This window comes from Somniosus microcephalus, chromosome 8 (genome assembly GCF_052327205.1).
Source record: "Somniosus microcephalus isolate GS21.2 chromosome 8, FLI_Smic_1.0, whole genome shotgun sequence".
NCBI classification, from domain to species: domain Eukaryota; kingdom Metazoa; phylum Chordata; class Chondrichthyes; order Squaliformes; family Somniosidae; genus Somniosus; species Somniosus microcephalus.
Genome location: NC_140994.1, coordinates 95,891,919 through 96,036,097, shown reverse-complemented (window position 1 = coordinate 96,036,097; position 144,179 = coordinate 95,891,919). Strand labels below are relative to the sequence as shown.

At 52.3% G+C, this 144,179-nt stretch overlaps 1 protein-coding gene across 1 annotated transcript; it reads left to right on the top strand.

Annotated features, from left to right (window-relative positions):
• Nucleotides 1-61,700: 61,700 nt before the first annotated feature.
• hells (helicase, lymphoid specific) lies at nucleotides 61,701-124,247 on the top strand. Its single transcript, XM_085995023.1, has 23 exons — nucleotides 61,701-61,796; nucleotides 62,509-62,609; nucleotides 67,156-67,277; nucleotides 68,202-68,324; nucleotides 69,557-69,616; nucleotides 70,887-70,926; nucleotides 73,049-73,113; nucleotides 76,672-76,710; nucleotides 77,860-78,090; nucleotides 86,491-86,673; nucleotides 86,772-86,915; nucleotides 88,793-88,989; nucleotides 93,346-93,442; nucleotides 99,468-99,626; nucleotides 99,750-99,892; nucleotides 101,967-102,108; nucleotides 103,879-103,962; nucleotides 108,341-108,460; nucleotides 109,811-109,927; nucleotides 110,974-111,133; nucleotides 112,149-112,245; nucleotides 116,919-116,995; nucleotides 122,517-124,247. The coding sequence occupies exons 2-23, from the start codon at nucleotides 62,531-62,533 to the stop codon at nucleotides 122,621-122,623; spliced, it is 2,586 nt and encodes an 861-aa protein (XP_085851149.1). The 5' UTR covers nucleotides 61,701-61,796; nucleotides 62,509-62,530; the 3' UTR covers nucleotides 122,624-124,247.
• The last annotated feature ends 19,932 nt before the right edge of the window (nucleotides 124,248-144,179 follow it).

Sequence of the window (144,179 nt, the reverse complement as noted above, 5' to 3'; positions counted from 1 at the left end):
ACACGCACTCGCTCTCTCACATGCTCTCTCGCTCTCTCACACGCACTCGCTCTCTCACACGTTCTCTCGCTCTCTCACACGCTCTCTCGCTCTCTCACACTCTCTCGCTCTCTCACACGCTCTCTCGCTCTCTCACACTCTCTCTCGCTCTCTCACACGCTCTCTCGCACTCTCACATGCTCTCTCGCTCTCTCTCACGCTCTCTCTCACACTCTCACACGCTCTCTCGCTCTCTCACATGCTCTCTCGCTCTCTCACACGCTCTCCCCGCTCTCTCACATGCTCTCTCGCTCTCTCACACGCTCTCTCGCTCTCTCACACGCTCTCTCGCTCTCTCACGCGCTCTCTCGCTCTCTCACGTGCTCTCTCGCTCTCTCACGCTCTCTCTCGCTCTCTCACACTCTCTCACACTCTCACACGCTCTCTCGCTCTCTCACGCTCTCTCGCTCTCTCACACGCTCTCTCGCTCTCTCACACGCTCTCTTGCTCTCTCACATGCTCTCTCGCTCTCTCACACGCTCTCTCACTCTCTCACATGCTCTCTCGCTCTCTCACACGCTCTCTCACACTCTCACATGCTCTCTCGCTCTCTCTCACGCTCTCTCATACTCTCCCACACGCACTCGCTCTCTCACACGCTCTCTCGCTCTCTCACACGCTCTCTCGCTCTCTCACACACTCTCTCACTCTCTCACATGCTCTCTTGCTCTCTCACACGCTCTCTTGCTCTCTCACACGCTCTCTCACACTCTCACACGCTCTCTCACACTCTCCCACACGCACTCGCTCTCTCACACGCTCTCTCGCTCTCTCTCACGCTCTCTCTCACACTCTCACACGCTCTCTCGCTCTCTCTCACGCTCTCTCACACTCTCCCACACGCACTCGCTCTCTCACACGCTCTCTCGCTCTCTCATACGCTCTCTCGCTCTCTTGCTCTCTCACATGCTCTCTCGCTCTCTCTCACACGCTCTCTCGCTCTCTCACATGCTCTCTCGCTCTCTCACACACTCTCTCGCTCTCCCACACGCTCTCTCGCTCTCTCGCTCTCCCACACACTCTCTCGCTCTCTCACACGCTCTCTCACACGCTCTCTCGCTCTCTCACACGCTCTCTCGCTCTCTCACACGCTCTCTCGCTCTCTCGCTCTCTCACACGCTCTCTCGCTCTCTCACATGCTCTCTCGCACTCTCACATGCTCTCTCACTCTCTCACACGCTCTCTCGCTCTCTCACACGCTCTATCGCTCTCTCACACGCACTCGCACTCTCACACGCGCTCTCGCTCTCTCACACGCTCTCTCGCACTTTCACATGCTCTCTCACACTCTCACACGCTCTCTCGCTCTCTCACACGCTCTCTCGCTCTCTCTCACGCTCTCTCACACTCTCCCACACGCACTCGCTCTCTCACACGCTCTCTCGCTCTCTCACTCTCTCGCTCTCTCACATGCTCTCGCGCTGTCTCTCACACGCTCTCTCGCTCTCTCACACGCTCTCTCGCTCTCTCACACACTCTCTTGCTCTCCCACACGCTCTCTCGCTCTCTCACACGCTCTCTCGCTCTCCCACACTCTCTCTCGCTCTCTCACACGCTCCCTCGCTCTCTCACACGCTCTCTCGCTCTCTCACATGCTCTCTCGCTCTCTCACACGCTCTCTCGCTCTCTCGCTCTCTCACACGCTCTCTAGCACGCTCACATGCTCTCACACTCTCTCACACGCTCTCTCGCTCTCTCACACGCTCTCTCACTCTCTCACACGCACTCGCTTTCTCACACGCTCTCTTGCTCTCTCACAGGCTCTCTCGCTCTCTCACACGCTCTCTCGCTCTCTCGCTCTCTCACACGCTCTCTCGCTCTCTCTCACGCTCTCTCACACTCTCCCACACGCACTCGCTCTCTCACACGCTCTCTCGCTCTCTCACACGCTCTCTCGCTCTCTCGCTCTCGTACATGCTCTCGCGCTCTCTCTCACACGCTCTCTCGCTCTCTCACACGCTCTCTCGCTCTCTCACACGCTCTCTTGTTCTCCCACACGCTCTCTCGCTCTCTCACACGCTCTCTCGCTCTCCCACATGCTCTCTCGCTCTCTCACACGCTCTCTCGCTCTCCCACACGCTCTCTCGCTCTCTCACACGCTCTCTCGCTCTCTCACACGCTCTCTCGCTCTCTCACACGGTCTCTCGCACGCTCACATGCTCTCTCACTCTCTCACACGCTCTCTCGCTCTCTCACACGCTCTCTCGCTCTCTCACACGCACTCGCTCTCTCACATGCTCTCTTGCTCTCTCACAGGCTCTCTCGCTCTCTCACATGCTCTCTCGCTCTCTCACACGCTCTCTCGCTCTCTCACACGCTCTCTCGCTCTCTCACATGCTCTCTCGCACTCTCACACTCTCTCTCGCTCTCTCACACGCTCTCTCGCTCTCTCACACGCACTCACTCTCTCACACGCTCTCTCGCTCTCTCACACACTCTCTCGCTCTCTCACACGCCCTCTCGCTCTCTCACACGCTCTCTCGCTCTCCCACACGCACTCGCTCTCTCACACGCTCTCTAGCAATCTCACACGTTCTCTCGCTCTCTCACACGCTCTCTCGCTCTCTCACATGCACTCGCTCTCTCACACGTTCTCTCGCTCTCTCACACGCTCTCTCGCTCTCTCACATGCACTCGCTCTCTCACACGTTCTCTCGCTCTCCCACACGCTCTCTCGCTCTCTCACACGCTCTCTCGCTCTTTCACATGCTCTCTCGCTCTCTCACACGCTCTCTCGCTCTCTCACACGCTCTCTCGCTCTCTCACACGCTCTCTCGCTCTCTCACACGCTCTCTCTCTCTCTCACACGCTCTCTCACTCTCTCACACGCTCTCTCGCTCTCTCACACGCACTCGCTCTCTCACATGCTCTCTCGCTCTCTCACACGCACTCGCTCTCTCACGCGTTCTCTCGCTCTCTCACACGCTCTCTCGCTCTCTCACACTCTCTCTCGCTCTCTCACACGCTCTCTCGCTCTCTCACACGCTCTCTCGCTCTCTCTCACGCTCTCTCTCACACTCTCACACGCTCTCTCGCTCTCTCACAAGCTCTCTCGCTCACACGCTCTCTCGCTCTCTCACACGCTCTCTCGCTCTCTCACACGCTCTCTCGCTCTCTCACATGCTCTCTCGCTCTCTCACACGCTCTCTCGCTCTCTCACGCGCTCTCTCGCTCTCTCACGCTCTCTCTCGCTCTCTCACACGCTCTCTCACACTCTCACACGCTCTCTCGCTCTCTCACGCTCTCTCGCTCTCTCACACGCTCTCTCGCTCTCTCACACGCTCGCTCGCTCTCTCACACGCTCTCTCAAACTCGCACACGCTCTCTCACTCTCTCTCACGCTCTCTCGCTCTCTCACATGCTCTCTCGCTCTCTCACACGCTCTCTCGCTCTCTCACACTCTCTCACGCTCTCTCACACGCTCTCTCGCTCTCTCACATGCTCTCTCGCTCTCTCACGCGCTCTCTCGCTCTCTCACACGCCCTCTCGCTCTCTCACATGCTCTCTCACTCTCTCACACGCTCTCCTCGCTCTCTCACACGCACTCGCACTCTCACACGCTCTCTCGCTCTCTCGCACGCTGTCTCGCACTCTCACGCGCTCTCGCTCTCTCACACGTTCTCTCGCTCTCTCACACGCTCTCTCGCTCTCTCACACGCTCTCTCACACTCTCACACGCTCTCTCGCTCTCTCACACGCTCTCTCGCTCTCTCACACACTCTCGCTCTCTCTCACACGCTCCCTCGCTCTCTCACACGCTCTCTCGCAATCTCACACGCTCTCTCGCTCTCTCTCGCGCTCTCACACGCTCTCTCGCTCTCTCACACGCTCTCTCGCTCTCTCACATGCTCTCTCGCTCTCTCACACGCTCTCTCGCTCTCCCACACGCACTCGCTCTCTCACACGCTCTCTAGCAATCTCATAAGTTCTTTCGCTCTCTCACACGCACTCTCTCTCTCTCACACACTCTCTCGCTCTCTCACACGCTTTCTCTCTCTCACACGATCTCTCGCTATCTCACACACTCTCTCGCTCTCTCTCACGCTCTCCCTTGCTCTCTCACATGCTCTCTCACATGCTCTCTCGCTCTCCCACACGCACTCGCTCTCTCACACGCTCTCTCGCTCTCTCACACGCTCTCTTGCTCTCTCACACGCTCTCTCGCTCTCTCTCACGCTCTCTCTCGCTTTCTCACACGCTCTCTCGCTCTCTCACACACTCTCTCGCTCTCTCTCACGCTCTCTCTCGCGCTCTCACACGCTCTCTCGCTCTCTCACACACTCTCTCGCTCTCTCACACGCTCTCTCGCTCTCTCACACGCACTCGCTCTCTCACGCTCTCTCGCTCTCTCACACGTTCTCTCGCTCTCTCACATGCTCTCTCGCTCTCTCACATGTTCTCTCGCTCTCTCACACGCTCTCTCGCTCTCCCACACGCACTCGCTCTCTCACGCTCTCTCGCTCTCTCACACGCTCTCTCGCTCTCTCACACGCTCTCTCGCTCTCTCACACGCACTCACTCTCTCACGCTCTCTCACTCTCTCACACGCTCTCTCACTCTCTCACACGCTCTCTCGCTCTCTCTCACGCTCTCTCTCGCTCTCTCACATGCTCTCTCGCTCTCTCACACGCTCTCTCGCTCTCTCACACGCTCTCTCGCTCTCTCACACTCTCTCTCTCTCTCACACGCTCTCTCACTCTCTCACACGCTCTCTCGCTCTCTCACATGCACTCGCTCTCTCACATGCTCTCTCGCTCTCTCACACACACTCGCTCTCTCACACGTTCTCTCGCTCTCTCACACGCTCTCTCGCTCTCTCACACTCTCTCTCGCTCTCTCACACGCTCTCTCGCTCTCTCACACGCTCTCTCGCTCTCTCTCACGCTCTCTCTCACACTCTCACACGCTCTCTCGCTCTCTCACATGCTCTCTCGCTCTCACACGCTCTCTCGCTCTCTCACACGCTCTCTCGCACGCTCACACACTCTCTCGCTCTCTCACATGCTCTCTCGCTCTCTCACATGCTCTCTCGCTCTCTCACGCGCTCTCTCGCTCACTCAATCTCTCTCGCTCTCTCACACACTCTCTCACCCTCTCACACGATCTCTCGCTCTCTCACGCTCTCTCGCTCTCTCACGCTCTCTCGCTCTCTCACACGCTCTCTCGCTCTCTCACACGCTCTCTTGCTCTCTCACATGCTCTCTCGCTCTCTCACATGCTCTCTCGCTCTCTCACACGCTCTCTCGCTCTCTCACACGCTCTCTTGCTCTCTCACACGCTCTCTCGCTCTCTCTCACACTCTCTCTCGCTTTCTCACACGCTCTCTCGCTCTCTCACACACTCTCTCGCTCTCTCTCACGGTCTCTCTCGCTCTCTCACATGCTCTCTCGCTCTCTCACACACTCTCTCGCTCACTCACACGCTCTCTCGCCCTCTCACACGCTCTCTCGCTCTCTCACACGCACTCGCTCTCTCACGCTCTCTCGCTCTCTCACACGCTCTCTCGCTCTCTCACATGCTCTCTCGCTCTCTCACATGCTCTCTCACTCTCCCACACGCACTCGCTCTCTCACGCTCTCTCGCTCTCTCACACGCTCTCTCGCTCTCTCACACGCCCTCTCGCTCTCTCACACGCTCTCTCGCTCTCTCACACGCACTCACTCTCTCACGCTCTCTCGCTCTCTCACACGCTCTCTCGCTCTCTCACACGCTCTCTCGCTCTCTCTCACGCTCTCTCTCGCTCTCTCACACGCTCTCTCGCTCTCTCACACGCTCTCTCGCTCTCTCACACGCTCTCTCTTTCTCTCACACGCTCTCTCACTCTCTCACACGCTCTCTCGCTCTCTCACATGCACTCGCTCTCTCACATGCTCTCTCGCTCTCTCACACGCACTCGCTCTCTCACACGTTCTCTCGCTCTCTCACACGCTCTCTCGCTCTCTCACACTCTCTCTCGCTCTCTCACACGCTCTCTCGCTCTCTCACATGCTCTCTCGCTCTCTCTCACGCTCTCTCTCACACTCTCACACGCTCTCTCGCTCTCTCACATGCTCTCTCGCTCTCTCACACGCTCTCTCGCTCTCTCACACGCTCTCTCGCTCTCTCACATGCTCTCTCGCTCTCTCATGCTCTCTCGCTCTCTCACACGCTCTCTCGCTCTCTCACACGCTCTCTCTCACACTCTCACATGCTCTCTCGCTCTCTCACGCTCTCTCGCTCTCTCACACGCTCGCTCGCTCTCTCACACGCTCTCTCACACTCGCACACGCTCTCTCGCTCTCTCACACGCTCTCTCGCTCTTTCACATGCTCTCTCGCTCTCTCACATGCTCTCTCGCTCTCTCACACGCTCTCTCGCTCTCTCACACGCTCTCTCGCTCTCTCACACGCTCTCTCTCTCTCTCACACGCTCTCTCCCTCTCTCACACGCTCTCTCGCTCTCTCACACGCACTCGCTCTCTCACATGCTCTCTCGCTCTCTCACACGCACTCGCTCTCTCACGCGTTCTCTCGCTCTCTCACACGCTCTCTCGCTCTCTCACACTCTCTCTCGCTCTCTCACACGCTCTCTCGCTCTCTCACACGCTCTCTCGCTCTCTCTCACGCTCTCTCTCACACTCTCACACGCTCTCTCGCTCTCTCACAAGCTCTCTCGCTCACACGCTCTCTCGCTCTCTCACACGCTCTCTCGCTCTCTCACACGCTCTCTCGCTCTCTCACATGCTCTCTCGCTCTCTCACACGCTCTCTCGCTCTCTCACGCGCTCTCTCGCTCTCTCACGCTCTCTCTCGCTCTCTCACACACTCTCTCACACTCTCACACGCTCTCTCGCTCTCTCATGCTCTCTCGCTCTCTCACACGCTCTCTCGCTCTCTCACACGCTCGCTCGCTCTCTCACACGCTCTCTCAAACTCGCACACGCTCTCTCACTCTCTCTCACGCTCTCTCGCTCTCTCACATGCTCTCTCGCTCTCTCACACGCTCTCTCGCTCTCTCACACTCTCTCACGCTCTCTCACACGCTCTCTCGCTCTCTCACATGCTCTCTCGCTCTCTCACACGCTCTCTCGCTCTCTCACACGCCCTCTCGCTCTCTCACATGCTCTCTCACTCTCACACGCTCTCTCGCTCTCTCACACGCACTCGCACTCTCACACGCTCTCTCGCTCTCTCGCACGCTGTCTCGCACTCTCACGCGTTCTCGCTCTCTCACACGTTCTCTCGCTCTCTCACACGCTCTCTCGCTCTCTCACACGCTCTCTCACACTCTCACACGCTCTCTCGCTCTCTCACACGCTCTCTCGCTCTCTCACACACTCTCGCTCTCTCTCACACGCTCCCTCGCTCTCTCACACGCTCTCTCGCAATCTCACTCGCTCTCTCGCTCTCTCTCGCGCTCTCACACGCTCTCTCGCTCTCTCACACGCTCTCTCGCACTCTCACATGCTCTCTCGCTCTCTCACACGCTCTCTCGCTCTCCCACACGCACTCGCTCTCTCACACGCTCTCTAGCAATCTCATAAGTTCTCTCGCTCTCTCACACGCACTCTCTCTCTCTCACACGCTCTCTCGCTCTCTCACACGCTTTCTCTCTCTCACACGATCTCTCGCTATCTCACACACTCTCTCGCTCTCTCTCACGCTCTCCCTTGCTCTCTCACATGCTCTCTCACACGCTCTCTCGCTCTCCCACACGCACTCGCTCTCTCACACGCTCTCTCGCTCTCTCACACGCTCTCTTGCTCTCTCACACGCTCTCTCGCTCTCTCTCACGCTCTCTCTCGCTTTCTCACACGCTCTCTCGCTCTCTCACACACTCTCTCGCTCTCTCTCACGCTCTCTCTCGCGCTCTCACACGCTCTCTCGCTCTCTCACACACTCTCTCGCTCTCTCACACGCTCTCTCGCTCTCTCACACGCACTCGCTCTCTCACGCTCTCTCGCTCTCTCACACGTTCTCTCGCTCTCTCACATGCTCTCTCGCTCTCTCACATGTTCTCTCGCTCTCTCACACGCTCTCTCGCTCTCCCACACGCACTCGCTCTCTCACGCTCTCTCGCTCTCTCACACGCTCTCTCGCTCTCTCACACACTCTCTCACTCTCTCACATGCTCTCTTGCTCTCTCACACGCTCTCTTGCTCTCTCACACGCTCTCTCACACTCTCACACGCTCTCTCACACTCTCCCACACGCACTCGCTCTCTCACACGCTCTCTCGCTCTCTCTCACGCTCTCTCTCACACTCTCACACGCTCTCTCGCTCTCTCACACGCTCTCTCGCTCTCTCTCACGCTCTCTCACACTCTCCCACACGCACTCGCTCTCTCACACGCTCTCTCGCTCTCTCATACGCTCTCTCGCTCTCTTGCTCTCTCACATGCTCTCTCCCTCTCTCTCACACGCTCTCTCGCTCTCTCACATGCTCTCTCGTTCTCTCACACGCTCTCTCGCTCTCCCACACGCTCTCTCGCTCTCTCGCTCTCCCAGACACTCTCTCGCTCTCTCACATGCTCTCTCGCTCTCTCACACGCTCTCTCACACGCTCTCTCGCTGTCTCGCTCTCTCACACGCTCTCTCACTCTCTCACACGCTCTCTCGCACTCTCACATGCTCTCTCACTCTCTCACACGCTCTCTCGCTCTCTCACACGCTCTATCGCTCTCTCACACGCACTCGCTCTCTCACACGCGCTCTCACTCTCTCACACGCTCTCTCGCACTTTCACATGCTCTCTCACACTCTCACACGCTCTCTCGCTCTCTCACACGCTCTCTCGCTCTCTCTCACGCTCTCTCACACTCTCCCACACGCACTCGCTCTCTCACACGCTCTCTCGCTCTCTCACATGCTCTCTCGCTCTCTCACACGCTCTCTCGCTCTCTCACACGCTCTCTCGCTCTCTCACACGCTCTCTCTCTCTCTCACACGCTCTCTCCCTCTCTCACACGCTCTCTCGCTCTCTCACACGCACTCGCTCTCTCACATGCTCTCTCGCTCTCTCACACGCACTCGCTCTCTCACGCGTTCTCTCGCTCTCTCACACGCTCTCTCGCTCTCTCACACTCTCTCTCGCTCTCTCACACGCTCTCTCGCTCTCTCACACGCTCTCTCGCTCTCTCTCACGCTCTCTCTCACACTCTCACACGCTCTCTCGCTCTCTCACAAGCTCTCTCGCTCACACGCTCTCTCGCTCTCTCACACGCTCTCTCGCTCTCTCACACGCTCTCTCGCTCTCTCACATGCTCTCTCGCTCTCTCACACGCTCTCTCGCTCTCTCACGCGCTCTCTCGCTCTCTCACGCTCTCTCTCGCTCTCTCACACACTCTCTCACACTCTCACACGCTCTCTCGCTCTCTCATGCTCTCTCGCTCTCTCACACGCTCTCTCGCTCTCTCACACGCTCGCTCGCTCTCTCACACGCTCTCTCAAACTCGCACACGCTCTCTCACTCTCTCTCACGCTCTCTCGCTCTCTCACATGCTCTCTCGCTCTCTCACACGCTCTCTCGCTCTCTCACACTCTCTCACGCTCTCTCACACGCTCTCTCGCTCTCTCACATGCTCTCTCGCTCTCTCACACGCTCTCTCGCTCTCTCACACGCCCTCTCGCTCTCTCACATGCTCTCTCACTCTCACACGCTCTCTCGCTCTCTCACACGCACTCGCACTCTCACACGCTCTCTCGCTCTCTCGCACGCTGTCTCGCACTCTCACGCGTTCTCGCTCTCTCACACGTTCTCTCGCTCTCTCACACGCTCTCTCGCTCTCTCACACGCTCTCTCACACTCTCACACGCTCTCTCGCTCTCTCACACGCTCTCTCGCTCTCTCACACACTCTCGCTCTCTCTCACACGCTCCCTCGCTCTCTCACACGCTCTCTCGCAATCTCACTCGCTCTCTCGCTCTCTCTCGCGCTCTCACACGCTCTCTCGCTCTCTCACACGCTCTCTCGCTCTCTCACATGCTCTCTCGCTCTCTCACACGCTCTCTCGCTCTCCCACACGCACTCGCTCTCTCACACGCTCTCTAGCAATCTCATAAGTTCTCTCGCTCTCTCACACGCACTCTCTCTCTCTCACACGCTCTCTCGCTCTCTCACACGCTTTCTCTCTCTCACACGATCTCTCGCTATCTCACACACTCTCTCGCTCTCTCTCACGCTCTCCCTTGCTCTCTCACATGCTCTCTCACACGCTCTCTCGCTCTCCCACACGCACTCGCTCTCTCACACGCTCTCTTCGCTCTCTCACACGCTCTCTTGCTCTCTCACACGCTCTCTCGCTCTCTCTCACGCTCTCTCTCGCTTTCTCACACGCTCTCTCGCTCTCTCACACACTCTCTCGCTCTCTCTCACGCTCTCTCTCGCGCTCTCACACGCTCTCTCGCTCTCTCACACACTCTCTCGCTCTCTCACACGCTCTCTCGCTCTCTCACACGCACTCGCTCTCTCACGCTCTCTCGCTCTCTCACACGTTCTCTCGCTCTCTCACATGCTCTCTCGCTCTCTCACATGTTCTCTCGCTCTCTCACACGCTCTCTCGCTCTCCCACACGCACTCGCTCTCTCACGCTCTCTCGCTCTCTCACACGCTCTCTCGCTCTCTCACACACTCTCTCACTCTCTCACATGCTCTCTTGCTCTCTCACACGCTCTCTTGCTCTCTCACACGCTCTCTCACACTCTCACACGCTCTCTCACACTCTCCCACACGCACTCGCTCTCTCACACGCTCTCTCGCTCTCTCTCACGCTCTCTCTCACACTCTCACACGCTCTCTCGCTCTCTCACACGCTCTCTCGCTCTCTCTCACGCTCTCTCACACTCTCCCACACGCACTCGCTCTCTCACACGCTCTCTCGCTCTCTCATACGCTCTCTCGCTCTCTTGCTCTCTCACATGCTCTCTCCCTCTCTCTCACACGCTCTCTCGCTCTCTCACATGCTCTCTCGTTCTCTCACACGCTCTCTCGCTCTCCCACACGCTCTCTCGCTCTCTCGCTCTCCCAGACACTCTCTCGCTCTCTCACATGCTCTCTCGCTCTCTCACACGCTCTCTCGCTCTCTCACACGCTCTCTCGCTGTCTCGCTCTCTCACACGCTCTCTCACTCTCTCACACGCTCTCTCGCACTCTCACATGCTCTCTCACTCTCTCACACGCTCTCTCGCTCTCTCACACGCTCTATCGCTCTCTCACACGCACTCGCTCTCTCACACGCGCTCTCACTCTCTCACACGCTCTCTCGCACTTTCACATGCTCTCTCACACTCTCACACGCTCTCTCGCTCTCTCACACGCTCTCTCGCTCTCTCTCACGCTCTCTCACACTCTCCCACACGCACTCGCTCTCTCACACGCTCTCTCGCTCTCTCACACGCTCTCTCACTCTCTCGCTCTCTCACATGCTCTCGCGCTGTCTCTCACACGCTCTCTCGCTCTCTCACACGCTCTCTCGCTCTCTCACACGCTCTCTTGCTCTCCCACACGCTCTCTCGCTCTCTCACACGCTCTCTCGCTCTCCCACACTCTCTCTCGCTCTCTCACACGCTCCCTCGCTCTCTCACACGCTCTCTCGCTCTCTCACATGCTCTCTCGCTCTCTCACACGCTCTCTAGCACGCTCACATGCTCTCTCACTCTCTCACACGCTCTCTCGCTCTCTCACATGCTCTCTCGCTCTCTCACACGCACTCGCTCTCTCACACGCTCTCTTGCTCTCTCACAGGCTCTCTCGCTCTCTCACATGCTCTCTCGCTCTCTCGCTCTCTCACACACTCTCTCGCTCTCTCTCACGCTCTCTCACACTCTCCCACACGCACTCGCTCTCTCACACGCTCTCTCGCTCTCTCACACGCTCTCTCGCTCTCTCGCTCTCTCACATGCTCTCGCGCTCTCTCTCACACGCTCTCTCGCTCTCTCACACGCTCTCTCGCTCTCTCACACGCTCTCTTGCTCTCCCACACGCTCTCTCGCTCTCTCACACGCTCTCTCGCTCTCCCACATGCTCTCTCGCTCTCTCACACGCTCTCTCGCTCTCCCACACTCTCTCTCGCTCTCTCACACGCTCTCTCGCTCTCTCACACGCTCTCTCGCTCTCTCACACGGTCTCTCGCACGCTCACATGCTCTCTCACTCTCTCACACGCTCTCTCGCTCTCTCACACGCTCTCTCGCTCTCTCACATGCACTCGCTCTCTCACATGCTCTCTTGCTCTCTCACAGGCTCTCTCGCTCTCTCACACGCTCTCTCGCTCTCTCACATGCTCTCTCGCTCTCTCACATGCTCTCTCGCTCTCTCACATGCTCTCTCGCACTCTCACACTCTCTCTCGCTCTCTCACATGCTCTCTCGCTCTCTCACACGCACTCGCTCTCTCACACGCTCTCTCGCTCTCTCACACGCTCTCTCGCTCTCTCACACGCTCTCTCGCTCTCTCACACGCTCTCTCGCTCTCCCACACGCACTCGCTCTCTCACACGCTCTCTAGCAATCTCACACGTTCTCTCGCTCTCTCACACGCTCTCTCGCTCTCTCACACGCACTCGCTCTCTCACACGTTCTCTCGCTCTCTCACACGCTCTCTCGCTCTTTCACATGCTCTCTCGCTCTCTCACACGTTCTCTCGCTCTCTCACACGCTCTCTCGCTCTCTCACACGCACTCGCTCTCTCACACGCTCTCTCACACTCGCACATGCTCTCTCGCTCTCTCACACGCTCTCTCGCTCTTTCACATGCTCTCTCGCTCTCTCACACGCTCTCTCACTCTCTCACACGCACTCGCTCTCTCACATGCTCTCTCGCTCTCTCACGCTCTCTCACACGCTCTCTCTCTCTCTCACACGCTCTCTCGCTCTCTCACACGCTCTCTCGCTCTCTCACACGCTCTCTCTCTCTCTCACATGCTCTCTCACTCTCTCACACGCTCTCTCGCTCTCTCACACGCACTCGCTCTCTCACATGCTCTCTCGCTCTCTCACACGCACTCGCTCTCTCACACTTTCTCTCGCTCTCTCACACGCTCTCTCGCTCTCTCACACTCTCTCTCGCTCTCTCACATGCTCTCTCGCTCTCTCACATGCTCTCTCGCTCTCTCTCACGCTCTCTCTCACACTCTCACACGCTCTCTCGCTCTCTCACAAGCTCTCTCGCTCTCTCACACGCTCTCTCGCTCTCTCACACGCTCTCTCGCTCTCTCACACGCTCTCTCGCTCTCTCACATGCTCTCTCGCTCTCTCACATGCTCTCTCGCTCTCTCACGCACTCTCTCGCTCTCTCACGCTCTCTCTCGCTCTCCCACACACTCTCTCACACTCTCACACGCTCTCTCGCTCTCTCACGCTCTCTCGCTCTCTCACACGCTCTCTCGCTCTCTCACACGCTCTCTTGCTCTCTCACATGCTCTCTCGCTCTCTCTCACGCTCTCTCGCTCTCTCACACGCTCTCTCGCTCTCTCACACGCTCTCTTGCTCTCTCACATGCTCTCTCGCTCTCTCTCACGCTCTCTTGCTCTCTCACACGCTCTCTCGCTCTCTCACACGCTCTCTCACACTCTCACATGCTCTCTCGCTCTCTCTCACGCTCTCTCATACTCTCCCACACGCACTCGCTCTCTCACACGCTCTCTCGCTCTCTCACACGCTCTCTCGCTCTCTCACACAATACAATACAATACAAATCGCTTTATTGGCATGATAAGGTACATCTTATGTTGCCAAAGCATCAAAATACATTTATGGTTGAACACATAAACGCGGTTCCATTCATACAGTGTATAAACAGGTATATCCCTGAGTTTATAAATATATTTTCGCCTTGTTTATATATACTCTTGTCTTAGTTTACTGGTTGTCCCTCTGTTCATCGCAAGCTGTAACATAGTGTGCCATCAGTGTTACACAGCTTCTCTCCTCCCCCAGTAGGAATGGGAGTTTTTGGTTGTCAGTCAGATTTCTGAATTCAGGGCATATTTGTGAGAATTTTTGATAGAAATTCTCTCTGATGCCCTGATATTTTCCACAGGCTGTGAGGAAGTGCATCTCTCTCACACTCTCTCACTCTCTCACATGCTCTCTTGCTCTCTCACACGCTCTCTTGCTCTCTCACACGCTCTCTCACACTCTCACACGCTCTCTCACACTCTCCCACACGCACTCGCTCTCTCACACGCTCTCTCGCTCTCTCTCACGCTCTCTCTCACACTCTCACATGCTCTCTCGCTCTCTCACACGCTCTCTCGCTCTCTCTCACGCTCTCTCACACTCTCCCACACGCACTCGCTCTCTCACACGCTCTCTCGCTCTCTCATACGCTCTCTCGCTCTCTCACATGCTCTCTCGCTCTCTCTCACACGCTCTCTCGCTCTCTCACATGCACTCTCGCTCTCTCACACGCTCTCTCGCTCTCCCACACGCTCTCTCGCTCTCTCACACACTCTCTCGCTCTCCCACACACTCTCTCACTCTCTCACACGCTCTCTCGCTCTCTCACACGCTCTCTCGCTCTCTCACACGCTCTCTCGCTCTCTCACTCTCTCACACGCTCTCTCGCACTCTCACACGCTCTCTCGCACTCTCACATGCTCTCTCACTCTCTCACACGCTCTCTCGCTCTCTCACACGCTCTATCGCTCTCTCACACGCACTCGCTCTCTCACACACGCTCTCGCTCTCTCACACGCTCTCTCGCACTTTCACATGCTCTCTCACACTCTCACACGCTCTCTCGCTCTCTCACACGCTCTCTCGCTCTCTCTCACGCTCTCTCACACTCTCCCACACGCACTCGCTCTCTCACACGCTCTCTCGCTCTCTCGCTCTCTCACATGCTCTCGCGCTCTCTCTCACACGCTCTCTCGCTCTCTCACACGCTCTCTCGCTCTCTCACACGCTCTCTTGCTCTCCCACACGCTCTCTCGCTCTCTCACACGCTCTCTCGCTCTCCCACACGCTCTCTCGCTCTCTCACACGCTCTTTCGCTCTCTCACACGCTCTCTCGCTCTCTCACACGCTCTCTCGCTCTCTCACACGCTCTCTCGCTCTCTCGCTCTCTCACACGGTCTCTCGCACGCTCACATGCTCTCTCACTCTCTCACACGCTCTCTCGCTCTCTCACACGCTCTCTCGCTCTCTCACACGCACTCGCTCTCTCACATGCTCTCTTGCTCTCTCACAGGCTCTCTCGCTCTCTCACAGGCTCTCTCGCTCTCTCACATGCTCTCTCGCTCTCTCACACGCTCTCTCGCTCTCTCACATGCTCTCTCGCACTCTCACACTCTCTCTCGCTCTCTCACATGCTCTCTCGCTCTCTCACACGCTCTCTCGCTCTCCCACACGCACTCACTCTCTCACACGCTCTCTAGCTATCTCACACGTTCTCTCGCTCTCTCACACGCTCTCTCGCTCTCTCACACGCACTCGCTCTCTCACACGCTCTCTCGCTCTTTCACATGCTCTCTCGCTCTCTCACACGCACTCGCTCTCTCACATGCTCCCTCGCTCTCTCATGCTCTCTCGCTCTCTCACATGCTCTCTCGCTCTCTCACACGCACTCGCTCTCTCACACTTTCTCTCGCTCTCTCACACGCTCTCTCGCTCTCTCACACTCTCTCTCGCTCTCTCACATGCTCTCTCGCTCTCTCACATGCTCTCTCGCTCTCTCTCACGCTCTCTCTCACACTCTCACACGCTCTCTCACAAGCTCTCTCGCTCTCTCACACGCTCTCTTGCTCTCTCACACGCTCTCTCGCTCTCTCACATGCTCTCTCGCTCTCTCACGCACTCTCTCGCTCTCTCACGCTCTCTCTCGCTCTCTCACACACTCTCTCACACTCTCACACGCTCTCTCGCTCTCTCACGCTCTCTCGCTCTCTCACACGCTCTCTCGCTCTCTCACACGCTCTCTTGCTCTCTCACATGCTCTCTCGCTCTCTCTCACGCTCTCTCGCTCTCTCACACGCTCTCTCGCTCTCTCACACGCTCTCTTGCTCTCTCACATGCTCTCTCGCTCTCTCTCACGCTCTCTTGCTCTCTCACACGCTCTCTCGCTCTCTCACACGCTCTCTCACACTCTCACATGCTCTCTCGCTCTCTCTCACGCTCTCTCATACTCTCCCACACGCACTCGCTCTCTCACACGCTCTCTCGCTCTCTCACACGCTCTCTCGCTCTCTCACACAATACAATACAATACAAATCGCTTTATTGGCATGATAAGGTACATCTTATGTTGCCAAAGCATCAAAATACATTTATGGTTGAACACATAAACGCGGTTCCATTCATACAGTGTATAAACAGGTATATCCCTGAGTTTATAAATATATTTTCGCCTTGTTTATATATACTCTTGTCTTAGTTTACTGGTTGTCCCTCTGTTCATCGCAAGCTGTAACATAGTGTGCCATCAGTGTTACACAGCTTCTCTCCTCCCCCAGTAGGAATGGGAGTTTTTGGTTGTCAGTCAGATTTCTGAATTCAGGGCATATTTGTGAGAATTTTTGATAGAAATTCTCTCTGATGCCCTGATATTTTCCACAGGCTGTGAGGAAGTGCATCTCTCTCACACTCTCTCACTCTCTCACATGCTCTCTTGCTCTCTCACACGCTCTCTTGCTCTCTCACACGCTCTCTCACACTCTCACACGCTCTCTCACACTCTCCCACACGCACTCGCTCTCTCACACGCTCTCTCGCTCTCTCTCACGCTCTCTCTCACACTCTCACATGCTCTCTCGCTCTCTCACACGCTCTCTCGCTCTCTCTCACGCTCTCTCACACTCTCCCACACGCACTCGCTCTCTCACACGCTCTCTCGCTCTCTCATACGCTCTCTCGCTCTCTCACATGCTCTCTCGCTCTCTCTCACACGCTCTCTCGCTCTCTCACATGCACTCTCGCTCTCTCACACGCTCTCTCGCTCTCCCACACGCTCTCTCGCTCTCTCACACGCTCTCTCGCTCTCCCACACACTCTCTCACTCTCTCACACGCTCTCTCGCTCTCTCACACGCTCTCTCGCTCTCTCACACGCTCTCTCGCTCTCTCACTCTCTCACACGCTCTCTCGCACTCTCACACGCTCTCTCGCACTCTCACATGCTCTCTCACTCTCTCACACGCTCTCTCGCTCTCTCACACGCTCTATCGCTCTCTCACACGCACTCGCTCTCTCACACACGCTCTCGCTCTCTCACACGCTCTCTCGCACTTTCACATGCTCTCTCACACTCTCACACGCTCTCTCGCTCTCTCACACGCTCTCTCGCTCTCTCTCACGCTCTCTCACACTCTCCCACACGCACTCGCTCTCTCACACGCTCTCTCGCTCTCTCGCTCTCTCACATGCTCTCGCGCTCTCTCTCACACGCTCTCTCGCTCTCTCACACGCTCTCTCGCTCTCTCACACGCTCTCTTGCTCTCCCACACGCTCTCTCGCTCTCTCACACGCTCTCTCGCTCTCCCACACGCTCTCTCGCTCTCTCACACGCTCTTTCGCTCTCTCACACGCTCTCTCGCTCTCTCACACGCTCTCTCGCTCTCTCACACGCTCTCTCGCTCTCTCGCTCTCTCACACGGTCTCTCGCACGCTCACATGCTCTCTCACTCTCTCACACGCTCTCTCGCTCTCTCACACGCTCTCTCGCTCTCTCACACGCACTCGCTCTCTCACATGCTCTCTTGCTCTCTCACAGGCTCTCTCGCTCTCTCACACGCTCTCTCGCTCTCTCACACGCTCTCTCGCTCTCTCACACGCTCTCTCGCTCTCTCACATGCTCTCTCGCACTCTCACACTCTCTCTCGCTCTCTCACATGCTCTCTCGCTCTCTCACACGCTCTCTCGTTCTCCCACACGCACTCACTCTCTCACACGCTCTCTAGCTATCTCACACGTTCTCTCGCTCTCTCACACGTTCTCTCGCTCTCTCACACGCACTCACTCTCTCACACGCTCTCTCGCTCTCTCACACGCTCTCTCGCTCTTTCACATGCTCTCTCGCTCTCTCACACGCTCTCTCGCTCTCTCACACGCACTCGCTCTCTCACATGCTCCCTCGCTCTCTCATGCTCTCTCGCTCTCTCACATGCTCTCTCGCTCTCTCACACGCTCTCTCTCACACTCTCACATGCTCTCTCGCTCTCTCACGCTCTCTCGCTCTCTCACACGCTCGCTCGCTCTCTCACACGCTCTCTCACACTCGCACACGCTCTCTCGCTCTCTCACACGTTCTCTCGCTCTCTCACATGCTCTCTCTCTCTCTCACACTCTCTCACGCTCTCTCACACGCTCTCTCGCTCTCTCACATGCTCTCTCGCTCTCTCACGCGCTCTCTCGCTCTCTCACACGCTCTCTCGCTCTCTCACACGCTCTCTCGCTCTCTCGCTCTCTCACACGGTCTCTCGCACGCTCACATGCTCTCTCACTCTCTCACACGCTCTCTCGCTCTCTCACACGCTCTCTCGCTCTCTCACACGCACTCGCTCTCTCACATGCTCTCTTGCTCTCTCACAGGCTCTCTCGCTCTCTCACAGGTTCTCTTGCTCTCTCACACGCTCTCTCGCTCTCTCACACGCTCTCTCGCTCTCTCACACGCTCTCTCGCACTCTCACACTCTCTCTCGCTCTCTCACACGCTCTCTCGCTCTCTCACACGCACTCGCTCTCTCACACGCTCTCTCGCTCTCTCACACGCTCTCTCGCTCTCTCACACGCTCTCTCGCTCTCTCACACGCTCCCTCGCTCTCCCACATGCACTCACTCTCTCACACGCTCTCTAGCTATCTCACACGTTCTCTCGCTCTCTCACACGCTCTCTCGCTTTCTCACACGCACTCGCTCTCTCACACGCTCTCTCGCTCTCTCACACGCTCTCTCGCTCTTTCACATGCTCTCTCGCTCTCTCACACGCTCTCTCGCTCTCTCACACGCACTCGCTCTCTCACATCCTCCCTCGCTCTCTCATGCTCTCTCGCTCTCTCACACGCTCTCTCGCTCTCTCACACGCTCTCTCTCACACTCTCACACGCTCTCTCGCTCTCTCACGCTCTCTCGCTCTCTCACACGCTCGCTCGCTCTCTCACACGCTCACTCACACTCGCACACACTCTCTCGCTCTCTCACACGTTCTCTCGCTCTCTCACATGCTCTCTCGCTCTCTCACACGCTCTCTCGCTCTCTCACACTCTCTCACGCTCTCTCACACGCTCTCTCGCTCTCTCACATGCTCTCTCGCTCTCTCACGCGCTCTCTCGCTGTCTCACACGCCCTCTCGCTCTCTCACATGCTCTCTCACTCTCTCACACGCTCTCTCGCTCTCTCACACGCACTCGCTCTCTCACACGCTCTCTCGCTCTCTCGCACTCTGTCTCGCTCTCTCACGCGCTCTCGCTCTCTCACAAGCTCTCTCGCACTCTCACACGCTCTCTCGCTCTCTCACACGCTCACTCACACTCTCACATGCTCTCTCGCTCTCTCACACGCTCTCTCGCTCTCTCACACACTCTCGCTCTCTCTCACACGCTCTCTCGCTCTCTCACACGCACTCTCGCAATCTCACACGCTCTCTCGCTCTCTCTCGCGCTCTCACACGCTCTCTCGCTCTCTCACACGCTCTCTCGCTCTCTCACACGCTCTCTCGCTCTCCCACATGCACTCGCTCTCTCACACGCTCTCTAGCAATGTCACACGTTCTCTCGCTCTCTCACACGCTCTCTCTCACGCTCTCTCTCTCTCACACGCTCTCTCGCTATCTCACATACTCTCTCGCTCTCTCTCACGCTCTCTCTTGCTCTCTCACATGCTCTCTCCCACGCTCTCTCGCTCTCGCACACGCACTCGCTCTCTCACACGCTCTCTCGCTCTCTCACACGCTCTCTTGCTCTCTCACACGCTCTCTCGCTCTCTCTCATGCTCTCTCTCGCTTTCTCACACGCTCTCTCGCTCTCTCACACACTCTCTCGCTCTCTCTCACGCTCTCTCTCGCTCTCTCACATGCTCTCTCGCTCTCTCACACACTCTCTCGCTCTCTCACACGCTCTCTCGCTCTCTCACACGCTCTCTCGCTCTCTCACACGCACTCGCTCTCTCACACGCTCTCTCGCTCTCTCACACGCTCTCGCTCTCTCACGCTCTCTCTCACACTCTCACATGCTCTCTCGCTCTCTCACACTCTCTCGCTCTCTCACACGCTCGCTCGCTCTCTCACACGCTCTCTCGCTCTCTCACACGCTCTCTCGCTCTCTCACACGCTCTCTCGCTCTCTCACACACTCTCTCGCTCTCTCACACGCTCTCTCGCTCTCTCACACGCTCTCTCGCTCTCTCACACGCTCTCTCGCTCTCTCACACGCTCTCTCTCTCTCTCACATGCTCTCTCGCTCTCTCACACGCTCTCTCGCTCTCTCACACGCACTCGCTCTCTCACATGCTCTCTCGCTCTCTCACACGCACTCGCTCTCTCACACGTTCTCTCGCTCTCTCACACGCTCTCTCGCTCTCTCACACTCTCTCTCGCTCTCTCACACGCTCTCCCGCTCTCTCACATGCTCTCTCGCTCTCTCTCACGCTCTCTCTCACACTCTCACACGCTCTCTCGCTCTCTCACAAGCTCTCTCGCTCTCTCACACGCTCTCTCACTCTCTCACACGCTCTCTCGCTCTCTCACATGCTCTCTCGCTCTCTCACACGCTCTCTTGCTCTCTCACGCGCTCTCTCGCTCTCTCACGCTCTCTCTCGCTCTCTCACACACTCTCTCACACTCTCACACGCTCTCTCGCTCTCTCACGCTCTCTCACTCTCTCACACGCTCTCTCGCTCTCTCACACGCTCTCTTGCTCTCTCACATGCTCTCTCGCTCTCTCACATGCTCTCTCGCTCTCTCACATGCTCTCTCGCTCTCTCACACGCTCTCTCGTTCTCTCACACGCTCTCTCGCTCTCTCACACGCTCTCTCACACTCTCACATGCTCTCTCGCTCTCTCTCACGCTCTCTCATACTCTCCCACACGCACTCGCTCTCTCACACGCTCTCTCGCTCTCTCACACGCTCTCTCGCTCTCTCACACACTCTCTCACTCTCTCACATGCTCTCTTGCTCTCTCACATGCTCTCTTGCTCTCTCACACGCTCTCTCACACTCTCACACGCTCTCTCACACTCTCCCACACGCACTCGCTCTCTCACACACTCTCTCGCTCTCTCTCACGCTCTCTCTCACACTCTCACACGCTCTCTCGCTCTCTCACACGCTCTCTCGCTCTCTCACACGCTCTCTCGCTCTCTCTCACGCTCTCTCACACTCTCCCACACGCACTCGCTCTCTCACACGCTCTCTCGCTCTCTCACATGCTCTCTCGCTCTCTCTCACACGCTCTCTCGCTCTCTCACATGCTCTCTCGCTCTCTCACACGCTCTCTCGCTCTCCCACACGCTCTCTCGCTCTCTCACACGCTCTCTCGCTCTCCCACACACTCTCTCGCTCTCTCACACGCTCTCTCGCTCTCTCACACGCTCTCTCGCTCTCTCACACGCTCTCTCGCTCTCTCGCTCTCTCACACGCTCTCTCGCACGCTCACACGCTCTCTCGCACTCTCACATGCTCTCTCACTCTCTCACACGCTCTCTCGCTCTCTCACACGCTCTATCGCTCTCTCACACGCACTCGCTCTATCACACACGCTCTCGCTCTCTCACACGCTCTCTCGCACTTTCACATGCTCTCTCACACTCTCACACGCTCTCTCGCTCTCTCACACGCTCTCTCGCTCTCTCTCACGCTCTCTCACACTCTCCCACACGCACTCGCTCTCTCACATGCTCTGTCGCTCTCTCACACGCTCTCTCGCTCTCTCACATGCTCTCGCGCTCTCTCTCACACGTTCTCTCGCTCTCTCACATGCTCTCTCGCTCTCTCACACGCTCTCTTGCTCTCCCACATGCTCTCTCGCTCTCTCACACGCTCTCTCGCTCTTCCACACTCTCTCTCGCTCTCTCACACGCTCCCTCGCTCTCTCACACGCTCTCTCGCTCTCTCACACGCTCTCTCGCTCTCTCGCTCTCTCACACGGTCTCTCGCATGCTCACATGCTCTCTCACTCTCTCACACGCTCTCTCGCTCTCTCACACGCTCTCTCGCTCTCTCACACGCACTCGCTCTCTCACACGCTCTCTTACTCTCTCACAGGCTCTCTCGCTCTCTCACACGCTCTCTCGCTCTCTCGCTCTCTCACACGCTCTCTCGCTCTCTCTCACGCTCTCTCACACTCTCCCACACGCACTCGCTCTCTCACACGCTCTCTCGCTCTCTCACACGCTCTCTCGCTCTCTCGCTCTCTCACATGCTCTCGCGCTCTCTCTCACACGCTCTCTCGCTCTCTCACACGCTCTCTCGCTCTCTCACACGCTCTCTTGCTCTCCCACACGCTCTCTCGCTCTCTCACACGCTCTCTCGCTCTCCCACACGCTCTCTCGCACTCTCACACGCTCTCTCGCTCTCTCACACGCTCTCTCGCTCTCTCGCTCTCTCACACGCTCTCTCGCTCTCTCACACGCACTCGCTCTCTCACATGCTCTCTTGCTCTCTCACAGGCTCTCTCGCTCTCTCACACGCTCTCTCGCTCTCTCACGCGCTCTCCCGCTCTCTGACACGCTCTCTCGCTCTCTCACATGCTCTCTCGCACTCTCACACTCTCTCTCGCTCTCTCACACGCTCTCTCGCTCTCTCACACGCACTCGCTCTCTCACACGCTCTCTAGCAATCTCACACGTTCTCTCGCTCTCTCACACGCTCTCTCGCTCTCTCACACGCACTCGCTCTCTCACACGCTCTCTAGCAATCTCACACGCTCTCTCGCTCTCTCACACGCTCTCTCGCTCTTTCACATGCTCTCTCGCTCTCTCACACGCTCTCTCGCTCTCTCACATGCATTCGCTCTCTCACATGCTCTCTCGCTCTCTCACGCTCTCTCGCTCTCTCACACGCTCTCTCGCTCTCTCACACGCTCTCTCTCACACTCTCACACGCTCTCTCGTTCTCTCACGCTCTCTCGCTCTCTCACACGCTCGCTCGCTCTCTCACACGCTCTCTCACACTCGCACACGCTCTCTCGCTCTCTCACACGCACTCACTCTCTCACGCTCTCTCGCTCTCTCACACGCTCTCTCGCTCTCTCACACGCTCTCTCGCTCTCTCTCACGCTCTCTCTCGCTCTCTCACACGCTCTCTCGCTCTCTCACACGCTCTCTCGCTCTCTCACACGCTCTCTCTCTCTCTCACACGCTCTCTCACTCTCTCACATGCTCTCTCGCTCTCTCACACGCACTCGCTCTCTCAGATGCTCTCTCGCTCTCTCACACGCACTCGCTCTCTCACACGTTCTCTCGCTCTCTCACACGCTCTCTCCCTCTCTCACACTCTCTCTCGCTCTCTCACACGCTCTCTCGCTCTCTCACACGCTCTCTCGCTCTCTCTCACGCTCTCTCTCACACTCTCACACGCACTCTCGCTCTCTCACCTGCTCTCTCGCTCTCTCACACGCTCTCTCGCTCTCTCACACGCTCTCTCGCTCTCTCACACGCTCTCTCGCTCTCTCACGCGCTCTCTCGCTCTCTCACGCGCTCTCTCGCTCTCTCACGCGCTCTCTCACTCTCTCACACTCTCTCTCGCTCTATCACACACTCTCTCACACTCTCACACGATCTCTCGCTCTCTCACGCTCTCTCGCTCTCTCACACGCTCTCTCGCTCTCTCACACGCTCTCTTGCTCTCTCACATGCTCTCTCGCTCTCTCACACGCTCTCTCGCTCTCTCACACGCTCTCTCGCTCTCTCTCACACTCCCTCGCTCTCACAATCTCGTTCTCACACACCCTCTCTCTCACATTCTCGCTCTCTCACTCTCGCTCTCTCTCACACTCTCGCTCTCACTCTCACTCATACACTCTCTCACATTCTCTCTCTCACACTCTCACTCTCACACACTCTCTCTCTCACACTCTCTTGCTCTCACACACTCTCGCTCTCACACTCCCTCGCTCTCACAATCTCGTTCTCACACACTCTCGCTCTCACACACTCTCGCACTCACACACCCTTGCTCTCTCTCACACACTCTTGCTCTCTCACACACTCTCGCTCTCTCTCACATTCTCTCTCTCGCTCTCTCTCACGCGCTCTCTCTCACGCTCTCTCTCGCACTCTCTCTCTCACACTCTCTCACTCTCCCTCACCCCTCTCTCTCTCTCGCTCTCTCTCACACTCGCTCTCTCTCTCACATTCTCTCTCGCTCTCTCACACGCTCTCTCACTCTCTCACGCTCTCTCGCTCTCTCACACGCTCGCTCACTCTCTCACACGCTCTCTCACACTCGCACACGCTCTCTCGCTCTCTCACACGCTCTCTCGCTCTCTCACATGCTCTCTCGCTCTCTCACACGCTCTCTCGCTCTCTCACACGCTCTCTCGCTCTCTCACATGCTCTCTCGCTCTCTCACATGCTCTCTCACTCTCTCACATGCTCTCTCTCTCTCTCACATGCTCTCTCGCTCTCTCACACGCTCTCTCGCTCTCTCACACGCACTCGCTCTCTCACACGCTCTCTCACACGCACTCGCTCTCTCACACGTTCTCTCGCTCTCTCACACGCTCTCTCGCTCTCTCACACTCTCTCGCTCTCTCACACGCTCGCTCGCTCTCTCACACGCTCTCTCGCTCTCTCACACGCTCTCTCGCTCTCTCACATGCTCTCTCGCTCTCTCACACGCTCTCTCGCTCTCTCACACGCTCTCTCGCTCTCTCACACGCTCTCTCGCTCTCTCACACGCTCTCTCGCTCTCTCACACGCTCTCTCTCTCTCTCACATGCTCTCTCGCTCTCTCACACGCTCTCTCGCTCTCTCACACGCACTCGCTCTCTCACATGCTATCTCGCTCTCTCACACGCACTCGCTCTCTCACACGTTCTCTCGCTCTCTCACACGCTCTCTCGCTCTCTCACACTCTCTCTCGCTCTCTCACACGCTCTCCCGCTCTCTCACATGCTCTCTCGCTCTCTCTCACGCTCTCTCTCACACTCTCACACGCTCTCTCGCTCTCTCACAAGCTCTCTCGCTCTCTCACACGCTCTCTCACTCTCTCACACGCTCTCTCGCTCTCTCACATGCTCTCTCGCTCTCTCACACGCTCTCTTGCCCTCTCACGCACTCTCTCGCTCTCTCACGCTCTCTCTTGCTCTCTCACACACTCTCTCACACTCTCACACGCTCTCTCGCTCTCTCACGCTCTCTCACTCTCTCACACGCTCTCTCGCTCTCTCACACGCTCTCTTGCTCTCTCACATGCTCTCTCGCTCTCTCACACGCTCTCTCGCTCTCTCACATGGTCTCTCGCTCTCTCACACGCTCTCTCACACTCTCACATGCTCTCTCGCTCTCTCTCACGCTCTCTCATACTCTCCCACACGCACTCGCTCTCTCACACGCTCTCTCGCTCTCTCACACGCTCTCTCGCTCTCTCACACACTCTCTCACTCTCTCACATGCTCTCTTGCTCTCTCACATGCTCTCTTGCTCTCTCACACGCTCTCTCACACTCTCACACGCTCTCTCACACTCTCCCACACGCACTCGCTCTCTCACACACTCTCTCGCTCTCTCTCACGCTCTCTCTCACACTCTCACACGCTCTCTCGCTCTCTCACACGCTCTCTCGCTCTCTCTCACGCTCTCTCACACTCTCCCACACGCACTCGCTCTCTCACACGCTCTCTCGCTCTCTCATACGCTCTCTCGCACTCTCACATGCTCTCTCGCTCTCTCTCACACGCTCTCTCGCTCTCTCACATGCTCTCTCGCTCTCTCACATGCTCTCTCGCTCTCCCACACGCTCTCTCGCTCTCTCACACGCTCTCTCGCTCTCCCACACACTCTCTCGCTCTCTCACACGCTCTCTCGCTCTCTCACACGCTCTCTCGCTCTCTCACACGCTCTCTCGCTCTCTCGCTCTCTCACACGCTCTCTCGCACGCTCACACGCTCTCTCGCACTCTCACATGCTCTCTCACTCTCTCACACGCTCTCTCGCTCTCTCACACGCTCTATCGCTCTCTCACACGCACTCGCTCTCTCACACACGCTCTCGCTCTCTCACACGCTCTCTCGCACTTTCACATGCTCTCTCACACTCTCACACGCTCTCTCGCTCTCTCACACGCTCTCTCGCTCTCTCTCACGCTCTCTCACACTCTCCCACACGCACTCGCTCTCTCACATGCTCTGTCGCTCTCTCACACGCTCTCTCGCTCTCTCGCTCTCTCACATGCTCTCGCGCTCTCTCTCACACGTTCTCTCGCTCTCTCACACGCTCTCTCGCTCTCTCACACGCTCTCTTGCTCTCCCACATGCTCTCTCGCTCTCTCACACGCTCTCTCGCTCTTCCACACTCTCTCTCGCTCTCTCACACGCTCCCTCGCTCTCTCACACGCTCTCTCGCTCTCTCACACGCTCTCTCGCTCTCTCGCTCTCTCACACGGTCTCTCGCACGCTCACATGCTCTCTCACTCTCTCACACGCTCTCTCGCTCTCTCACACGCTCTCTCGCTCTCTCACATGCACTCGCTCTCTCACACGCTCTCTTGCTCTCTCACAGGCTCTCTCGCTCTCTCACACGCTCTCTCGCTCTCTCGCTCTCTCACACGCTCTCTCGCTCTCTCTCACGCTCTCTCACACTCTCCCACACGCACTCGCTCTCTCACACGCTCTCTCGCTCTCTCACACGCTCTCTCGCTCTCTCACAAGCTCTCTCGCTCTCTCACACGCTCTCTCGCTCTCTCACATGCTCTCTCGCTCTCTCACACGCTCTCTTGCTCTCTCACGCGCTCTCTCGCTCTCTCACGCTCTCTCTCGCTCTCTCACACACTCTCTCACACTCTCACACGCTCTCTCGCTCTCTCACGCTCTCTCACTCTCTCACACGCTCTCTCGCTCTCTCACACGCTCTCTTGCTCTCTCACATGCTCTCTCGCTCTCTCACACGCTCTCTCGCTCTCTCACATGCTCTCTCGCTCTCTCACACGCTCTCTCACACTCTCACATGCTCTCTCGCTCTCTCTCACGCTCTCTCATACTCTCCCACACGCACTCGCTCTCTCACACGCTCTCTCGCTCTCTCACACGCTCTCTCGCTCTCTCACCCACTCTCTCACTCTCTCACATGCTCTCTTGCTCTCTCACATGCTCTCTTGCTCTCTCACACGCTCTCTCACACTCTCACACGCTGTCTCACACTCTCCCACACGCACTCGCTCTCTCACACACTCTCTCGCTCTCTCTCACGCTCTCTCTCACACTCTCACACGCTCTCTCGCTCTCTCACACGCTCTCTCGCTCTCTCTCACGCTCTCTCACACTCTCCCACACGCACTCGCTCTCTCACACGCTCTCTCGCTCTCTCATACGCTCTCTCGCTCTCTCACATGCTCTCTCGCTCTCTCTCACACGCTCTCTCGCTCTCTCACATGCTCTCTCGCTCTCTCACATGCTCTCTCGCTCTCCCACACGCTCTCTCGCTCTCTCACACGCTCTCTCGCTCTCCCACACACTCTCTCGCTCTCTCACACGCTCTCTCGCTCTCTCACACGCTCTCTCGCTCTCTCACACGCTCTCTCGCTCTCTCGCTCTCTCACACGCTCTCTCGCACGCTCACACGCTCTCTCGCACTCTCACATGCTCTCTCACTCTCTCACACGCTCTCTCGCTCTCTCACACGCTCTATCGCACTCTCACACGCACTCGCTCTCTCACACACGCTCTCGCTCTCTCACACGCTCTCTCGCACTCTCACACGCTCTCTCGCTCTCTCACACGCTCTCTCGCTCTCTCTCACGCTCTCTCACACTCTCCCACACGCACTCGCTCTCTCACATGCTCTGTCGCTCTCTCACATGCTCTCTCGCTCTCTCGCTCTCTCTCACACGTTCTCTCGCTCTCTCACATGCTCTCTCGCTCTCTCACACGCTCTCTTGCTCTCCCACATGCTCTCTCGCTCTCTCACACGCTCTCTCGCTCTTCCACACTCTCTCTCGCTCTCTCACACGCTCCCTCGCTCTCTCACACGCTCTCTCGCTCTCTCACACGCTCTCTCGCTCTCTCGCTCTCTCACACGGTCTCTCGCACGCTCACATGCTCTCTCACTCTCTCACACGCTCTCTCGCTCTCTCACACGCTCTCTCGCTCTCTCACACGCACTCGCTCTCTCACACGCTCTCTTGCTCTCTCACAGGCTCTCTCGCTCTCTCACACGCTCTCTCGCTCTCTCGCTCTCTCACACGCTCTCTCGCTCTCTCTCATGCTCTCTCACACTCTCCCACACACACTCGCTCTCTCACACGCTCTCTCGCTCTCTCACACGCTCTCTCGCTCTCTCACACGCTCTCTCGCTCTCTCGCTCTCTCACATGCTCTCGCGCTCTCTCTCACACGCTCTCTCGCTCTCTCACACGCTCTCTCGCTCTCTCACACGCTCTCTTGCTCTCCCACACGCTCTCTCGCTCTCTCACACGCTCTCTCGCTCTCCCACACGCTCTCTCGCACTCTCACACGCTCTCTCGCTCTCTCACACGCTCTCTCGCTCTCTCGCTCTCTCACACGGTCTCTCGCACGCTCACATGCTCTCTCACTCTCTCACACGCTCTCTCGCTCTCTCACACGCTCTCTCGCTCTCTCACACGCACTCGCTCTCTCACATGCTCTCTTGCTCTCTCACAGGCTCTCTCGCTCTCTCACACGCTCTCTCGCTCTCTCACACGCTCTCCCGCTCTCTGACACGCTCTCTCGCTCTCTCACATGCTCTCTCGCACTCTCACACTCTCTCTCGCTCTCTCACACGCTCTCTCGCTCTCTCACACGCACTCGCTCTCTCACACGCTCTCTTGCTCTCTCACAGGCTCTCTCGCTCTCTCACACGCTCTCTCGCTCTCTCGCTCTCTCACACGCTCTCTCGCTCTCTCTCACGCTCTCTCACACTCTCCCACACGCACTCGCTCTCTCACACGCTCTCTCGCTCTCTCACACGCTCTCTCGCTCTCTCACAAGCTCTCTCGCTCTCTCACACGCTCTCTCACTCTCTCACACGCTCTCTCGCTCTCTCACATGCTCTCTCGCTCTCTCACACGCTCTCTTGCTCTCTCACGCGCTCTCTCGCTCTCTCACGCTCTCTCTCGCTCTCTCACACACTCTCTCACACTCTCACACGCTCTCTCGCTCTCTCACGCTCTCTCACTCTCTCACACGCTCTCTCGCTCTCTCACACGCTCTCTTGCTCTCTCACATGCTCTCTCGCTCTCTCACATGCTCTCTCGCTCTCTCACATGCTCTCTCGCTCTCTCACACGCTCTCTCACACTCTCACATGCTCTCTCGCTCTCTCTCACGCTCTCTCATACTCTCCCACACGCACTCGCTCTCTCACACGCTCTCTCGCTCTCTCACACGCTCTCTCGCTCTCTCACACACTCTCTCACTCTCTCACATGCTCTCTTGCTCTCTCACATGCTCTCCTGCTCTCTCACACGCTCTCTCACACTCTCACACGCTCTCTCACACTCTCCCACATGCACTCGCTCTCTCACACACTCTCTCGCTCTCTCTCACGCTCTCTCTCACACTCTCACACGCTCTCTCGCTCTCTCACACGCTCTCTCGCTCTCTCTCACGCTCTCTCACACTCTCCCACACGCACTCGCTCTCTCACACGCTCTCTCGCTCTCTCATACGCTCTCTCGCTCTCTCACATGCTCTCTCGCTCTCTCTCACACGCTCTCTCGCTCTCTCACATGCTCTCTCGCTCTCTCACATGCTCTCTCGCTCTCCCACACGCTCTCTCGCTCTCTCACACGCTCTCTCGCTCTCCCACACACTCTCTCGCACTCTCACACGCTCTCTCGCTCTCTCACACGCTCTCTCGCTCTCTCACACGCTCTCTCGCTCTCTCGCTCTCTCACACGCTCTCTCGCACGCTCTCTCGCACTCTCACATGCTCTCTCACTCTCTCACACGCTCTCTCGCTCTCTCACACGCTCTATCGCTCTCTCACACGCACTCGCTCTCTCACACATGCTCTCGCTCTCTCACACGCTCTCTCGCACTCTCACACGCTCTCTCGCTCTCTCACACGCTCTCTCGCTCTCTCTCACGCTCTCTCACACTCTCCCACACGCACTCGCTCTCTCACATGCTCTGTCGCTCTCTCACACGCTCTCTCGCTCTCTCGCTCTCTCACATGCTCTCGCGCTCTCTCTCACACGTTCTCTCGCTCTCCCACATGCTCTCTCGCTCTCTCACACGCTCCCTCGCTCTCTCACACGCTCTCTCGCTCTCTCACACGCTCTCTCGCTCTCTCGCTCTCTCACACGGTCTCTCGCACGCTCACATGCTCTCTCACTCTCTCACATGCTCTCTCGCTCTCTCACACGCTCTCTCGCTCTCTCACACGCACTCGCTCTCTCACACGCTCTCTTGCTCTCTCACAGGCTCTCTCGCTCTCTCACACGCTCTCTCGCTCTCTCGCTTTCTCACACGCTCTCTCGCTCTCTCTCACGCTCTCTCACACTCTCCCACACGCACTCGCTCTCTCACACGCTCTCTCGCTCTCTCACACGCTCTCTCGCTCTCTCACACGCTCTCTCGCTCTCTCACATGCTCTCGCGCTCTCTCTCACACGCTCTCTCGCTCTCTCACACGCTCTCTCGCTCTCTCACACGCTCTCTTGCTCTCCCACACGCTCTCTCGCTCTCTCACACGCTCTCTCGCTCTCCCACACGCTCTCTCGCACTCTCACACGCTCTCTCGCTCTCTCACACGCTCTCTCGCTCTCTCGCTCTCTCACACGGTCTCTCGCACGCTCACATGCTCTCTCACTCTCTCACACGCTCTCTCGCTCTCTCACACGCTCTCTCACTCTCTCACACGCACTCGCTCTCTCACATGCTCTCTTGCTCTCTCACAGGCTCTCTCGCTCTCTCACACGCTCTCTCGCTCTCTCACACGCTCTCCCGCTCTCTGACACGCTCTCTCGCTCTCTCACATGCTCTCTCGCACTCTCACACTCTCTCTCGCTCTCTCACACGCTCTCTCGCTCTCTCACACGCACTCGCTCTCTCACACGCTCTCTAGCAATCTCACACGTTCTCTCGCTCTCTCACACGCTCTCTCGCTCTCTCACACGCACTCGCTCTCTCACACGCTCTCTCGCTCTCTCACACGCTCTCTCGCCCTTTCACATGCTCTCTCGCTCTCTCACACGCTCTCTCGCTCTCTCACATGCACTCGCTCTCTCACATGCTCTCTCGCTCTCTCACGCTCTCTCGCTCTCTCACACGCTCTCTCGCTCTCTCACACGCTCTCTCTCACACTCTCACACGCTCTCTCGTTCTCTCACGCTCTCTCGCTCTCTCACACGCTCGCTCGCTCTCTCACACGCTCTCTCACACTCGCACACGCTCTCTCGTTCTCTCACACGCACTCACTCTCTCACGCTCTCTCGCTCTCTCACACGCTCTCTCGCTCTCTCACACGCTCTCTCGCTCTCTCTCACGCTCTCTCTCGCTCTCTCACACGCTCTCTCGCTCTCTCACACGCTCTCTCGCTCTCTCACACGCTCTCTCTCTCTCTCACACGCTCTCTCACTCTCTCACACGCTCTCTCGCTCTCTCACATGCACTCGCTCTCTCAGATGCTCTCTCGCTCTCTCACACGCACTCGCTCTCTCACACGTTCTCTCGCTCTCTCACACGCTCTCTCCCTCTCTCACACTCTCTCTCGCTCTCTCACACGCTCTCTCGCTCTCTCACACGCTCTCTCGCTCTCTCTCACGCTCTCTCTCACACTCTCACACGCACTCTCGCTCTCTCACCTGCTCTCTCGCTCTCTCACACGCTCTCTCGCTCTCTCACACGCTCTCTCGCTCTCTCACACGCTCTCTCGCTCTCTCACGCGCTCTCTCGCTCTCTCACGCGCTCTCTCGCTCTCTCACGCGCTCTCTCGCTCTCTCACACTCTCTCTCGCTCTATCACACACTCTCTCACACTCTCACACGATCTCTCGCTCTCTCACGCTCTCTCGCTCTCTCACACGCTCTCTCGCTCTCTCACACGCTCTCTTGCTCTCTCACACGCTCTCTCGCTCTCTCACACGCTCTCTCGCTCTCTCACACGCTCTCTCGCTCTCATGCTCTCTCGCCCTCTCACACGCTCTCTCACTCTCTCACACCCACTCGCTCTCTCACACGCTCTCTCGCTCTCTCTCACACTCCCTCGCTCTCACAATCTCGTTCTCACACACCCTCTCTCTCACATTCTCGCTCTCTCACTCTCGCTCTCTCTCACACTCTCGCTCTCACTCTCACTCATACACTCTCTCACATTCTCTCTCTCACACTCTCACTCTCACACACTCTCTCTCTCACACTCTCTTGCTCTCACACACTCTCGCTCTCACACTCCCTCGCTCTCACAATCTCGTTCTCACACACTCTCGCTCTCACACACTCTCGCACTCACACACCCTTGCTCTCTCTCACACACTCTTGCTCTCTCACACACTCTCGCTCTCTCTCACATTCTCTCTCTCGCTCTCTCTCACACGCTCTCTCTCACGCTCTCTCTCGCACTCTCTCTCTCACACTCTCTCACTCTCCCTCACCCCTCTCTCTCTCTCGCTCTCTCTCACACTCGCTCTCTCTCTCACATTCTCTCTCGCTCTCTCACACGCTCTCTCTCACACTCTCACACGCTCTCTCGCTCTCTCACGCTCTCTCGCTCTCTCACACGCTCGCTCACTCTCTCACACGCTCTCTCACACTCGCACATGCTCTCTCGCTCTCTCACACGCTCTCTCGCTCTCTCACATGCTCTCTCGCTCTCTCACACGCTCTCTCGCTCTCTCACACGCTCTCTCGCTCTCTCACATGCTCTCTCGCTCTCTCACATGCTCTCTCGCTCTCTCACACGCTCTCTCTCTCTCTCACATGCTCTCTCGCTCTCTCACACGCTCTCTCGCTCTCTCACACGCACTCGCTCTCTCACATGCTCTCTCGCTCTCTCACACGCACTCGCTCTCTCACACGTTCTCTCGCTCTCTCACACGCTCTCTCGCTCTCTCACACTCTCTCTCGCTCTCTCACACGCTCTCCCGCTCTCTCACATGCTCTCTCGCTCTCTCTCATGCTCTCTCTCACACTCTCACACGCTCTCTCGCTCTCTCACACGCTCTCTCGCTCTCTCACACGCTCTCTCGCTCTCTCTCACGCTCTCTCTCGCTCTCTCACACGCTCTCTCGCTCTCTCACACGCTCTCTCGCTCTCTCACACGCTCTCTCTCTCTCTCACACGCTCTCTCACTCTCTCACACGCTCTCTCGCTCTCTCACACGCACTCGCTCTCTCAGATGCTCTCTCGCTCTCTCACACGCACTCGCTCTCTCACACGTTCTCTCGCTCTCTCACACGCTCTCTCCCTCTCTCACACTCTCTCTCGCTCTCTCACACGCTCTCTCGCTCTCTCACACGCTCTCTCGCTCTCTCTCACGCTTTCTCTCACACTCTCACACGCACTCTCGCTCTCTCACCTGCTCTCTCGCTCTCTCACACGCTCTCTCGCTCTCTCACACGCTCTCTCGCTCTCTCACACGCTCTCTCGCTCTCTCACGCGCTCTCTCGCTCTCTCACGCGCTCTCTCGCTCTCTCACGCGCTCTCTCGCTCTCTCACACTCTCTCTCGCTCTCTCACACACTCTCTCACACTCTCACACGAACTCTCGCTCTCTCACGCTCTCACACGCTCTCTCGCTCTCTCACACGCTCTCTTGCTCTCTCACATGCTCTCTCGCTCTCTCACACGCTCTCTCGCTCTCTCACACGCTCTCTCGCTCTCTCGCATGCTCTCTCGCCCTCTCACACGCTCTCTCGCTCTCTCACACGCACTCGCTCTCTCACATGCTCTCTCGCTCTCTCTCACACTCCCTCGCTCTCACAATCTCGTTCTCACACACCCTCTCTCTCACATTCTCGCTCTCTCACTCTCGCTCTCTCTCACACTCTCGCTCTCACTCTCACTCATACACTCTCTCACATTCTCTCTCTCACACTCTCACTCTCACACACTCTCTCTCTCACACTCTCTTGCTCTCACACACTCTCGCTCTCACACTCCCTCGCTCTCACAATCTCGTTCTCACACACTCTCGCTCTCACACACTCTCGCACTCACACACCCTTGCTCTCTCTCACACACTCTCGCTCTCTCTCACATTCTCTCTCTCGCTCTCTCTCACGCGCTCTCTCTCACGCTCTCTCTCGCACTCTCTCTCTCACACTCTCTCACTCTCCCTCTCCCCTCTCTCTCTCTCGCTCTCTCTCACACTCGCTCTCTCTCTCACATTCTCTCTCTCGCTCTCTCTCACGCTCTCTCTCACACGCTCTCTCTCGCACTCTCTCTCTCACACTCTCTCACTCTCCCTCTCCCCTCTCTCTCTCTCACTCTCACTCTCTCTCACACTCGCTCTCTCACACACACTCTCACTCTCTCACATGCTTTCTCGCTCTCTCACACGCTCTCTCGCACACACTCGCTCTCTCACACGCTTCTCACTCTCTCACATGCTCTCTCACATGCTCTCTCACACGCATTCGCTCACTCTAACGCTTTTTCTCTCTCTCACTCGCTCTCTCTCACACTCACGGTCTCTCACACTCGCGCTCTCTCACACTCACGGTCTCTCACACTCGCGCTCTCTCACACTCATTCTCTCTCACACTCGCTCTCACTCACACTTGCTCTCACTCACACTCGCTCTCACTCTTGTTCTCTCACACTCACTCTCTTGCACACTCACTCTCTCCCTCACTCTCGCTTTCTCTCTCACTCTCTCTCGCTCTCTCTCCCTCACACTCTCTCTCCCACATTCGCTCTCTCACTCTCTCTCACTCTCACACTCGCTCTCTCACACTCATTCTCTCACACACTCTCTCTCTCGCACACTCGCGCTCTCTCTTACACTCGCGCTCCCTCTCACACTCGCACTCTCCCTCACACTCTCACTCTCACTCTCTCTCTCGCTCTCTCTCACGCTCTCACTCAGGCTCTCTCACACTCACACACTCTCTCGCTCGCTCTCACTCTCGCTCTCATTCTCTCTCACACACTCTCTCTCTCACTCTCACACTCGCTCTCTCTCTCACTCGCTCTCTCTCTCACACTCTCACTCTCACACTCTCTCTCGCACTCGCTCTCTCTCACACTCGCTCTCTCTCACAGTTGCTCTCTCTCTCTCACACTCACTCTCTATCTCACACACTCTCTCTCACACACTCTCACTCTCTCTCACACATTCGCTCTCTCACACACTCGCTCTCTCACTCTCGCTCTCACTCAGACTCTCGCTCCCTCTCACAATCTCGCTCTCACTCTCTCTCACACACTCTCTCACATTCTCACTCTCACACTCTCACTCTCACACACTCTCACTCTTGCACTCGCTCTCTCTCACACTCTCTCTCTCTCACACTCTCTCTCACACTCTCTCTCACACTCTCTCGCTCTCACATTCTCTATCTCACACTCTCTTGCTCTCACACACTCTCGCTATCGGACACTCTCGCTCTCTCTCACAATCTCGCTCTCTCACACACTCTCTCATGCTCTCTCTCTCACACTTTCTCTCACTCTCTCTCTCGCACCCACTCTCGTTCTCTCACACTCTCGCTCTCTCTCACACTCGCTCGCTCTCGCTCGCTCTCTCTCAAGCTCGCTCTCTCACACTCACTTGTGCTCTCACACCCGCACTCTCTTACTCGCTCTCACACTCTCTCTCTCACATTCTCTCTCTCACACTCGCTTTCTCACACTCGCTCTCTCACACTCGCTCTCACTCTCGCTCTCACTCTCTCTCACATAATCTCGCTCTCTCGCACACTCGCCCTCTCGCACACTCGTGCTCTCTCTCACACTCGCCCTCTCTCTCACACTCTGTCCCTCACACTCTCACTCTCACTCTCTCTCACACACTCTCACACTTGCTCTCTCCCTCGCTCTCTCACACACCCTCTTGCTCTCTCGCACAATTGCGCTCTCTCTCACAATTGCGCTCTCTCTCACACTCTCTCACGCTCTCTTTCTCGCACTCGCCCTCTTTCACTCTCTCTCTCACACTCTCTCACACACCCTCTCACACACTCGCTCTCTCACACACTCGCTCTCACTCTCGCTCTCTCTCAGACGCTCACTCCCTCTCACACTCTCGCTCTCACTCTCTCTCACACACTCTCACATTCTCGCTCTCACACACTCACTCTCACACACTCTCACTCTTGCACTCGCTCTCTCTCACTCTCTCTCTCAAACTCTCTCGCTCTCACACTCTCTATCTCACACGCTCTTGCTCTCACACACTCTCGCTATCACACACTCTCGCTCTCTCTCACAATCTCGCTCTCTCTCACTCTCTCGCTCTCGCTCATGCTCTCTCTCTCACTATCTCTCTCACACTCTCTCACTCTCTTTCTCTCACTCTCACATGCTCTCTCTCACACTCGCTCTCTCACATGCACGCTCGCTCTCTCGCTCTCTCACACACTCTCGCTCTCTCTCACCCTCTCTCTCACTCGGTCTCTCGCATACTAGCTCGCTCTCGCTCGCTCTCTCTCACGCTTGCACTCTCACATGCACTCGTTCTCTCTCGCACTCGCTCTCTCTCGCACTCACGCTCTCTCTCGCACTTGTGCTCGCTCTCGCACTCGCGCTCTTTTTCGCACTCGCGCTCCCTCGCACTTGCTCTCTCTCACATGCGCTCTCTCTCACACTCACTCTCTCTTTCACTTGCCCTCTCTGTCACACTCTCTCTCTCACTCTCTCACTCTCACACTCACCCTCTCGCTCACATTCTCGCTCTCTCACTCTCGCTCTCTCTCACACTCGCTCGCTCTCACACACTCTTGCTCTCTCTCACACTCTCGCTCTCTCTCACACTCTCACTCTCATGCTCTCTCATACACTCTCAGACTCGCTCTCTCACACTCGCTCTCACTCTCACACTTGCTCTCACTCTCGCTCTCACTCTCGCTCTCTCTCACGCACTCGCTCTCTCGCACACTCGCTCTCTCGCACACTCTCGCTCTCACTCTCTCTCATACACTCTCTCACACTCGCTCTCTCACACTCGCTCTCATTCTCACACTCGCTCTCACTCTCACACTCGCTCTCACTCTCGCTCTCTCTCACACACTCTCGCACACTCGCTCTCTCGCACACTCGTGCTCTCTCTCACACTCCTGCTCTCTCTCACACTCTCTCCCACACACTCTCACTCTCTCTCACTCTCACACTTGCTCTCACCCTCGCTCTCTCTCACACTCTCGCTCTCTCGCACACTTGCACTCTTGCACACTCGCGCTCTCTCTCACAATCGTGCTCTCTCTCACACGCTCTCTCATGCTCTCTCTCTCACACTCGCCCGCTCTCACTCTCTCTCTCATACTCTCTCTCTCACACACCCTCTCACACATTCGCTCTCTCACACACTCGCTTTCTCACTCTCGCTTTCTCTCAGACTCTCGCTCCCACTCACACTCTCGCTCTCACTCTCTCTCACACTCGCTCTCACATTCTCTCTCTCACACTCTCTTGCTCTCACACACTCACTAGCACACACTCTCGCTCTCTCTCACACATTCGCTCTCGCTCACTCTCTATCTCACACACTCTCTCTCACAAACTCTCACTCTCTCTCACACATTCGCTCTCTCACACACTCGCTCTGTCACTCTCGCTCTCACTCAGACTCTCGCTCCCTCTCACAATCTCGCTCTCACTCTCTCTCACACACTCTCTCACATTCTCACTCTCACACTCTCACTCTCACACACTCTCACTCTTGCACTCGCTCTCTCTCACACTCTCTCTCTCTCACACTCTCTCTCTCTCACACTCTCTCTCTCTCACACTCTCTCTCACACTCTCTCGCTCTCACATTCTCTATCTCACACTCTCTTGCTCTCACACACTCTCGCTATCGGACACTCTCGCTCTCTCTCACAATCTCGCTCTCTTACACACTCTCTCATGCTCTCTCTCTCACACTTTCTCTCACTCTCTCTCTCGCACCCACTCTTGTTCTCTCACACTCTCGCTCTCTCTCACACTCGCTCGCTCTCGCTCGCTCTCTCTCAAGCTCGCTCTCTCACACTCACTCGTGCTCTCACACCCGCACTCTCTTACTCGCTCTCACACTCTCTCTCTCACATTCTCTCTCTCACACTCGCTTTCTCACACTCGCTCTCTCACACTCGCTCTCACTCTCGCTCTCACTCTCTCTCACATAATCTCGCTCTCTCGCACACTCGCCCTCTCGCACACTCGTGCTCTCTCTCACACTCGCGCTCTCTCTCACACTCTGTCCCTCACACTCTCACTCTCACTCTCTCTCACACACTCTCACACTTGCTCTCTCCCTCGCTCTCTCACACACACTCTCGCTCTCTCGCACAATTGCGCTCTCTCTCACAATTGCGCTCTCTCTCACACTCTCTCACGCTCTCTTTCTCGCACTCGCCCTCTTTCACTCTCTCTCTCACACTCTCTCGCGCTCTCTTTCTCGCACTCGCCCTCTTTCACTCTCTCTCTCACACTCTCTCACACACCCACTCACACACTCGCTCTCTCACACACTCGCTCTCACTCTCGCTCTCTCTCAGACTCTCACTCCCTCTCACACTCTCGCTCTCACTCTCTCTCACACACTCTCACATTCTCGCTCTCACACACTCACTCTCACACACTCTCACTCTTGCACTCGCTCTCTCTCACTCACTCTCTCAAACTCTCTCGCTCTCACACTCTCTATCTCACACGCTCTTGCTCTCACACACTCTCGCTATCACACACTCTCGCTCTCTCACACACTCTCGCTCTCTCTCACCCTCTCTCTCACTCGGTCTCTCGCATACTAGGTCGCTCTCGCTCGCTCTCTCTCACGCTTGCACTCTCACACGCACTCGTTCTCTCTCGCACTCGCTCTCTCTCGCGCTCACGCTCTCTCTCGCACTTGTGCTCCCTCGCACTTGCTCTCTCTCACATGCGCTCTCTCTCACACTCACTCTCTCTTTCACTTGCCCTCTCTGTCACACTCTCTCTCTCACTCTCTCACTCTCACACTCACCCTCTCGCTCACATTCTCGCTCTCTCACTCTCGCTCTCTCTCACACTCGCTCGCTCTCACACACTCTTGCTCTCTCTCACACTCTCGCTCTCTCTCACACTCTCACTCTCACGCTCTCTCATACACTCTCAGACTCGCTCTCTCACACTCGCTCTCACTCTCACACTTGCTCTCACTCTCGCTCTCACTCTCGCTCTCTCTCACGCACTCGCTCTCTCGCACACTCGCTCTCTCGCACACTCTCGCTCTCACTCTCTCTCATACACTCTCTCACACTCACTCTCTCACACTCGCTCTCATTCTCACACTCGCTCTCACTCTCACACTCGCTCTCACTCTCGCTCTCTCTCACACACTCTCGCACACTCGTGCTCTCTCTCACACTCCTGCTCTCTCTCACACTGTCTCCCACACACTCTCACTCTCTCTCACTCTCACACTTGCTCTCACCCTCGCTCTCTCTCACACTCTCGCTCTCTCGCACACTTGCACTCTTGCACACTCGCGCTCTCTCTCACAATCGTGCTCTCTCTCACACTCTCTCTCATGCTCTCTCTCTCACACTCGCCCGCTCTCACTCTCTCTCTCATACTCTCTCTCTCACACACCCTCTCACACACTCGCTCTCTCACACACTCGCTTTCTCACTCTCGCTTTCTCTCAGACTCTCGCTCCCACTCACACTCTCGCTCTCACTCTCTCTCACACTCGCTCTCACATTCTCTCTCTCACACTCTCTTGCTCTCACACACTCACTAGCACACATTCTCGCTCTCTCTCACACTCTCGCTCTCGCTCACGCTCTCTCTCTCACTATCTCTCTCACACTCACTCTCTCACTCTCACATGCTGTCTCTCACACTCACTCTCTCACATGCACTTTCGCTCTCTCACACGCACTCTCGCTCTCTCGCTCTCTCACACACACTCGCTCTCTCTCACTCTCTCTCTCACTCGGTCTCTCATACTCGCTCGCTCTCTCTCACGCTCACTCTCTCACATGCACTCGCTCTCTCTCGTACTCGCTCTCTCTCGCACTCGCGCTCTTTCTCGCACTCGCGCACCCTCGCACTTGCCCTCTCTCACACTCGCTCTCTCTCATATTCACTCTTTCTGTCACACTCTCTCCCTCACACTCTTTCACTCTCACACTCACCCTCTCTCACTCTCGCTCTCTCTCACACTCGCTCACTCTCACACGCTCTCGCTCTCTCACACTCTCGCTCTCTCTCACACTCTCACTCTCACACACTCTCGCTCTCTCTCGCACTCGTTCTCTCACAATCTCTCACACTCTCTCTCACACTCTCTCTCTCTCACACTCGCTCGCTCTCACACACTCTCGCTCTCTCACACTCTCGCTCTCTCTCACACTCTCGCGCTCACTCTCTCTCATACACTCTCTCACATTCTCTCTCTCACACTCTCACTCTCACACACTCTCGCTCTCTCTCGCACTCGTTCTCTCACAATCTCTCACACTCTCTCTCTCACACTCTCTCTCTCTCACACTCGCGGTCTCTCACACTCGCGCTCTCACACTCGCGCTCTCTCACACTCATTCTCTCTCACACTCGCTCTCACTCACACTTGCTCTCACTCACACTCGCTCTCACTCTTGTTCTCTCACACTCACTCTCTTGCGCACTCACTCTCTCCCTTACTCTCTCTCTCTCTCTCACTCTCTCTCGCTCTCTCTCCCTCACAATCTCTCTCCCACATTCGCTCTCTCACTCTCTCTCTCACTCTCACTCTCGCTCTCTCACACTCATTCTCTCACACACTCTCTCTCTCGCACACTCGCACTCTCTCTTACACTCTCTCATGCTCTCTCTCTCACACTTTCTCTCACTCTCTCTCTCGCACCCACTCTCGTTCTCTCACACTCTCGCTCTCTCTCACACTCGCTCGCTCTCGCTCGCGCTCTCTCAAGCTCGCGCTCTCTCAAGCTCGCTCTCTCACACTCACTCGTGCTCTCACACCCGCACTCTCTTACTCGCTCTCACACTCTCTCTCTCACACTCTCTCTCTCACGTTCTCTCTCTCACACTCGCTTTCTCACACTCGCTCTCTCACACTCGCTCTCACTCTCGCTCGCACTCTCTCTCACATAATCTCGCTCTCTCGCACACTCGCTCTCTCGCACACTCGTGCTCTCTCTCACACTTCCGCTCTCTCTCACACACTGTCCCTCACACTCTCACTCTCAGTCTCTCTCGCACTCTCTCACACTCGCTCTCTCTCACACAATTGCGCTCTCTCTCACAATCGCGCTCTCTCTCACACTCTCTCACGCTCTCTCTCTTGCACTCGCCCTCTTTCACTCTCTCTCTCACACTCTCTCTCTCACACACCCTCTCACACACTCACTCTCTCACACACTCGCTCTCACTCTCGCTCTCTCTCAGACTCTCACTCCCTCTCACACTCTCGCTCTCTCTCACACAGTCTCACATTCTCTCTCTCACACACTCACTCTCACACACTCTCACTCTTGCACTCGCTCTCTCTCACTCTCTCTCTCACACTCTCTCTCTCTCACACTCTCTCAAACTCTCTCACTCTCACACTCTCTATCTCACACGCTCTTGCTCTCACACACTCTCGCTATCACACACTCTCGCTCTCTCTCACAATTTCGCTCTCTCTCACACTCTCTCTCACTATCTCTCTCACACTCTCTCACTCTCTCTCACTCTCTTTCTCTCACTCTCACATGCTCTCTCTCACACTCGCTCTCTCACATGCATGCTCGCTCTCTCGCTCTCTCACACACTCACACACACTCGCTCTCTCTCACCCTCTCTCTCACTCGGTCTCTCGCATACTAGCTCGCTCTCGCTCGCTCTCTCTCACGCTTGCACTCTCACACGCACTCGTTCTCTCTCGCACTCGCTCTCTCTCGCACTCACGCTCTCTCGCACTTGCGCTCGCTCTCGCACTCGCTCTCTTTTTCGCACTCGCGCTCCCTCGCACTTGTTCTCTCTCACACGTGCTCTTTCTCACACTCACTCTCTCTTTCACTTGCCCTCTCTGTCACACTCTCTCTCTCAATCTCTCACTCTCACACTCACCCTCTCGCTCACATTCTCGCTCTCTCACTCTCGCTCTCTCTCACACTCGCTCGCTCTCACACACTCTTGCTCTCTCTCACACTCTCGCTCTCTCTCACACTCTCGCTCTCACTCTCTCTCATACACTCTCACACTCGCTCTCTCACACTCGCTCTCACTCTCACACTCGCTCTCACTCTCGCTCTCACTCTCGCTCTCTCTCACGCACTCGCTCTCTCGCACACTCCCTCTCTCGCACACTCTCGCTCTCTCTCACACTCTCGCTCTCACTCTCTCTCCTACACTCTCTCACACTCGCTCTCTCACACTCGCTCTCACTCTCACACTCGCTCTCACTCTCACACTCGCTCTCACTCTCGCTCTCTCTCACATACTCTCACACACTCGCTCTCTTGCACACTCGTGCTCTCTCTCACTCCTGCTCTCTCTCACACTCTCTCCCACACACTCTCACTCTCTCTCGCTCTCACACTTGCTCTCACCCTCGCTCTCTCTCACACTCACGCTCTCTCTCACAATCGTGCTCTCTCTCACACTCTCTCTCATGCTCTCTCTCTCACACTCGCCCTCTCTCACTCTCTCTCTCATACTCTCTCTCTCACACACCCTCTCACACATTCGCTCTCTCACACACTCGCTTTCTCACTCTCGCTTTCTCTCAGACTCTCGCTCCCACTCACACTCTCGCTCTCACTCTCTCTCACACTCTCTCTCACATTCTCTCTCTCACACTCTCTTGCTCTCACACACTCTCGCTCTCTCTCACACTCTCGCTCTCACTCAGGCTCTCTCTCTCACTATCTCTCTCACACTCACTCTCTCACTCTCACATGCACTTTCGCTCTCTCACACGCTCTTTCAATCTCTCACACGCTCTCTCGCACACACTCGCTCTCTCTCACTCTCTCTCTCACTCGGTCTCTCATACTTGCTCGCTCTCTCTCACGCTCGCTCTCTCACATGCACTCGCTCTCTCTCGTACTCGCTCTCTCTCGCACTCGCGCTCTTTCTCGCACTCGCGCACCCTCGCACTTGCTCTCTCTCACACTCGCTCTCTCTCATATTCGTTCTTTCTGTCACACTCTCTCCCTCACACTCTTTCACTCTCACACTCACCCTCTCTCTCACATTCTCGCTCTCTCACTCTCGCTCTCTCTCACACTCGCTCGCTCTCACACGCTCTCGCTCTCTCACACTCTCGCTCTCTCTCACACTCTCGCTCTCACTCTCGCTCTCTCTCACACTCGCTCGCTCTCACACGCTCTCGCTCTCTCACACTCTCGCTCTCCCTCACACACTCGCTCTCTCACTCTTGCTCTCTCTCACACTCGCTCGCTCTCACACACTCTCGCTCTCTCACACTCTCTCTCTCTCACACTCTCTTGCTCTCACACACTCTCGCTCTCACACTCCCTCGCTCTCAAAATCTCATTCTCACACACTCTCGCTCTCACACACTCTTTCATTCTCACACGCACCCTCTCTCTCACATTCTCGCTCTCTCACTCTCGCTCACACTCGCTCGCTCTCACACACTCTCGCTCTCTCTCGCACTCGCGCTCTCTCTCGCACTCGCGCTCTCTCGCACTCGCTCTCTCACACACTCTCGCTCTCTCTCACACTCTCTCACTCTCTCTCACACTCACTCTCTATCTCACACACTCTCTCTCACACACACTCGCTCTCTCTCACACACTCTCGCTCTCTCTCACACTCTCTCACTCTCTCTCACTCACTCTCTATCTCACACACTCTCTCTCACACACTCTCGCTCTCTCTCACACACTCGCTCTCTCACACACTCCCTCTCACACTCTCGCTCTCACTCTCTCTTACACACACTCTCACATTCTCTCTCTTATACTTTCACTCTCACACACTCTCACTCTTGCACTCGCTCTCTCTCACACTCTCACTCTCACACTCTCGCTCTCTCTCACACTCTCGCCCTCTCACACTCTCTCTCTCGCTCTCGCTCATGCTTTCTCTCTCACTATCTCTCTCACACTCATTCTCTCTCTCTCACTCTCACATGCTCTCTCTCACACTTGCTCTCTCACATGCACTTTCACTCTCTCACATGCACTCTCGCTCTCTCGCTCTCACACACACTCACTCTCTCACATGCTCTTTCGATCTCTCACACGCTCTCTCGCACGCACTCGCTCTCTCTCACACTCTCTCTCTCTCGCACTCTCTCACACTCGCTCTCTCTCACTCGCTCTCTGTCACACTCTCTCTCTCTCTCTCACACTCTCAGTCTCACACTCACCATCTCTCTCACATTCTCGCTCTCTCACTCTTGCTCTCTCACACTTGCTCGCTCTCACACACTCTCGCTCTCTCTCTCGCTCTCTCTCACATACTCTCGCTCTCTCGCACACTCACTCTCTTGCACACTCGCACACTCGTGCTCTCTCTCACACTCGCGCTCTCTCTCACACTCTCTCCTGCACACTCTCACACACTCTCGCTCTCTCGCACACTTGCTCTCTCGCACACTCGCTCTCTCTCACAATCGCGCATTCTCTCACACATTCGCCCTCTCTCTCTCTCTCTCACACACACCCTCTCACACATTCGCTCTCTCACACACTCGCTCTCTCACTCTCGCTCTCTCTCAGACTCTCGCTCCCTCTCACACTCTCGCTCTCACTCTCTCTCTCTCACACACTCTCTCACATTCTCTCTCTCACACTCTCTCACACTCTCTCTCTCTCACACTCTCTCTCTCTCACACTCTCTCTCTCTCACTCTCTCGCTCTCACACTCTCTCTCTCATACTCGCTCTCTCACACTCATTCTCTCGCACACTCTCTCTCTCGCACACTCGCGCCCTGTCTTACACTCTCACTCGCTCTCACGCTCTCACTCAGACTCTCTCACACTCTCACACACTCTCTCACTCGCTCTCACTCTCGCTCTCATTCTCTCTCACACATTCTCTCTCCCACACACTCTCGCTCATTCTCTCACATACCCTCTCTCTCTCACACTCGCTCTCTCTCTCACTCGCTCTCTCTCTCACACTCACTCTCAGACTCGATCTCACACTCACACACTCGCTCTCTCACTCTCGCTCTCTCTCGCACTTGCGCTCTCTCGCACTCGCGCTCTCTCTCGCACTCGCACTCTCTCTCGCACTCGCTCTCTCTCACACACTCTCTCTCACACACCCTCTCACACACTCGCTCTCTCACACACTCACTCTCACTCTCGCTCTCTCTCAGACTCTCACTCCCTCTCACACTCTCGCTCTCACTCTCTCTCACACACTCTCACATTCAATTCAATTCAATTCAAATCGCTTTATTGGCATGATAAGGTACATCTTATGTTGCCAAAGCATCGAAAAACATTTATGGTTGAACACATAAACGCAGATCTATTCATACAGTGTATAAACAGATATATCCCTGAGTGTATAAATATACATTCGTATAATTGTATATACTCTTTTCTTAGGTTTACTGGTTGTCCCTCTGTTTATGGCAAGCTGTAACGTAGTGTGCCGCTAAGGTTACACAGTTTCTCTGTTTCCCCCAGTAGGTATGGGAGTTTTTGGTCGTCATTCAAATTTCTGAATTCAGGGCATATTTGTGTGAATTTTTGGTAGAAATTCTCCCTGATGCCCTGATATTTTCCACAAGCTGTGAGGAAGTGCATCTCTGTCTCCACCACTCCCTGACTGCAGTGAGAGCATATCCTCTCTCACACACTCACTCTCACACACTCTCACTCTTGCACTCGCTCTCTCTCACACTCTCTCTCTCACACTCTCTCTCTCTCACACTCTCTCAAATTCTCTCGCTCTCACACTCTCTATCTCACACTCTCTTGCTCTCACACACTCTCGCTATCACACACTCTCGCTCTCTCTCACAATCTCGCTCTCTCTCACCCTCTCTCACTCTCTTTCTCTCACTCTCACATGCTCTCTCTCACACTCGCTCTCTCACATGCACGCTCGCTCTGTCGCTCTCTCACACACTCACACACACTCGCTCTCTCACACGCTCTTTCGATCTCTCACACGCTCTCCCGCACAAACGCACTCTCTCTCACCCTCTCTCTCACTCGGTCTCTCGCATACTAGCTTGCTCTCGCTCTCTCTCTCTCATCCTTGCACTCTCACACGCACTCGTTCTCTCTCGCACTCGCTCTCTCTCGCACTCACGCTCTCTCTCGCACTTGCGCTCGCTCTCGCACTCGCGCTCTTTTTCGCACTCGCGCTCCCTCGAACTTGCTCTCTCTCACACGCTCTCTCTCTCACACTCACTCTCTCTTTCACTTGCCCTCTCTGTCACACTCTCTCTCTCACTCTCTCACTCTCACACTCACCCTCTCGCTCACATTCTCGCTCTCTCACTCTCGCTCGCTCTCACACTCGCTCGCTCTCACACACTCTTGCTCTCTCACACACTCTCGCTCTCTCTCACACTCGCTCTCACTCTCACACTCGCTCTCACTCTCGCTCTCTCTCACGCACTCGCTCTCTCGCACACTCGCTCTATCGCACACTCTCGCTCTCTCACACTCTCGCTCTCACTCTCTCTCATACTATCTCACACTCGCTCTCTCACACTCGCTCTCACTCTCACACTCGCTCTCACTCTCACACTCGCTCTCACTCTCGCTCTCTCTCACACACTCTCGCACTCTCGTTCTCTCGCACACTCGTGCTCTCTCTCACACTCCTGCTCTCTCTCACACTCTCTCCCACACACTCGCACTCTCTCTCGCTCTCACATTCGCTCTCACCCTCGCTCTCTCTCACACTCTCGCTCTCTCGCACACTTGCACTCTTGCACACTCGCGCTCTCTCTCACAATCGTGCTCTCTCTCACACTCTCTCTCATGCTCTCTCTCACACTCACCCTCTCTCACTCTCTCTCTCATACTCTCTCTCTCACACACCCTCTCACACATTCGCTCTCTCACACACTCGCTTTCTCACTCTCGCTTTCTCTCAGACTCTCGCTCCCTCTCACACTCTCGCTCTCACTCTCTCTCACACTCTCTCTCACATTCTCTCTCTCACACTCTCTTGCTCTCACACACTCTCACTAGCACACACTTTCGCTCTCTCTCACACTCTCGCTCTCGCTCACTCTCTCTCTCTCACTATCTCTCTCACACTCACTCTCTCACTCTCACATGCTGTCTCTCACACTCACTCTCTCACATGCACTTTCGCTCTCTCACACGCACTCTCGCTCTCTCGCTCTCTCACACACACTCGCTCTCTCACACGCTCTTTCAATCTCTCACACGCTCTCTTGCACACACTCACTCTCTCTCACTCTCTCTCTCACTCGGTCTCTCTCATACTCGCTCGCTCTCTCTCACGCTCGCTCTCTCACATGCACTCGCTCTCTCTCGTACTCGCTCTCTCTCGCACTCACGCTCTTTCTCGCACTCGCGCTCCCTCGCACTTGCTCTCTCTCACACTCGCTCTCTCTCATATTCGCTCTTTCTGTCACACTCTCTCCCTCACACTCTTTCACTCTCACACACACCCTCTCTCTCACATTCTCGCTCTCTCACTCTCGCTCTCTCTCACACTCTCGCTCTCACTCTCACTCATATACTCTCTCACATTCTCTCTCTCACACTCTCACTCTCACACACTCTCTCTCTCACACTCTCTTGCTCTCACACTCTCGCTCTCACACTCCCTCGCACTCACAATCTCGTTCTCACACACTCTCGCTCTCACACACTCTCGCACTCACACACCCTTGCTCTCTCTCACACACTCTCGCTCTCTCACACACTCTCGCTCTCTCTCACATTCTCTCTCTCGCTCTCTCTCACACTCTCTCTTTCACGCTCTCTCTCGCACTCTCTCACACTCTCTCACTCTCCCTCTCCCCTCTCTCTCACTCTCGCTCTCTCTCACACTCGCTCTCTCACACACACTCTCGCCCTCTCACATGCTTTCTCGCTCTCTCACACGCTCTCTCGCACACACCCGCTCTCTCACATGCTTCTCGCTCTCTCACATGCTCTCTCACATGCTCTCTCACACGCACTCGCTCACTCTAACGCTCTCTCACAATCTCGCTCTCTCTCACACTCTCTCACCCTCTCTCACTCTCTTTCTCTCACTCTCACATGCTCTCTCTCACACTCGCTCTCTCACATGCACGCTCGCTCTGTCGCTCTCTCACACACTCACACACACTCGCTCTCTCACACGCTCTTTCGATCTCTCACACGCTCTCCCGCACAAACGCACTCTCTCTCACCCTCTCTCTCACTCGGTCTCTCGCATACTAGCTTGCTCTCGCTCTCTCTCTCTCATGCTTGCACTCTCACACGCACTCGTTCTCTCTTGCACTCGCTCTCTCTCGCACTCACGCTCTCTCTCGCACTTGCGCTCGCTCTCGCGCTCTTTTTCGCACTCGCGCTCCCTCGAACTTGCTCTCTCTCACACGCTCTCTCTCTCACACTCACTCTCTCTTTCACTTGCCCTCTCTGTCACACTCTCTCTCTCACTCTCTCACTCTCACACTCACCCTCTCGCTCACATTCTCGCTCTCTCACTCTCGCTCGCTCTCACACTCGCTCGCTCTCACACACTCTTGCTCTCTCTCACACTCTCGCTCTCTCTCACACTCGCTCTCACTCTCACACTCGCTCTCACTCTCGCTCTCACTCTCGCTCTCTCTCACGCACTCGCTCTCTCGCACACTCGCTCTATCGCACACTCTCGCTCTCTCACACTCTCGCTCTCACTCTCTCTCATACTCTCTCACACTCGCCCTCTCACACTCGCTCTCACTCTCACACTCGCTCTCACTCTCACACTCGCTCTCACTCTCGCTCTCTCTCACACACTCTCGCACTCTCGTTCTCTCGCACACTCGTGCTCTCTCTCACACTCCTGCTCTCTCTCACACTCTCTCCCACACACTCTCACTCTCTCTCGCTCTCACATTCGCTCTCACCCTCGCTCTCTCTCACACTCTCGCTCTCTCGCACACTTGCACTCTTGCACACTCGCGCTCTCTCTCACAATCGTGCTCTCTCTCACACTCTCTCTCATGCTCTCTCTCACACTCACCCTCTCTCACTCTCTCTCTCATACTCTCTCTCTCACACACCCTCTCACACATTCGCTCTCTCACACACTCGCTTTCTCACTCTCGCTTTCTCTCAGACTCTCGCTCCCTCTCACACTCTCGCTCTCACTCTCTCTCACACTCTCTCTCACATTCTCTCTCTCACACTCTCTTGCTCTCACACACTCTCACTAGCACACACTTTCGCTCTCTCTCACACTCTCGCTCTCGCTCACTCTCTCTCTCTCACTATCTCTCTCACACTCACTCTCTCACTCTGACATGCTGTCTCTCACACTCACTCTCTCACATGCACTTTCGCTCTCTCACACGCACTCTCGCTCTCTCACACACACTCGCTCTCTCACACGCTCTTTCAATCTCTCACACGCTCTCTCGCACACACTCACTCTCTCTCACTCTCTCTCTCACTCGGTCTCTCTCATACTCGCTCGCTCTCTCTCACGCTCGCTCTCTCACATGCACTCGCTCTCTCTCGTACTCGCTCTCTCTCGCACTCGCGCTCTTTCTCGCACTCGCGCTCCCTCGCACTTGCTCTCTCTCACACTCGCTCTCTCTCATATTCGCTCTTTCTGTCACACTCTCTCCCTCACACTCTTTCACTCTCACACACACCCTCTCTCTCACACTCTCGCTCTCTCACTCTCGCTCTCTCTCACACTCTCGCTCTCACTCATACACTCTCTCACATTCTCTCTCTCACACTCTCACACACTCTCTCTCTCACACTCTCTTGCTCTCACACTCTCACTCTCACACTCCCTCGCTCTCACAATCTCGTTCTCACACACTCTCGCTCTCACACACTCTCGCACTCACACACCCTTGCTCTCTCTCACACACTCGTGCTCTCTCTCACACTCCTGCTCTCTCTCACACTCTCTCCCACACACTCGCACTCTCTCTCGCTCTCACATTCGCTCTCACCCTCGCTCTCTCTCACACTCTCGCTCTCTCGCACACTTGCACTCTTGCACACTCGCGCTCTCTCTCACAATCGTGCTCTCTCTCACACTCTCTCTCATGCTCTCTCTCACACTCACCCTCTCTCACTCTCTCTCTCATACTCTCTCTCTCACACACCCTCTCACACATTCGCTCTCTCACACACTCGCTTTCTCACTCTCGCTTTCTCTCAGACTCTCGCTCCCTCTCACACTCTCGCTCTCACTCTCTCTCACACTCTCTCTCACATTCTCTCTCTCACACTCTCTTGCTCTCACACACTCTCACTAGCACACACTTTCGCTCTCTCTCACACTCTCGCTCTCGCTCACTCTCTCTCTCTCACTATCTCTCTCACACTCACTCTCTCACTCTCACATGCTGTCTCTCACACTCACTCTCTCACATGCACTTTCGCTCTCTCACACGCACTCTCGCTCTCTCGCTCTCTCACACACACTCGCTCTCTCACACGCTCTTTCAATCTCTCACACGCTCTCTCGCACACACTCACTCTCTCTCACTCTCTCTCTCACTCGGTCTCTCTCATACTCGCTCGCTCTCTCTCACGCTCGCTCTCTCACATGCACTCGCTCTCTCTCGTACTCGCTCTCTCTCGCACTCGCGCTCTTTCTCGCACTCGCGCTCCCTCGCACTTGCTCTCTCTCACACTCGCTCTCTCTCATATTCGCTCTTTCTGTCACACTCTCTCCCTCACACTCTTTCACTCTCACACACACCCTCTCTCTCACATTCTCGCTCTCTCACTCTCGCTCTCTCTCACACTCTCGCTCTCACTCTCACTCATACACTCTCTCACATTCTCTCTCTCACACTCTCACTCTCACACACTCTCTCTCTCACACTCTCTTGCTCTCACACTCTCGCTCTCACACTCCCTCGCACTCACAATCTCGTTCTCACACACTCTCGCTCTCACACACTCTCGCACTCACACACCCTTGCTCTCTCTCACACACTCTCGCTCTCTCACACACTCTCGCTCTCTCTCACATTCTCTCTCTCGCTCTCTCTCACACTCTCTCTTTCACGCTCTCTCTCGCACTCGCTCTCTCACACTCTCTCACTCTCCCTCTCCCCTCTCTCTCACTCTCGCTCTCTCTCACACTCGCTCTCTCACACACACTCTCGCCCTCTCACATGCTTTCTCGCTCTCTCACACGCTCTCTCGCACACACCCGCTCTCTCACACGCTTCTCGCTCTCTCACATGCTCTCTCACATGCTCTCTCACACGCACTCGCTCACTCTAACGCTCTCTCACAATCTCGCTCTCTCTCACACTCTCTCACCCTCTCTCACTCTCTTTCTCTCACTCTCACATGCTCTCTCTCACACTCGCTCTCTCACATGCACGCTCGCTCTGTCGCTCTCTCACACACTCACACACACTCGCTCTCTCACACGCTCTTTCGATCTCTCACACGCTCTCCCGCACAAACGCACTCTCTCTCACCCTCTCTCTCACTCGGTCTCTCGCATACTAGCTTGCTCTCGCTCTCTCTCTCTCATGCTTGCACTCTCACACGCACTCGTTCTCTCTTGCACTCGCTCTCTCTCGCACTCACGCTCTCTCTCGCACTTGCGCTCGCTCTCGCGCTCTTTTTCGCACTCGCGCTCCCTCGAACTTGCTCTCTCTCACACGCTCTCTCTCTCACACTCACTCTCTCTTTCACTTGCCCTCTCTGTCACACTCTCTCTCTCACTCTCTCACTCTCACACTCACCCTCTCGCTCACATTCTCGCTCTCTCACTCTCGCTCGCTCTCACACTCGCTCGCTCTCACACACTCTTGCTCTCTCTCACACTCTCGCTCTCTCTCACACTCGCTCTCACTCTCACACTCGCTCTCACTCTCGCTCTCACTCTCGCTCTCTCTCACGCACTCGCTCTCTCGCACACTCGCTCTATCGCACACTCTCGCTCTCTCACACTCTCGCTCTCACTCTCTCTCATACTCTCTCACACTCGCCCTCTCACACTCGCTCTCACTCTCACACTCGCTCTCACTCTCACACTCGCTCTCACTCTCGCTCTCTCTCACACACTCTCGCACTCTCGTTCTCTCGCACACTCGTGCTCTCTCTCACACTCCTGCTCTCTCTCACACTCTCTCCCACACACTCTCACTCTCTCTCGCTCTCACATTCGCTCTCACCCTCGCTCTCTCTCACACTCTCGCTCTCTCGCACACTTCCACTCTTGCACACTCGCGCTCTCTCTCACAATCGTGCTCTCTCTCACACTCTCTCTCATGCTCTCTCTCACACTCACCCTCTCTCACTCTCTCTCTCATACTCTCTCTCTCACACACCCTCTCACACATTCGCTCTCTCACACACTCGCTTTCTCACTCTCGCTTTCTCTCAGACTCTCGCTCCCTCTCACGCTCTCGCTCTCACTCTCTCTCACACTCTCTCTCACATTCTCTCTCTCACACTCTCTTGCTCTCACACACTCTCACTAGCACACACTTTCGCTCTCTCTCACACTCTCGCTCTCGCTCACTCTCTCTCTCTCACTATCTCTCTCACACTCACTCTCTCACTCTCACATGCTGTCTCTCACACTCACTCTCTCACATGCACTTTCGCTCTCTCACACGCACTCTCGCTCTCTCACACACACTCGCTCTCTCACACGCTCTTTCAATCTCTCACATGCTCTCTCGCACACACTCACTCTCTCTCTCACTCGGTCTCTCTCATACTCGCTCGCTCTCTCTCACGCTCGCTCTCTCACATGCACTCGCTCTCTCTCGTACTCGCTCTCTCTCGCACTCGCGCTCTTTCTCGCACTCGCGCTCCCTCGCACTTGCTCTCTCTCACACTCGCTCTCTCTCATATTCGCTCTTTCTGTCACACTCTCTCCCTCACACTCTTTCACTCTCACACACACCCTCTCTCTCACACTCTCGCTCTCTCACTCTCGCTCTCTCTCACACTCTCGCTCTCACTCATACACTCTCTCACATTCTCTCTCTCACACTCACACACTCTCTCTCTCACACTCTCTTGCTCTCACACTCTCGCTCTCACACTCCCTCGCTCTCACAATCTCGTTCTCACACACTCTCGCTCTCACACACTCTCGCACTCACACACCCTTGCTCTCTCTCACACACTCGTGCTCTCTCTCACACTCCTGCTCTCTCTCACACTCTCTCCCACACACTCGCACTCTCTCTCGCTCTCACATTCGCTCTCACCCTCGCTCTCTCTCACACTCTCGCTCTCTTGCACACTTGCACTCTTGCACACTCGCGCTCTCTCTCACAATCGTGCTCTCTCTCACACTCTCTCTCATGCTCTCTCTCACACTCACCCTCTCTCACTCTCTCTCTCATACTCTCTCTCTCACACACCCTCTCACACATTCGCTCTCTCACACACTCGCTTTCTCACTCTCGCTTTCTCTCAGACTCTCGCTCCCTCTCACACTCTCGCTCTCACTCTCTCTCACACTCTCTCTCACATTCTCTCTCTCACACTCTCTTGCTCTCACACACTCTCACTAGCACACACTTTCGCTCTCTCTCACACTCTCGCTCTCGCTCACTCTCTCTCTCTCACTATCTCTCTCACACTCACTCTCTCACTCTCACATGCTGTCTCTCACACTCACTCTCTCACATGCACTTTCGCTCTCTCACACGCACTCTTGCTCTCTCGCTCTCTCACACACACTCGCTCTCTCACACGCTCTTTCAATCTCTCACACGCTCTCTCGCACACACTCACTCTCTCTCACTCTCTCTCTCACTCGGTCTCTCTCATACTCGCTCGCTCTCTCTCACGCTCGCTCTCTCACATGCACTCGCTCTCTCTCGTACTCGCTCTCTCTCGCACTCTTGCTCTTTCTCGCACTCGCGCTCCCTCGCACTTGCTCTCTCTCACACTCGCTCTCTCTCATATTCGCTCTTTCTGTCACACTCTCTCCCTCACACTCTTTCACTCTCACACACACCCTCTCTCTCACATTCTCGCTCTCTCACTCTCGCTCTCTCTCACACTCTCGCTCTCACTCTCACTCATACACTCGCTCACACTCTCTTGCTCTCACACTCTCGCTCTCACACTCCCTCGCAATCACAATCTCGTTCTCACACACTCTCGCTCTCACACACTCTCGCACTCACACACCCTTGCTCTCTCTCACACACTCTCGCTCTCTCACACACTCTCGCTCTCTCTCACATTCTCTCTCTCGCTCTCTCTCACACTCTCTCTTTCACGCTCTCTCTCGCACTCTCTCTCTCACACTCTCTCACTCTCCCTCTCCCCTCTCTCTCACTCTCGCTCTCTCTCACACTCGCTCTCTCACACACACTCTCGCCCTCTCACATGCTTTCTCGCTCTCTCACACGCTCTCTCGCACACACCCGCTCTCTCACACGCTTCTCGCTCTCTCACATGCTCTCTCACATGCTCTCTCACACGCACTCGCTCACTCTAACGCTCTCTCACAATCTCGCTCTCTCTCACACTCTCTCACCCTCTCTCACTCTCTTTCTCTCACTCTCACATGCTCTCTCTCACACTCGCTCTCTCACATGCACGCTCGCTCTGTCGCTCTCTCACACACTCACACACACTCGCTCTCTCACACGCTCTTTCGATCTCTCACACGCTCTCCCGCACAAACGCACTCTCTCTCACCCTCTCTCTCACTCGGTCTCTCGCATACTAGCTTGCTCTCGCTCTCTCTCTCTCATGCTTGCACTCTCACACGCACTCGTTCTCTCTTGCACTCGCTCTCTCTCGCACTCACGCTCTCTCTCGCACTTGCGCTCGCTCTCGCGCTCTTTTTCGCACTCGCGCTCCCTCGAACTTGCTCTCTCTCACACGCTCTCTCTCTCACACTCACTCTCTCTTTCACTTGCCCTCTCTGTCACACTCTCTCTCTCACTCTCTCACTCTCACACTCACCCTCTCGCTCACATTCTCGCTCTCTCACTCTCGCTCGCTCTCACACTCGCTCGCTCTCACACACTCTTGCTCTCTCTCACACTCTCGCTCTCTCTCACACTCGCTCTCACTCTCACACTCGCTCTCACTCTCGCTCTCTCTCACGCACTCGCTCTCTCGCACACTCGCTCTATCGCACACTCTCGCTCTCTCACACTCTCGCTCTCACTCTCTCTCATACTCTCTCACACTCGCCCTCTCACACTCGCTCTCACTCTCACACTCGCTCTCACTCTCACACTCGCTCTCACTCTCGCTCTCTCTCACACACTCTCGCACTCTCGTTCTCTCGCACACTCATGCTCTCTCTCACACTCCTGCTCTCTCTCACACTCTCTCCCACACACTCTCTCTCTCTCGCTCTCACATTCGCTCTCACCCTCGCTCTCTCTCACACTCTCGCTCTCTCGCACACTTGCACTCTTGCACACTCGCGCTCTCTCTCACAATCATGCTCTCTCTCACACTCTCTCTCATGCTCTCTCTCACACTCACCCTCTCTCACTCTCTCTCTCATACTCAATTCTCAATTCTCAATTCTCAATTCAAATGCTTTATTGGCATGAAAGTTTACAGAGAACCATATTGCCAAAGCTTACATTGCAAAAAGGTACAGTTTTCTAACATTCTGTAGGTGTCAATCGATTTGACATTTGTTGGGTACATACAGTATTACTTTTAAACAATATTAATTTTAAACAGTCTTTGTACTTCATTTGGTACGTTCAATATTAATTTTAAACAGTCTTAATTTTAAACAGTCCTCAGGTTGTGACATGTTGTTACATATTTGGCCCCAAGGTATGGTCTGTCTCCTTCTCCTAGGACTAATCTCAATTTTGACAGATCATCCAATTCCTTGAAATCTGGGGTTGTTTGGCTTAGCTTGTTGAATAATATGTTTCTTGATGTGTTGAATTTTTCGCATTTTAGGAGGAAATGCATTTCTGTTTCAACCTCGCCAGCCAGACATTGATCGCATATTCTATTCTCTCTAGGCTGCCAGGATTTCTTGTATCTGCCTTTTTCAATTTCCAGTTGGTGGTCGCTTAGTCTGTACCTGGTGAGGGTCTGTCTCTGTTTTGTGTCTCTGATGGTCGTGAGGTAGTCTGCCAGTTTATATTCTCTTTTTAGGGCCCGGTAACATTCTAATCTGCTTTGGCTTTCGGTTATTTTGTTCCAATGTTCCAGGTAGGTTTCTTTGCATTTTTTAATGATTTGGTTCACTCGGATTGGTGTTTGGACGGCTGTGTTGGTCTGGGGCTGGTCAGGGTCCGGCTGAGTACTTAGTTTCAGTAGCAGCTGACTCAGGGGACTCTTTTCTGGGTTTCGCTCTTGGGTCTGAAAGGCTTTGAAATGAAGGGTGTCTGGGGAGCTGGATTTGAGGTGATTTAGGAAGTTTAGTGCTCGTTTTTGGATGTTTATTATCAGTGGGTATCTGCCTAGTTCGGCTCTGCATGCATTTGTTGGCGTTTTTCTTTGGGTGCGAAGGATGCTTCGGCAGAATTCTGCATGTAGGGCTTCTATTGTGTGTTTTTCCCATTTAGTGTAGCTTTGGTGATTTAGCGGGCCCCATACTTCACTACCGTACAGTGCAATGGGCAGGATTATGCTGTCAAATACTTTGAGCCAGATTTTGATTGGGATTTGGATGTTGTAGAATTTTCTTTTTATTGCATATAGGGCTCTTCGGGCTTTTTCTTTTAGTGCATTCACTGCTATGCTGAAGCTCCCTGATGCTGTAATAGTTAGACCAAGGTAGGTGTAGCTCATAGTGTGTCCTATAGTGGTATCACTGAGGGTAAACTGGTATTTGTTTTCCTGACATCTGGGCCTTTTTTGAAAAATCATGATGTTGGTTTTCTTTAGATTTACTGTTAGAGCCCAATTTTGGCAGTATTTGTCGAGTAGGTCTAGTTGTTGCTGTAATCCCTGTTCTGTGGGAGACAGCAGAACCAGGTCGTCCGCATAGAACAGGGATTTCACTTCTCCATCCAGGAGACGGAGACCTGGTGACTCGCTTTGCTCCAGCATGTCTGCTAATTCATTTATGTATATGTTGAACAGGGTCGGGCTCAAATTGCAGCCCTGCCGGACGCCTCTTCTCTGGGTGAAGAAATCGGTGCGTTTGTCTCCAATTTTGACCCCGCATATGTTTTTCAGATACATTGATTTAATAAGGTCATAGACTTTGCCCCCTATTCCACACTGAAGAAGTTTATAATAGAGCCCTTCGTGCCATATAGAGTCAAAGGCTTTCTTGAAGTCGATGAAACAGGCGAATATTTTCCCATTTTTCTCTCTCTCACACACCCTCTCACACATTCGCTCTCTCACACACTCGCTTTCTCACTCTCGCTTTCTCTCAGACTCTCGCTCCCTCTCACACTCTCGCTCTCACTCTCTCTCACACTCTCTCTCACATTCTCTCTCTCACACTCTCTTGCTCTCACACACTCTCACTAGCACACACTTTCGCTCTCTCTCACACTCTCGCTCTCGCTCACTCTCTCTCTCTCACTATCTCTCTCACACTCACTCTCTCACTCTCACATGCTGTCTCTCACACTCACTCTCTCACATGCACTTTCGCTCTCTCACACGCACTCTCGCTCTCTCACACACACTCGCTCTCTCACACGCTCTTTCAATCTCTCACACGCTCTCTCGCACACACTCACTCTCTCTCACTCTCTCTCTCACTCGGTCTCTCTCATACTCGCTCGCTCTCTCTCACGCTCGCTCTCTCACATGCACTCGCTCTCTCTCGTACTCGCTCTCTCTCGCACTCGCGCTCTTTCTCGCACTCGCGCTCCCTCGCACTTGCTCTCTCTCACTCGCTCTCTCTCATATTCGCTCTTTCTGTCACACTCTCTCCCTCACACTCTTTCACTCTCACACACACCCTCTCTCTCACACTCTCGCTCTCTCACTCTCGCTCTCTCTCACACTCTCGCTCTCACTCATACACTCTCTCACATTCTCTCTCTCACACTCTCACTCTCACACACTCTCTCTCTCACACTCTCTTGCTCTCACACTCTCGCTCTCACACTCCCTCGCTCTCACAATCTCGTTCTCACACACTCTCGCTCTCACACACTCTCGCACTCACACACCCTTGCTCTCTCTCACACACTCTCGCTCTCTCACACACTCTCGCTCTCTCTCACATTCTCTCTCTCGCTCTCTCTCACACTCTCTCTTTCACGCTCTCTCTCGCACTCTCTCTCTCACACTCTCTCACTCTCCCTCTCCCCTCTCTCTCACTCTCGCTCTCTCTCACACTCGCTCTCTCACACACACTCTCGCTCTCTCACATGCTTTCTCGCTCTCTCACACGCTCTCTCGCACACACCCGCTCTCTCACACGCTTCTCGCTCTCTCACATGCTCTCTCACATGCTCTCTCACACGCACACGCTCACTCTAACGCTCTCTCTCACCCGCTCTCTCTCACACTCGCTCGCTCTTGCTTGCTCTCTCTCATGCTCGCTCTCTCACACTCACTCGCGCTCTCTCACACTCGCGGTATCTCACACTCGCGCTCTCTCACACTCGCGGTCTCTCACACTCGCGCTCGCTCACACTCACGCTCTCACACTCATTCTCTCTCACACTCGCTCTCACTCACACTCGCTCTCACTCTTGTTCTCTCACACTCACTCTCTTGCACACTCACTCTCTCCCTCACTCTCGCTCTCTCTCTCTCTTGCTCTCTCTCCCTCATACTCTCTCTCCCACATTCGCTCTCTCACTCTCTCTCTCACTCTCGCTTGCTCACACTCATTTTCTCACACATTCTCTCTCTCGCACACTCGCGCTCTCTCTTACACTCGCGCTCTCTTACACTCGCGCTCTCTCTCACACTCGCACTCTCCCTCACACTCTCACTCTCTCTCTCGCTCTCTCTCACACTCTCACTCAGGCTCTCTCACACTCTCACACACTCTCTCACTGGCTCTCACTCTCGCTCTCATTCTCTCTCACACACTCTCTCTCTCTCTCTCACACTCGCTTTCTCTCTCACTCGCTCTCTCTCTCACACTCTCACTCTCACACTCTCTCTCTCTCTCACGCTCTCACTCAGACTCTGTGACACTCTCACACACTCTCTCACTTGCTCTCACTCTCTCTCTCACTCTCTCACTCTCACACTCACTCTCACACACTCGCTCTCTCACTCTTGCTCTCTCTCGCACTCGCGCTCTCTCTCGCACTCGCGCTCTCTCTCGCACTCGCTCTCGCACTCGCGCTCTCTCTCGCACTCGCTCTCTCTCACAGTCGCTCTCTCTCACAGTCGCTCTATCACTCTCTCTCACACTCACTCTCTATCTCACACACTCTCTCTCACACACTCTCGCTCTCGCTCACTCTCTCACTCTCTCTCACACTCACTCTATCTCACACACTCTCTCACACACTCTCGCTCCCTCTCACAATCTCGCTCTCACTCTCTCTGACACACTCTCTCACATTCTCTCTCTCACACTCTCACTCTCACACACTCTCACTCTTGCACTCGCTCTCTCTCACACTCTCACTATCACACGCTCTCTCTCATACTCTCTCTCTCACACTCTCTCTCACTCTCTCGCTCTCTCTCTCACACTCTCTCTCTCACACTCTCGCTATCACACTCTCACTCTCTCTCACACTCTCGCTGTCTCACACTCTCTCTCTCGCTCATGCTTTCTCTCTCACTATCTCTCTCACACTCTCACTCCCCCTCTCACTCTCACATGCTCTCTCTCACACTCACTCTCTCACATGCATTTTCACTCTCAATTCACAATTAAAATCACTTTATTGGCATGATAAGGTACATCTTATGTTGCCAAAGCATCGAAAAACATTTATGGTTGAACACATAAACGCAGATCTATTCAGTGTATAAACAGATATATCCCTGAGTGTATAAATATACATTCGTATAATTTGTATATACTCTTTTATTAGGTTTACTGGTTGTCCCTCTGTTTATGGCAAGCTGTAACATAGTGTGCCGCTAAGGTTACACAGTTTCTCTGTTCCCCTAGTAGGTATGGGAGTTTTTGGTCGTCATTCAAATTTCTGAATTCAGGGCATATTTGTGAGAATTTTTGGTAGAAATTCTCCCTGATGCCCTGATATTTTCCACAAGCTGTGAGGAAGTGCATCTCTGTCTCCACCACTCCCTGACTGCAGTGAGAGCATATCCTGTCCTCTCTTGGCAGCCGGGTCTGTCTGTGTCTGCCTTTTTCGATCGCCAGGCTATGTTCACTAAGTCTGTACCTTGTCAAGGTTTTTCTCAGTTTGCTATCCTTTACCATGGTCAGGTATTCAGCCATGTTGTAGTGTCTGTTTAGGGCCAAGTAGCAATTGAGTTTGTTTTGGGTTTTTGTTGTTTCTGCCCAATATGACAGGTATTTTTCCTTTTGCTTAGTGACAATTGTGTTGAGTCGAATTCTCTGTGCTACGATGTCACTGTCCTGGGGCTGGTTATTGTTAGTAGTGTTAGTGGTTGCTTCACTGAGTCCCAGGACTAGTTGACTGAGGGTATTCTTCTTTATGGTCCTCTCTTGGCATTTCAAGGCTTTGTAATGATAGCAGTGGGGGTTGCTCATTTTTAGGTGTTTCCAAAATTTGGAGGCTCTTTTTTGGATAGTGATTATTAGTGGATATTGGCCTAGTTCTGCCCTGTATGCATTGTTTACGGTTTTCCTTTGAGTCCGGAGGATACTTTTACAGAATTCTGCATGTAGGATCTCAATTGGGTGTTTGTCCCATTTTGCAAATTGTTGTTGTGTTAGCGGTCCCCACACCTCACTGCCATAGAGTGCAATTGGTTCAATTACTGATTTAAAAATTTTGAGCCAAATGCTAATTGGGATTTCTATTTGGATTGATCTTTTTATGGCATAGAAAGCCCTTCTAGCTTTCTCTTTCAGTTCATTCACAGCCAGATGAAAATTTCCCGTAGAGCTGATTTTTATGCCCAAGTATGTGTAGTTAGTGGTTTGTTCGATTTTAGTTGTTCCTAGTGTGAAATTTATTCTCTCACACACACTCGCTCTCTCTCTCACACACTCTCTCTCTCTCTCTCTCTCACTCACACACACACACTCTCTCTCTCTCTCTCTCTGACAGTTGCTGCTCGCGCCTCTCGATGACAATGTTGCGGGATTTTCCATGCGGCCGAAAGAAACGGGGGGACAGGGAGTGAAGTAGATTTAGAAAAAGTAAAAAATCGACTGGAGGACGATGGCTAAAGATTTTTTAAATTAATTTTGTAAAGTTACCATCATTTATACACTAATTACTGTAACATTTGTGATTGGACTCCAAGGAGTAGAACTGTGTGTGGCCTGTCGCCCCCTCACCCCCCAGTTGGACTCGACTGATAAGTGGCGCGAAAGCCGAGACCCGGAGGAGAGAGTCTGTGAGAAACCAGCCCCGGGAGAGAACCCGAGAGATATCGAGCGCGGCCCTGGGAGATCCTGGGTGAGAGCGGGAGGGAGAATGTCAGTCAGTCCGGGCCCGGTTCCGCATCTTTCGGCGAATCGAGGCTACCCGGCCGGCGGCGGGGCGGGGAACACGTGGGCCCGGCCCGGGATTGGGGGTGAGGCGAGGGGCCGAGTCCGTATGCCGACCCCGATAGTCCGAGCTGCCTCATTTCGCATTATATACACTGTCTGTGTCTGCCCGCGTCTCCCCGCCTGCCCGCCCGCGTGTGTCTCCCTGTCGGTGTGAATATCCAGCTGGATGTCAACTCTGAATTTTCGAACTCCAGTGTCTGCTCGCTGGGACTGTATGGCGCTGGGTTCAGTCCCTGCCCCATCTGACCCTGAGGCGGGAGAGGGTGTGCAAATGCTTGCTCCGGAACTTTAGGTGATCCCAGTTTATTACTTCCAAGTAAGCCAAATATTTAATGGAGTGAATTTTAGCGAAAATAGGTGACTAGCAGCCTCTTTACCCAAAGACAACTGAATGTTTGAAGCTGTTCACAAATAAAATTTGATGCCATGATGGGAGAGATGAACATTCATGGGCTTGTCTGGCTATGGTATCTTTCTTTCTCTCGTTTCTGCTACCTGTGTGTGTATCTCTACCTTCTAGCTCTGACTGCCTGTAGTTCACTTGCACCCTCTGTCTCTATCTTCAGTTGCCAGTCTGTGTTTGGTTACTGTATCTAATGGAACATTCTTGTTTTTAGTGCCTCCAAGGGTGAAAGAAACATGTCTTGTCTTCGAGTAAACTCCAGTGAGGAGCAGGAGCTGCTGGACACTGGCCTGCCACACACTGTCTCTGTCACAGGTGAAGTTAATTGGGCACTCCTCTTACTGTTGCTCCCCTTTATGCTACAGTGTAAATTATATGTTTGCTGTTGGAGGGAGTGAAACCTACTCTAGTGGTTGTTTGCTGGGTGCTTCTGTCAGAAATGCCATTGGCAGCTCTTTAGCCAGCAGTGTGTTTTTGCCACTACTGGCCCATACACAACTTACGGTGAAATCCGAAAGTCCAAGCCACATTATCAAAGTTGTGAATACAATTTTGAACTAATTACTGACTGATGGTGCCCTGCAGTTCTCCAATATAAAAGGGCTGTGTATGTAGCCCACCCAGCTAGTGTGTCACCGGGTGTTTGTTTAACCCTGCTCATCAGAAAGCAGTGCTGAATTTGTCCATTCTAAATGGTCTACTTCCACCTCCGTAACATCGTCCGTCTCTGCCCCGCCTCAGCCCATCTGCTGCTGGAACCCTCACCCGTGCCTTTGTTACCTCCAGACCAGACTATTCCAATACACTCCTGGCCGGTCACCCACCTTCCACCCTCAGTGAACTTGAGCTCACCCAAAACTGGTGCCCGTGTCCTAACTTGCACCGAGTCTCGTTCACCCATCACCCCTGTGCTCGCTGACTTACATTGGCACCTGGTCCGGCAATGCCTCGATTTTAAAATTCTCGTCCTTGTTTTCAAATCCCGCCATGGCCTCACCCCTCCTTATCTCTGTAACCTCTTCCAGTGCTACGCCCCTCGGAGATCTCTGCGATTCTCCAATTCTGGCCTCTTGTGCATCCCGGATTTCCATCACTCCACCATTGCCGACCGTGCCTTCAGCTGCCAAGGCCCAAGCTCTGGAATTCTCTCCCTAAACCCCTCTGCCTCTCTCTCCTTCTTTAAAACCTACCTCTTTGACCAAACTTATTACCTTTTCTAATATCTCTATGTGGCTTGGTGTTAAATTTTGTCTGATCGCTCCTCTGAAGCGCCTTGGGACGTTTTACTTTTAAATGCAAGTTATTGTTTGTTGTACGGTTATAAAATAACTTTTTGTTGTTCATGTATCTTTTGTAAAAAGAAGAGGCTCACGATGCATCAATTTGGTGTTTATTACAAACTTCGCATGATGTTGACTTTTAAAATGTACTCTGGAATGTGGAAGTAGCTGGCAGTTATTTCTCTCTGTTTGGACTTTACTGCCTTTACAATAGATTCCTGGTACAGTGAGTCACGTTTAAATTCTGACATTGTCAGAAGACTTTTTTTTGTCTTTTTTTATGCTGGCTAAACTGAAGAGTGTTAGTGCTGGGACACTTTCCTATTTTGGATGTCAAGCATCATCAAGCACCCCAGATCAGTCATAGAGTTATATACAGCACAGAAAGAGGCCCTTCGGCCCATCGCGTCCGTGCCAGCCATCAGGCCCTGTCTAATCTAATCCCATTTTCCAGCATTTGGTCCGTAGCCTTGTATGCAATGGCATTTCAAGTGCTCATCCAAATGCTTCTTGAATGTTGTGAGGGTTCCTGCCTCTACCACCCTTTCAGGCAGTGAGTTCCAGATTCCAACCACCCTCTGGGTGAAAAAGTTCTCCCTCAAATCTCCTCTAAACCTCCTGCCCCTTACCTTGAATCTATGCCCCCTTGTTATTGACCCCTCTACTAAGGGGAAAAAGTTCCTTTCTATCTACCCTATCTATGCCCCTCATAATTTTGTACACCTCAATCAGGTCCCCTCTCAGCCTTCTCTGCTCCAAGGAAAACAACCCCAGCCTGTCCAGTCTTTCTTCATAGCTGAAGCGCTCCAGCCCAGGTAACATCCTGGTGAATCTCCTCTGCACCCTCCCCAAAGCAATCACATCCTTCCTATGGTGTGCCGAGCAGAACTGCACACAGTATTCCAGCTGTGGCCTAACCAGCGTTTTGTACAGCTCCATCATAACCTCCCTGCTCTTATATTCTATGCCTTGGCTAATGAAGGCAAGTATCCCATATGCCTTTTTAACCACCTTATCCACCTGTTCTGCTGCCTTCAGGGATCTATGTACATGCACACCAAGGTCCCTCTGATCCTCTGTCTTTCCTAGGGTCTTACCATTCATTGTGTATTCCCTTGCCTTGTTAGTCCCTCCAAAATGCATCACCTCACACTTTTCAGGGTTAAATTCCATTTGCCACTGTTCCGCCCATCTGATCAACCCATCTATATCGTCAATGCAGACTGAGGCTATCCTCCTCGCTATTTACCACCCCACCAATTTTCCTGTCATCTGCCAACTTACTGATCATACCTTTTACATTCACATCCAAATCATTAATGTAGACCACAAACAGCAAGGGACCCAGCACCGATCCCTGCGGTACCCCACTGGACACAGGCTTCCAGTCACAAAAACAACCTTTGACCATCACCCTCTGCCTTCTGCCACTAAGCCAGTTTTGGATCCAATGTGCCGTCACCCTGGATCCCATGGGCTCTTACCTTCTTGACCAGTCTCCTATGCGGGACTTTATCGAAAGCCTTACTGAAATCCATGTATACCACATCCACTGCACTACCCTCATCCACACACCTAGTCACCCCCTCGAAAAATTCAATCAAATTGGTTAGACATGATCTCCCCCTGACAAAGCTATGCTGACTATCCTTGATTAATCCTTGCCTCTCCAAGTGGAGACTAATTCTGTCCCTCAGAATTTTTTCCAATAATTTCCCTACCACTGATGTTAGGCTCACTGGCCTGTATTTCCCTGGATTATCCCTACTACCCTTCTTGAATAATGGTACTACGTTAGCTGTTCTCCAGTCCTCTGGCACATCCCCTGTGGCCAGAGAGGTTCTGAAAATTTGTGTCAGAGCCCCTGCAATCTCCTCCTTTGCCTCACACAGCAGCCTGGGATACATCTCATCCGGGCCTGGGGATTTATCCACTTTTAAGCCTGCTAAAACCGCTAGTACCTCCTCCCTCTCGATGCTAATATGTTCAAGTATATCACAGTCCCCCTGCCCGATTTCTATGTCTACATCGTCCTTCTCCATAGTGAACACAGATGCAAAAAATTCATTTAAAACCCCACCTACATCTTCTGGCTCCACACACAGATTGCCACTTTGGTCCCTAATGGGCCCGACTCTTTGGTTGGTTGAAGAGTAAATATTCCGGTATTATGTGCCCAACAAGCTGCGTTAACCAAGGTGTCAGCTGCGGCTCAGTGGTAGCACTCTCACATCTGAGTCAGAAGGTTGTGGGTTCAAGTCCCAATTGAGAGACTTGAGCACATAATCCAGGCTGACATTTCAGTACAATGCTGAGGGAGTGCTGCACCGTCTTTTGGATGAGATGTTAAACAGAGGCCCTATTTGCCCTCAGGTGGGTGTAAAAATTCCCATGGCACTATTCGAAGAAGAGCAGGGAAGCTCTCTTTTTTTCCCCCCCCCCTGTTTCCTGGCCAATATTTATCCTTCAACCGACTTCACTAAAATAGATTTTCTGCTCATTATCTCATTGCTGTTTTTCCCAATCCAAGTGATTGTTCTTCACGTGAGCCTTTGACGGTGATTGTGAAAGTACACACCCTGTTCAGCAGGAATCACCTGAGTAGGGCAATAAACTAATGGCAGTCTCTTTGCTTTGGTTTGTTCAGAAATAACTGGTTAGAAGTGCCGCTGATTGTGATGGTTGAGTACAAATACCAATTTCCTGCCAAAGCAGTTCATTTTATTTGCTGCAGATTACAAAAAAACATTATGGGGCCTCTACTAGGAATGATTTGCAGTGTCTCCCTCCCCCAGAAATCCTAAGGGATAGAATCAACAACAGTTTGTATTTATATAGCGCCTTTAACATAGTAAAATGTCCCAAGGGGCTTCACAGGACTGTTATAAGACAAAAATTTGACACCGAGCCACATACGAAGAAATTAGGGCAGATGACCAAAGGCTTGGTCAAAGAGATAAGTTTTAAGGAGCGTCTTAAAGGAGAAAAACGAGGTAGAGGGGTTTAGGGAGGGAGTTCCAGAGCTTGGGGCCTAGGCAGCTGAAGGCATGGCCACCGATTATAATCACTGCAATATTTATACTGTGTAGCTAAGTGACTTGATCACAAAAGGCAACGTGCAATTTTGCATAAAGCTAGAGGTTAAGTGCTCCTGGCAGTGGACATTGCCAGGTCCTGGTGGAAGTCGCCTTGTTCTGTTTTGCGGTGCCTGATGCCTGTTCAGTTGGCACAGGCCGTTATTTTCTCCCCATCTCGGCTGAAGGCAGACAAGTGGATCTGGGCATTGGCAAATCAAGTGGTCAATCTTCATGTGTGAGTCGAAATGGTGAGTGTTGGCAGGCTATGGAAGTCATAGGCAAGCGTTATTCTGTCATTACCTGCCCTTCCATCGGGCATTGACTGATCATGATGAGATCCCCTTCCTAGCCCAGGGCCACCAAGGGTGAGTGTAATAACACAGCCTGAGATCAAACTTGACCTTTTGCTGTGTATGGCTTGGGACCTCATTGTTACTTTATTGAGCAATCAGGGGGTTATTTAACCGTTTTAATAAATGCTCTGGCCTGTGTTTCCTTTCACAGAATCTAGAAATGGTGAAATGGCTGAGCCTGAGGTGAATGAGATCATCACAGCCAGCATGTTGGAAGAGGAAAGGCAGCTAGAGAGGGAAGGGCAGGAGGAGGAGAGAAAGCTCTTGCAACAGGTAAGGGTCTTTGTTAAATTACACTGTAATTCACAACATTAGCTGCTGCAGCAAACTTGCACAGAAATTTACAGCACAGGCCATGCTCCTCCCACCCTACATCTCACCCTGTCAACATAACTTGTGTCCTTTGCACATATGTGGGGCGGGTGGTGAAATCAAATGGGACGAGAGGGTTCAGGGTATTAGGAATTTAAGTTCTGAGGAAATATTAAGGAAGTTGGGCTTGTTTCCTTTGAAAAAGAGACTGAGGTGAAGCTTTCGATACTGGGGCACACGAGTTAAAACTAGGAAGTTAGGAATAAGAAGGGAAGTTAGGGTGACTTCTTTTTATCCAGCACCTGAAGGTATTTGTGGACTAATCATCAGTGAATTATATAAATGGTTTTGAGGCACGACAGAACTTGCTTTTATATAGTGCCCCTTAGGATGTCCAAGAGAGCTTCCTAGCTAATTTTGAAGTGCATTTACTGTTGCGTAGATAAATACAGCAGCCAATTTTGCACACAGGAACATCCTACAAATAGTAAATGGATTATTAGTTAATTTAGGGAGGAATATTGTCCAGGACACTGAGAATTCCCCACATCTTCAGAGGGTGCTTTGGGATCTTTAAACAGCTGAGCAGGCTGACGTCTTATTCGAAAGGAGCACCTCTACCAGTACAGCATGCCCTCGGTACTACACCACATTAGAATGCTTTCTGCAGTGAATTGCAGTGTATTGAGTAGATGGATCAGTTGCTTTGATCTGGGGGGAAAAAGGAATGACTTATTTGTGCCTAAAGGGTTCCTGTATTCGTAAAAGATTCTTGTGGCTAAATTTCAGTGTTTATGGAGAGTGAGGTTAAACTAGAAATGAAGCGGTGTATTGCTGTGATTTTTGGCCCCAATTTCTTTCGTGACGCGTGATTTCTTTTTCTAGGCTAAAATGTTCTGGGAAAAAGACTCGCGGGAAATGCGCTATAAGCGATTACAGCACTTACTGGAGAAGAGTAACATTTACTCGAAGTTCTTGCTGACGAAGATGGAGCAACAGCAGCTGGAGGTAGGATCTCCGTGTATTTGGTTCCTTTAACCATGTGGCGTGATGCTGCTGGGGAGGAGGATGTTATCTGGAGCACAGCAGCCAAGGGTGAATAGTGGAAATGGGATAAATGGGTATCCTAAAAGTAAAAGTGCTGGAAATCCGAACAGTTCTAACAAAGGATTCCACCTGGATTGTTAATGTGTCTTTCTACTTCATAACTTGACGGACTAGCTGTGTATTTCCAGCATTTTCTGATTTTTTTTTTAATGAATATTCTGTGGTTTGCTTGATTACCTTTTGGACAGTTATACAGAACTTTCCCTCCACAGATTAAATGGGTGGGTAGAGTCCATGATGGGGGAGAGTGTACATGGGTTGTGGGAGGGCCAAGTGGTCTGTTCTTGTTCCGTGCTGTCTTCTGAATTGAATTTAGCATTCCCTCCCTTAGCAGCACCCATACAAATTACCTACATTGAAAGTTGGTGCCAGATAACTGCTTTAGTTTTCAGTTTGTTACTTGGTATATTTTGCTGCTTCAGGTGAAGGTTCGGGGCTCTGCTTTTTTGATGGTTTGTCCAATCTATCTGAATGGTGGTGAAGTAGTAATGATCTTGCTGCAGCGATGGGCTTGGGGGTAAAAGCATTGCCATTCGAACCAGGTCTCTGCAGAGTTGGAGAAGTAGTTGGTCTGTACCCTTGGGATAGGCAGGGCTACAATCAGTTGGGAATCCTGCTTCAGTTCACTGTTGGTGACCCCTGCTGGGAAGTGTGTAGGTCTGCATGCCTAACAAAAGGAGAGCCAAGTTCTGCTTGCTTCTACCCCACAGTCGAAGACTCGCGCATGAAGAATCGCCACTTGGGGTGAATTAGTGGGACGCTGTCAGCGTCTGTGGGCATGAGACTAGCTTCAATAACAAGAGCTTACATTTATATAGTGCCTTTAATGTAGTAAAACTTCCCAAGACGCTTCACGGGAGCGTTGTCAATAACAGAATTTAAAACGAGCCACATAAGATGTTAGGGCAGATGACCCAAACCTTGGTCAAAGAGGTAGGTTTTAAAGAGGTGCTGGGGGAGAATAGGAAATTAATTCTCTTTAAAAAGAGCTACTTGGTGAAACCTCACCCTGGAATGGAAGGGGAATTTGCCTCTGATTTTAGCTTTTTTTTAATTATATTCGGATGTTAAAGATAAAATACCTTTTCTGTCACATTGGATTACTGGAAACATTACGCTTTTGTTTCTAACAGGAACAGCAAAGAAAAGAAAAGCTTGAAAAAAAGAAGCTGCTGCTGGTGATGGCTCAAACGGTAATGTCTAGTTGGGGGATGATTTATGTGGTCATTATGGTGAGGGGAATCAGTGCTGGGGAATCAGACACTCTCTCCATTTCACTCTCCCTCACTCATAGAATCAGAAAAATGTAGTTTAGAAGGTGGCCATTTAGCAACCTGCATCAAATGTGTATCTACCCTTCACAAAAGATTCAATGCTCTCTGCATCAACTACTAACTGTGACAAAGCATTCCATGCTCTAACAACTCCCTGCATAAAGACATTTCTCCTTTGGAGCAGAGTAATACATTGTCTATTACACGGTATAAGACTTCTGTACTTATAATGGAAAGAAAGACTTGCATTTATATAGCGCCTTTCACAACCTGAGGACATCCCAAAGTGCCTTACAGCCAATTAAGAACTTTTGAAATGTTGTCACTGTTGTAATGTAGGAAAAGTGGCAGCCAATTTGCAAACAGCAATGAGATAAATGACCAAATAAACTATTTTAGTGACCTTGATTGAGGGATAATTTTTGGCCAGGACACTGGGAGAACTCCTTCGAATAGTACCATGGGATCTTTTGCATCCACCTGAGGGGGCAGACGTTGCCTTGGTTTAATGTCTCGCCTGAAAGATGGCACCTCCGACCGTGTAGCATTGCAATACTGCACTGAAGTGTCAGCCTAGACTATATGCCAAAATCTCTCGAGTGGTTGAACCCATGACCTTCAGACACTGGTGAGATTGCAATCACTGAGCCAAGGCTGACCCTTTAAAACGATGTTTTATCTGCTGTACTGTGAGCAATGCTATGGAAACGTACTAGTAATATATACTGTACTTTAAGAACAGGAAAAGCCATCAGATTCAAAGTCCATCCTTTTTATATAGGTCAAATCCACCTTCTCCCACTTCCCCACTCCTATTTCCCTGCAGAAATCAATCTAATTGCTACTTTGGGCTCATTTATTCTTTCTGCTTCAGTGACCTCCCCTAGTAACTCTCTGATTGTCTGTCTGACTTTCCTTCTGGTGCCTAATTTCCCAATTGTTAATTACTGCCCCAGGTATTTGAGCCCTTCGCCACAAGTAGGGTCCCTGGAGTTCTGCATGATGAGAATCTAGCTTGTTCAAGTGTTGCAGGGTTTTGGGGATAATTCCATCTCCTTTTTTTAAAGTATTGTATAAAATCAGTGCTAAATTGGTGGCTTTTGTTCAGAAAAATTGTGTTTTAAATTCCTCAGACCGAGGTGTTTCCAGTGAAGCCACAAATTTGACTTTTTATTTTGTCCGTGTACAGGTGAAGGGAGACAACTCCTCAATACAAGAAACCAAAACCGGTATGTGTGTGTTTTAAAACTACAGTGGTCTTGTTGAGCAATTTGCTACATGGAAGATGTTGATTGTAATCCACTTTGAATCGAGTAATCCAGCTGATCACTCTGTCTTTCAATTAGAGCAAACCCACAAGTACATATGACATTTTCAGCCAAGCCTGTTGTGGCATCTGAATGTGCTGAAGTTTTTAACCAATTTAGGTTAATTTCACCACCCTTTTTAGATTAAAAATTCAATGCTTGTGTTCATGATAGCTTTGGTAGTGTCTTAAAGCAAAAGATGTTCCATTAAAGTGATCTAATCCTTTAGTACCGTGGTTTCAGAATTAGAAAGGTTGGGCAGTTGGAAAATTGATGCTACAGTTGTTTAGAAAGGTGAACTGAGCCCCAAGATGTCTGACCCTGGGAGTGTCTCAAAGTACATGGCCAGCCATGAGCAATTCTGTATCCTGCACATGTTGTTGGTGTATAAGCTGAGCTCAGTAGGTCCTCGGGAAACCACATGCTTAGCATGCATGTGAAAATGGCATCATGTTGCAGATAGGCACTGCTGTACATGGTCTCCTGCTCTTGTGCCATACATAGTCCCAGCCCCAGGACCTGCACTGGGCTCTGCTAATGTTTTTGTGCTTGTTTTACACCTCTCATAATCAAAATTTAGGACATAGCCTCCAACCATTCAACCAAAAGTATTAGCGAACGAGAGGCGAGGCCAAATTGGAATTTTATAGTTGGCAGAATATGGCCCAACTCTGCTTTAGTTGTACAGTATACAAACTCGGGTCTGCATGGTGGGACCAACACGTTTCCCAATTCCAATATCTGCCAATAGTTTTAAATATTGTGCCAAATACAATCATCTATTCATAATCGCAGACGTTCGCGATCATCAAATGCTTGTTGCCCAGACATGATGGTGCAACTTGCCGAATTTATCTCCCCTTCACAGGATGCTCTTGGATTGGATGGCTGTACCATTATCTGGCACTAATTTAGAACGGGACAGTAAATTGCAGTAAGCCCAAGAATATGGGGTACTCCCAGTCTGGTGCTGTGCTGAGGAATCACTGGCACAATGCAGGCTGAGTTCTCAACAACATAAACTGAGTCTGGCGCTCAAGATCCTGTCACTTCCTACAATGTCGAGAGTTCATTGGTGATCGGAACTCACTGGTACTGAGAGAATGTTGGCAGCAACACAGGGTTTTGCCCCTCCAATATAACCATCATCTCCCATATTTCTACTTGAAGATGGAACTGTATGGGTGACTCAATGTTTCTGTATCTGTTTACTCCATCTCCCTGTGACTTGTATATAGAATATACAGCATAGACACAGGTCATGCGGCGCAACCAGTCCATGCCGGCGTTTATATACCACTCGAGCCTCCGCCCATCCTTCCTCATCTAACTCTATCAGCATAACCCTTTATTCCCTTCTCCCTCATATGCTTATCTAACTTCCCCTTAAATGCATCTATATTCTATACTCACTCCCTGTGGTAGCGAGTTCCACATCCTCACCACTCTGGGTAAAGACATTTCTTCTGAATTCCCTATTTGATTTCTTGCTGACTATCTTATATTGATGGCCTCCAGTTTTGCTCTTCCCCACAAGTGGAAACTCTGCCGCGCTTTCTCTGTCGCGCCCCCCTCTCTGTCGCGCCCCCCTCTCTGTCCTTTCATAATTTTAAAGACTTCTAATAGGCCATCACTCAGCCTTCTCTTTCAAGAGCAAAGAGACTCGGCCTGTTCATCCTTTCCTGATGGGTATAACATTGCAGTTCTGGTATCATCCTTGTAAATCTTTTTTGCACCCTCCAGTGCCTCTATCTTTTTTATAATATGGCGACCAGAACTGTACACTGTATTCCAAGCGTGGTCTAACCAAGGTTCAATGCAGACTTCGCATTACTTTTTCTAAAGATACAAGCTGAAACGATTTTAGAGGCTTCATGTGATTGAGGGGTAGCCTCCTTATCTTAATTGTCAGGGTATTTAGCTTAGCATGTGGTTTCCTCAGAGCTGATCAAGCTGCGTGATGTTTCTGCGCAATGTGTAGGATGCACATCATTCAAAGATCCTGCCAGTTAAATAATCTTCTTTCTGATTTTTAAAAACTTAGCAATAAAGAAGAAAAGGGGAAGAGAAGAAGAAACATACAATCTTTCCGATTACATCACTAAGGAGGTAACATGCTTGTTTCACAAGGTGATATACCGACTCTTGTCCCTGATGTTATGTGTATTGCAGGAAGCTGTATGACCTCAATTACTTTCCTCTTTCCACTGCTGTTCTACTGGGATTCTGCCTCCAAGACTTGACCTTATGCATCTCCTATGTAGCTAGGTCAAGTGTCTGTCACTGCTTTTACCCTACAGTGTTATCGGGCATATTTAATCTAGAGAATCATCGAACTACAGCACAGAAGGAGCCATTAGGCCCGTCATGTCTGCTACTGCTAGCTCCGGGCTAGCTTCTTAACTGGGTTATTTACTCTGATCCCATTTTCTATATCCTTTTATACCTTTTCAAAAAGTTACTGAGTAATTTTCTTGGGATGTGGGCTGCATTTGTTGCCATCCCTAGCTGTGCTGAGAAGGTGCTGGGCTGCCTGCTTAACCTGCTGCAGTCCCTGTGGTGAAGGGGCTCCCACAGTGCTGTTAGATTGGAAATTCCAGGACATTTACCAGTGACAATATATGTCCAAATTAGAATAGTGTATAACTTGGGGGTGATGGTGTTCCATCTCTCTATTTAAATAGCCACTTGTGGTAAAGCAATTCATGTTCTTTTTTATTCGTTTATGGGATGTGGGCGTCGCTGGCAAGGCCAACATTTATTGCCCATCCCTAATTGCCCTTGTGAAGGTGGTGGTGAGCTGCCGCCTTGAACCGCTGCAGTCCCTGTGGTGAAAGTACTCCCACAGTGCTGTTTGGTAGGGAGTTCCAGGATTTTGACCCAGCGATGATGAAGGAATGGTGATATATACTTCTAAGTCAGGATGGTGTGTGACTTGGAGGGGAACTTGGAGGTGATAGTGTTCCCGTGTGCCTGCTGCCCATGTCCTAGGTGGAAGAGGTTTGGGAGGTGCTGCTGAAGAAGCCTTGGCGAGTTGCTGCAGTGCATCTTGTAGATGGTACACACTGCAGCCACGGTACACCAGTGGTGGAGGGAGTGAATGTTTAAGGTGGTGGATGGGGTGCCAATCAAATGGGCTGCTTTGTCCTGGATGGTGTTGAGCTTCTTGAGTGTTGTTAGAGCTGCACTCATCCAGGCAAGTGGAGAGTATTCCATCACACTCCTTACTCCACACTCGCTGCAGAATACCCAGCCTCTGACCTGCTCTCGTTGCCACAGTATTTATGTGACTGGTCCAGTTAAGTTTCTGGTCAATGGTGACCCCCAGGATGTTGATGGTCTAGATAACCATGTGCAAAAGTTCCCTCTTTGTTCTTGTAGTAATCCTCAGTTTGTAGCCCATTGTTATTGATTTGCCAAGCACTATTTGCTATTTACCCTCTCGAGGCCTTTCATAATTTTGAAAACTTCTTAAAATTGCCATCTCCTTAACTTTCTCTGTTATGGTGAATAAAGACCTAGGCCTAGAAATTCAGTGGCCTGCGCCACCCGTTAGCGCCCTAAGAGGGCACTTACTGGGTTTTGCGCCACTGGCCACGCCTCCCGCTAAATTTAGTGGGTTGCTAATGGCGGCGCTAGCCGTTAGCGCTGCGCTGCTATTGATGACGTCATCGGTGTGCGCAGCGCCCCGATTGTGAAATTTAGTAGCGCCGCCTGCTTTAACGCCGGTCGCAATTTGCGACCAGTTCAGGGGGGCCTACCTGCGGCAGTAGAGGCGCTGTGGTGCGGGGCGGCCATTTTTTTTGCTGGCCGCCTGCCAGCACCTCTCCGCGCCGCTGTCTCCGGCCTCCTGAACCCCCCCGGCGAAGTGCCGGCTGTGTCCCAACAGCCCGGCACTTCTCGGTGCCGGGCTCTTTTGCCGGCACTCGCGCTCTTTGACCGCGCTGCAGCAGGCCCCTCCCCTTTAAGAAGGGGAGGAAGGCCTGCAGTACCGCAGCGCGCCGTGCCCCAGCGTGTGGCGCTGTGGCACGTTGCGCTGCGATTTTCAGTTGCAGCGCCCCAAGAGGGATGCGGGGTGCCTCGAGTAGCGCCATGCTTCTGTCTGGGGCGCTGAAACTGAATTTGCGGCGGGCGGCTGCGACTCCTTCCGGGGCGGCACTTCCGGCGCCCTGGTGAGGCTGGCGCCCCAAACAGGGCGCTAGTGAATTTCTAAGCCATTGTTTTTTAAATCTTTCTTTAAGTATAACTTCATTCCTGGTACAGGAAACTTTGAGTTATCCGGAGGCGAACCGTCCATGCTGGAGCCACCGGCAAAAATCAGGAGCCGTTTTTTATTCTTTTCGTTTATTTTCTTCGCTTTTTTTTGAACAGTTAAGCTGTGCAAGGTCTGTAGCTAAGCAACAGCTTCAGCTAGAGATGCTACAGAGACGCTTGCCGACTGTTTAGAGGCTGTTGCTAAGCAACAGGGTTTGTTGATTCATACGGAGATGAAAATCTCCGTATGTTTCAACATTAGCTCTGGAGTGTACGGCAGTTTGGAGGGAACGGCAGCAACTCGGTCCTGTTGGTGCCGGATAGCACAAAGTTTCCTGTATTCTAATTTCCCAAAATATAGTACTTGACATTTCTCTAACTGACCTGTACTTGCTGCCTGTCTGCCCACTGTGCTAACCTGTCCGTGCCCTCCTGAATTCTTCTTCACTCTTTGCCATGCCCTCTAATTTGGTAACATCAACAAAATTTCATTCCTTTTGTACCCATATCCAAATCATCTTATCAGTAGACTATGAGAGATCCCAGCATACATCCATGTGCACACCACTACCCACCTCTCACCAATCCTAAAACACCCATTTATCCCTGCTATCTCCTTTCTGTTCACTAGCCATCTCTCTGCCAACGTGGCTACTTTCCCTTTTATTATCCAGTGCTTTCATTTTTGTAACCAGTCTCTTGTGGCACCTTATATGCCTTCGAAAAATGCATGTATACTGTCCCCGCTTGTCATGGGAAGCTGCCTATATCTGGCAAATAGCCCGAACCGTTTGCCAGTACCATCAGTTACAAAGGCGCTACTTCTAACATGTTAAGCGTGCTGGCTATTATGGACAATTCGAGAAGTTTTTTGCACCTTGTTATCATTCGTATTTAAATCTTTCCATGGATCATTCTATGTCTGTTTTGAGTCCCCACACTGTTAACAATCACTGGTTGTGAATTGGAATCCCATCCATGGCTCAGTTAGCAGTAACTGCTGCAGAGATTTAAGAAATCCTGTCCCTCCTGCATTTTACCAGCTCCCGATTCTTCAATCGGTAACTTTGGAAAACCCTTGGTTTAAAACCCAGACAAACCATTTGTTCATCTCTTTCCACGTTAAATTTTGCTAACAATAACCGCAGAACAGAATTGAAATCCAGCCAGTCGTTTGTTTCCTTCTCTCTCGGGTCTCTGAAAGGAGTCACACCACCCAATGCATATTGCAGGCTAATCCCGTTAACACCAATGTGCCCACTATAAGCAGTGGGAACTGTTTACACGATATCCCTTGCATTCCCTTTGTCTATGCACGTATCTATATCCTAAAAGAAAAGTCAAAACAATTTGTCAAGCACCAGTTACCCGTTATAAATCCATGCTGACTTTTTTTTTTTTCTTTTTTTATAGGACATTTTGTCAAGGGTCAAAAAGGCTAAAACAGATGAGGTAAGTCATTAAACAAATATTTTATTTTTAATACAGTGTAGAGTTGCAAACCAGGAAGTAGAGGCACAAAATTCTAAATCTGGGCTGGCTAGGACAGGAGTTGGTTCCGTGCGTTTCCACTAGGAGTCCTCATCGTGCTTTGTACAGTGTTTGGAGTGCATGTTTCTCACCCATCTGGCCATAATCCATTCTAGTAAACCCACTGTGCAAGTGTTGAGTTTTTGGAGGTTGGCCTTGTATTTCCTTCATTCTGCACATCAGCAAATCAGGGCTTCCTGCTTCCTGATCCCTATTTAGGGTTTCTACTGGAATGTTTGCATATTTGAACAGTGGAGAAGATAGGATTGGAGTAGGATGCGATGCCCCTCCTACGGCACAGTTGAATAGCCCACTGACATTTACAAGGCTTGCACATGAAGATTGGCCACCTGGGCAAGCTACTAGAGGGCTAACAAAGCCTCTCAAAAAGCATTCCTCAGCACAAGGCAATGACTTTGAGGGGAGAGGAGAAAAATGGGCTTAAAGAGCAGAATGGCTGTCAGGAGTACTGATGGTGACTTTCCAATTATACAGTTTAAAGTAGGTGTAGGGAAGACCTGGCTTGTCTGCCTCTTCTCCATGACCTCCTTTCTTCCCCCTGCCCCCCCCCCCCCCCCGACCCACCACCAACTGAAACTGATTTTACACTTTTTATCTTTTGTCTGAATTCTTGGCACAAAGTGAGGCGTGTTGGTGCTTGAGAATTGAGCATTTTCCATCGCATTAACATTGAGCATTCCTGGGTGAGGCATAGCACAGCTGGAGGCAAAGTAAATCTTCAGTGGCCCAGTGGTGTACCTCTGCCTGATCACAAGAGAATGCAGTACTGCAGCTGTGATGGTTTTCCATTTCTAACACAAGCCATACTGTGGCTTCTGAGCTGGATTGCCAAATTAGTGCCAAATGAGGCGGTTTCATTCTCTGGGCCCATGCTCACTCAATTTTGAGACTAAATAAAATAATTTCACACAGGGCTGTCATAGCTAGCTGAGAGAGGGAGGAGACATTCATCTGATTGGTCTACCTGTCTCCACGTGCAGTGTTTTAACTAATATCTCTATGTAAGTCTGATTTCTGTAAATACTTTCGTTTTTAAAATCTTCAATAAAGAATCTTGACACAACATCTTGCAAAAAGCTTGAGGCTGAAGATATTGAGAAGAACCAGGATTCGAATTCTGCCATCAAGGACCGGCTGGCCCAGACTGTACGCCACAACTCTCAGCATCTCCTGGACCCGGTGAGGCAGGTGAACGGCCAGCCAGTTCCATATCAACAGCCCAAACTCTTCACTGGGGGTGTGATGAGGTGGTACCAGGTGGAGGGTATGGAGTGGCTGCGGGTGAGTTTACAGCGCTGTCTAATTTAAGTTGGAGTCCGACCCGCAGTTAACCGGTGCTTGTTGGGAAGACTGGAGGAGTGTTGAAAGCCTTGTCCAAATCAGTCAGCAGTGTCCTTTGTTCAATTCCACCGTGGGACGGTTTTGCAACAGTATACCCTGGATTGGTTGTCTCTCTCTGTCTGTCTTCTCTGTCTCTGTCTGTCTTGTCTTTCTCTCGTTGGCTGTCTTGTCCCTCTCTCGCTGGCTGTCTTGTCCCTCTCTCGCTGGCTGTCTTGTCCCTCTCTCACTTCTGTCTTGTCTCTCTCTCGCTTCTGTCTTGTCTCTCTCTCGCTGGCTGTCTTGTCTCTCTCGCTGGCTGTCTTGTCTCTCGCTGGCTGTTGTCTCTCTCTCGCTGGCTGTTGTCTCTCTCTCGCTGGCTGTTGTCTCTCTCTCGCTGGCTCTTGTCTCTCTCTCGCTGGCTGTTGTCTCTCTCTCGCTGGCTGTTGTCTCTCTCTCGCTGGCTCTTGTCTCTCTCTCGCTGGCTCTTGTCTCTCTCTCGCTGGCTCTTGTCTCTCGCTGGCTCTTGTCTCTCTCTCGCTGGCTCTTGTCTCTCTCTCGCTGGCTCTTGTCTCTCTCTCGCTGGCTCTTGTCTCTCTCTCGCTGGCTCTTGTCTCTCTCTCGCTGGCTCTTGTCTCTCTCTCGCTGGCTCTTGTCTCTCTCTCGCTGGCTCTTGTCTCTCTCTCGCTGGCTCTTGTCTCTCTCTCGCTGGCTCTTGTCTCTCTCTCGCTGGCTCTTGTCTCTCTCTCGCTGGCTCTTGTCTCTCGCTGGCTCTTGTCTCTCTCTCGCTGGCTCTTGTCTCTCTCTCGCTGGCTCTTGTCTCTCTCTCGCTGGCTGTCTTGTCTCTCTCGCTGGCTGTCTTGTCTCTCTCTCGCTGGCTGTCTTGTCTCTCTCTCGCTGGCTGTCTTGTCTCTCTCTCGCTGGCTGTCTTGTCTCTCGCTGGCTGTCTTGTCTCAATTCAATTTTTTTTTTCAATTCAAATGCTTTATTGGCATGAAAGTTTACAGGGAACCATATTGCCAAAGCTTACATAACAAAAAGTACAGTTTTCCAACATTCTGTAGGTGTCAAACAATTTTGACCTTCGTTGGGTACAGACAATATTAATTTAAACAGTCGTTGACCCTCGTTGGGTACATTCAGTATTAATTTTTAAACAGTCGTTGGGTACATTCGGTATTGATTTAAACATTCTTAATGTTTATATATGCTATGGGTGTGCTCGTTAGTCCCTCACTGTTCCTCAGGTTGTGACATGTTGTTACATATTGGGCACCAAGGTATGGTCTGTCTCCTTCTCCCAGGGCTAATCTTAATTTTGACAGGTCATCCAATTCTTTGAAATCTGGGGTTGTTTGGCTGAGCTTGTCAAAATATATGTTTCTTGTTTTGTTGAATTTTTCGCATTTTAGGAGGAAGTGCATCTCTGTCTCAACCTCGCCGGCCAGACATTGATCACATATTCTATTCTCTCTAGGCTGCCAGGATTTCTTGTATCTTCCTTTTTCAATTGCCAGTTGGTGGTCGCTTAGTCTGTACCTGGTGAGGGTCTGTCTCTGTTTTGTGTCTCTGATGGTCGAGAGATAGCCTGCCAGTTTATATTCTCTTTTTTAGGGCCCGGTAACATTCTAATCTGCTTTGGCTTTTGGTTATTTTGTTCCAATGTTCCAGGTAGGTTTCTTTGCATTGTTTAATGATTTGGTTCACTCGGATTGGTGTTTGGAGGGCAGTGTTGGTCTGGGACTGGTCAGGGTCCGGCTGAGTAGGAGTACTTAGTTTCAGTAGCAGCTGACTCGGGACTCATTTCTGGGTTCAGCTCTTGGGTCTGGAGGGCTTTAAAATGAAGGGTGTCTGGGGAACTAGATTTGAGGTGATTTAGAAAGTTTAGTGCTCGTTTTTGGATGTTTATTATCAGTGGGTATCTGCCTAGTTCGGCTCTACATGCATTTGTTGGTGTTTTCCTTTGGGTGCGAAGAATGCTTCGGTAAAATTCTGCATGTAGGGCTTCTATTGTGTGTTTTTCCCATTTAGTGTAGCTATGGTGATTGAGTGGGCCCCATACTTCACTACCGTACAGCGCAATGGGCAGGATTATGCTGTCAAATATTTTGAGCCAGATTTTGATTGGAATTTGGATGTTGTCTGTCTTGTGTCTCTCTCTCTCTCTCTCTCTCTCTCTCTCTCTGTCTTGTCTCTCTCTCTCGCTGTCTGTCTTGTCTCTCTCTCGCTGTCTGTCTCGTCTCTCGCTGGCTGTCTCTCTCTCTCTCGCTGGCTGTCTCGTCTCTCGCCTCTCGCTGGCTGTCTCGTCTCTCGCCTCTCGCTGGCTGTCTCGTCTCTCGCCTCTCGCTGGCTGTCTCGCCTCTCGCTGGCTGTCTCGCCTCTCGCTGGCTGTCTCGCCTCTCGCTGGCTGTCTCGCCTCTCGCTGGCTGTCTCGCCTCTCGCTGGCTGTCTCGCCTCTCGCTGGCTGTCTCGCCTCTCGCTGGCTGTCTCGCCTCTCGCTGGCTGTCTCGCCTCTCGCTGGCTGTCTCGCCTCTCGCTGGCTGTCTCGCCTCTCGCTGGCTGTCTCGCCTCTCGCTGGCTGTCTCGCCTCTCGCTGGCTGTCTCGCCTCTCGCTGGCTGTCTCGCCTCTCGCTGGCTGTCTCGCCTCTCGCTGGCTGTCTCGCCTCTCGCTGGCTGTCTCGCCTCGTCTCTCGCCTCTCGCTGGCTGTCTCGTCTCTCGCCTCTCGCTGGCTGTCTCGTCTCTCGCCTCTCGCTGGCTGTCTCGTCTCTCGCCTCTCGCTGGCTGTCTCGTCTCTCGCCTCTCGCTGGCTGTCTCGTCTCGCCTCTCGCTGGCTGTCTCGTCTCTCGCCTCTCGCTGGCTGTCTCGTCTCTCGCCTCTCGCTGGCTGTCTCGTCTCTCGCCTCTCGCTGGCTGTCTCGTCTCTCGCCTCTCGCTGGCTGTCTCGTCTCTCGCCTCTCGCTGGCTGTCTCGTCTCTCGCCTCTCGCTGGCTGTCTCGTCTCGCCTCTCGCTGGCTGTCTCGTCTCTCGCCTCTCGCTGGCTGTCTCGTCTCTCGCCTCTCGCTGGCTGTCTCGTCTCTCGCCTCGCGACCCCTCTCGCCTCGCGACCCCTCGCGCCTCGCGCCCCCTCTCGCCTCGCGCCTCGCGCCCCCTCTCGCCTCGCGCCCCCTCTCGCCTCGCGCCCCCTCTCGCCTCGCGCCCCCTCTCGCCTCGCGCCCCCTCTCGCCTCGCGCCTCGCGCCCCCTCGCGCCTCGCGCCCCCTCTCGCCTCGCGTCGCCTCGCGCCTCGCGCCCCCTCGCGCCTCGCGCCCCCTCTCGCCTCGCGCCCCCTCTCGCCTCGCGCCCCCTCTCGCCTCGCGCCCCCTCTCGCCTCGCGCCACCTCGCGCCTCGCGCCCCCTCTCGCCTCGCGCCCCCTCTCGCCTCGCGCCCCCTCTCTCCTCGCGCCCCCTCTCTCCTCGCGCCCCCTCTCTCCTCGCGCCCCCTCTCTCCTCGCGCCCCCTCTCTCCTCGCGCCCCCTCTCTCCTCGCGCCCCCTCTCTCCTCGCGCCCCCTCTCTCCTCGCGCCCCCTCTCTCCTCGCGCCCCCTCTCTCCTCGCGCCCCCTCTCTCCTCGCGCCCCCTCTCGCCTCGCGCCCCCTCTCGCCTCGCGCCCCCTCTCGCCTCTCGCCTCGCGCCTCGCGCCCCCTCTCGCCTCGCGCCCCGTCTCGCCTCGCGCCCCCTCTCGCCTCGCGCCCCCTCTCGCCTCGCGCCTCGCGCCCCCTCTCGCCTCGCGCCTCGCGCCCCCTCTCGCCTCGCGCCCCCTCTCGCCTCGCGCCCCCTCTCGCCTCGCGCCCCCTCTCGCCTCGCGCCCCCTCTCGCCTCGCGCCCCCTCTCGCCTCGCGCCCCCTCGCGCCTCGCGCCCCCTCTCGCCTCGCGCCTCGCGCCCCCTCTCGCCTCTCGCCTCGCGCCCCCTCTCGCCTCGCGCCCCCTCTCGCCTCGCGCCCCCTCTCGCCTCGCGCCCCCTCTCGCCTCGCGCCCCCTCTCGCCTCGCGCCGCCTCTCGCCTCGCGCCCCCTCTCGCCTCGCGCCCCCTCTCGCCTCGCGCCCCCTCTCGCCTCGCGCCCCCTCTCGCCTCGCGCCCCCTCTCGCCTCGCGCCCCCTCTCGCCTCGCGCCCCCTCTCGCCTCGCGCCGCCTCTCGCCTCGCGCCCCCTCTCGCCTCTCGCCTCGCGCCCCCTCTCGCCTCTCGCCTCGCGCCCCCTCTCGCCTCTCGCCTCGCGCCCCCTCTCGCCTCGCGCCCCCTCTCGCCTCTCGCCTCGCGCCCCCTCTCGCCTCTCGCCTCGCGCCCCCTCTCGCCTCTCGCCTCGCGCCCCCTCTCGCCTCTCGCCTCGCGCCCCCTCTCGCCTCGCGCCCCCTCTCGCCTCTCGCCTCGCGCCCCCTCTCGCCTCGCCTCGCCTCTCGCCTCGCGCCCCCTCTCGCCTCTCGCCTCGCGCCCCCTCTCCCCTCTCGCCTCGCGCCCCCTCTCGCCTCGCGCCCCCTCTCGCCTCGCGCCCCCTCTCGCCTCGCGCCCCCTCTCGCCTCGCGCCCCCTCTCGCCTCGCGCCCCCTCTCGCCTCGCGCCCCCTCTCGCCTCGCGCCCCCTCTCGCCTCGCGCCCCCTCTCGCCTCGCGCCCCCTCTCGCCTCGCGCCCCCTCTCGCCCCGCGCCCCCTCTCGCGTCGCCTCGCGCCCCCTCTCGCGTCGCGCCTCGCGCCTCGCGCCCCCTCTCGCCTCGCGCCCCCTCTCGCCTCGCGCCCCCTCTCGCCTCGCGCCCCCTCGCGCCTCGCGCCCCCTCTCGCCTCGCGCCCCCTCTCGCCTCGCGCCCCCTCGCGCCTCGCGCCCCCTCTCGCCTCGCGCCTCGCGCCCCCTCTCGCCTCGCGCCCCCTCGCGCCTCGCGCCCCCTCTCGCCTCGCGCCCCCTCTCGCCTCGCGCCCCCTCTCGCCTCGCGCCCCCTCTCGCCTCGCGCCCCCTCTCGCCTCGCGCCCCCTCTCGCCTCGCGCCGCCTCGCGCCCCCTCTCGCCTCGCGCCCCCTCTCGCCTCGCGCCCCCTCTCGCCTCGCGCCCCCTCTCGCCTCGCGCCCCCTCTCGCCTCGCGCCCCCTCTCGCCTCGCGCCCCCTCTCGCCTCGCGCCCCCTCGCGCCTCGCGCCCCCTCGCGCCTCGCGCCCCCTCTCGCCTCGCGCCCCCTCTCGCCTCGCGCCCCCTCTCGCCTCGCGCCCCCTCTCGCCTCGCGCCGCCTCTCGCCTCGCGCCGCCTCTCGCCTCGCGCCCCCTCTCGCCTCGCGCCCCCTCTCGCCTCGCGCCCCCTCTCGCCTCGCGCCCCCTCTCGCCTCGCGCCCCCTCTCGCCTCGCGCCCCCTCTCGCCTCGCGCCGCCTCTCGCCTCGCGCCCCCTCTCGCCTCGCGCCCCCTCTCGCCTCTCGCCTCGCGCCCCCTCTCGCCTCGCGCCCCCTCTCGCCTCGCGCCCCCTCTCGCCTCTCGCCTCGCGCCCCCTCTCGCCTCTCGCCTCGCGCCCCCTCTCGCCTCGCGCCCCCTCTCGCCTCTCGCCTCGCGCCCCCTCTCGCCTCTCGCCTCGCGCCCCCTCTCGCCTCTCGCCTCGCGCCCCCTCTCGCCTCGCGCCCCCTCTCGCCTCGCGCCCCCTCTCGCCTCGCGCCCCCTCTCGCCTCTCGCCTCGCGCCCCCTCTCGCCTCTCGCCTCGCGCCCCCTCTCGCCTCTCGCCTCGCGCCCCCTCTCGCCTCTCGCCTCGCGCCCCCTCTCGCCTCTCGCCTCGCGCCCCCTCTCGCCTCTCGCCTCGCGCCCCCTCTCGCCTCTCGCCTCGCGCCCCCTCTCGCCTCTCGCCTCGCGCCCCCTCTCGCCTCTCGCCTCGCGCCCCCTCTCGCCTCTCGCCTCGCGCCCCCTCTCGCCTCTCGCCTCGCGCCCCCTCTCGCCTCTCGCCTCGCGCCCCCTCTCGCCTCTCGCCTCGCGCCCCCTCTCGCCTCTCGCCTCGCGCCCCCTCTCGCCTCTCGCCTCGCGCCCCCTCTCGCCTCTCGCCTCGCGCCCCCTCTCGCCTCTCGCCTCGCGCCCCCTCTCGCCTCTCGCCTCGCGCCCCCTCTCGCCTCTCGCCTCGCGCCCCCTCTCGCCTCTCGCCTCGCGCCCCCTCTCGCCTCTCGCCTCGCGCCCCCTCTCGCCTCTCGCCTCGCGCCCCCTCTCGCCTCTCGCCTCGCGCCCCCTCTCGCCTCGCGCCCCCTCTCGCCTCGCGCCCCCTCTCGCCTCTCGCCTCGCGCCCCCTCTCGCCTCGCGCCCCCTCTCGCCTCTCGCCTCGCGCCCCCTCTCGCCTCTCGCCTCGCGCCCCCTCTCGCCTCTCGCCTCGCGCCCCCTCTCGCCTCTCGCCTCGCGCCCCCTCTCGCCTCTCGCCTCGCGCCCCCTCTCGCCTCGCGCCCCCTCTCGCCTCGCGCCCCCTCTCGCCTCGCGTCGCCTCGCGCCCCCTCTCGCCTCGCGCCCCCTCGCGCCCCCTCTCGCCTCGCGCCCCCTCTCGCCCCGCGCCCCCTCTCGCCCCGCGCCCCCTCTCGCCCCGCGCCCCCTCTCGCCCCGCGCCCCCTCTCGCCCCGCGCCCCCTCTCGCCCCGCGCCCCCTCTCGCCCCGCGCCCCCTCTCGCCCCGCGCCCCCTCTCGCCCCGCGCCCCCTCTCGCCCCGCGCCCCCTCTCGCCCCGCGCCCCCTCTCGCCCCGCGCCCCCTCTCGCCCCGCGCCCCCTCTCGCCCCGCGCCCCCTCTCGCCCCGCGCCCCCTCTCGCCCCGCGCCCCCTCTCGCCCCGCGCCCCCTCTCGCCCCGCGCCCCCTCGCGCCCCGCGCCCCCTCTCGCCCCGCGCGCCCTCTCGCCCCGCGCCCCCTCGCGCCTCGCCCCCCTCGCGCCTCTCGCCCCCTCTCGCCTCGCGCCCCCCCTCGCGCCTCGCGCTCCCTCTCGCCTCGCGCCCCCTTGCGCCCGCTGTCTTGTCTTGTTATTTAAAGATCATTGCCTTGTGAAATCAAAGGGATTTTGCTTTCCAAATTTGACTAACAGTAGGATATTGATCGTATCTTGCTGTGAAAACTCTGTTTGTACATTACATAAGGATTCACTCTTGGCTCTAGCACTAGACAACCCTTTAATCTGCCTTCTCAAAGATAAGTGAATGCACGTGGCGGAATGTGTACGATCACAGTATTCAATGTGGAGTCACAGTTATTGACCTGGGGCTTTACAGTTAAACTGGATATTAGGCAGTAGATATACTCTCTAGATCGTAGGGGACACAGAATCCGCTTCAAGAGTGATTGGTGCTGTTGAACCCAAGAGAATATTGTGTGCAAATATGAAATCTGCTACAGTTGTTTCTACCTCCCCATTCTCTCCTGTCGTCTGTTGATGATGAGACGTGGTGCCGACATTCCACAGGTGCTTAGAGGCATCTGCTACCTCACAGAAGTAAGCAATGAATGTTGGCAGGTTAGTTAGCTATGCACTTTCAGCAGGGGGTACTGTGTTGTGATCAGAAGTGGGAATCTGGCTGAGCTTTCTCTCTCTCGCCTTCCCTGATCAGTTCCAGTGTCTCTCCGCCGTGTGTGGAGATCAGTTCCAGTGTCTCTCCTCCGTGTGTGGAGATCAGTTCCAGTGTCTCTCCGCCGTGTGTGGAGATCAGTTCCAGTGTCTCTCCTCCGTGTGTGGAGATCGGTTCCAGTGTCTCTCCGCCGTGTGTGGAGATCAGTTCCAGTGTCTCTCCGCCATGTGTGGAGATCAGTTCCAGTGTCTCTCCTCCGTGTGTGGAGATCAGTTCCAGTGTCTCTCCGCCGTGTGTGGAGATCAGTTCCAGTGTCTCTCCTCCGTGTGTGGAGATCGGTTCCAGTGTCTCTCCGCCGTGTGTGGAGATCAGTTCCAGTGTCTCTCCGCCATGTGTGGAGATCAGTTCCAGTGTCTCTCCTCCGTGTGTGGAGATCAGTTCCAGTGTCTCCTCCGTGTGTGGAGATCAGTTCCAGTGTCTCTCCGCCGTGTGTGGAGATCGGTTCCAGTGTCTCTCCGCCGTGTGTGGAGATCGGTTCCAGTGTCTCTCCACCGTGTGTGGAGATCAGTTCCAGTGTCTCTCCGCCGTGTGTGGAGATCAGTTCCAGTGTCTCTCCGCCGTGTGTGGAGATCAGTTCCAGTGTCTCTCCGCCACTCTGGCTGATGTTGACTGACTCAGCAGACTGGCCGTTGAACCTGCGACTTTGATGTGTACTGTTGCTATCCATTTGGTGCACGCAGGTGGAAGAGGCCTGCCGTGGATCTTGAAGCTGAAGATGCGGTAAATTTGAGGTGGGTTAGTGTGGGCATCTTGGAGGGGTCCTAATGCTAATGTATTTCTGTCTGTCAGATGCTGTGGGAAAACGGTATTAATGGAATTCTGGCAGATGAGATGGGCCTGGGGAAGACTGTCCAGTGCATCGCCATGATAGCCATGATGGTGGAGCGAGGGGTCCCGGGACCTTTCTTTGTCTGTGGTCCTCTGTCTACTCTACCAAATTGGGTATCGGAATTCAAGAGATTCACTCCAGAGGTGAGACTGGCCGGGGCTGATCCCGACTCAATTATCCCTTTGTGTTGGCAAGTGATTTTCGCAGAGTGCGTTTTAATGTGTTTACTGTTATGTCTCAGATTCCTGTGCTGCTTTATCACGGGAGCCAGAAAGATCGTCTTCAAACCCTGCAAAAAATACACAAACGACACGGGTCTCTGCACATCTTACCAGTTGTCATCACTTCTTATGAAATAGCCATGAGGGACAGGAAACACTTCCAGGTGCGTGAGCAGAGCGTCATTTTTGTTTAAATTTCGTTTGAAGCAGGTAGCATTCTGGTCATGGGTTCAAGCCCTTATCAGGTTTACGGAGAGGATATAAGTCAAATTCCATTCTTGTGATGTGGGATTTTACAAATTTTTACCAGTGCTTTGGGGGCCATATTCTGCAGCTGTGTCCATTGTTTAATGGAAGCTGTGAATCAAAATCCAGTGCAAACCTGAGGATATTCTGCATTGTCAAATGTGTTCTGACGAGACATTAAACTGAGGCCCCTCCTGCTGTTCAGGTAGATGTTGCTATGGCATTTATTGAAGAACAGGCAGCAAAGTGCAAGACTGAAATCTCAGCTGTTTAAACTGAGTTCAGTGAGATTTGATTGGTTAGTTCTTGCTGGTTTCAGCAAGGCCGGGGTGGTTACTTATATACTCTGCTTTCAGTGGAGAATCGTTAGTTGGTTAGTTATACTCGCTGCTTTCAGTGGAGAATCGTTAGTTGGTTAGTTATACTCGCTGCTTTCAGTGGAGAATCGTTAGTTGGTTAGTTATACTTGCTGCTTTCAGTGGAGAATCGTTAGTTGGTTAGTTATACTCGCTGCTTTCAGTGGAGAATCGTTAGTTGGTTAGTTATACTCGCTGCTTTCAGTGGAGAATTGTTAGTTGGTTAGTTATACTCGCTGCTTTCAGTGGCGAATCGTTAGTTATACTCTGCTTTCAGTGGCGAATCGTTAGTTGGTTAGTTATACTCGCTGCTTTCAGTGGCGAATCGTTAGTTATACTCGGTGCTTTCAGTGGAGAATCGTTAGTTGGTTAGTTATACTCGCTTTCAGTGGAGAATCGTTAGTTGGTTAGTTATACTCACTGCTTTCAGTGGAGAATCGTTAGTTGGTTAGTTATACTCACTGCTTTCAGTGGAGAATCGTTAGTTATACTCGCTGCTTTCAGTGGAGAATCGTTAGTTGGTTAGTTATACTCACTGCTTTCAGTGGAGAATCGTTAGTTATACTCGCTGCTTTCAGTGGAGAATCGTTAGTTATACTCGCTGCTTTCAGTGGAGAATCGTTAGTTATACTCGCTGCTTTCAGTGGAGAATCGTTAGTTGGTTAGTTATACTTGCTGCTTTCAGTTGAGAATCGTTAGTTGGTTAGTTATACTCGCTGCTTTCAGTGGAGAATCGTTAGTTATACTCGTAGGGTATTGTTAGTTATGGTAACGTTTTGTTTCTCTTGCTGAGATTTGCAATGATTTCCTCACACCTTTTCCTATTCTCTCCTGTCCTGACCTGCCGATGCTTGCTCTTGCTGGGATGTATTGTTATTGATGCTGGAATCCTCTTGGTACAATGCTATAGTGACCATTCTTTGTGATTGAGCCTAAACCGCGATTGTCAGCAAGCCAGAGACTTTATTCACCAGCACCCATCATAGGATTGTGCTCAGGACGGGGAAGCCCTGCTCATTAGTGTTCCCCTGTCTCTGAATCACTGCCACAGAGAAATTAATCCCTTACTTTAAAGTACTTTGACTTGAGGGCATTCAGTAGTTTTTAATTTTGTTGTGTTTTTCAGAATTCTTCCTAACTTTTTTCATAAACAGATCCCTGGGAAGTGGAAGTATTCCATTGTTGTGGCCTCCCCAGCTGAAATCGGCACAGGCTAGGAATTCTGCTAGGTTGTGATATCCCGAGTATAGCCAACACATGGTCTAAGCTCACACATGAGTGGCCACTGGGTCCTGTGGAACTGTACTCCAGCAAGAGTCCATGCCCCCTAGCGAGGGAGGAAGGGGGCCTGCCTCAGTTTTAATCTCGCTCTGCCAATCAACAATTGTAATTGCAAATCTTGTATGACAATTTCATTTTATTTTCCCCAAAATAAACAGAATTGCCATTGGAAATACCTCATAGTGGATGAAGGCCACAGAATCAAGAACTTAAATTGTCGTCTGATTCAAGAGCTGAAAAGGTTCAATACTGACAACAAGCTGCTGTTGACTGGAACCCCTCTCCAGAATAACCTGGCTGAACTCTGGTCACTGCTCAACTTCCTACTGCCTGACGTATTTGATGACTTGAAAAGGTACCTATTATGAAGGGACTTGGTGCTGCAGTGTGATGAATTTAACTGGCCTTTTTTGTCAAAGGCACCACCTGCGGTAGCAGAGCTGTAGAGTAAAAGGTTCCAAGTTTAATGTACTGATTTAAATTGGCTGGGTTTAAATTGCCCTAGGGACACTACAGTTGACATCTGTGCCTCTAGACTAGGTAGGGAAAAATCAGCCAGAATTCTTCTGTCTGATCTCTATCAAGAAAGGTAGATCCCCACGTTCTCTGACCCCAGGAGTGAGCACCGAGGGCATTGGCTTCAGCCGTCATTCCCAAGCCTGCCAACAATCGCTGCCATGGCTCAGCTTGGAAAAAAGGCTCCTGGGGTGACATACCAGAGGGCTTTCAGTGCACTTGGAAAAGTCCACAACTTTGAGGAGGAAGGGCTTGTAGTTTAATCCCAGTTCAGATTCTCTTCATTTCACCCAGGACAGCTTTATGGTAAAGGAAGGTTCCACTGACCTTTTATGATTGCGACGTTTAAGCGGTGAGTGGGGAAGATGGATGGCGCAGTGGCCTTGCAGCTCTGTAACCTAAAGTCATAGATGCATTTAAGGGGAAACTAGATAAACACATGCAGGAGGAAGGAATAGAAGGATATGTTGATGGGGTGGGAGGAGGCTCGTGTGGAGCATAAATGCTGGCATGGACCTGTTGGGCCCAATGGCCTGTTTCTGTGCTGTACATTCTATGTAACCTGGATTCAAATCTAGACCCGATTTGAGGGGATGAAGGCCCTGATTTTCGGGCAGCTGTCGGGCAGCTTTTCATGCGGCCGTGGTCTGAAAATCGCGGAAAAAGCGGGTCGGGACCCCCCCCCCCCCCCCCCCCCCCGCCTGATTCCCCGCCCCGTCCGACTTTCGGACCGCCGTTTCCACGCGCCCCGCTTCAGTCCCGCCCGCCGCTGGCGGGACTGCTCGTCGGAGCACTAATCACCAATGATCACCTTGTTAAGGACGATTTTCCCGTGCCGTTGCGACTTTGGGGCTTTCCCCACCTGAAACCCGCCTGCGGGGAACCCCGCCAATGAGAGCTGGCGTGAAAACAGCTGGCTTGCGTGCTTGCAGCAGCAGGTCGCTGAGGGCTGAAGATATTTAAAGAGGCAGCATTTGCAGGCTGCAGGACCTTGTTGATCAAGGCTTGGGGGAACTATTTGAAGCCTTAGGAGCAGCTGCAGAAAGTTGGAGCCTCACACACTTCTTCAGTGTGAGCTCCTGGGAAGCCCCTCTCTCCACCCTAACTCAGGACCTCCTCAACCGAGGCATCTGCTAGAAGCATGGGAGGCCTTTGGCACCTTCCCTTCCTGGCATTAGAGGATCTCCAACAGCAGAGGTGGCAGCAGCAGAACCAGGAACAGCAGGATGATTACCAGGAGCACCAGGCTGCTGCTCACTCACCTGAAGCTGCACAAGCCAGAAGGGGCCAGCGCTTGGAAGTGGCTTGAGAGCACCTTGCTGCACTTTAGGGGGCCATGGGGACCTGTTTCTGCACTGGCAGTCCTACTCAGAAGGACTTCCATGAAGATCTGGTTTCTCTGTTCAACAGATGGCCAACGCTCCTCAAGAGATGTCATTCTCTTATGAGCACTCACCATGTTTTCCGTATGCTGGCAAGTTATCTCCTCCATGGAGGTTGCCAACCTTTCCATGGTGCTGCGTTCATGCGCCAATGACTCCACAAAGGCTCTGTTCATGGTCGCTATGGACTCCTCCATTCGCTCCACACTCGCAGCGACCCTGGAGACAAAACCTGCCAGAGACTCCTGCATCTGTGCATGGAGATCCATCACCTCTTCTCTTGCGGATGGACCCAGAGGCAGAGGGTCGAGATGCAGCACAGCTGAGCTGAGCTGGCAGAGCCCTGCGCCCTCCAACGAGGACTCTCCACTGCTGTCCCTGTCTCCAGAATCTGCTGAGGCTCACTTGTGAGCTGTGAAACACCAGGTGACAACACTAGTCTATGTCCCGAAGGTCCCCACGAGGTGAGAGTGTCTGCACTGGTGCTGGGTGCGCTTACTTCTGCTGACGCTGTGCCCTCAGAGGTTGGAGCCTCCTCTGAGGAGTCTGGCTGCACAGCCTCTTCCTCCTCCACAGTGAGGATGGGGGCTCTGGATGGTACTGTGGGGGAGTAAAGGAAGGAGATAGAGATGTAATGCCAAGGTTCCTCTGGTGACTCCCAGTGAGTTGGCATCTGCTGACACCTGCATCCATGCAGCATTGGTCTCAGTGGGAGGCCTCTTCCTCCCTGAACTAGGGAAGAGGACCTCCCTGTGGGCCCTAACCCCATCCATTAATGCCTGCAGTGAAGCCTCGTCGAATTTGAAGGCAGCTCGGGGTCTGGCACTGGCCACAGCTGCTGCAGGCTCCTCTGCCATCCTGTATGGTTCATTTAGAAGCCTTCAGAGGATGCAGTGCTTGCCATGGACCTTGAAAGCACCACGAATGATGACATCATACTGTGGGGATTTCTGACTCGATTTAGACAATTAGCAAGGCTTCCCACATGCTGGGAATTAATTGGCCAATTGAGGGAAAATTGCGTGGGGCTGGCTGACACTTTTTTACGTGTGTCAGAAACCCCACATTCGGGGAAATCTGACCATTCCCCACACAAGCCGAAAATCGGGGCTGAAGTCTCTTGTTGGCTGCAGGAGTCTGGCATAAACTAACTTTGAGTCGCCTTAATTGGGCTCAAAGTGGCCCTGAATTTAGCGGTAATTGATTCTGTGTGTTCATTATACTATGTGGAGACTAACGAGAGTTTTATTCTGCATCTGCCTTCACCTCCCTCCTTTTTTGACCAAGCTTTTGGTTATCCCTCCTGATACACGATGGGCCGAAATGGCCTCCTTCCGTGCTGTAACTTTCTATGATCTATATCTCCACCTTTGTCTGATTTACCTCTGTGAAGCCCCGGGGACATTTTTCTATGTAAAAGGTGCTGTATAAATGCAATTTGTTGCTGTACCTGACCTAGGTGTGCATAATACTGATGCAAGATGCGGGTTGAAAAATGTGACACAAAATGCTCTGTTCCACAAAGGACAAAAAGGTGCTCACACCCAGAGCACAGACTTGTCTGTTCTCTCCACAGATGCTGTCTTAACTGCTGAGTGTTTCCAGCATTCATTATTTTTGCTCTGTTCCACAGCTGCATGGCCCAGTCTCCTGCTGTAATAGATCCTCACGTTCTCTGACCCCAGGAGTGAGTTGGGTGCTGATCTACTAAACAGGAGGCTCTTCCCTCCTCAGCCTTTTACGCCAAGAGTCATCTTCATCACTTATAGGAACAAGCGCAGGCCATTCAGCCCTTCAAGCCTGTTCTGCCATTCAATGGCTGATCTGTACCTTAACTCCATCTATCCGCCTTGATTCCATAACCCTTAATACCCTTGCCAAAGAAAAATCCTAAGTGTGATTTTAAAAATTAGTGATTCAATCTATGGTATCATTAAAACTTCAAAGATGTGACAATAGTATTTTTTTTTGTCTATGCTGAATTTTTAACGTATACTTTAGGTCTAGAAATAGTGTCTGAGGGGTTTAAAAACCCAGAATTATACAGGATATTTATCAAAGGAAAAGTTATGAGCTTAGATAGCTTGGCTGTGGTAGTTTGCATGATGCCAAATGTCAGAGAAAACACAGTAGGGAGTTTAAGGTGTCAACTGGATTCATTGGCCCAGATTTGACATTGCATAGTGAGTATCATATGCCATCGTCAAAGGATTGGCTATACCTTTTAATATTGATGAGGGAAAGGCAACCCTGTGTTTCAGTATATCGTCAAAATGTGTTTCTCCCAGCAAATGGTCTGCATTTTAAGCTAGCTTCCCAGTCAGTATGAAAACTGTTTAAGATTGTACGAACCAGCAGACCAGCTCCGCTAGTTTGAAACTGCAGCAAGTTTCACTGCATAAGTCTGTGTATATAGAGAGAAGGTGAATGGTATCCTTATTTTATGCATCAATTCACTGTCTTTTAGATCTTAATATAAGTAGCCCATCTGTTGGTTTAGAGCCTGAGTCTCAGTCTTTAGAGCATATATTCAGGTCTCTTTCGAAGAGAGGAGAATCAAACCGTGACTTGATACATCGGTACACCGGCTACTAGAATGTAATGGTTCTCTGTCGTGATCCCCGAGTCTCGCTATCGTTTACCTAAGTATGGAGCAGTTAAAGGGTACACTCCGGATTATAGGGAACCAAGGCCCGCTTACGGGGGTGGCTTGTGATGCTGAACCTTGAGCACGTGTAGCGAAAATTGTCATCGCTGAATATTTTAGTGAACTAGTTTTGTGATGATGAATGCAATCATTGTTTGTTCCCTAGTTTTGAATCTTGGTTTGACATTACGAGCATCTCAGAAAAAGTTGAAGATATAGTTGCCAGCGAACGGGAACAAAACATTCTGCACATGCTTCACCAGGTAGACTTGTTTATTTGTGAAAATGTTCTGTAGAACACTCCAGCTTCACTTCTGGATCTGAACATTGACTTTTAAATCTATCTTTCCCACTTGTGTCCCTCTTTGTTCCCCTGTCTTCATTTATTCATGTTTCTCTACTGATTTGTTCTATTTTGAAGCTGTTTTATTCACTTTTCATCTTTCTAATGTCTTTTCATACCCTGATTGAGGTAATTTTTGTATTCTATCAAATGCATTTCACTGTTGCCAGTCTTAAAAATAATGTTTCATTCCCATTCGCTATTTCTTTTATTTGTCCACCTTTCGGTCTGTCAATATCTATTTATATCAACATCTTGTATTTGTGCATTCTTCCTTTCTACAAAACCTTATTTCCCATTATAAATTGCTATGTCTGCATTTATGATGGGAACTGCTGATGCAAATTTGTCTCCCTGTAATTCCACCCTTCTGCAATGATGACATTGTAGTGCCTCAGTTTGTGTCTCCCAGCTCCTCGGGCTGACCTGCAGAGAAACTTCTCTCTTTGCAGATTGCCCTAAGCTTTTAATATAAATAATAGCAAATTAAAGTATTTTCAAGAAGAAACCCGGCATATCTGTGACTTTAAAATGGAAATTGAATGACATCTGTGCACTCTTGCCCAATTCTCCCCAACCCTCTAATCCACTTCACCTGAACACTATACTTGGTCTGGACACCGTATGCTGCACGACAGTAGATCAACTGATAATGTGTTAGAAATGGTGTCTCTGCCAAACACATAATGTCCATCACACTCTGTTGTATATGCACTTCATTTGCTCAAATGTCATATTTGTAAAGCATGAACAATCACCATGCAAACACTTGTGACTTAACATTAAAATCAGAACGAAAATAACCACTTGGGAACGAATGAGCATTTTACACAAATCGGCAGTTGCCCGTCTGCAAAGTCTACCAATAAAAGAATGCAGAAACACAGCCCATTAATGAGCTCAAAATACATTTTTGACAGATATTGTCCTTTTTTTTGCTCCTCAGCTTGCTAACAGTGGACTCAAAATAAAGTTTCAAACATAATTAAGAATGGAAAAAATACATATTTCCAATAACCTCAAGCCTAAAAATGTGTCTTTCAGTATCTTCATTAATGCTCATACTTGTAAGGCTTCAGTGTGTCTCAAAAGCCTGGAAGTGCAAAATATATTTCCCACTATTGCTCTATGCCTGCAGTCCCTGTGTGCCTGAGTCTGACAGTGTCAGACCGTGTCGATATGGTATTTTGCAGCATTCATCAGTATGAGTCTCTCACTGTTGCTGGTAGGGTGTGTCCTTGTGCTATAGCAGTAGTTCTAAGTTCCTTTCAAATCATCTGAAAGTAACCTGGAACATGAATTGGAACAGCTTTGGCTGATAATATTTCACATTTTAAACTACTGTAACAAGTATTTAATTTCTATAGAGAGAGACGGGTGCACACAGACAAAACAAGCCATACAGATGATCTGAACACTCAACATTCTTTTTAGATTCAGACTGCAAAAATCTGATTATTTACTTTTTCTCAGTGGAAAAGTCAGAGCTATTTGAGCATGTGGGCTACTTTACTGAGTAAGAGTTTAGGTGTGAGAGATGATTAGGAAACCTGTGCTCACTTGTTTGGACTTGGAATTCCAGCTATCATTGTTAAAATAAGATTTGTTCATAAACTGCAGCAGGTAAGAGAAAACCAAATTATTTATTTTCTCGGAACCTGCTTCAGTGTTGCGGGGCTGTGAAATCATTGTTTTGCCCAAATTCTTTCACTGGCAATGTGCGCCCCTCCTCCACTTCTAAACCCACAGGGAAACAGCATAAAACATCAATTCTTGAAAATATTGAAGTCATTTGTACAGAAGAAGCAATGTATGCACCAGGGGTTGTTTATATATGCAAGTCATGTGCTTATTTACTGTTCCAGGAGCTAATCATAAAACACTTACAGGAAACACTCGTTTAAACGGCACCTAAATATCCGGAATTCTCTATTAATCGGCAAAATTCATACTCCGAAAACAACACCTCAATAACCAGAAATGTTGCCGAGTCTGAGTCTCCCGCGGTGGCCGAGTTAGTCAGTGGGGGTAGTTCTCCAAACTACCACTACTCGGCTTCTTGGCGCTGTCAGAAGTCCGAACACCTCAATAACAGGAGCCTGACTCTCCCGCGCTGCCGGGAGTACCCAATTACTGTATACTGCACATTTCTTGATTTTTTTAAATTTTTGTTTGTTAAAAATAGCCTCGGTAGATAACCCTCTCCGTCATCTGGAATTTTTAATCAACCGGCACCATGCTGGTCCCGTCAATGCCGGATACCAAAGAGTTTCCTGTATTTGTTGCCTTAGGGAGATCACTTACAAATTCCAAATTCTTTCTCCACCCCCCAACTTGCCTTCAGTGCTGCCCGACTCCAGGACCCTAGTGCTTTCAAATCCACATTCTACCCCAGCTCTGCTAAACAACAGGATTCCCCTCCCCAGTACTGTCAAACCTCAGGACCCCCATCCTGGTACTGTCAAATTCTGGGACCCCCCATTCCATTGCTGCTAGATCATAGGACCAGCCCATCGTTACTGCCAAATGTCAGCATTCCTATCCCAGTGCCAGCAATACTGCCAAATTTCAGGGCTTCCCTTTTGTGCTGTAAAACTCCACAAACACCACCCCACTTACTCCAGGGCTACCTGTCAGTGATGCAGACTCTCAGGTCCTCACTCCTAGTGCTGCAAAACCACAAGGGAAACCCTCCCTATAATGCCATCCACCAAGAACCTACCGCCAACATGGTTCATCTGGCGGTGTATCCTGGGCTTTACAAAAAGAACCAGATAAAAGTTGAGTACAGTGATGAATGTGTAATCTTCAAGGCCACTGATTTATAGCTTTCATAGATAAGTCAGGTAATAGCAATGCATGTGACTTTTTCAATCACTGCATAAATCATTAACCCTGTTAATTCATTATGCATTACATGGCTTGATACTCATATTTTATAGAACAGCATGTCTTTCAACTCCGAGTATTACCACAGGGAATCGGCTCTTCCTATTATAAAACGTCTACAGTAGTGTGCATTTCCTGTTTGTCCTATCACATTTCCTGTGCCAGACTTCACACTTTTTAATTCATTTCATATTCAGCAAGGCACAACTCCATAGCTAAGAAATGCAACCGAAATATATAAACAAAACAAACCCTGAACCAAGCAAAATTCAGTAACTACTAGACAGAAAAATCTACCAATATATTTTAAAAAAGAAACTGAACCAATCACATTGCTCAGACATTTTTCATTTTTTTCCCTCCTTGGCCTGCTGACTACACGCCGGTTAAAAGGTGTGCCTGCCGGTTAAAACCAGTGCGTAGTCGGTTGGCTGAGGGCAAAAAATATCACATTTTCTGGGCAATTTGGTTCAGTTTGTAACAAGTAAAACATGTGTAAGTGAAATTGCAACAATTATTTTAACACAAAATTGCTGAATTCCTGTTTGAAATGCATTTAAGTTTATGCCCTGAGGGGGCTTTACGTTCATGGCTCGCTTTGAATGGCCATGCACCATTGTCAGCTCCACCATCCCCTTCACCCTGTTTTTCACACTTCCCACTGCCTCGCCCCTTTCTGATCTCTGGGATCTGTAAAAATCACAAAATACAGTATTCGTTTAGTGGCAAAACCCGACTTAAGATGGCAATGGGTCCTGAATCACCGGGAATAGATAGGAGGCGAGAGAAAGGTGTGAGCAGATCGGCAGGACTGTGGGTCGGTACTGATTTACAGTCTGCCTTTTCTTACTGCCTACTCTTCCACCCCCACCCCGCCTCCAATATTTTCCACACCCCAGGAGCTCCCCTCAATTCTTCCAGATTTTAAGACCCCGCTAGTGCTACCAAAGCTGGGGGGGGTGTGGGGAGGGAGGGAGGAGGAGTTTAACATTTTTTGAGAAGTTCACTAAAAGTCTTTAAATTCTTTCAAGACTTGTTGCAGCTTTGACAGAAGAAGTTGCTCCAAGTTTCTCTTTCCCTCTTCAATGGTGGTGTTAAATATGCAACAAAAAAAAAATAAAATAAACTCTTAATTTGAAACAAAACTCAACTAAGTATATAAAGTGGTTAAACTTCCTAAGAAGGTGGTGAGGTTATCTCTCCCCAGCCTTGGCGATGAGTTGGGATCAGTCTTGGAGAAGTTGTTTCCTCTTTTTCTGCTGCTGTTCCCTCCGTCTCACTGGGTCACGAACTTTTTTCCCCCTCTCATAACATGACTTAAATAACCCTGATCAACTCTTCCAAAAAGGGGATAACACCTGGCAAAATTTAACTGGAACTTACCACGGGACATTCAACGTCACTTTCCCGTATCGTTTTCTGGCTTTAAACAATTTTCCGATTTTTTTTATTTTTATTTTATTTATTTATTTATTTATTTATTAATTTCACCGCGGGCACAAACATCGTTTGCTTTCGCCTCCTTCCAGCAGCCAATGTACATGTGCTGCTTCTCCACCTGTGTTCCAAAGTTCAAGTGCACAGGCGCTTCACCATTTGCCACGACTCCCACTCCCAACACCGTATCGCCATTCGCCCTGACTCCCAGTCCCGGCACAGTATCGCCATTCGCCCCGACTCCCAGTCCCGGCACAGTATCGCCATTCGCCCCGACTCCCAGTCCCGGCACAGTATCGCCATTCGCCCCGACTCCCAGTCCCGGCACAGTATCGCCATTCGCCACGACTCCCAGTCCCGGCACAGTATCGCCATTCGCCCCGACTCCCAGTCCCGGCACAGTATCGCCATTCGCCCCGACTCCCAGTCCCGGCACAGTATCGTCATTCGCCACGACTCCCAGTCCCGGCACAGTATCGCCATTCGCCACGACTCCCAGTCCCGGCACAGTATCGCCATTCGCCCCGACTCCCAGTCCCGGCACAGTATCGCCATTCGCCCCGACTCCCAGTCCCGGCACAGTATCACCATTCGCCCCGACTCCCAGTCCCGGCACAGTATCGTCATTCGCCACGACTCCCAGTCCCGGCACAGTATCGCCATTCGCCACGACTCCCAGTCCCGGCACAGTATCGCCATTCGCCACGACTCTCAGGCCCGGCACAGTATCGCCATTCGCCATGACTCCCAGGCCCGGCACAGTATCGCCATTCGGCCGCCGCTCACTCAGTGGCTCAGGGCTGAGTACTGTAGCAGATTCCAACACGCAGGTGCCGAAACCCGCTCCTGCAGGCCTAAAGAGGGAGCCTGTGAGATGCGATTGAAAAGAGCGCCTGCGCGCTAGATCCTGCTCCTGCATGACTGCGCAGCCTGCAATGCCTGGTGCGTGGCGGCCTCGCAGCTTACGGGGAACAGTGGTCTTGGCCCATCCTGCAGAACGCTTTCCTAAACATTCCTGTTGCTACTTCCTTCCTTCCTCCTCAAAACCTAGCTTTCTGACTCTGTCTTTGGCCCACTCTCCTGAGCCTTCTGCTCGGCTCCTTTCTATCCTTTGAAGTACCTTGAAATGGTTCTTAAAGGTCCATGCAAATACAAGTTGTTCAGAGTCTAGGACAAGTTGTTGAAATGTAAAAGGGAAATAATTACTGAAAATTCATAGCAAGTCACTGGAAAGTGAAAAGGGTGAGAATAAAGAAAGTGTCTGCAGCCTCTGCCTTGACTTGTATGTGAACTCGCCCAGTTTTAAACAGTCATACCCCTACGCTTCAGTAATATGTTGTTTTACATCATATAATGTTCCTGTCTGTGACTTGCAGTGAACAGTGCCCTGGGAGTCTGGCACGCCTTCCTTTCAGGTCTGAGATCAGGGGTTGTGCCCTGTCCAGACCCATGGTAGCTGACTGTAAAGCTAGTTATTCCCTTGATGGACAGAGCAGTTCACCTAACACCTGTGGAATCTCCATAAGTGGTGAACTCCTGGAGAAAGCTGCTGTCCAGCAGCACCTGGTCTAAGCAGTGGTTGTTGTTGAATTCTGGATGGGTTATTTTCGGTGTTGCAGATCCTGACTCCGTTCCTGCTGAGGAGGTTGAAATCTGACGTCACTCTGGATATTCCTCCAAAACGGGAGGTTGTGGTTTATGCACCTCTGAGCAAAAAACAGGAGTCCTTCTACACTGCCATAGTCAACAAGACCATCACAACACTGCTGGGACAGGAGGTAAGGGTGCATTTATAAAACTATGTGGTGAGCCATTTCATTTAGTTGGTCTTTTCTCTCTATTCTGAAGCTGAGGTTTTGATCTTGCTGCACATTGTCTCTCTCCTCCCCAACTCCAAACAGTCCGAGCAGGAGAAGCCACAGCTGACCTCTTCAGGTCGGCCGAAACGTCGAAGCAGGAAGCTGGTGAATTATACTGAGAATTATGATGACGATGATTTGGAGAAAATGATTGCGGTGATGCAGCAGAATGCCCACGAGCAGAGGTTGGTGACTATGGCCGTGGGTTGTCCTGATGGGCCAAATCACAACATTAAACTGAACATTACCACTGCTTGATACTTATTGTTTGCTTGACTCTTATTGTTTGCTTGACTCAACTATTCACATTCTGTTACCAGAGTCAAAAAGTCGTAGGTTCGCTCCCTACTCCAGGACTTCAGCCCCTAATCTAGGCTTGACACTTCAGTGCAGTCCTGAGGGAGTGCTGCACTGTCGGAGGTGCTGTCCTTTGGTTGAGTTGTTAAACTCCTTGCGGTTCAAACGGGTGTGGTCGGGATCTGATGGCACTATTTGCAAAAGGGCAGGAAATTCTCCCAGTGTCTTGGCCAATATTCCTCCAATGACCACCACCAGAAAACCGATTAACTGGTTATCCATTTTGTTTTCTGTTTGTGGGATCTTGCTGTGTACAAATTGGTACCGCATTCACCTACATGATGATTCATTTGGTTGTGAAGTGTTTTGTGATTTCTTGATGTGATGAGGCACTATATAAATACGAATTCTATTTTCCCCATCAATCTGTTCTGTGGTCTTCAGTTATGTTCGAGTATGATCAGGGCTAGAGTTCAGAATGGGCAGGGCAGCTTCCCCCAGTGTCCGAGTGGGTCCGGGTCCTGCCTAGTGTGGAGCTAGGCTGTCCAGACCACACAGTCAGACGTTTGAGCTGAGTTAGTTGCTCGTGGCCGCGTTTGGAATGCTGCAGCGGAGTTCTCAGCCACTAGGCTGGGGTGGCGGAATTGGCCGAGGCCTCTGCTTCTGGTCGCTCTCCTGTGACCTCTGCTGGAAAGTGCATGTGTGGATATTGGATAAGAACAGGAGCAAACTTGAGTGGTACCCCCATGGCCAGGTACCCTGCTGATGCTCACGGTATAGGCAGCAACTTGGGTGAGGTATTGGAGGGGTGAGGCTCAGTGCCTTCAGGAGTGGCGGGCGGGAGAAGCAATAGAACTGGACTACTGACCGGTAGAAATTCTCATCCTCCTCTTCACTGCCCCCTCCAATTCAGATGGAGCAGTATGCTTTCATGTGTTGATACCTACATTGACACTTTCTAGTAATCTTCAGTTCTTTTTAAACGCCAGATGTTTCTCCAGCTCTTTTGAAAACTAGTTAATTGAAATATTTTCATTGCTTTTAACAGGAGTCTATTCTATATATGGGTGGGGGAGAGAATTCTCTATACCCGTAACTCTGCAGTGATTGTTGGCGGGCTCGTTGACTAGTCCACCCGCTGGATAATGACCAGGAGTGAGAGCACTGGCTGGCTCTCCTCCCTCCCCCTGCCCAGCGAAAATGAGACCACTTCTAGCCACTCTAGCTAGGATCAGCTAAATCAGTACTGAGCTGGGTCCTTCAATATCTGTGTGGCTCTGAACAACAACTTGTGTTACACCCTCTGAACCACTGGGGCAATTGTCACGTCATGTTGCATGCAGGACAGTGTGCGCGAGATGTGTAATACCATGTGTTACTTAGGAATATATAAACAAGGCACATTGGTTTACAGTGGCCTTGGAGGTATCGCTGCCTCACTTCCAGTCAGAACTCACTTTTGAAACTGAACTGCAATGATTGCTCTATTGGCCTCCTGAGACTTAAGAGGCCATTTTTCTTCAGCAGCTTTCACGGCTTCAAGACTTTACAGCCAATGAAGTACTTTTGAAGTGTCGCTTGTAATGCAGGGAAACACGACAGCTAATTTGCGCACAGCAAGCTCCAACAAACCTGAGGTAAATGACCAAACAATTTGGTTTTGGTGGTGTTGGATAAATGTTGGTCAGGGCACTGGGGGAGCTCCCCCTGCACTTGGAATAGGCCCATGGGATCTTTTACATCCGCCTGAGGCTTAACATCTCATCTGAAAGTGCAGCACTCACTCCAGTGCAGTACTGAGGATCAGCCTGGATTATGTGCTCAAGTCTCTGGAGTGGAACTTGAACCCACAACCCACATGGTGAATGCCACCATTGAACGAAGGCTGACACTGTTTTAAAAAGTTCTCTCCTCCTACTTGGTTGTTCTTAAATTACCTTGCAGTCTCTTGTATTTTTTCAGCAGGCCTGTGTTGGATGTGTCTCTCCCGCAAGATAAGGAAATCCACTTGAAATTGCAGAATGTGTTGATGCTGCTCAGGAAGTGCTGTAACCACCCTTACTTAATTGAATACCCACTGGACTGCGAGACCCAGGAGTTTAAGGTGAAAATCAGAAGCAAAATCTCTAACAGCCACAAGTCCCCTTTATTACCAAATTGTGATTCCCTTAACATCCACTTTGAACCTAAACACCCCTCTGCTTCTGAAGATGGTGATCTCCATTTGCATATGGTTCAGGATATTTGACTGTTGGGGCATAGTGGTTGGGCCATCTCTGTGTGCAGTTACCAAGAGCAGAATCCCACATTGCTTTTCCCTCCTTAGCCCAAGGGCCCTCTGGGCAGTTGTGCCCATATTACTGCCCAACCCGAGATCAACTAATTCAACCCTGCTCAGGACTTGAACCTGGGGCCTTCCTATTCTATATAATTCATATTTTAGTTTAAAATCCCATATTCTTTTCGAGTTTTTTGCTGTAGAAAATCATCGGGGGGGAACTGAACCTCAAGAACCCTAGTAATTTCAATTAAAAATCCGTTTGTATTTTGAATACCACTGAAACGAAAGAAAATAAACAAGTTTTATTTTAATTTTATATAGTCAAACTAATTGACAACCCATAGTTATGTACACAGTTCATGAATACTATTTTTAGGGGACTCACTATCAGACTTTTAACCCCCTAGATAATGTTTCTTTAAATTAAAAATAAAATTGAAGAGCCTATTTTTTTTGTGGTGGCTCCTGCCAATGTGATAGTGGGATAATAATAGTTGGAGATTATGCCCAGGAGATAATTGTGATCTTGCTTTTAATAAACAATGCTTTGGTGTGTGACCTGAGTCAGCCCTTGATTGATGAACTCCCTCTTCAGGGGACTATCAGTGTGGTGACTCAGTGCACTGCTGTGCTTGCTAACATACCCTGCTAGGAGTGGAAGCCCGACAGTCGCTGCAGTATAAAGAATATCGTCCACACAGCAGGAAATCCAAATTCATTTATTTCCCTGCAGGGATGTGTGCGCTTCACATGCAGGGTTAGCACAGTGCACAATGTGCCTGCGAGCCTCATGGGTGCAGTCTACCCAGTTTTGTTAAGAGAACGGGAAATTTGTGTTTTTTCCTGTCTAACTTGGAAGAAAATCTGTTTTTCCTAATTCGCCACTCAAATCTGAGACTTTATTGGGCGAAATTGGTTAAGAACCATTTTTTTTCTCTGTCCCATTCCCCTGCCCTTTTGCCCACAGCCTTTTAAAAATAATAATTTTTTTTTTTTAATATTTACCTACTTCCCTTTCAAAATCTAGAATGGGTTTTTCCTCCCCACTGTTTCTAATAGGGCAATCCATATCCTAACAACCCTCTTCTAACCTCTCCCTTCATTCTTTTGCAACAATCTTAATTTTATACCATCTAGTTATTGACTCACTGACTAGTGGAAATAGTTTTTCCCTTTATCTTATCAGTACCCTTCAAATTCTTAAACATCTCTATGAAATATTCTCCTGACCTCCTTCTGTTCTAGTTAAAAACTACCCCTGTTTCTCTAGCCTTTCATTCTGGATATTATCTGGCTCAACTCTTTTTCATGGCCTTGAGATCCTTCCTACAGTAAGGGGCTCAAAAACTGGACGTGCTTCTTTAACTGTGGTTTATCCGATGATCTGTATATGTTTAGCATTACCTCTGCATTTGTACTCTAAACCTAATTATAAAACCAATGATCCAATGTTTTTTTTTCTTTTAAATAACTTTATTAACTTCTCTTTCCATTTAAGATTTTATTTGAATCCCTAAATCTGTGTAGAGTTGAGTTTAACTCGTGCATTCTTTAGGTAATTGCATTGATGCACATTTTCAAATTGTTCTGTAGATAGATGAAGAGTTGGTGAAGAGCTCAGGAAAGTTTCTCATTTTGGACCGAATGCTACCGGAACTCAGCAGAAGAGGGCACAAGGTGATCTGTCTATCTCGTGTAGGGAGACGAGCTTTTCTATTCAGCTCAAATTGCTCACTCTTTGAACAATGCTAATTCACTCAAAGACAAGTAGGAAAAGCCAGCAATCAAATTGCTTATTTGGGACCAGCAGTGACCACAGGATTGACCTTTGAGGTGGGTAAGTTTTGGTCAATCCTGTGGTCACTGCTGGTCCCAAATAAGCAATTTGATTGCTGGCTTTTCCTACTTGTCTTTGAGTGAATTAGCATTGTACTGGTGGGATGTGGCGGGACACTAGTTGGAATGTGGTCTGTGGTAAATCAGTCCAGTGAGTCTTGCCTCCAGAAGCCCACTTTTGGCTAGGGCCTCAGTTTAAGTTGAATTACTTTCCTGGAATTTGCTTCTTTCAGTTGGTTCTTGGGTTATGTGCAAGCTCAGTGAACAGGTAAAGCCTTCAGTATCTGAGTAAAGTCTTCTAGTTTGTGTTTATTTCAAATTTATCTTCAGGCATCATTCAATGTGATTTTGCATTTTGTGCTACACACTAGTTCCAGGGCACCTCTGTTGGGTAAACGTAAATGATTGAGTGTTAAAACACTGACTGCTGCTACTCTACTGCCCGCAACATCTTCCATTCTAGATGAATTTAGAGTGGAGGCCCTCTCCAGCTCATCTTGTATGCAGCCTGCATACATCAGACTGAGCCCCAACTCGAAGAGGTGGCTGATCATTGATGCTGGCGGGTTCAGCCAGAACTGAACTTTGCTGCCGGAACCAAAGTCCTGGGAAACGGTAACCCCATGACCCAAGTTATTAACTGCAACCCATCACGATTGACTTGATCTGGGAGTGTAAAAACATATCTTGACTTGGATTAATGGTAAAAGGTGCAGTACAGAAGCAGTGTGGAGAAAACAAAGCTGGGAGTGTACAGGAAATTCTTTGTTATCCGGCATCAACGGGACCGGCGTGGTGCCGGTTTATCAAAAAGTCCGGATTACAGAGAGGTATAGTTTAAAAGGTACGAGTGCTCCATACACAGCAATAAATCCAGGCTTCCCTGTTGCTTAGCAACATGTGCAGGAACTCTGGCCACAGACCAAGTGTCCCTGCTGCTTAGCAACAAGTGCACGAACTCCAGTTACACAGCCACAGATCCGGGAACTGCCACTAATATGAAGTAAAACTTACCTGAACCTACTCCTGAATTTTGCCAGTTAACAGGTTTCCGGTTATTTGGGTGCCGGTTAAAAGAGAGTTTCCTGTAATTGAAGCGAAAGAAGAGGGCTACGAGTAAATTTAGAAACTTAAGGGGGGAGAAATTGGGTATAGCCCCGTTTGGGGCGCTAGTTCTGGCGAAGTGCAAAGCCTAGCGCCAGTTGCAAATTAGCGCCACCTGGCGTGATATTGAGTTGCAACGCCCCTAAAGGTGATTGTGGCGCTAAATCAGGCGCTGCACGCTACTCTTAAGGCGCTAACCCGGCGGCGCAACCCAATTTCGCGGCGGCGGGGCGCAGCGAGGGTGCTGTCAATAATCACTTTTACTGAGACACAGTGGCGCTGGCCAGCTCTTAAAGGGGCAGGTCAATTGTCATCACCAGACACACTCACTGCCTTGTAGGCCTTCAAAGCGGTGGGAGCCTACCTGTGGCGCACCAGCCTAGCAAGACATGGAAAGGGTGAGGCAGAGGGCGGAGCAACTCACTGATGGGGCATTGGATGCTTTGGTTGGTGCAGTGGAATCAAGGCCAACGAAGATGGTCGGAATGTGATTTGTTTTTGGACAGTCTCCCGGGTGTGAGAGGCAGTTATGTGTCAGTGTATTAGTTTTGCTTTCTGTTGCCATAGCTTTCTCATGTTTGAAGGAACCACATTTTGTTTAATGAAACACTTTCTTCATTTACAATGGCCATGCCTGCTATTTACATGCATCTTGCCCTTCACAGGCTTGGGGGTATCAGACCGGTTCCATTCCTGTTCTTGGAATGGCAGCAAGCATGCCGTGAGAGGGGCCTAGAAGCTACTTCTGATCAGCCTCTGACGCGCAGCCTGAGAAGAGCTGCTCGCGTAGAAGTTCAGGCCAGCAGGCATCCTCTCAGCCACCGACAGAGATGTCCTGCACCTTATCTGAGGCTGCAGATCTGGCTGAAGCAGCTGGCACAGCTCAGTCACCACCTCCTTTCTAAATCGCAGCCTTCTGACACACTGCTCCTCCAGCATGTTCATGTAGGAAAACTGCTGTCGGAAAACCCTGTCAGTGTAAGGTCTGCTGTGGCGACGTCTGTTGGCCCTTCTCCGTCTGGCCATGCCCGCCCCCCTCTCCCAGCGTCTCAGTGCCCTTTCCAGATGATTCAGCAGCAGGACGTTCCCCTCCAATGCAGCCCCCATAATAATTGCCCACAGGAAGGTTCCCCATTGTCAAGGCTCACCAACAGCAAGGTGATGGTCAGAAGGCTGAAGCTCGTCTGCCTGCGCTGGCTCAGTGGTCAAATGGCTCTCGGTGTGCAGCTCAGCAACTCTTTGTAGCTCTTGAGGAAGTTGTGCTCCAAAAATAGCTGCCACTTTTAAACCACACCAGTCCCCTTTAAATAAAGCTCCTCCAGCCCGAGAGCGACTTGGTAAGGTTCAGGTAAGCTGTCACTATTAGCGCCAGGCGCTACGGAGGGGGGCGCCACTGAATTTCCGGTCCGGGGCGCCCAAAAGGCGTTGCACACTGATGACATCATAATCAGCCTGCACCCATGAGCGGGCGCTAAGATTTAGCTCCAGCGCTAAATGCATGCTCAATATGGGGTGAGGCGCTAGGCGCCTTGCGCCCGCCGGAAATTGGCTAGCGCCCCACTTCTCGGCCTCTTTAGGCATTAATCGGTGGCACTAACAACCGAATTTCTCCCCCAAGGAGTTTAGACCCTTGAGTGACTTTTTTTAAAGTATGACCTATTTTGAAATGTCACTTTTAACATAGCTGTACATTTAAATGGTTTGTAATCTGTTGCTCTTTGATCATAAATGTCACCCTGTGGCTCGCCGATATTGACAGCTTGGCAGTGATATAGCCATGGGACCTAGGTGGCAGAGAATGAAACTCAAGCCTGCTTTTAACTCCCACCAAGCCACTTACTTTATTCTACTTTTATTTTTACAAGTAATACTCAATATTCCATGTCCACTGACCTATTCAGAGTTGTCCTGTGCTTGCTATCCATGCTGTTTGATTTTTTTCAGAAAGGGCTTCTCTGGGATATTCCTGTTTGTTTTTCGGCTTTATTCCGATATTTTTCTCTGGCCAGTGTCAAGGGTACTGCTGTAAGCAAGCCCTTGCTCCTGTGCATGCATTGTATCTGGTAATGTAGTAAGCCCAGGAGTGGAACAGGAATCCTTGTTGCCTTATTTAGCCATTTTTAGATTTTGGGAAGTGGAAGAATAAATAATTTTTCAGGTTGTGATGTAGACTATAACCTGCGGAGCAAGTTCATTAGAAGTAACAGATTAGCAGCAACAAGAGTGCAGTAAATCGGAAGTATCCGATATGCAGCTCAAGAACTCTGACCGCCTGGTTGTAGAAAAACCCAGAGACATTGGTCCTTTTTTGTGCTTGTTTCTTATTTGTTGTTGGTTTGTTCTGTTTTACTTTGTGGACTTGCAGATTTAGGAAGCACTGTTATTAAGTGCTGCGTCATTGCTGGATAAATCCCAAATCACAACAGCAAGATAGGTTGGTATCTGCAAATTAATAAGAGTATTGATTTAAACCTTGTATGTGCCAAACAAAGACAAAAGCTTGCCATCCCTGCAGTACTTTCCAGAACTTCATCTGCACCTCTTCAATATTAAACATGGCGTGACCCTTCACTAACTCTCTCTAATACTGAGCCTAGATCTTTAATGTCCGTAATGTCATTTACATGTGGAGCTTGTCAGACCCAGAGTCTCCACCACCATGTCAAATTGCCTCAAGAATTGAAACACATGCCACAAGGCTGCCCAATATTATTCTCGGTCACCTTTGAAGCTCAACCAGTAACCAAGCAAATCAAATGTGAATCTTTCAAAACCAAATGAAAGCTGGCAATCGTACATGGAATTAAAGTCATCAAGAATGTCTGCAGACTCGGCCCTGTGCTGTCAGCACATTCCACCAGGCACAAATCCATTTTGGTGCATATCCTATTTGAGCTAAAATATCACCCTGTTGGAGCATGTCCATCCCCTGCCATCCAGAAACATCCCTGCCCCAGTCTTTATTCCTGCTGGTGCATAACGTCACTGCCTCCTTTAAAAGCTTAACTTCAAGCTAACAGTTAATTGCCCCCAGCACATCTCCAAATCTTCAGTCTGAAGCCACTGCTGGCACGCTGCTGTGTTCTGACTGAGGACTCTGATTTGTTTTTAACAGGTGCTGATATTTTCTCAAATGACATCGATGCTGGACATCCTGATGGATTACTGCTACCTGAGGGACTACAAGTACAGCCGTCTGGACGGTTCCATGTCTTACATTATGCGTGAGGAAAATGTACGTTCCCCTGAGAGGCTGCAGATGGAATCTCTACTCTTCTGTCAGAAGACCAGCTGAAAGCCATTTTATATCTTGGCTTTCGGCATTCTGCTTTAAACCAACAAAAAACAGTGAAAGGATGCAGATATAAAAAAAAAAACTGCTTTTAACACTGGGAAATGCTACCAAAGAAATTAGATTTTTCATGCAAAATTCTTTGCTACTTTGAGATTTCAGTTTCCTGGGTTTGTAGGCAGCACAGGATATGATCAAGACTTGAAACAAGGATATTGAATCCAGAGCACCAGATAGGTGGAAGGGACACTCTGATAAAGCAATTAATATATCAATCCATACCGTTGTTTTTTTTTTTTTTTTTAAGTGGGAGGAGCTGAATTGGAAATAGGACTGGGGGGTTAAATACAGATAGAGGCGATCGAATGGGACCGAGGGTTACAGGGATCAATACAGATAGAGGTGATCGAGTGGGACCGAGGGCTACAGGGCTCAATACGGAGAGCTGCTGTGTGGTGGTTGAAATTTCCTGGGATGCTGGGAGCCTGGAAATGTCATTGGACAGAGATGTATAATCTGGGATTTGGTGGATGTTTGGCGGCGGGGGGGGGGGGGGGTGCGGTGCTGCGGTCATGGGGAAGAGAGCAAATCTGTGGAACCTGGTCTCGACTAGCAACCCAGAAGTTGAATTCAAATCCCACCTGATCAATTGCAAAATTTTATTTGGCAAATCGAGGAATTTCTAGGTGGCATCAGGAAAAGAAAATGACAGGAAAGCTGCTGGATTGGCAGAAATATCCAACTGGTTCACTGATGCCTTTCAGGTAAAGGAACCCGCCCCCCCCTTCAGTCTGGCCTTTAACCCTGCCACCCTCTCCAGTCTGACCTCTGAACCTACTGCCCCCCCGCCCCCCACCAAAAGGTCTGGCCTTTTAAAGCCGCCACCCATACTCGGTTTGGTTGCTGAACCTGTCTGTGTCTCTCTCCTTTCTCCCCCCCACCCCCCAAATCTGACCTCTGAACCTGCCCAGTTTGGCCTGCATGTGACCCAGTCCCACACTAAGTTGGGCTCTTGATGCCCTCAGGGTTACCAGGGATGGGTAATTAAATACTTTCGTCCCAGTGTTAGCCGCATCCCAAAATAGAACACCACTTGTCGAAGTGCTAGAATCATAGTGAGAAAGTGCTGAATTATCTTTCCTTGTACCTGCTTCATGTTCTGAAATTAGATTTAGTTTGCAGACAGCTTGAAATATCACCAGCGTGAGTTTTTGATGGGCAATGGTTTGGAGCACAATGCGTCTCAGTGGAGGGTTTTGTTTATAATCTCTGTGCCTCTGGTTCTTTTCCCAGATAAACAATTTCAACAAAGATCCTGAAGTCTTCATCTTTTTACTGAGCACTCGGGCTGGGGGTTTGGGCATTAACCTAACGGCAGCAGACACTGTCATTATATATGATAGTGACTGGGTAAGTACTGTTTCCAGACAGTTCCTTCGGGGCTTTGATGCCACTGGGTGAGTTTTGTGTTGATCCCGTGACCATCCATTTGATTGTTGAGCAACTTTGTTGTGTACTATATAGATTCTGCTGTAGCTGATCGGTAAAGTGATGTTAGTATTCTCATTTGGAGTCTGTTTTTACACTATGCCATTCACACTGCACATTCTGTGGCAGCTCGCGGTGACGTTTGCATTGCAGAAAGAGCACATTGAGCTGTCAAAAGCTAGAGTGAAGTAATGATGGTTACAGGTCTGCCAGTGGTGCTGGGAGCAATTTGAGATGCTGATTTGAGTGTCAATGAGGGGTACTTACCTGCCTTTTCCTACAGCATATTGGTGACCAGAGTGGTGCATAGAATCCATTTGTATTCTGCACTGTTATTGCATTGAGTTTGGAATGAGGAACTGAGTGACATCCCTCCTCCTGAGCACAAGAATTTGCAGGAAGATGCCATGAATAATGAGAAATTTGAATACTGATTGTCTAAGCACCTCCACCTCTTCACAGATGCAGCCATTTGAAATGAGGTTTCGGGGATGTTGGATATATTTGCATTGATCTCCGTACTGGATTTAACGTCCAAAGATCACATTTAACAGGAGGGCTACGTTTGCTAGCCTAGTGAGTAAAATCACTGCCTGGTGTGGTTTGATGTGAAGAATGGCCTCTTGTTGAAGCACCTGAGGACTGCCAGACTCATGGAGCTGTGCAAAAACAGCAGCTGCAGCCAATTTCCCAGGTCGTGTATGTATTACCTGACCTGTTCTTGTCATCAGCTGCTCATGTATTAATTGTTTCTACATCTTTTAAGTAACTCGCTTTGGTGGAACATTGCAAAGTTAGCGTAGGAAATAATGTTTGTTTAATGTTGAAACAGCATCAACATTGTGAAGTGTTAGCGTTAATAGGAAGCTGGTACCCATTTCAAATCTGTTGACTCAGTGACAGGCGGGGAATGATCAACCCCTGTTCTACTGAAACTTGAGGTCTCTCTCCTTCTCATTTCTTTCCAGAATCCACAGGCAGACCTTCAGGCTCAGGATCGGTGTCATCGGATTGGTCAGACCAAACCGGTTGTGGTATATCGCCTGGTAACTGCCAATACCATTGATGAGAAGATTGTGGAGAAGGCCACAGCCAAAAGGCGACTCGAAAAAATGGTTATTCATAAAAGTTGGTGTTTAAATGCAACATTTTCTTGGCGGGGAGGGTAGAGAGAACTTCATCTGACAACTCACTTGTTACCCTGTTCTCAATGAATGTGATTTACTTATTTTCTTTAACAGTGCAGCCTTTACTTTTATTTTGGGGAATAGAATACTTTCCATTTCAGGTGCCCATTGTCTGCATTAATGACTGACATGCCAGGTATAGCATGGGTTAGGGTAGAATAAGGAGACCTTCACAGAGTAACTTGGTGGCACAGTGGGTTGGATGTTGTCATAAGCCTCTGATATCTGGGCTCAAATCCAGGCCAGACTGATGGTATGAAAATATCACCTGTCTGTAAGGCTCCTATGTGAAATGTGTTTGGGCAGTCTGAATCTAGCTACTAGTGGAAATGGGCCTACCCTAAAACTGTCCCTAATTCGGCATTAATTGGCCATCTCAGTCAGGGCCCACAGGAAAACTGTTATGGGATTGGAGAAGGTATCACACTGGTGCAGTAGGGGGTGCTCTTCTCGGATTGGGGTTGAAGCATGTTGGGGCAGGGCAGACTCTGAATCTGGCTGTACTGTGCTTGGGTGTCTGACATGCCAAGAGTTCCCATTTCTCCAACACCAACATCCCTCACCCTGATCATGAGAAAATTAGAAACAGAGCTTTACTCTCCATCCAGAGATGTGCCTCTAACTCAACCACCAAAGAGCTATTTAATGCACCAGTATGACATTTTCCATTTACCACATTGGCCATCTTGTGGCCTTTGAGTTAGTGTACCAGTCAGGGACACTTTGTCCTGTTTGGCCCATGTCCACTTGGAATCGGATGGAAACTGTCGGACAAATTTCACGTATCCTTGCAGACCAAGGAGACTTGTGTCGTATCATTGTGGACTACATTTGAACCAAGGTTGTCGAGTTGAAAGGAGTGTGTCTAACCACTACACTGTCGAGTCCTCTAAACTTTGTACTCGTTTGTCTCATTCAGAATGGTCAAGTGTCTCTTTTTCTCAATTCCTGTTCAGATAAGTTCAAAGGGGGCAAGTCGGGCTTGAAGCAGTCTAGGAGCTGTCTGGATTCTACAGAGCTGCTGGAGTTACTGAAGTCTAGAGATCATGAAAGGTAAAGTAGATAAGCAATAGAAACTGCTTAACCTTTTGTGGAATTTTTTTGCAGCTTAGGGTCCAAATTGTAGTATAACATCACCTGCTGTGGCTAGAAATATTCCTTCAGTGGTCATTGTTACTCTGAACATTCCTCTTTCATCTGAAGCTGCAAAGTGTTGCTCTACACACTCATCCTCTTCCCTACATTCATACCACTTTCATTCCAGATTAATTGCACGGTCTCCTATTTTCTGCCCTAACTCATTCTTGTCCAGGACCTTAAAGTTGTGGAAGCCCAAGGGCCTTGGCCTTTCTCTTAGGATTCTCACTAATTTAAAAAATAGTTCATGGACAAGGCCCAAGGCATGAGCAGGCACCTACTCTACTCCACACTCATGTTGGATTGAGGCACTTTGCCAGGATATGGAGTGGAGTTTCCTTCCCTGTGAACACTAAGGGGGAGAAATTCAGTTGTTAGCGCCTTAAGAGGGCGATAAGTGGGGCGCGATGCGGCTAGCGCCCGGGCGCGGTGAGACCTGCGCCTCACGTGAAATTGAGCGGACATTTAGCGGCGACGCAAAACCGCAATGCCCGCTCAGCTGCGTACGCGGATCCTGACGTCATTTCATGCTGCACCGCCCTTGGGGCGCCCCGAACCGGAACTTCAGTGGCGCCTCCCTCCTTTCCGCCTGACGCTCCCAGCGACTGGTTGACTGGAACGGTTCCCAGTCGCTGTAGGGGCGCTATTTAAAGGGGGCCTCTTCCTGGCTTCTTTGTGGTAGCCATTTTTGGACCACTCCTTCTGTGTGAGAGAGAGAGATTTGCAGAGAGACAAAGGGAGAGAGCTTTCTGCATTGAGTCAGCGCTCGCAGAGGTACTTCTGGCTTCGGCCCAGAACTTTGTAGTTGGTTTGCTTTTTCACTGGCATAACCTTGAGTGGCCACATACTATGGGGGCTGCAATGGGTGGAAACGTTGGGTTTCTCCATTGCATTGCGAGGGCTCAGAGACGCCGAGAGAGAGTGCCAATCATGGCCAGACGGAGGAGGGCCAACAGGCGTCGGCACAGGAGACCTTACCCTCCCAGGGTATTCTGCCAACAGTTCTCATACCTCAACATGTCTGAGGAGCAGTGTTTTCGGAGGCTTCGATTCAGCAGGGAGGTGGTCACTGAGCTCTGCCACCTGCTACAGCCAGATCTGCAGCCTCAACTGAGGAGCAGGACGTCTGTCGGTGGCAGTGAAGGTGACAGTGGCTCTCAACTTCTATGCCACCGGCTCCTTCCAATCCGCTACTGGGGGCATTGCTAATGTCTCCCAGTTTGCGGTGCATTGCTGCATCCGCCAAGTCATGAATGCCCTCTTTAAAAGGAGACGTCAGTACATTTCCTTCCCCATGACCCTGGACAAGCAGCAAGAGCGCGCAATGAGATTTGCAAGAATAGCGGGCTTCCCCATGGTCCAGGGCGCAATTGACTGCACGCATGTGGCTTTGCAGGCGCCGCAAGAGAATGCCGAGGATTACCGCAACCGGAAGGGGTTCCATTCGTTGAACGTCCAGTTGGTGTGTGACCACAGACAGCTGATACTAGCTTTCAATGCCCGCTTTCCAGGCAGCAGCCCGACTCCTTCATCCTGCGCCAGACTTCTGTGGCAGACCTTTTCGAAGCCCCGGCTCACCCAGGAGGCTGGCTTCTCGAGGACAAGGGCTATCTTCTGTGCACCTGGCTGATGACCCCGCTCCGTGCGCCCAGCACCCCTGCTGAAGAACGATACAATGAGTGCCATCAAGCGACCAGGAACATCATTGAGCACACAATCGGCGTGCTAAAGCAACGGTTCTGCTGTCTGGACCATTCCGGGGGAGCCCTTCAGTACTCACCTGAGCGAGTCTCCCATTTCGTTGTAGTGTGCTGCATGCTGCATAACCTGGCAATCCTCAGGACTCAGCCACTGCCACCAGACATTGGAGCACCAGTGGAGGAGGAGGAGGAGGAGCAGCACCAGGATGGGAGGGGGGCACAAAGTGCAAGGGCCGTCCGTCAGCAGCTTATTGCAAGTCGGTTCTAGGCCCCCTCTGAGGGAATGGCTTGTGCCTTTGAAAGAACATGAATGGAACCGTTCCGCAACCCTTGAGCCGGTCAAGGCAACAAATAGTTCAAAGATCAAACATGCACAATCTGAATAAAGACACTTCTTTATTTAACAAACTGTGTGCCCTTCCCGCATGACAAAGTAATAGAGAGAAACCCCAAAAAAAGCAGTCAGACACATAACTGGCTCTCACAACCTGGAGACAATGAACAAAAGAGTAAACAAACAATGACCACGATCCTCGTCCTTCGCTAAAAAAATTAACAGCATTTTGCCACACCTCCTACTTTTTGCCCTTCGAGGGTGATCTGCTTCACTTGTGAGATTGGCCCCTTCCCACCCTGCAGCTCCTCCGCTCTGGGACCCCAGTGGCTGCAGCAAGGCTGGGGGAAGGCTGCTGAGTGTCAGAAACTGAGTCGGCAGATGCCCTTGAGGTACGGCCTGGACCAGCTCTGGGCCTGGAGGGCCCGGCTGCTGACTGCTCCAACTCTGCATGGGCAACAGCAGTCTGTCCTACAGGTGGTGGCAGCTGCAGTGGAGAAGTGACAGTGTTGGCAGCAGGAATGCTGCCATCCTGACAGGACAGCCACTCCCTGGTCGGACGACACACTGGCACTCCCACGGGGCAGCACTGCAGCATGCGGAGCAATCTGCTGAAGCACAGACTGCTGGCCTGCTGCGGTGCGGCGAGGGCCCTGGCGATTCGTGCCCAATCCAGCGAGGGTGGCAGCAGTCACTGCTCGTGTGGCCTCAATCTGCGTCTGCATCAGACCAGCCACTGACTGCATTGCACCACTAAGCACTTGCGTGGAAACCACCTGTGCTGCACCGAAGTCCTGCAGACTTGTTGCCTGTGCTGCCCCGAAGTCCTGGACACTCCTTGCCAGTGTCTCAATGGATTCGGGCATCCTTGCCACTGCAGCCATGAGCTCAGTGTGCCTGTGCTCCGCCTGGGCGCCCATTTCAGCGAGGAGCCGCACCTCTTCTGCGCTCACTGTAGCAGGACTGGAGGCCAGACTCTCCAGGGAGAAGGCCGCCGAGCTTCCCTACCGCCCCCCCCCCCCCCCAACCGTGTTGCTGCAGCCCGCTGGGCCCCGGAGCTTCACCCTCCTCAGACCCTTCCCCCCCACCCCCCACTGCTCCCCTCCAGGGAAGACGTGTTCCCATTATGGCCATGGGCTGCCTCACCTGGCGAATCAGCATCTGAAAGCAGGCAGGTACAAGACTTGCTTTAGCGTGAGGACAGGGCGGCAGCGAGGGAGGCATGAGTGCTGCAATGCACTGTATTGGTTCGATAGTGGCAAAGGATGCTGGTGTGAGGCACAAGTGGAAGGAGAGAGGTCAAAAAGGTGATGACCTTACCATTGCTGTCCAGAACGGGGTCGGCATCTCCAGTGGCGACGGGGCCAATCATCCGGCCTGCCATAATCTGCTGGACTCGCTGCTCCAGATCGCTGAGGTCTTGAAGGTGAGGCTGGCCTCCCCCGGTCCGTTACTGCTGCCTCCTGTTATGGGCCAGTTTGCCCTGTAAGAGAAAGGACGGGCTCTGAGTACAGTGTGAAGCCCTGATCTTGGCTGCACTGCCTCCCATGGTGGAATAGCCCTTAGTGTGTAAAGTGCTGAATGTGCGTGTGAGTTTCATGAAAGGCCCATAGGTGTTGGATGAGGGCTGGGCATTGGGGCTTTCAGGACCCTTTGGCCATAGAGTGAGGTGGACATGCAGGAATGAAGAGGGTACTCACCCTGACGACCCGAGTGAGGTCGTTGAACTTCTTCCTGCATTGCACAGGGGTCCTAGGCACCACGCTGCTGGCGGTCACTCTGTGAGCCACCTCCCTCCAAGCTTTGCGATAGTCGTTGGGCAGCGGCCTCCTGCCACTGTCCGGAAACAGGATAGATCGCCTGTGCTCCACTGCGCCAACCAGAACCTGCAGGGCCCCCTCACTGAACCGCTGCGCTCGCTCCCTGGCCCTCTCCATGGTCCTAGGCGTTAGAATGTGGCAGCAGGTCTGTCTAGGCCGAGAATCAGGGCTCCAATGCGCAGGGTGTGGCTGCAATCCAAGATCGAACCTCCCCTTTAAGAGCTGACCGGTGCCAGCATGTCTGCGTGCAATCGCTAACTGGCCGCACCTGCGCTGCGCCCGCCCTCGGTGGTAGCGCCTCGCCTGTTTTAGCGCTCCAAGCACCTGGGGCGAAGCAGGTCAATTTAGCAGTAGGTGGCGATAATTTGTGCCGGGCGCTAAATTTCGCGCCCGCTCGAGTATAACGCCCCAAACGTGGCAATACTGAATTTCTCCCCCTAAATGTTTCTCCGTAGTTCTTAGCTGGGCTCCAAAGTGTGTCCATACTGAATGAGTTTTGTCTGGATGTGCAGTGGAGTTTGAACTCTGGTGTTTTTTCCTATGTTTCCAATCAGAAGAAAACAATTTGTCACAGATTCATCTGACCTTGAGTCTTGTGTTAGTTGCTGCATTGATTAATTGATTGACTGTTTATTGCAGTTGATCCTAATTGATTTGGTGGCTACTAGTTAAGTGAGACTATCCACTCCTTTCCAAGCCTCACTTGTCTAAATATTTTGTAAATCTTCCCAACAGAGTGGTGAAGGGATCTACTGAAAAAGTGATGAGTGATGTTGACCTTCAGGCCCTGTTAGATCGCAGCGACCTCCTCAGTAAGTAGTTGGACACATTCATTACACTCAACCCGTGTCAATGTTTATATTGAGCATCCATTTTAGTGTGAACAATACTCCACAACCCCACATCCCTCAGTATTAGTGAACAATACTCCCCACCCCTACATCCCTCAGTATTAGTGTGAACAATACTCCCCACCCCTACATCCTTCAGTATTGGTGTGAACAATACTCGCCACCCCTACATCCCTCAGTATTAGTGTAAAAAATACTCCCCACCCCTACATCACTCCGTATTAGTGAGCAATACTCCCCACCCCTACATCCCCCAGTATTAGTGAACAATACTCCCCACCCCTACATCCCTCCGTATTAGTGAACAATACTCCCCACCCCTACATCCCTTAGTATTAGTGAACAATACTCGCCACCCCTACATCCCCCAGTATTAGTATAAACAATACTCCCCACCCCTACATCCCTCCGTATTAGTGTGAACAATACTCCCCACCCCTACATCCTTCAGTATTGGTGTGAACAATACTCGCCACCCCTACATCCCTCAGTATTAGTGTAAAAAATACTCCCCACCCCTACATCACTCCGTATTAGTGAGCAATACTCCCCACCCCTACATCCCCCAGTATTAGTGAACAATACTCCCCACCCCTACATCCCTCAGTATTAGTGAACAATACTCCCCACCCCTACATCCCTTAGTATTAGTGAACAATACTCGCCACCCCTACATCCCCCAGTATTAGTATAAACAATACTCCCCACCCCTACATCCCTCAGTATTAGTGTGAACAATACTCCCCACCCCTACATCCCTCCGTATTAGTGTGAACAATACTCCCCACCCCTACATCCCTCAGCATTAGTGAACAATACTCCCCACCCCTACATCCCTCAGGATTAGTGAACAATACTCTACATCCCTCAGGATTAGCGAACAATACTCCCCACCCCTACATCCCTCAGGATTAGTGAACAATACTCCCCACCCCTACATCCCTTAGTATTAGTGAACAATACTCGCCACCCCTACATCCCCCAGTATTAGTATAAACAATACTCCCCACCCCTACATCCCTCAGTATTAGTGTGAACAATACTCCCCACCCCTACATCCCTCCGTATTAGTGTGAACAATACTCCCCACCCCTACATCCCTCAGCATTAGTGAACAATACTCCCCACCCCTACATCCCTCAGGATTAGTGAACAATACTCTACATCCCTCAGGATTAGCGAACAATACTCCCCACCCCTACATCCCTCAAGATTAGTGAACAATGCTCCCCACCCCTAAATCCCGCAGTATTAGTGTGAACAATACTCCCCACCCCTACATCCTTCAGGATTAGTGAACAATACTCCCCACCCCTACATCCGTCAATAGTAGTGAACAATACTCCCCACCCCTAAATCCCTCAGTATGAGTGTGAACAATACTCCCCACCCCATCATCCTTCAGTATTAGTGTGAACAATACTCCCCACCCCTACAATACTCCTCACCCCTACATCCCTCAGTATTAGTGTGAACAATACTCCCCACCCCTACATCCCTCAGTATTAGTGAACAATACTCCCCATCCCTACATCCCTCAGTATTAGTGTGAACAATACTCCCCACCCCTACATCTCTCGGTATTGGTGAACAATACTCCCCACCCCTATATCCCTCAATATTAGTAAACAATACTCCCCACCCCTACATCCTTCAGTATTAGTGAGCAATACTCCCCACCCCTACATCCCTCAGGATTAGTGAACAATACTCCCCACCCCTAAATCCCTCAGTATTAGTGTGAACAATCCTCCCCACCCCTGCATCCCTCAGTATTAGTGAACAATACTCCCCACCCCTACATCCGTCAATATTAGTGAACAATACTCCCCACCCCTATATCCCTCAGTATTAGTGAACAAGATTCCCCACCCCTATATCCCTCAGTATTAGTGAACAATACTGCCCACCCCTAAATCCCTCAGTATTAGTGTGAACAATACTCCTCACTCCTACATACCTCAGTATTAGTGAACAATACTCCCCACCCCTATATCCCTCAATATTAGTAAACAATACTCCCCACCCCTACATCCCCCAGTATTAGTGTGAACAATACTCCCCACCCCTACATCCTTCAGTATTTGTGTGAACAATACTCCCCACCCCTACATCCCCCAGTATTAGTGTGAACAATATTCCCCACCCCTACATCCCTCAGCATTAGTGAACAATACTCCCCACCCCTACATCCTGCAGTATTAGTGTGAACAATACTCCCCACCCCTACATCCTTCAGTATTAGTGAGCAATACTCCCCACCCCAACATCCCTCAGGATTAGTGAACAATACTCCCCACCCCTAAATCCCTCAGTATGAGTGTGAACAATACTTCCCACCCCTACATCTCTCAGTATTGGTGAACAATACTCCCCACCCCTATATCCCTCAATATTAGTAAACAATACTCCCCACCCCTAAATCCCTCAGTATGAGTGTGAACAATACTCCCCACCCCTACATCCCTCAGTATTATAGTGAACAATACTCCCCACCCCTATATTCCTCAGTATTAGTGTGAACAATACTCCCCACCCCATCATCCTTCAGTATTAGTGTGAACAATACTCCCCACCCCTACAATACTCCTCACCCCTACATCCCTCAGTATTAGTGTGAACAATACTCCCCACCCCTACATCCCTCAGTATTAGTGAACAATACTCCCCATCCCTACATCCCTCAGTATTAGTGTGAACAATACTCCCCACCCCTACATCTCTCGGTATTGGTGAACAATACTCCCCACCCCTATATCCCTCAATATTAGTAAACAATACTCCCCACCCCTATATCCCTCAGTATTAGTGAACAATACTCCCCACCCCTATATCCCTCAGTATTAGTGAACAATACTCCCCACCCCTAAATCCCTCAGTATGAGTGTGAACAATACTCCCCACCCCTACATCCCTCAGTATGAGTGTGAACAATACTCCCCACCCCTACATACCTCAGTATTAGTGAACAATACTCCTCACCCCTACATCCCTCAGTATTAGTGTGAACAATACTCCCCACCCCTACATCCCTCAGTATTAGTGAACAATACTCCCCATCCCTACATCCCTCAGTATTAGTGTGAACAATACTCCCCACCCCTACATCTCTCGGTATTGGTGAACAATACTCCCCACCCCTATATCCCTCAATATTAGTAAACAATACTCCCCACCCCTACATCCTTCAGTATTAGTGAGCAATACTCCCCACCCCTACATCCCTCAGGATTAGTGAACAATACTCCCCACCCCTAAATCCCTCAGTATTAGTGTGAACAATCCTCCCCACCCCTGCATCCCTCAGTATTAGTGAACAATACTCCCCACCCCTACATCCGTCAATATTAGTGAACAATACTCCCCACCCCTATATCCCTCAGTATTAGTGAACAAGATTCCCCACCCCTATATCCCTCAGTATTAGTGAACAATACTGCCCACCCCTAAATCCCTCAGTATTAGTGTGAACAATACTCCTCACTCCTACATACCTCAGTATTAGTGAACAATACTCCCCACCCCTATATCCCTCAATATTAGTAAACAATACTCCCCACCCCTACATCCTTCAGTATTTGTGTGAACAATACTCCCCACCCCTACATCCCCCAGTATTAGTGTGAACAATACTCCCCACCCCTACATCCTTCAGTATTTGTGTGAACAATACTCCCCACCCCTACATCCCCCAGTATTAGTGTGAACAATACTCGCCACCCCTATATCCCTCAATATTAGTGAACAATACTCCCCACCCCTATATCCCTCAGTATTAGTGTGAACAATACTCCCCACCCCTAAATCCCTCAGTATTGGTGAACAATACTCCCCACCCCCATATCCCTCTATTAGTAAACAATACTCCCCACCCCTACATCCTTCAGTATTAGTGTGAACAATATTCCCCACCCCTACATCCCTCAGCATTAGTGAACAATACTCCCCACCCCTACATCCTGCAGTATTAGTGTGAACAATACTCCCCACCCCTACATCCTTCAGTATTAGTGAGCAATACTCCCCACCCCAACATCCCTCAGGATTAGTGAACAATACTCCCCACCCCTAAATCCCTCAGTATTAGTGTGAACAATACTCCCCACCTCTACATCCCTCAGTATTAGTGTGAACAATACTTCCCACCCCTACATCTCTCAGTATTGGTGAACAATACTCCCCACCCCTATATCCCTCAATATTAGTAAACAATACTCCCCACCCCTACATCCTTCAGTATTAGTGTGAACAATACTCCCCACTCCTACATCCCTCAGTATTATAGTGAACAATACTCCCCACCCCTACATCCTTCAGTATTAGTGTGAACAATACTGCCCACTCCTACATCCCTCAGTATTAGTGAGCAATACTCCCCACCCCTACATCCCCCAGTATTAGTGAACAATACTTCCCACCCCCACATCCCTCAGTATTAGTGAGCAATACTCCCCACCCCTACATCCCTCAGTATTGGTGTGAATAATAATACCCAACAACAACTTGCATTTATATAGTACCTTTTAATGTAGCAAAATGTCCCACAGCACTTCACAAGATTGCTGTTAATCAAAATTTGACACCGAGCCACTGAAGGAGATATCAGGACAGATGACCAAAAGCTTGGTCAAAGAGGTAGATTTTATGGAGCATCTTAAAGGAGGAAAGAGAGGTGGAGAGATTTAGGGCAGGAATTCCAGAGCTTGGGGCCTAGGCAACTGAAGGCATAGCCACCAGTGGTGGAGCGATTAAAGTTGGGGATGTGCAAGGTGCCAGAATTGGAAGAACATAGCGATCTTGAAGGCTTTTAGGGCTGGAGGAGGTTAGGCCATGGAGGGATTTGCAGACAAGGATGAGAATTTTAACATTCAGGCGTTGCTGGACCAGGAACCAATGTAGGTTTGCAAGCACAGGGGTGATATGTGAACGGGACTTGGTGTGAATTAAGATACAGGCAGCAGAGTTTTGGATGAGCGCAAGTTTCTGTGGGGTGGAAGATGGGAGGCCAGCTAGGAGAGCGTTGGAATCGTCCTGTCTGGAGGCAACGAGGGCCTGGAAGAGGGTTTCAGCAGCAGATGAGCGGAGGCAGGGTCGGAGTCACGTGATGTTACGGAGGTGGAAGTAGGCGGTCTCGGCGACGGAGCAGATATGTGGGGGTTTTGAGGAGTGGGGTGATGATGGCAGATTTGAAGGGGAGGGGGACAGTACCTGAGGGGAGGGAACCGTTAACATCAGTTAACGTGAGGGCCCGGAAGGGAAGTGAAAAATACTCCCCACCCCTACATCCCTTAGCTTTACTTGTCTTAAAAACAATTTCCTGTAAAGGTAAGCACAGAGCAGTATTGATTTGCACAGGTACTGGAGGGATGCACTGTTGGGCTTCTGAAATGTTGCTTGGAATTGTTTTTCAGTGAGACATATCTTCAGCTTGTACAAGCCATTGCTGGTGTGATCTATGTTGTACTTAATTGTTTTCTTACAGAAGAAATGAAGAAACGTGCCTCGGGAATCAAAAGCCTGACACAGAAGGTTTTCAAAGTACTTGACAGTGATGATATGAATGCAGGAATCCAACTGTGTGGTCTGTGAGAGATGGCTGGAGACATCTCTTTAGCCAGGTGTTAGTTGCACCTCCCCATCCTGCTCTCCCCTGTAGGGAAGAGCTCTAGTTTTAGCAAGTTGCTGGAGTGCAGAGTTAGGATCAGCCTGCATTCTTAAGGTTATTGATCTTACAAGCCATCCTGTAAAGTTTTTAAAGCAGGGCTTTTTTTTTTATAGTGATTTTGTTTTTTGCACAGTAGGTTACCGATGCAGATTTTTTTCAGTTTGAGACTTATTGCTGCCTGGAATATGAATAATGAGCTTAATTTCAAACCATTGACCATGGTGCAGGTGGAATGGGAGAGTAAAGAGTGAAATTGTTTTTTTTTGCCTTGTCACAAGTATCTGGCACTCTTACCCTCAAGATATTTGCACATTTATGATCTCAGCAGAGGCCCTGTTGAAGAGAAATAGGAAGTTGACAGTCTGCAGTTTGGTGGGAGTTTGCCAGGAGTGCCAGTGTGTGCCTTTCGTTTGTCGTTAACACCAGTCATTGGTTGTTGACATCTGATCCAGAACTGGAAAATCTGGCAGCATACCATTGTTTTTTTTAATTTTCATTGTCTTCCCTCGCCCTCGTAAGACAATTTGCCACCACTGATTTTATCTTGTTTTAAAATAAATCGGCACCGGGGATGGTGTCGCTGGGCCCTGCTGCTCTCCTGCGGACAATGCTACAGTCCCTGATTTATAAATCGCAGTGTGAGATTTTCTCCCCTACCCCTTTTTTGATTTGCATGTCGAACATACCAGCGGTGAAATTTGTGAAACAGTTTGACAGCTGCCAAGTTTCTTGCTCTCTCTGCTCTTCCTCCCCTGCCCCCGGGTTAATCGCCACAATTTGAGGCCAAGGATTGCCAGTTTAACTTGCTCATTCCCACAGGATGAGGCCTGTTGTTCACCCAAGCACTTCTTGTTTTGTAGTTAGAATTCCAGGAGAGCAGAATGGAAGTGGAAACCTTACTGAGCACTGCTTGCTGCCCCTGCTTTCCAGTTGCAATATGATGCCACATCTATTGGATCCAGGGCTGTGGGATGGGAGCTGCCATTGAGTACTACCTCCAATAATAGCTCTTAGGATCATGAAAACCCAGCTCTCAGGAGCAGTTGGATGTGTAGATTTTCTCGTTTTTACTTTGGTGCCATTGTTGGCGACAGTTCCTGTGTGAAGTGAGCAGAATGAAAGGCTAGTTAGCGGTGATTGTGACATATTAAACCTGCTGCAAATTAAGAAATGCAACCCCTCAAATTTCAGTTTCCTTGGGCAAGAGTTGTGCTGCTGTTTCTTTAAAACCATTGGGGCTTGGGTAATTGCACAGGGGTTAAATCAGGACCTACAGAAAATACATGGGGAAGAGGTTTGTCGTACCTGTATACTGCAGCTCTAGTTTACTGCTTAGATGAGGCTTACTACAAACCGATGCCTAGCACTACAAATAGGAGACTGATTCCCACTTGGGAAAAGCTGGAGGACCAGAATGCTTCAGCATTGTTGGGACCAGGACCTTCCACTCACCTCACACTTCAGTCCTGATATGTGTCGAATGCTGATGTATAAACTGTACAAAAAATTGTTTTTTTATTAGAAATAAACCTTTCGAATTGGTCACAGTACTGGTGTTTTATTCCATATTACAAATCCAATTTTAGAGATACTTTATTCTGCACTAGACTATATCCTGTGGCGTTGCTCATGGCGGGTTCAGAGGATGTTCTAGAACATGCATAAGAACATTATATGTAGAAGTAGGAGTGGTTCATTTGGCCCCTCGAGCCCGCTCCACCATTCAATAAGATCATGGCTGATCTGATCTTGGCTCAACTCCACTTCCCTGCCCACTCCCCATAACCCTTGACTCCCTTACCTTTCAAAAATCTGTCTCTCTCCGCCTTAAATATATTCAATGACCCAGCCTCCACAGCTCTCTGGGGAAGAGAATTCCAAAGATTCATGACCCTCAGAGAAGAAATTCCTCCTCATTTCTGATTTAAAAGGGTGCACCCTTATTCTGAAATGATGCCCCCTAGTTCTAGATTCCCCCACGAGGGGAAACATCCTCTCTGCATCTACCTGGTCAAGCCCCTTCAGAATCTTGTGTTTCAATAAGATCCCCTCTCATTCTTTTAAACTCCGATGAGTATAGGCCCAACCTGCTCAACCTTTCTTCATAAGACAATCCCTTCATCTCCGGAATTAACCTCGTGAACCTTCTCTGAACTGCCTCCAGTGCAAGTATATCCTTCCTTAAATAAGGAGACCAAAACTGTACGTAGTACTCCAGGTGTGGTCTCGCCAATGCCCTGTACAGTTGTAACAGGACTTCCCTACTTTTATACTCCATTCCCTTTGCAATAAAGGCCAACACTCCATTTGCCTTCCTAATTACTTGTCGTACCTGCATGCTAACTTTTTGTGATTCATGTACAAGGTCCCCCAGATCCCCCTCTACCTCAGCATTTTGTAATCTCTCCCATTTTAAATAATTTGCTTTTTTATTTTTCCTACCAAAGTGGATAACCTTGCATTTTCCCACATTAAATACTATCTGCCAGATTTTTGCCCACTCACTTAGCCTATCTATATCCCTTTGGAGATTCTTTGCGTCCTCCACACAATTTGCCTTCCCACCTATCTTTGTATCATCAGCAAATTTGGCTACACAGAAGCGTAAACATTTGAGCATTTAGTGCACAGTTGGTTATAGGGAGATCTGCGTCATTGTTCATGTGCAAATGTTTTTCAGAAATTTGACACCATCTTCTTGCAACTCTTCTTCCCCTCTCACTTGTCTTTGTTTTCTGCTTGTCTTCCACTCTTACTCCCTCTCTCCCTATGCCTCACATGTCTGTGTTTAACTATTTATCACTTTTCCTTACTTTAAGTCTCCTTCACTGCCTCCTTTCTGTCCTGTATGATTGTCACGCATTTTCCAGTACTGAATTTTTGTGTCTTGTCTTTACATAAAGAAAAAGAGCTTCCATGTACAAGGTGCCTTGTGTCCTTGGGACATCGCAAAGCAGCCAGTGAATTATCTTTTGAAGTGCAGTTACTGTTATGTAGACAAATGCAGCAGTTAATTTATGCACAGCAAGGTCGCACAAAACAGCAATTGAGATGAATGACCAATTAATCTGTTTTGGTGATAGTTGAGGAAGGAATGTTGGCCAAGGCACTGGAAGAGCTCCATGCTTCTCTCTGAATAGTACCATGGGATCTTTTTGTCCATTAGTACATGCAGCTGACAGCTCGTTGACAATGCAGCACTGCCTGAGAACTGGGCCAGGAATTGGTGCTTGGGCTGGGAAGGAGGACCTGAGAAGTGGAAAACCTGTGGCTGTGATGGAGGTTTTAGAGTCAAATGCTAGAGGATCCTTGTGGTATTGCTCATAGATTGGACGAAACAATATTATGCATTGTAATGTTCAATGTATTATTCTGCTGCTGAGGTGGTTTGATCCTTTAAGGCTAGAAAGTACCAATTGCTTTATGTAAACACAACCTGAGGCCATTTGGTTTTATTGCTGTTTTATCAAGGAACTTTGTAGATTGGAATGTGCTGGTAAATTTCAGTTTGCATCTCAGAAGCATTCAGCATTTTAATATTACTTTGTATCAGTAGAGTAGTGTGACGTCCTGTCGTACTTCTAATATTGAAAATATAGGTCAATTCTTACAAGGGCACAAATGACCTTCGCCCCTGAAATGCCTGTTTTCCTGTGGCATTGAGTTTGCATAGAAGAAACTGTTATTCCAAAGGCATGTGGTGTCTTCCTGATAACTTTCTACAAGAATTTTATTGAAGCTCAATTATATGGTTGGCGATGGTTACAATAATCTGTGCATTTGGTCTAGTTCTGCTTGTAATACATTGCTTTTCTCTTTAGCATTTTAACAATCTCTCTGCTTTGCTCACTCTTCGCTGACCTTCACTGGACTTTATCTTTGACAGCTGCTTATATAAGAAGTGTTTCAATTCTTTATGATGAACTTTGTCATCTCTCCATTTCTGCAGTTTACTTTTTTTATAAAGCCCTGTTAACAGTTTAATTTCCTCCGTGTTTCTCAGCACTTTGAATTCTTCACTCATCATTCTTTCAGGTCCTGAAGGGTTGTGAGGAGGACTTTGCTCTGGAGATAAAATGGAAGGATATTTCTGGAAACCATTTTGACCAATTCTGGAGCAATTATCTAGCCAAACGAGCTTACAGCATGGAAGGAGGCTGTTTGGCCCATTGTGTTAGTGCTGGCTCTGCTAGAGCAATGGAAAGCTAATCCTGAGGTCCTCTCTACATAGTCCTGTATTTTTGTCTGTTTCAAACATTTATGCACTTTTCTCTTACAAGATGAAATGGTGTCTGCCTCAACTATTGCCTCTGGCAAAGCATTGCATGCTGCAACATCCCTTTGCCTAAAGAGATTTCTCCTAACCTCCTCACTCTTGGTGACTGATCAATTATTTGAACTTGTGAAACTAGTCAGTCAGCACTATTGTTTGAGGTTTTTCCAGTTGCAATCATAGCTTCTTTCCTGAGACACTGACCTGTAGCATCTGCCAACATCGCCACCATTGAGAATGGGCCTGGATCAGTGTTGTTCTCACATGACGTAAAGGCTGGTGTCAACACTGAAGCAGCTGGAGGGCCATGTTCATTGTGTTCCCATGAGCATTGTCCCTGTGCTAGAACATCACCGAGTGCAATTATTGGACTCTGTTACAAGTAAGAATCAGAATGGTAGCTTTTGGCAGGACTGGATTATTTTACCAAGGAGTTGATGCTAATTGTGGCTCGCCCTGGTTTCTCAGATATCCAAAACGGAGAGTGAGCTTTGGACTTTAATGAGATTTTCAGATCCACCAGATGTGCAGTACTTGTGGAATGAGGAAAAAAGTGGGACTTTATTACTGTTAAATATCCATTTTATTCAAGGCTACAAGTTCTCTTGTTTTCACAAAAGCAGCAGAATTATACCAAGCAATTCCAAAAACCACTAAAATTCATAAGTATAAGTTTGGGTTGGTTGTGATGCCCTCTTTCGTGGCACTTGTTGTTCAGGTTTGCACATAAACGATGGATGATTTTCCAGAGGGCAGCTGGCATTTGTGAAGTGTAAATGGGTTCATATTGGATAGGCTGGATGAATTTTAACATGGGTAGTTAATGTGGGTTGCCAAGCAATTCTGCATAGACTAATAACCGTAACCACAATGTTTCAACTCTGGGATAATGGACGCTAACCAGCTTTCACAAGCCAAGGCTTGTGATACTACTGTAATCTAGCACACTACTTGTATATATCTGATTCTTAAAAATATCCTTCTTTACATTGCGAGACCAGTTTTTCTTAATGTATTAAAATTTGTATTCAACTCGGTTGTGGACTATTTTAGCAACTTGTATGTATATGGTGGCTGTAAGAAGAGGCTCTTCATCCCCTTGAGCCTGTTCCAGCATTCTATTGGATCTATGGCAGATCTGTACCTCAAATCCATTGACCTGCCTTTGCTCAATATACCTTGATACTCTTGTCTTTAAAAAAAAAACTCTCTTGAAAATTTCAATTGACCTCTTTCACCCAACCCCCCAAAAAAACAAAAGCATCCACAGGCTTTTAGGTAGATAATTGATAATCAAGGGGCTCTGGGGAGGGAGAAACTTAAAACTATCACGAGAGGAAAAAGTACTAGGCAAACTAATGAGACTAAAGGTGGACAAGATTCCTGGACCTGATGGCCTGCATCCTAGGGTCTTAAAAGAAGTGACTGCAGAGATAGTGGATGCATTGGTTGTAATCTTCCAAAATTCCCTGGATTCTGGAGAGGTCCCAGCGGACTGGAAAATCGCAAATGTAACGGCCCTATTCAAGAAAGGAGGGAGACAGAAAGCAGGAAACTATATAAACTAGTTAGCCTAACATCTGTCATTGGGAAAATGCTGGAGTCGATTATTAAGGAAGTAGTAGCAGTACATTTAGAAAATCATAATACAATCAAGCAGAGTCAGTGTAGTTTTATGAAAGGGAAATCATGTTTGACAAATTTGCTGGAGTTCTTTGAGAATGTAACGAGCAGGGTGGATAAAGGGGAACTAGTAGATGTAGTGTATTTGGATTTCCAGAAGGCATGCAGATAAGATGCCACATAAAAAGGTTACTGCACAAGATAAGAGCTCATGGGGTTGGGGTAATATGGTAGCATGGGTAGAGGTTTGGCTAACAGAAAACAGAGTCGGGATAAATGGGTAATTTTCAGGTTGGCAAACTAACTAGTGGGGTGCCACAGGGATCAGTGCTGGGGCCTCAACTATTTACAATCTATATTAATGACTTGGATAAAGGGACCGAGAGTAATGTAGCCAAATTTGCTGTTGATACAATGATAGGTGGGAATGCAAATTGTGAGGATGACACAATCTGCAAAGGGATATAGATAGGTTAAGTGAATGGACAAAACATTGACAGATGGAGTATAATGTGGGAAAATTAGGTTATCCAGTTTTTGGTAGGAAGAATAAAAAAAAATTATTTAAATGGAGAGAGGCTACAAAATGCTGCGGTACAGAGGGATCGGGGGTCCTCGTACATGAAACACAGCATGCAGGTACAGCAAGTAATTAGGAAGGCAAATGGAATGTTGGCCTTTATTGCAAGGGGGGATGGAGAATAAAAATAGGGAAGTCTTGCTACAACTACAGTGCATTGGTGAGACCGCACCTGGAGTACTGCATACAATTTTCTCCTTATTTAAGGAGGGATAGACTTGCATTGGAGGCAGTTCAGAGAAGGTTCACGAGGTTGATTCCTGAGATGGAAGGGTTGTCTTATGAAGAAAGGTTGAGCAGGTTGGGCCTATACTCATTGGAGTTTACAAGAATGAGAGGTGATCTTGAAACATAAGATTCTGAGGGGGTTTGACAGGGTAGATGCAGAGAGGATGTTTCCCTCGTGGAGGAATCTAGAACTAGGGGGCATAGTTTCAGAATAAGGGGTCACCCATTTTAAATGGGGATGAGGAATTTCTTGAGGGTCATGAATCTTTGGAATTCTCTACGCCAGAGAGCTGTGGAGGCTGGGTCAGTGAATATATTTAAGGTGGAGATAGACTGATTTTTGAACTATAGGGGAGTCGAGGGTTATGGGGAGCAGGCAAGGAAGTGGAGTTGAGGTGGAAGATCAGCCATGATCTTATTGAATGGCGGAGCAGGCTCGAGGGGCCGAATGGCCGACTCCTGCTCCTAGTTCTTATGTTCTTGTGTAGGAGAGGGAATTCCAGATTTCCATTTCCCTTTCTATGAAAAAGTGTTTCCTGATTTCACTCCTAAATGGACTAGCTGTATAAGAATATGTCCCCTTCTGGGTTTTCCCCCAGCAGAGGAAACAGTTTCTCTTTATTTACCCTATCAAATCCATTTATCATTTTAAACACCTTGATTAGATCACCCCTCAATCTCCTAAACTCCGGGAAATACAAGCCAGGTTGATGCAACCTCATACTATAACCCTCTAAGCCCCAGTATCATTCTGGTGAATCTGCACTGCACCCTCTCCAAGCCCAATATATCCTTCCTGAGGTGTGGTGCCCAAAACTGAATGCAGTACTCGAGGTGGGTCTAACCAAGGTTCTCTACAGTTGAAGCATAACTTTGTGAACAGACTTTCTTCAGTTCCTAGTTTCTCACCATTTAGAAAATGCTCCAATTTATATTTCTTGGGTCCAAAGTGGATGACCTCACACTTGCCCACATTGAAATCCATTTGCCATAGTTTTGCCCACTCATTTTATCCGTATGTCCCTTTGCAACTTCCTGCTCCCATTAATGTGCATAGGTCCCTGAAGGTGGTGGGACATATTGAGAGCGTGGTTAGCAAAGCATATGGGATCTTGGGTTTCATAAATAGAGGTATTGAGTACAAAAGTAGAGAAGTTATGCTGAACCTTTATAAAGCGCTGGTTAGGCCACAACTGGAGTATTGTGTCCAGTTCTGGTCACCACATTTTAGGAATGATGTGAAGGCCCTTGAGAGGGTGCACATCTGCCAATGCACTTAATATGTTTATGTTAATGTATTACAAGCCAAATGTATGTTGAATGTTTAAATGTCTTAATCTAAATGTACAATCTCAGGAGCCGCAAGCCTACATTTCGTTGGACTGCACTTGTGCACTAACAATGACAATAAAGTTGATTGATTGATTGATTTACCAGAATGGTTCCGGGGATGGGGGGTCTTGGCTACAAGGACAGGTTGGAGAAGCTGCATTTCTTTTCATTAGAGCAAAGGAAGTTGAGGGGTGATTTGATGGCTGTGTACAAGATTATTGTTAAGTCTGTGAGTTGTTCAAGTAACTAATACTCAGACTTAATCAGTAACAATAAAACAGGTCTTTACTGGTTGGAGGTAGGGACTACACTGAATACAAGATTACTGCACAGTGCTTATATACCGGTGTGTTCACCCCCGGTATTACGTCTACAGCAGCCTGAGAAAGTAGTACATCTCTTAAGGTGGAACAGGCTTAAGCTCTCTTAAGGTGGAACAGGTTACATACACAACACTCCTCCCTTCTTAGCTTTACAGTCATCCCCCCCATTTAACATAACGTAATAACATATATACATATATAACTTCATGTTTAACGTAACATATCACAGATTCAGTCTCTGCGGAAAACAGTTCACAGATTCAATCTCTGTGGTGTAGTCGGTTCACGTTACTCATTCAATAGTCCTTTCATGGATTTAACAGCTTGAACTTCCGAACTGATTTGGCTCCGTTCGGAGGGACCACGTGTGTGATCTGGTAGAGGTGATAATGGTTCAGATGGGTCATCTTCTGTTTTTACTTTTCCTTTTCTGCTTCTTGGAGACTCTCTGGGCTCCATTGTCAGCTGCCACAGCTGCCAGCTGCATGCGCAGTTCCTCCTTCTCTTCCTCCTTTTTTCGTAGTAGAGCCACCTTCTCCCGATGTTCCGTAGACTTTCGGTGCTCCTCCATGATTTCTGTATGGTGGGAGTCGAAGTTACAAGTTGGGCAGGACAGGACATAGTAATATTCGGAGTCGTCCGACAGGTCAGCGAGAGGGTCGTCTATTTCCTCCATACCCAGCTGGACATTAGCCAGCTCTTGTTCCAAATCCAGACACCTTTCCTGAAGAGACTTCTTCATGTGTACCTCTGCATCCAGCTTTTTCTGGGCTTTCAGCAAGTCGTTTACTAGTGACCTCATTTGTGATTTTAATACTTCAACTTCCTTTGGAGATTGATTGATCGGACTATGCAATCCCTCTACCGGAGCAGCTGTTTCAGCGGTCTGTTCTACATTGACGTGAGTCAGCGTACTTTTGGCATCCAATGGCTGCTCTGTTGCAGTCGTTTCAGTCTGTGTCGTCACATCAGCCATCTCAATGACTTTTGAGAGCTCCGAACCCTTTTCCTTTGAAGATCGCAGCTCGTGTTCAAGTTTTTCCCATTTCAGAGTCTTGTCCCTCAGCATATGAAGGAGTTAGCTGACCGTTAACTCTTCTGACACCAGATTATGGCACGCACCTTCAGAACCTGAATCAGCTTTGATTCGTTCGGCCTCCTCGCGCAGATGGTTGGTGTGCTCCTGCTCCATTTTCTCCATCAGTTGCTTCTGTTGCCTTTCCAGATTCTCCCACTCTGTAACAAAGAACTTTTTTATTTCATTCATCTCTTGCTCAAAACGGCGAATCATTTGTTCTAATTGCTGTTGTAGTTTGAAATGGAGTTGAGTTCGAGCCCAGTGTCCCTCAAAAATGTGCATATCAGTAGACTTGACAGACTCAGAATTCTCTGTTAAACTATGTTGTTGTTGCTCAGTGGGATTCTGTGCTGAAACTTTGTCTTTTGCACATGGGTTGGTCTTACCATCATCAGTTCTAGAGTCTGGGCTGATTATCTGCACCGAGTTCTCACTCTTTATGGCTTTTAGCGAATGCCAGTCCATATTTATGTTTCTAAACCACTCCCGGCCTAGTAGTGGTGGACCTCCCTCCGGTAGCACATATAAGTCCATTATTTGACTTCCTTCGCCCTTGTTGGCCACTGCAACCTTTATTGTCCCGATGGGGTACACTCTGCCCCGTGTAGGTTGTCAATATAATCTCCGTATCCTGTAGGGGAATATGTTGGAATAACCTTCTGTAATCTTTCTTATTCATGACCGACAATGCCGATCCAGTGTCCAATTCCATTTTTACTTGGACTCCTTCTATCTGAAGAGTAACCCAAATTGTCTGGAGGTCTGCAACCTTACCAACGTTGAGTACCCTTAAGCTAGCCAGTTCAATACTGCTTAAGCCAGCCAGTTCATTACTGCTAGCGTCTGAATCGGACTCCTGTTCGGCCACCTTGTGTACTTTTGCGTATTTTCCTTGCGGTGACTTCTTGTTGCTGGTCTTCTTCCCTGACCTGCATACTCTAGCTATATGTCCAAGCCTACCACAAGTTCTACATTCTTGGTTTTTAAACCAACACTGGTTCTGATCATGCGTTGTCTTTCCACAACGATGACATTTGCCAGAACTCACACCCAATTTGTGTGCACTGAGCTCCGGTGACCGTAGCTGCATTACTGCCGTGCCTCTCGCTGCGGCTTCGTGTGCTGCTGCCATAGTGACCGCCTTCTCAAGCGTCAGCTCATTCTCCTCGAGCAGTCGCTTTTGTGTATCCTGTTTAAATAAACCACACACAAATTTGTCTCGTAGTGCATCTGTCAGTCCCGTTCCAAACTGGCAATATTTCGCTAATTTACGCAATTCCAGCAAATATTCAGCATTGCTTTCATGCTGTAGCTGCCTTCTGTCGTAAAATTTAAATCGTTCCGCTAGCATCAGCGGCGTGGGGTTTAGATGATCTTTCAGGACAGTAACAATCTCATCGAACGTCTTATCCGCCAGTTCATCTGGTGATAACAGGTGTTTCAATTGCCCGTATGTCTTCGCACCCATTAAATTTAATAATGTTAGTGCTTTATCAGCCTCACGAATTTTATTGGCCTTACAATAATTTTTAACTCGTTCAACATATATGGCCCAATCTTCGATGTCACTATCAAAGTTGCTAATATTCCCGTGTTTAGGCATTGTAGTACTTTATCAGATTTGCAATTTCTCAGATTTTTTTTTTTTTTACTGCTATCCAAGATGGCGGCTTCCCGCTCTTGCCGTCGTCCTCCGCCCACAAAATGGCGGTTTTCCCGCGCTTGGCGGTCTTCACCCGTCCCCCGACGCCGTATCCCTTCAGCCCCGAGTGCGGCCCTTATCTCCGCCGCGATCGATGGCCCGCGCTTTTCACCACGGCTCTCGCGCCTTCAGTGTCTGCCGACGCTGCGCCTTTCAGCCCGAGTGCGGCCCTTATCAGGGATTGCGATCGATGGCCCTTGTACCTCTGACTTCCCCCAGCCCTGTCTTTGCAGCCAACGCTGCTCGGCTTACCCACCACCGAGGTTGAAAAAGAAGCTGCAGGATGTCTTCTGTCCTCCAGTTTTCAGTCGCTGATGGAGGCTTCAGGGTCCTAATGCCTGTCGCTTCCAGTGGGGTGGTGAGATTTGAAACCTCTCTTCAACGTCCTGTCTGGACGAAGCCGCCGTGGAATAACTGCCGCAGGGTAAGAACCTGACTCGTCGCCAGTGTTAAGTCTGTGAGTTGTTCAAGTAATTAATACTCAGACTTAATCAGTAACAATAAAACAGGTCTTTACTGGTTGGAGGTAGGGACTACACTAAATACAAGATTACTGCACAGTGCTTATATACCGGTGTGTTCACCCCCGGTATTACGTCTACAGCAGCCTGAGAAAGTAGTACATCTCTTAAGGTGGAACAGGTTACATACACAACAATTATGACTGGTTTAGATAGGCTACACTGGGAAAGGCTGTTCCCACTAGTTGGTGGTAGAAGGACTAGAGGACACAAATTTAAGGTTTTGGGCAAGAGATACAGGGGGGAGTGAGGAAAAACTTTTTTACGCAGCAAGTGGTGACCTGGAATTCGCTGCCGATGGAAGTGGTGGAAGCGGAGACACTCAATGTTTTCAAGGGGAGACTGGATAGGCACTTGAGGGAAATAAACTTGCAGGGCTACGGGGATAGAGCGGGGAATGGAACTGACTGGATTGCTCTACAGAGAGCCGGCATGGACTCAATGGGCTGAATAGCCTCCTTCTGTGCCGTTATGACTCTATACTAACTATCCCTACTAATTTAGTGTCATCTGTAAATGTGAATATAAAACTCACTATTCCTTCATCGATATTTACCATATTTGTCATATCTATCTATCTATCTATCTATATATATATAAAAGGATATGTCTATCTCTCTGTCTCTCTTTCTGTCTCTCTGGCCGGCTATACAATCAAAAGTTATAGAGCGTACCTACGCATATGTTCTATCAAAAGAAAGCTCTTGTAGGCGTATTTACTTTTTGCTCCGACAAAAATTGTGCCGACGGTATCCAAAAAACGTTCCAAATTCCTCTCATTATCCGCTCATTTGCATCGAGTGGGGGCAGGCCATCCTACAGTTGAGTGACGTGATGATTGACCAATCCTACAGTTCAGTGACCTGACGGTTGACGTGTGTGGGCGGGCCTTATCATTCTGAACCGAGGTGAGTCGCCGCCATCTTGATTCCAAACTTTTCATTTCTTCTTCCCACTTTCTGCGTGTTTCTTTTCAAATCTACATTTCCAGCAAAAAAAAAAGTTGCTTTTAAAACACAAATTGTTTTTTAAAAAAGTTAATTAATTTGTAAATCTTTTCTCTAACCTCTATAATTTCCTACCTTTCACTGTTTTTCCAGGCCCGAGGCCTAGGCTTCTCCAACTGCCAGCAGTGCAACTCTAGACCCAGGCTCCCGGCCTAGACAGAGACAAACACTGGCAGAGGGGAGAGGGTGTGCTGCCTCAGCTCCATTCCCGGGGTCAGTAGGTGGGGAGGCTTCATAAGCAACTGGGGTAGGTTGCAAGCCCCGAATAATAATCTGAAGATCCTGTGTTTGCAGCTGAGGACATTTCTTCTGCTGACAGCCCCAGGTTAATGGCAGCCATCTTTGTCAAGGAGGGCGAAAAGTTTCAGTGTGACGCCATTTTGATTCAGTGTGTAACAGAGTGCATGCGTGGCCATCTTAGTACAGGAACATAGAGTGGGTGGGGCTGCTGTGCTCCAAATCGGGTCCTGGTGACGGAGACAGACAATCGACTGTGTGGGCGGGGCCTAATCTTTCCAACTGAAAAGCAAGCGGCGGCCATTGTTTGTGATACAACACACTGAGAGGTGAGCAACCCTTTTTTAATAAAAAGATTGGTGAGGTAAAGTATGTTATAGAAAGATTTACCAAAAATGTTTTATAAGTACTTTAAGTTTCATGTTTCCCCACCCCTTGCTCCACCCGCTCCCTTTCCCCCCCTCTCCCTTCCCCCCGCCTCCCTCCTTCCGCCACACCCCCAACCCCCCTCCCTTACCCCCCCTTCACATCCCCCCACCACCCCTTCCCCCCACTTCCCTCCCCACCCCCCTTTCTCCCCCACCCACCCCTTTCTCCCACCCCACCCACCCACCAACCCCTCCCACCCCACCCACCCACCAACCCCACCCTTCTACCCCCCACCCACCCACCCGTCTCCCCCCCCACCCACCAACCCCACCCTTCTACCCCCCACCCACCCACCCGTCTCCCCCCCACCCACCCTACCCACCCCCCCCTTCTCCCCCCCCCACCCCACCCTTCTCCCCCCCCACCCCACCCTTCTCCCCCCTACCCACCCCACATTTCTCTCCCTCCCCCACCCACCCCACCGTTCCCCCACCCTTCTCCCCCCCACCCCACACCCTTCTCCCCCCCACCCCACACCCTTCTCCCCCCCACCCACCCCACCCTTCTCCCCACCCCACCCTTCTCCCCCCCCACCCACCCTTCTCTCTCTCTTCCCCCCCCCCGCGTCGCTCTCTCTCTTCCCCCCCCCCCCGCGTCGCTCTCTCTCTTCCCCCTCTCTCTTCCCCCCCAGTCGCTCTCTCTCTTCCCCCCTGATGCGCTATCAACAATACCAAAGACTACGAAATGGACTTATATGAAGTAGGCTTTTATTGACTAAGAACTAGAGCATGCCTCTGCTAGTGAATCCATCCTAAGAGCACCCGGGGGAAGGGTGGTGAGTCACCTTTATACCCGGGCTTAGGGGTGGAGCCAGGGGCTGAGACATGCCTGGACTTGTACAGGGTTAACAGTGGTTTACCACACAGGCATGTACAGGTTAACAGTGGTTTACCACATTCACCCCTCGTTTAAAAAAGAGTCCGGCGGGGAGAAGTGTTTCAAAAGTTCGTATACGAAAGTCTCTCCGGGGGTCTTGTCTGCCGTAATGATCTTCGTCGTGCCGGTTGCGGCGGTTCTTTGCCCGCGGCCACTTCTCGCGTGGGACGGAGCACTGGCGTGTCGTCCTCTCGGGGTAGGGATGGCACCGGCATGTCGTTAGTTCGTGGTAGACACCCCGGTGGTGCGTCGTGGGTAGTGGTGGTGGGTGAAGGTAGTGGATGGTGATCGATGGTGTTTCGGGTGGTACCTGAGGGTGCGAGGTCTCGAATTGAGACTGTGTCCTCCTGCCCGTCAGGATATGCCACGTAGGTGTACTGTGGGTTGGCGTGGAGGAGGTGAACCTTTTCGACCAGGGGGTCCGTCTTATGGCTCCTCACGTGTTTCCTGAGCAGGACAGGCCCCGGAGACGTCAGCCATGGCGGGGTAGTGATGTCCCTGAGGTGGATTTCCTGGGGAAGACGAGCATCTTCTCGTGAGGGGTGGTGTTTGTGGCAGTACAGAGCAGTGATCGTATGGAGTGGAGCGCATCGGGGAGGACATCTTGCCAGCGGGAGATTGGGAGGCCCTTGGATTTTAGGGCGAGCATAGCGGTCTTCCACGCCGTTGCGTTCTCCCTCTCTACCTGTCCGTTACCCCGGGGGTTGTAGCTGGTAGTCCTGCTCATGGCTATACCCTTCTCGAGCAGGTACTGGCGCAGCTCGTCGCTCATGAACGACAAGCCCCTGTCGCTGTGGATGTAATTGGGGAAGCCAAATATGGCGAACAGGTCGTGGAGGCACCTGATGACTGTGGCGCTGGTCATGTCCGGGCAGGGGATGGCGAAGGGGAAACGGGAATACTCGTCAATAATATTGAGGAAGTACGTGTTGCGGTCAGAGGAGGGAAGGGGCCCCTTGAAATCGACGCTGAGACGTTCGAAGGGGCGGGTGGCTTTAATCAGGTGTGCCCTGTCTGGCCTATAAAAATGCGGTTTGCATTCGGCGCAGACCTGGCAGCTCCTGGTCATGGTCCTGACCTCCTCGATGGAGTAAGGCAGGTTGCGAGCTTTAATAAAGTGGAAGAACCTGGTGACCCCCGGGTGGCAGAGATCATTGTGGAGGGTCCGTACCCTATCGACTTGTGCGTTGGCACATGTCCCACGGGATAGGGCGTCTGGGGGCTCATTAAGTTTCCCGGGCCGGTATAAGATATCGTAGTTGTAGGTGGATAACTCGATCCTCCACCGCAATATCGTATCATTTTTGATTTTCCCCCTTTGTCTGTTGTTAAACATAAATGCTACTGACCGTTGGTCAGTGAGCAGGGTGAAACGTTTACCGGCCAGGTAATGCCTCCAGTGCCGTACAGCCTCCACTATCGCCTGGGCCTCCTTCTCGACTGAGGAGTGTCGAATTTCGGGGCCCTGGAGGGTCCATGAAAAGAAGGCCACGGGTCTCCCCGCCTGGTTAAGGGTTGCGGCTAGGGCAAAGTCGGATGCATCGCTCTCCACTTGGAAAGGGATGGACTCACCCACTGCGTGCATTGTGGCCTTCGCAATGTCCTCTTTTATGAGGGTGAAGGCCGCACGGGCCTCTGCCGTCAGGGGGAAGGAGGTTGACTTGATGAGGGGCCGGGCTTTGTCTGCATAGTTGGGCACCCACTGGGCGTAGTAAGAGAAGAACCCTAGGCATCTCTTCAGGGCTTTTAGGCAGTGCGGGGGGGGGGGTAGTTCCAGGAGGGGGTGCATTCGGTCGGGGTCGGGGCCGATGACTCCGTTTTCCACCACGCAGCCAAGAATAGCGAGGCGCGCGGTGCGGAACATACATTTTTCTCTGTTGTATGTCAGATTCAGCCGTTGGGCCGTACGGAGGAATTTTTCTAGGTTGGCGTCGTGGTCCTGCCGGTCATGGCCGCAGATGGTGACGTTGTCTAGATAGGGGAAGGTGGCCTGCAGCGCGTTCTGGTCAACCATCCGGTCCATCTCCCTTTGGAAGACCGAGACCCCGTTGGTGACGCCGAAGGGGACTCGGAGGAAGTGGTAGAGGCGACCGTCAGCCTCGAAGGCCGTGTACTGGCGGTCCTCAGGCCTGATGGGGAGCTGGTGGTATGCCGACTTCAGATCAATCGTCGAGAATACCCGGTATTGTGCTATCTGGTTGACCATGTCAGATATGCGGGGAAGTGGGTATGCGTCTAATTGCGTGTATCGATTGATCGTCTGGCTGTAATCAATAACCAGGCGCTGTTTTTCGCCGGTCTTTACTACCACCACTTGGGCTCGCCATGGGCTGGTGCTGCCCTCGATAATCCCTTCCCTCAGGAGTCTTTCTACTTCTGATTTAATAAAGCTCCTATCTCCGGCACTGTACCGCCTGCTTTTAGTAGCAATTGGCTTGCAGTCTTTGGCGAGGTTAGCGAACAACGGGGGGGGTTTGACCTTCAGGGTGGACAGGCTGCATACTTTGCGCGGCGCCGTGTTTAAATTCTGCTGGCTGCAGACTGTAAGTGGGGGCAGGGGCCCGCCATATGCCATCGTGACGCTCTCCAGATGGCACCGGAAGTCTAATCCTAGCAGTACGGGAGCGCAGAGCTGTGGCAGGACGAGGAATTTAAACTCTCTGTACTCCACGCCGTTCACTGTCAGAGTCGCGACACAGTAGCCGCCGACGTCCGCCGTATGGGACTTTGAGGCCATAAAGACCTGGTGGCGTGTGCGCATAACCGATAGGGAGTAGCGTCTCACCGTGTCGGGGTGGATAAAGCTCTCCGTGCTTCCGCAGTCGAAAAGGCAATTTGTGACATGGCCATTTACCTTTACGTTCATCATGGACCTGGCTAGTTGATGGGGCCTAGATTGGTCCAGGGTGATGGAGGCCATCGTCGAGGTCGGTGGGTCACTGTAGTATTCGCCCGCGCCGAGGGCCTGGTCCCGGATGGTGTCCAAGCTGGCGGCTCCCCCTCGGCTGGTGGTGTCCAAAATGGCGGCCCGCACGGCTCACACGTGGTTGGTGGGGTCCAAAATGGCGGCCTGTACAGTTCACACGCGGCGCTGCTGGAATTGGGGGTCGATTTCGCCTTGCACACTCTCGCGTAGTGGCCTTTCTTGCCGCATTTGGAGCAGGTCGCGTCCTTTGCTGGGCATTGCTGTCTGGGGTGCTTGGCCTGGCCGCAGAAGTAGCATTTCTGGCCTCTGGTCATTGCAGCTGTAGTTGGGCTGCTGGCGGCTTGTGGCCTTACCGGGTCCCAAGATGGCTGCTCCCGTGGCATCCACGTGGCCATCCGGTCAGGGGGGTAGGCGTCCATGTTCTGGAGAGCCACGTCTAACGAGTTAGCGAGGGCCACCGTCTCCTGCAGGTCGAGTCCCCTCTGTTCCAGCAGCCTCTGCCGAGTATAGTTGGACCTGATGCCGGCTACGTAGTCGTCTCGGATCAGGTCTTCCGTGCATTCCTTGGCCGTCACCGCTTTGCAATTACAGTCCCGGCCGAGGACTCTCAGTGCCAGTAAATATTCGGCGCCCGATTCCCCGGGGCGCTGTTTTCGGGTAGCCAGGAGGTGTCTGGCGTAGACCTTGTTGACAGGCCTCGCGTATTGTTCCTTTAGCGTCGCGATAGCGGCCGCGTAAGTAGTGGCATCTCGGATGATCGAGTAGACTCGGTGGCTCACCCGTGAGTTCAAGACAAGCCGTTTCGCGTCATCTGTAGTGACAGTAGTACTGGAGGCCTCCAGGAAGGCTTCGAAACAGCTCAGCCAGTGTTCAAAGTTATTGGCTGCATCTGCTGCTTGAGGATCCAGGTCTAAACGTTCCAGCTTCAAGATTTGCTCCATGTTGAAAATTAGTCAATAAAATTGATGCGCTATCAACAATACCAAAGACTACGAAATGGACTTACATGAAGTAGGCTTTTATTGAACAAGACCTAGAGCATGCCTCTGCAAGTGAATCCATCCTAAGAGCTCGCGGGGGAAGGGTGGTGAGTCACCTTTATACCCGGGCTTAGGGGTGGAGCCAGGGGCTGAGACATGCCTGGACTTGCACAGGGTTAACAGTGGTTTACCACACAGGCATGCACAGGTTAACAGTGGTTTACCACACCCCCCAGTCGCTCTCTCTCTTCCCCCCCGGTCGCGCTCTCTCTTCCCCCCCCCGGTCGCGCTCTCTCTTCCCCCCCCCCGCTCGCGCACTCTCTTCCCCCCCTGTCGCGCGCAGCGCGCCCTTCCCCCCCGTCGCGCGCGCGCCCTTCCCCCCCTGTCGCGCGCGCGCCCTTCCCCCCCTGTCGCGCGCGCGCCCTTCCCCCCCTGTCGCTGCGCGCGCCCTTCCCCCCCTGTCGCGCGCGCGCCCTTCCCCCCCTGTCGCGCGCGCGCCCTTCCCCCCCTGTCGCGCGCGCGCCCTTCCCCCCCTGTCGCGCGCGCGCCCTTCCCCCCCCTGTCGCGCGCGCGCGCCCCCTTCCCCCCCCTGTCGCGCGCAGCGCGCCCTTCCCCCACTGTCGCGCGCGCGCCCTTCCCCCCCTGTCGCGCGCGCGCCCTTCCCCCCCTGTCGCGCGCGCGCCCTTCCCCCCCTGTCGCGCGCGCGCCCTTCCCCCCCTGTCGCGCGCGCGCCCTTCCCCCCCTGTCGCGCGCGCGCCCTTCCCCCCTGTCGCGCGCAGCGCCCTTCCCCCCCTGTCGCGCGCGCGCCCTTCCCCCCTGTCGCGCGCGCGCCCTTCCCCCCCTGTCGCGCGCGCGCCCTTCCCCTGTCGCGCGCGCGCCCTTCCCCCCTGTCGCGCGCGCGCCCTTCCCCCTGTCGCGCGCGCGCCCTTACCCCCCTGTCGCGCGCGCGCCCTTCCCCCCCTGTCGCGCGCGCGCCCTTCCCCCCCTGTCGCGCGCGCGCCCTTCCCCCCTGTCGCGCGCGCGCCCTTCCCCCCCCTGTCGCGCGCGCGCCCTTCCCCCCCTGTCGCGCGCGCGCCCTTCCCCCCCTGTCGCGCGCAGCGCCCTTCCCCCCTGTCGCGCGCGCGCCCTTCCCCCCCTGTCGCGCGCGCGCCCTTCCCCCCTGTCGCGCGCGCGCCCTTCCCCCCTGTCGCGCGCGCGCCCTTCCCCCCCTGTCGCGCGCGCGCCCTTCCCCCCCTGTCGCGCGCGCGCCCCTTCCCCCCCTGTCGCGCGCGCGCCCTTCCCCCCCCTGTCGCGCGCGCGCCCTTCCCCCCCTGTCGCGCGCGCGCCCTTCCCCCCTGTCGCGCGCGCGCCTTCCCCTGTCGCGCTGCGCGCGCCCTTCCCCCCCTGTCGCGCGCGCTCCTTCCCCCCCTGTCGCGCGCGCGCGCCCTTCCCCCCCTGTCGCGCAGCGCGCGCCCTTCCCCCCTGTCGCGCGCGCGCCCCCTTCCCCCCCTGTCGCGCGCGCGCCCTTCCCCCCCTGTCGCGCGCGCGCGCCCTTCCCCCCCTGTCGCGCGCGCGCGCCCTTCCCCCCCTGTCGCGCGCGCGCCCTTCCCCCCCTGTCGCGCGCGCGCCCTTCCCCCCGTCGCGCGCGCGCCTTCCCCGTCGCGCGCGCGCCCTTCCCCCCGTCCGCGCGCGCGCCCTTCCCCCCCTGTCGCGCGCGCGCCCTTCCCCCCCTGTCGCGCGCGCGCACTTCCCCCCCTGCCGCGCGCCCTTCCCCACCGTCGCGCGCCCCTTCCCCCACCGTCGCGCGTGCGCGCCCTTCCCCCCGTCGCGCGCGCGCCCTTCCCCCCGTCGCGCGCGCGCCCTGCCCCTCTGTCGCGCGCAGCGCCCTGCCCCCCTGTCGCCCGCGCGCCCTCCCCCCCCTGTCTCCCGCGCGCCCTTCCCCCCGTCGCGCGTGCGCCCTTCCCCCCCGTCGCGCGCGCGCCCTTCCCCCCCGTCGCGCGCGCGCCCTTCACCCCCCGTCGCGCGCGCGCCCTTCACCCCCGTCGCGCGCGCGCCCTTCACCCCCGTCGCGCGCGCGCCCTTCACCCCCCGTCGCGCGCGCGCCCTTCCCCCCGTCGCGCGCGCGCCCTTCCCCCCCGTCGCGCGCGCGCCCTTCCCCCCCTGCCGCGCGCGCGCCCTTCCCCCATGCCGCGCGCGCGCCCTTCCCCCCCTGTCGCGCGCGCGCACTTCCCCCCTGCCGCGCGCCCTTCCCCACCGTCGCGCGTGCGCGCCCTTCCCCCCCGTCGCGCGCGCGCCCTTCCCCCCCGTCGCGCGCGCGCCCTGCCCCCCCGTCGCGCGCGCGCCCTGCCCACCCGTCGCGCGCGCGCCCTGCCCACCCGTCGCGCGCGCGCCCTGCCCACCCGTCGCGCGCGCGCCCTGCCCCCCGTCGCGCGCCCGCCCTGCCCCCCCGTCGCGCGTGCCCCCTGCCCCGCCGTCGCGCGCGCGCCCTGCCCCCCCGTCGCGCGCGCGCCCTGCCCCCCCGTCGCGCGCGCGTCCCTTCCCCCCCTGTGGCGCGCGCGCCCTGCCCCCCGTGGCGCGCGCGCCCTGCCCCCCCGTGGCGCGCGCGCCCTGCCCCCCCCTGTGGCGCGCGCGCCCTGCCCCCCCTGTGGCGCGCGCGCCCTGCCCCCCCTGTGGCGCGCGCGCCCCTGCCCCCCCTGTGGCCCGCGCGCCCTGCCCCCCCCTGTCGCGCGCGCGCCCTTCCCCCCTGTCGCGCGCGCGCCCTTCCCCCCCTGTCGCGCGCGCGCCCTTCCCCCCCTGTCGCGCGCGCGCCCTTCCCCCCCTGTCGCGCGCGCGCCCTTCCCCCCCTGTCGCGCGCGCGCCCTTCCCCCCCTGTCGCGCGCGCGCCCTTCCCCCCCTGTCGCGCGCGCGCCCTTCCCCCCCTGTCGCGCGCGCGCCCTTCCCCCCCCTGTCGCGCGCGCGCCCTTCCCCCCCTGTCGCGCGCGCGCACTTCCCCCCTGCCGCGCGCCCTTCCCCCCCGTCGCGCGCGCGCCCTTCCCCCCCGTCGCGCGCGCGCCCTTCCCCCCCGTCGCCGCGCGCGCCCTTCCCCCCCGTCGCGCGCCGCGCCCTGCCCCCCCGTCGCGCGCGCGCCTGCCCCCGTCGCGCGCGCGCCCTGCCCCCCGTCGCGCGCAGCGCCCTGCCCCCCCGTCGCGCGCGCGCGCCCTGCCCCCCCGTCGCGCGCGCGCCCTGCCCCCCCCGTCGCGCGCGCGCCCTGCCCCCCCCCGTCGCGCGCGCGCCCTGCCCCCCCCGTCGCGCGCGCCCTGCCCCCGTCGCGCGCGCGCCCTGCCCCCCCGTCGCGCGCTGCGCCCTGCCCCCCCGTCGCGCGCGCGCCCTGCCCCCCGTCGCGCGCG

Excerpts from the sequence above, each read along its gene's own strand:
- hells (XM_085995023.1), top strand. The coding sequence starts at position 62,531 with ATGTCTTGTCTTCGAGTAAACTCCAGTGAGGAGCAGGAGCTGCTGGAC. Across the intron at positions 67,278-68,201 it reads AGAGAAAGCTCTTGCAACAG|GCTAAAATGTTCTGGGAAAA; the intron begins GTAAGGGTCTTT and ends TTCTTTTTCTAG. Across the intron at positions 86,674-86,771 it reads TCAAGAGATTCACTCCAGAG|ATTCCTGTGCTGCTTTATCA; the intron begins GTGAGACTGGCC and ends GTTATGTCTCAG.